The sequence below is a fragment of the Nipponia nippon genome, unplaced genomic scaffold (assembly GCF_047370975.1).
Source record: "Nipponia nippon isolate SJK-2023a ecotype South Korea unplaced genomic scaffold, ASM4737097v1 scaffold_2, whole genome shotgun sequence".
NCBI classification, from domain to species: Eukaryota; Metazoa; Chordata; class Aves; order Pelecaniformes; family Threskiornithidae; genus Nipponia; species Nipponia nippon.
The window spans coordinates 39,842,027-39,986,205 of NW_028262336.1; the positions used below are offsets into that span (position 1 = coordinate 39,842,027).

The following is a 144,179-nucleotide window of genomic DNA, read 5'->3' on the forward strand; positions in this document are numbered from 1 at the left end:
GCACAGGAGGCACAGAATATCTATCAGATGGGGTTTTCATTGCTCTGAGTAACTTCTTAACCTGGGGCTGATCTAGAAAAAAGGAAAGATGCTTCTACCCCTGGACCATGGCCTGGGGCAGCAGTCTTTCCTCAGTATCTGTGATTGTGCTGCAAAAGGAGAGGCTGAATGTGAAGCCTGTGGAGGGGATGTAGGACTTGGGAGAGGGATGAGTTCAACAGGTAGCTGCAGTAGGTCCCTGTTTTCTACTTGGGCTAGCAGCCAGCACGAGGATGTTCCCAGTCTCCTTCAGTGGCTGAGACGAAATTAGTTCCTGATTTTCCCCAGATTTCTTTTTTTTCCCTCAGATTTTTTTTTTCATTCCCTTTGCCTTGACTTTTCTTGCAGCGCTAGCTTGGCTACTCAGTTTCACAGTGGATAGAGCATTTTAGACCAACAAAATTTTTTATGTAGTGAAGCAGGAGAAATGAAAGCCTTTTGAAGTTTCAGTGGACTTTCTCAGTCTTCAAATGGGGCAAGTCTTCCTGGCTCAGGACAACCCAGCCCACAGTTGTGCATAGGAGAATATACTCTCCTGTATCTCCTACTCTCCTACAAGTCACAAAGGCAGATAAAAATGGGAAGACAATCTTGCATTTAAAAATCAAAACTGAGCAAAACTGCTGAATTTTTCCTGAGCTGCTAAATATATAGACCTGTTTTCAGTGAAAACGTATCTCTGTTTATATCTCTTATTTTTCTGTGTGCTCATGTTGTATCTACTGTAAGAGTTAAGGGAGTTGTAGCATACCATATACAACAAATGAACATGAGACATGTTGTCATGCAAAGTCACATAACTGCTACCTTATAAAGTACTGCAAAAAATAAGTTCATATTTTTGCAAATATATCTGGGCTTTCTCTTGTATAAACACACAGTCCCAGAGGTAACTCTTTAAAAAGGATTCTCTCTGATCTGAAGACAAAAACTGCATGTTCACATAGAGTTCTAAGTTTGAATTCTTGCTTACCGAGTAGCAGAAAAGACTAAGTAACCAGGCTAGTACACACAATTCATTTTTCTAAGTATGGTACCAGGCTTTAAAATTCATAGATATAAAAGCCTGAGGAAAGAAAAGCAGATATGTAAGCTTTTAGAAAGGTAACTCTGTTGTATCACTGTAACAAACAAAAAACCATGACAATATCATCGCAAGGAAATGTTATTATTCTGTGTATTTTTTTGTATTCTTTCTAACAGAGAGGCTTTAAGTCACTAATGTAGAACCTAAGTTAACAAAAAGAACAGGAAAATTTCTGGAGTCTCCAATACTCCATTTTTTCCTTAAATATATATATTTAGTTCTAAATGTATGGGATATTAGCGAATATATTATAGCACTTTTTACAATGCAAGAGATGTTAATAACAGGAATCACTCATATATTAAATGTAAACTGTAACCTCTTTACAGACCTTTTTTGCAAACTCTCACCATTAGAAGCAGTGATAGTAGCAGGCTGCATGCAGCGTGGTGAGGCTTTTCATGTCAGGCCATTTTCCATTTCTGAATTGGCTCTGTACCACTAGTACACATACCACAGTTTGAGACCCCTTAATTTATGTCAGGAGTCTGAGTGAAAGTAGTGAGCTCATGTAGAAGGACTGCAAAAGTTTTCACTTAGCCAAATGAGAGATGCTGAGATTATTTTAAGTAGTATTTGTGGCAAATCATTATAGGCCAGTTGAACAATAATGAAGAAAACTCACTGATCTGTAATGATTTCTGTTTCTTGTAAAACCTTTAATTATTCAGCTGGAGAAGATCTCTCAGATCATGCGGTATGACCTCCTGTATGGAGCATGATATTCCTGTACAGTAAGCCAACAAGAAATGTACCTATCATCTAACTTATTTTTGAACGCCATTAATGAAGGTGACTCAGGTTCATCAGTAGAAAGCATTTTTTCATTATCTAATTGCTTGCCTGCTAAGAAATGTTTCCTTTTATCTAATTCTGATCTTTTAATTTTACACCATTAATTCTGATTTGATTTCTAAAAAGAAAGCAAGCAGTTATTCCTTTAGCTTTCTCTTCAGAGGTAAGCAACTGGTAAATAGCTTCAAAGACAATTAAGTAATGCCAACTTAGTGCTCCATAATATATGATAATCACCTTTACCATGGCTGTTTCAAATGAGACTAAAAAACCAACTCAGATAGGTACTTGGTTTAAAAAAATGTTTTTTAAAAAAGATCTCCTGAGTAGCCAAATCTAAAATATTAAACACAGGAACCAAACCCAACCTTTTATAAATAATGTATTTCCTACTGAAGTGAGGGATACATTTAGCTTTTGTTAGATCTGAGTGGACACTTTCAACATACTCTGGCAGACAAAATATTGGAAATCTCAATTATATATTTGCACTGAAGAACATACTGCTGAATTAGATTTATTAGCACGAAATCCCATGATAAGCCCTCAAATCCATTTGAATGCTACCTGTAACTATTCAATTCACAAGAGCAGGAATTAGAAAATATGTACCCAACCTTTAATTCAAATCCTCAATAGTGCCTTTGAAATGTGTGTCGTAAATAACAAATCATATAAGACATCAAATCAGGAAATAATAAGTATCTTTTATGACTTGTTTTCATTGTGATGCAAGTTCAAACTTTTGCAAGAAACCTTTTAAATGATAGGCAGGAAATTAAGGTTTTCTGCTGAAGAACATTGCAAATTCCCATCTCAGTGAGTGACTATGAGCATTGCCTGATGTCAACAGCCAGTGCAGTTGTTTATACCCTGCTCGGCTCTCCTTTTAAGTCCCAGGCTTATATCGCACTGTTTTCTCTAAACTCATGATAGTTGGGACTAAAATGTGCCAATAAGTCATAATATTTTCCCAGAGACCATCTGGTGTCCAAAGTCACGGGAATGTTGGCTGCTCTGCCTGACCTCACATGCAGTTAATCTTAAATGTGTTACTCTTCATTTAGTGGAGGAGAAAATGAAGTCAATAGTATCTCCTTCAGTTGCAAAGAAGGAAAGTTTAAAAGAAAAAAGAAACATTTGAAATAGACGTCAGAACAGTAAGTGATAATACCTAATCCTGTGGAGCTCAGGTTGAGAGCCTAAAAGCTCCTTTCTAATTTTCAGATGAAGGGTAATTATTACACAGCAAGGTTCGAATTCAAAAAAATAACAGTAAAAGTTGCAACATAAGAATTGAGACAACAGACAAGTGACTATAGAGAAAAAAACCAACAACTTTATTTTGGTCACAGTTGAATTTTTAAAACAGATCTTCCTTTCTAAGGAGTGAAAGTCCTGCCTGCTGCTGTGAGGGGTCCGACCCTGCAACCTGTGAGCTGCCAGACAGTTCCCCAAGAGCCGCTTCCCAGCAGCTGGTGCGTCTGCTTGCCTAAGAGCCTTGTGCTGCGGTTTGCACATGAGGGGCACATCTCCTTGCCCTGCTGCTGCATGAAGCTCTGCATTGTCCCTCCAGCAAAAAGCTGTCTCTAGCAATGGCAAAGTGGATTTATGCCTCTTTCACATGTGTGACACCCCGAGCCACGCCAGAGGCTGCAGCCGTAGTCACCAGCTCGGATAACGAGCACCTGCACCCTCTCTCCTGTAAATAACAACAGTCTGTACGGCTAGATGGGGATGTCTTCACCTAGCGCTATTCTCGGGACTTTTTTCCTCCTTCTCTTCAACACGAGACTAAATCCATAATTGTAAAGCTGCTCGGAGGGATGGTGGAGAATTGTTTCTTCCATGCTTTAAGGAGAACCCCAACATGCAGACAACACTCAGAGCAAATCCTTTGACCACATTTATCCTCATTCTACAGGGAACTGAATAGAGCCCTTGCCTGCCAGCATTAGGATTCATATAATCAAACATGGTTACTTTATTTGTATTTATTTTTATCCACTGAAAGAAAATAGCATTCTTTTTCCAGAAGAGATTAATTTTGTTTTGCTTTTTCCAGAGAAAGCAGCATACCCCAAATTGGAAGATGTACACTTAAATTATAACACTGAAAATAAAACAGCAACCACAAAACCAGTAAGAAGTCTGGGGATTGTTCTGAAAGGCAAATAACAAAATGACATTTTACTGGTGATGATGCCTATTCTAGACAGACACTGACAGCTGAGTGTCAGTGATGGATGAAGCAGTTCCTGTGTGTATAAACACAGGCACTAGCAAAGCCACCAGGACTTTGTATTCTTTCCAGTGATGTTAATTGGGGTTTTGCCATTAAAATTAGCTTGAGCAGACTTACGCCCCTAATTACCATGAGTCTACTTGTACATATCTACAAGAAAGAATTTAAATAAGTAATATTTTTAGGCCTCTTCAACTATATGAATGAGTATTTGACACCCAACCAAATTATTTTAAAGTCAGATACCCAGAGACCTCCCAAGCTCAGACCTAGCTGGAGACTGGGAATGAATTTGCTTCCAGAGGCATTAAGCATATAATTGCAGGGCGGATTGATGCCACCTGGATAAAAGAACCCAGATGAGCTGCAGATGTCAGGTGTCCAGTCAACCTAAAAAAAAAACCCAAACCAACTGCCCAGTACTGAAGATGGATATAGCATTGTCCAACCTTGGCTTTAGACAAGGTAAACGTGTGAAGAGATCATTAATGTTGGGGGATGAAAGAATGAAATATTCCTCTGGTAAGTGATTGTTTTTAATTAAATGGCAGATGTGTGAAGCTGCTAAAAGATTTAGTACATTATAAACCTTGAAAAGATATATTAATAAGCCTACCATTGGTAGTATATGTAACTACAACTGGTACATAAAAGCATATGCACACCCTCTTATTTGCACAAAATTACTGCCATTAAAAAAACAAGTGCTGATGAGCCAATGTTGCGACCCTCTTTACCTTTGATCAAAGTACTTCTTATTATTATTCTTGACTTACTGAATTCTAATATGGGGAAAAGCATTTAAAAAGTACCATAGTCTGAGAGACATAACTGTTTCAGAGACTGATGCTTAACATAAATGACAATTCATCTTTTCTATGCCAAATTTCATAGCTAAGCACTGTAATCTGTTTCTTTATTGTAACCATTTGATAGCAATCTATGCACAATGCTCAAGTCTAAAACTATTAGATCAACTTCTTTTATAAAAGAAGTTTGGCTGACAGACAAAGTCTGAGAGAAAATAGCAATACAATTCCTGCTAATAGTTGTACTTCATGTGTCTAAACTTATCTGAGTGGGACTAGAGTACCACGGTGTTCACAAGAAGATATATTAATAATGATTCATTTAAGGCACGGAAGTCCCTCTCAGTTTGCCCCATGGGATATGCTTTTCATCCCACACCTTTAAAATGAGCAGGGATAGTAGCAACCCGATGATAATCCCACTTGCAAGAAAACTAGTTTACTTTCATTTCAAAGAGAGCTTAGGCATTTCAAAGTGCCTACAGTATCTGATCTTGTTTGTTTTAGGAGTTCCATATTAATACACAAAGTTATATAATTTATAGTCAATCGTGCAAAGTTTTGCCATTTATATACAGACCCATATCTTATGCTTTATTTATCCTGAGCTATATCAAGGTAAATAAGGTTATACTAAATCTCATTGCCTGTGAATGCAATTACCAAAAAGTTGACATGTAGTGAAACAGGAGCCTTCAGCAGGTCCTGCTGCTGGATACATGTTGCTATATTAGAACCTCCCTGTTCAAGTGCAGACATTATTTTTTACCAGTGTTTAAATTAAATGTTTGATTCTGCACCACAATAAAGTAAATTAAAGGGAAAAGTGGGGATCAATGCTATTCATATTATTTTTGCATTATGCAGACCTCTGGGGTTTTACCAAGACAGAAGGATATGAATTTCTGACAGTTACTCTTTTCTTCCTCCACTTAAAATACGTGTGGTATACATATGTATTTATAGGCAGTTTATATTTAAGCATACATATTATATGTATGTTGTATTTGTTTTATATGCATGTGCATACATATGTTTGAAGGTAAAGTAAAACCATTAAATAAGAAATTTCCCCTTTATTTACTCTGTTTTCCATAACCCATAGGTATGTGAAAAGGTGATTAAAAAACCACTGCAACTCAAAACAGATTATCAGGCAGTTCCCTTCTCTAAATGAATGCCTATGTTTCTGGAAAAAATAGATTGCCTTTTTAAAAGGATGAAGGTACCTTCTGCTGTGACTAATCTTATCCAACCATCTGAGAAAGGCATAGCAGGAAACAATTTATTGAGTGTAATTATTCAGTATGCAGGTAGCAGTAAATAACAAACACAAGCTTCTTAGAGTATACAGTCAGTAGAAGAAATAGCTAATTACTGAGGATTTTTGCAAGTCTCTTTTTAGACCAGAGTCAACATCCAGCTCTTAGGAATAGCCCATCATGATCTGCTGTGGAAAGACTTTGGACCAACAAATCAGCATTGCATATTGTCACTGTATTTCTGTGACAATGATAAAATGGATAATATAGCAGAATATGGATAATATAGCAGTCTCATTTTATGAAATATAAGAACTCCTGATTACTCAACCAAGTTGTTAATATAATGTAAAACAATCCTAATTAAATGTTTCTGCTGCATTATCCTCTTCTTTGGCTGTATAAAATGTATATTGTTTCAGTTACAGTGTTTTGGAATCTATCAATTCATCATCTTCTAGATGGCTATTGTCAGAAACTATAGGAGTTTGAGATATAAGATGGGTAAAAATGTCATTTAGACTTCATAGTCCCTCCAAAAGGAAATGAAGTATTCATTACATTGATCTCTTCAGCATATAGAAAGGAAGCCTAAATGTGCCTTCCAGAAATTTGGCATATGCAACACGCAGAATGCTAATACTAATATTCCTCAGTTCCTACTACTCTGCTCCCTTTTTGTCTTCTTTGGCTGCTTCGAACAGTGAGATGACTCTTCTGGTAAGAGATTGGTCCTTATTTCTTGGCCTCATTCTCGTAAGATAAGAAGTTACTGGAAATAGTCCGTAGCTGTTGTTCCCTTGAGAAAGAAACTTCCTATTTTTGGAATGGGTTTCTCCCTGTCCTGCACTCTATCAATGTCTATCAATACTAAATTATCTTCCAAGGACCTCAAGACCCTTGAATTTTATCATTTCATTTTAATCCTGCATAGATTTTTACTTTTTTTTTTAAAGTCCTTGGGTATGCAAATGTGTTAAAATAATAATTTTCACTTTTTAATTAAATATTTTTAAAGATATTTAATTTCTTAGTACTAAACTGCTATTCTAAGCACCTTTATTCTAAACATCAAGGAAGTCTGAAGCAAAGACAGTGCTGGTAGCATCACCTCTGTTTTGTACTTCCTCTTTCAGAGCCTTGAAAGATTTGCGAATATATCACCCGGATAGTTTGGTTTATACTTTTAGATTCTTTGGCGGATATGTGAAGAATTTATATGTCTGATAATCCTATAGATAATGCCACGTTACCTAGTATTCTGAAAGGCTGACCGAAAAAATACCAGATGTGTTAAGGGGTTAGTGAATAGCCACACTGGGTTTTTGCATATTTTCTTCCTTGTGTGCTGGTATTTTTAATAGTGCTAACATCTGTTCTGATTGCAATTTTATATTTAAAATTAAATTTAATCACCTTTACCTAAATGCAGACTCAATTTTGTCATCCTTCTTTATTGCTGATACCACAACAAGAAATATGGAATAATCCCCCAGTAACACCATGTTGTTCAAGACTGTTCAGTGGGTTTCTAGGTGACCTGGATGCATTATTGCATGGTATTTCATCTCCTTCATTCTGTCTCTTTCGCTCAACATATATATTATTTAAACTGTAGGTTGGTGTCTTCCCATATCTTTTGCAGTTTTTGATGCCTTTCCTCCTGTAAATATTCTTTGCCCTCCCACTTTATGGCTCTTCATTGTCATGGTATGAGCTTAGGCCCATTCCTTCTCTCAGTTTTGTCATTCTCGTATTTACAGTATTGGTCTTACTGGATGTGGTATCTCCTCTGATGCTAGCATATACATTCTAGTGCTGCTTTTTTATGTGGGTTTTTTTTTATACTTTGAATTGAGTTATAGCTTTCACTAGTATTAGACTTTGCTCTGACAGCTTAGGATGCCTTACATCTATTATCTACTCTAGCCTATATTCTTCTTAAAGCCCTATACTCACAGTTTGATCACACTAGGAACTACATCAAAAATAAACTCCATGTATTTCCTTTTGCTCTTTCCATTCTCCTTCAAATGTTACTTTTTTAATATGATATACCTATTAAATGAACTTCAATATTTTTGCATCTTTATGTGTAATCCATCTTTTCCATGCCAGTCACAGATAGCACACAGCCTATCAGATAGCCAAACCTTTGAATTCAGTAATACATGAGTGTATCTGAGTTTCCACAACTGATTACTCTTAACATTGTCATAGGGATTACAAATCCCATTGTATTACATTGCCATTTCCACAGTTTCAGTTTAGCAGTTCAACCTCGCTGCTGCTTCTTGCACATTCTGAATACCTCCTTGTATATAATCATTCTTTTCATCATTTTGTAGGTATTCCTGCTGTTCTATTTTTTTTTATTATTATTATTTTTATAGTTTCTGTTCAGGATCCTTGACATTTAATCACCACCGTTCTTCAGCTTCCACTCCAGCCTTCTTAACTTTCCATTGCATTTCTCCCTATTACTTCCCCAACTTTTCATCAGCTTTCCTCATAGCTAGCAGTGCAAAGGGATTTGGAAGGCTGTTGTTTGCTTGGTTGTTGTTTGTTTTTTTTTTAATTTCGCTGTACTGGCTTTCTGAAGAAAAAACACATAGTTCTGAAGCAAGGAAAAGGCAGAGTTCCCAGCCTCCTAAGTATGAAAGGTCTGCCTGATCCAGGAGCTTTCAGAAAACCTTATTAAATTCCTGCTACCTATTACATTGTCTTTTAGAGTTCCCAAATGCAAATGTAACAGCCACCAAAACCAAGAACAAATGCATACGGCTCATTAATACAAGAAATAAACCAATCCATAGAGTGGAAGTCAGAGTCATCATTTTAAAGTGCTTTGAGATAGGAAGGCCACTGAATATTTGACAGAAATTATTGTCTCCAAAGTGCATGGCTATTTCTAATTCTCAGAACAGTCCTTTGTGTCCTCCCCCCACTGGGAAGTACTATTCTTGCCACAGAATTCATTAATTTTAATTACGAAATCAATTTGAAAAACAACACATTTTGCTACTAGATTTTGAAATTCACATTCTTCTTGCTTCTTTCTAGGAGTGGGAAGAGGAGACAAATTCAGTATGACAAACCTTAATTTGCATAGTTTGGAAGCCAGGGACATGGAGTCACTCCAAGTCAATATGGAGATGCTAGTTTATCATGTCCACGTACACTTGTTCATACACAGCACCATCTGATGCTTATGTGCTAAACAGAAATACTGGCGTTACGCTAAAGTTGTCACACAATTCAGCAAGGTTTGAAAATAATTATGGCACAGACAGTTTGGATCTGATTCCAGTCCTCAAGGATGTCACACAATTTCCATAAAGCTGAAACTTAAAAAAAAAAACAACCAAAAAAACCCATAGATTTAAAACTTTGGGTAGCTGTAGACAACAAAATGGAGTAACTCACTTAAAATAGCAAGGAGTGGAGAATTATGGGTAAATACTTTGAAATTAACTTCTATTTTCATTGGTAATAGTCAGGCGAAATTCTGCAGTGTTTAAAAGTTTGTGCTCTTTGCTAACTTTCTTCTGGCAGCCTGTGAGGCTGGTTCCAGCCCTGTTCTCTGCCAGATGGAGTGCAAAGAGGGAAACGTCTGCCTCTGTCTGCCAGGGCACTAAGACATGTCTAACCTAAAGTATGTGAATACTCCTTCCAGAGTGGGAATGGGTGCTATTAAGCACAAAAGAGGCCAGACATTATTTTCTTTTGTATCAGGATACCTTTATGTCACTGCACTCTACCAAAACAATGTGAATTGCTATAGATGAGAGGCTGACCCAATACTGCTGTAAAATCATTGACATTCACACAAAGAACTTCCCTGTCAGGCATGCTATTTCAGTGGGGGAGGCAGGGTAGTGGGATACGAGTTGATGTAGGCTAAAAAGAAGAACAAACTCTTCCAACCATCTCCTGTCTCATGCCCTTCTTTCACAGTGCTGGGAATTAATTTGTTTTCAGTAGAGTGCCACTGTTTCTAATCAGTTTTTGGATACCAAATGCCATTTTTAAAGAGCCAGACAACACAGCCAAGGAATCTGTTCTTCTCAGATCCCAGACCTGCACTACCAACGTGCAGCTGTCTTCATGCAAAGGCAAGCACCCAGCGCATGGCTCCACCGCTTCTTAATGCTCCTTGTACATTCAGGCTGCATCCATTTGTGAATTGGTTCCTTCATTCTTCATACTGATGGGGCTCTTCAAACAGCTGAATCCTACTCAAAACAGAAAGGCAATTTCTAACCCACATTTTGGAGATCAAGGGATGCACAGTGCAAAAGGTCTGTAATGGTTCATCTCAAAATGTACAACGTACCACAGACATCTGTTCTTAGTGTGCCTCTGCATATGTTGCCTACAGCCAAGACTCCAGCAGCAGGGCAAAACCAGCAGCACTGATGCCAGCAGTTGGCTGTCATCCCACTGTGGTCCCAGAAGGACATAAAGCTGTGGGGATTATTTAATGTTTCTGTAAGTGATAAAAAAAAAAAAGAGAAAATCTCAGCGCACTCCTGCACTCCTGAAATTGAAAAGGAACTTGAATTTTTTATTTATTGATTTTTAAAAAGCAATACCAAAACACAAATGTTTCAAGGGGCTGTGGATAGGAGAAAGGGGAATGAAATGATACTGCAAAAAGGTATGGGATATTTATTGCCAGGGTTTGTTCTGCACCTCGTCTGCATTCCTAACTTATTCATCTACTCAAATCAATAAGAGTTTGGGCTATGCAAAGAATCTGGGACTGGGTCTAATTTTCATGCTAGTCAAAGTGATTTTTCTTCTATCTGTCATATACTGTACTTGACATATGGCTTTTCTCTCAATCAGTAATTGACTGGTACATGCTTTGTGTTCCAGTGAAGGTAAATTTAATACACTGGACATCAGTGTGAGCTATTTTTGTCTTTTGAATGACAAATTTAATTTTTGTAAGTTGTATTGTACTAGTGTTTCTACTAATTTCACATTCTTCACCAGCTCTTTGGTCCCTTGTTTCATAACTAATGTTTTACCTCAAGTGAACAAGGATCTTGAAGACATCAAAGGTGCCTTGACATCTCTCAATAGACCATGACAGCCTCCTTCATTCTGCGTATTTCTTAATGTGGAGACATCCAGTGAAGGAAGAAACACAAGACTGTGGTAAACAGACTTAGGAAAAGCGACTCACTGTTTTTTTTCAGTGATGTTACCAGTGGATTTTTATTGCCCAGATTAAGTGGACTAGGGGACCGAGCAATTTACCCAACCAGCTAGCGGAGAGATGCACATGTTAAAAGAAAGTGTAACAGTCATCTTCCATGAGATTTTTTTTTTTTGTCTCCAAGTGATTTTTTGGCTCAAACTTAAATTCACTTTTCTGGTTTTAAAGTAATTTTGAAACTTGATTTTCTGTGTATTGTTTCTTTATGGAAATAGAACGATTTTGATGAACAAATCTCGTAAAAATAGATCTAGAGAAATGTCCTAATTAACATCCACTATTTTCTCAGTCTTCTAAAAATTTGCCCTATTTGCTGAAGCTTTGTATCCGATTCTCTTAAGAATTTATTTTAAGTCCTTAAGACTGCTCACTGCAAGCCTTTCTTGGCTGTATTTCTGACTGCAAGCTTCCCTTTACTTTTATTTTTACTACCTCTTATATGACTGAGAGAAGCGAAATGAAAATCTTTTACTGGCAGTCTTAATATGAACAACATAGCAACTGGAGCTGTAGAGCACCACTTCTTGGCTAAAAACAAGTGGTGAGTGTACAATGTGGGGGAGGGTGTAGGAGGAAAGGGAACTGCTAGGTCTCAATTTTCTTTTTCTTAAATGTTAAACATGCATGAAGTTAATCTGATAGAAGAGGAGATTACAAGAAATAGGATGGGTCTAAAACATGTGTTATAGATTCTCAGGGTATCCAAAAAAACAGCCAAGAGAATGTCTTTTTCCTCATTTAGGAGAAAGATCTGAATGATTTCCTTGAAGGCAGTGCAAAAAGTACAACTGTAATTCTCCCATATAATAATAACACAGTAGTCTTGCCAGACTACTAATAGGAGGAAAAAAAATAAGGGCTATTTAGAATTAGCATCCAGGATTGTCCTCAACAGTCATTTGCTGCCCTTCCTCATCTGCATTTCTACTTAAGGGCAACACAGAAAGGGAGGAAATGTAAGGAGACGAAAGGGCTGGAGTTTAGGAAGAGGGAACCGCAGGACTGCTGCTGGGGGACGTCTTGTGCTGGGTATTTGTCTTGCCAAATGGACCACAGGAAGGTAAAAGCCTGAGGGAGCACAGACCTGGGATTGATCTCACACCTGGAACAGCAGTGAAACTTCCAGCCTTGGCTGTCCTTCACGCTAGCACAGGAATTAGATCCACAGTATGGATGCTAGGTAGGAATGGCTTTCTAGGTGACCTTCATGTTAACCAAAGTAATCAAGGTGCACAGATAGAGTGCAAATCCTGACTTCTTGCTGTGTTTTGTAAATTCCCATATATCCCTTTTTCCCAATGCTGATTTTTGTCATTAATTTTAATTAGATTAATTCTAACATTGCAGTTAGAGGCATTCTCTTAATACAACAGAATAAAATGAACCAGCTTGCTCTCTCTAAATACTTTGCCATTTTAAGTGGAGTACCAGGAGAAAAAAAAAACACACACAAAACAAAAAAAAAAAAACAATGTCACGTTACAAATGCAATGAAAAAACAGCAACATGAATTCAGCCAATGAAAAATGCATTTCTGTTGATGCTTGAGGGCATACGAGAAGTGTTAAAATATACGAGTGAGGAAATGCACTCAGTCAGATGTACAAATGACAACAATTTGGAGAAAGATTCAAAACACAGTGAAAGAAATTTCAACGGGCATCAACAAGCAGAACAAATACACTTTCTCAGATATCATGTCTGGGAGGTTTTGCAGTAGCTCATTTGACCATATGAGGTGATGATATATCAGAAGACAACATTTTTACAATCCCAGCCTCTGCAGAAAAAAAGGATATTAAAATTTGCAGTAAAGATGCTCATCTTCTTAGTTTTGGATAAATCAGTCACAATGAATTTTCTGTGTATCACTAGCTTAACCATATATTTTCCCTTGGTATATCTACCACCTGTTGCAAAGAGTAGTTTCTACTTACCTTTTTTATTTTCTTTAATATGTCATATTCAGTGTCATCACAGTCTTCAAATGACATTTTATTTTCTTGTATGGAAATAACACTACTTACTGTTCCTACTAAGGATAAACTTTTCCCATGCTTTTTCAGTATCTGCCTCATTTTTTTCTCAGTGACTGTGCACTTTGTGGCATAGCCAGTACTAAACCGCTACTGAGAAACTAAAGGTTTTCTGCTGCTGCATAGTGACCGGTTCGCTGTGGTTAAAGAAAATGCAGTAGCACTTAGGTGGTGTCCTGGTTTCAGCTGGAATAGAGTTAATTTTCCTCCTAGTAGCTGGTATAGTGCTGTGGTTTGGATTTAGCATGAGAAGAATATGATAATACATTGATGCTTTAGTTGTTGCTAAGCAGTGCTTATACTAAGTCAAAGACTTTTCAGCTTCCCATGCTCTGCCAATGAAGAGGTGCACAAGAAGCTGGGAGGGGGCACAGCCAGGACAGCTGACCCAAACTGGCCAAAGGGATACTCCATACTATACGATGTCATGCTCAGCATATAAACTGGGGGAGTTGGCCACGGGGCAGCAATCACTGCTTGGGGACTGGCTGGGCATCAGTCGGTGGGTGGCAAGCAGTTGCACTTGTTTCTCTCTCTCTTTTTTGTTGTTTTCTTTCTCATTACTATTTATTATTATTTTATTTTATTTCAATCATTAAATTGTTCTTATCTTAGCCCATAAATTTTCTTACTTTTGCCTTTCCGATTCTCTCCCCCATCCCACCGGGGTGAGTGGAGTGAGCGAGCGGCTGTGTGGTGCTTAGTTGCTGGCTGCGGTTAAACCACGACAGGTGGTAATGTACTTCCCAGTTTGGGTGCTATTTGGCTTTAGAATCTAATTTAAAACCAAGCACGCTAGCAGCAGTGACCTCAACCCATGCATAATTCAGACCCTAATCCACTTCAGAGAAAGATAACTGAACTGCTGCCTCAGTACTACCGTTATTATCGCAGGGTCTAGTCCTAAGATACTATGCATAATGGAAGAAGTCCCACAGAAATCAACATCTTGCTTGCACGGATACTTGTTTAAAGGTTGCAGGGCTGGAACCTCACACAGCTCTTCCTATTGACTCTGCAAAGAATTGACAATGGAAGAAGGCAGCTTGGTACATATGGGACTGGGCTTCAACTGCTTGTTGCTGCTCTCATGTAAGAGTCTTGTTCATGACTGAAGGGGGAAAAGGTTTGTCTCACCTTATGCAGTGTCTATGATGTTCAGGTCAATCTTGTCAGCTCTTTGACTTGGAAGGACCCTTGACTATATATATTTATATACCTATACAGTTGTTGCAGCTGTGACTTATAGCAGCATGAGGAGTACTCTCCACAAATTTCCAGACAACACTGAGCTGGAGAGGGAGCAGCCAATGCACTGGAGGGCAGGACTGTGATCTGAAGGATCTGGTCAGGCTGGAGTAATGGTCTGGCAGGAACCTTACAAAGTTCGAGAATGCAAATGCAAATCTTGCACCTTAGGGGGGATTATCCCATGCACCAGTACAGGCTGGGGGGTGACCAGCTAGGAAGCAGCTCTGCACAGAGACCCAGCGGTCAAGGTGGGCAGCAAGCTGCACAAGAGCCATCAATGCGCCCTTGCAACAAAGGCGGCCAACAGCATCCTGGGCTGTCTTAGCAAGAATACAGCCATCTGGTCCAGGAGAGTGATTCTCCACATCTATTCAGCACTTGTGAGACCATTTCTGGGGTGCTCTGTCCAGAATTTTGACTCCTCAATACAGGAAAGATATTGACATACTGGAGTGAGTCCTGAACAGGGCAATGAGGATGGTCAGAGCACTCGATGTATGAGAAGATGTTGAGAGAGATGGATTTGTTCAGTCCAGAGAAGTGAAGGCTCCAAGACAACTTATTACTTCCTGACCAGAGGACACAAAAATGATGGTGCCAGACTCTTTGCAGAGGTGCGTGGTGATGGGACACAAAGTGATAGGGAAAAGTTGGAACAGAGTAAATCCTGATCAGATATTAGGAAAAGGTTTTTTACCAGGAGGGTGTTCAAACACCGTGGCACCAGGGCCTGGAGAGGCTGTGAGATCTCCATCCTTGGAGACATTCAAGCCTTGAGCGGACACAGCCCTGAGCAACCTGATCTGATTAGACGTTGTTTTGAGCAGTGGGTTGGGCTAGATGACCTCTGAAGGTCCCCTTCCAGACTAAATTATTCTTTGAGTCTATGACCTATGGAAGTGGTGGTACAATGTACAAGAGAGAGAGAGTGCCAAAAGAAAAATAGAGAAGTCAGAGAGAAAGGAAAAAAAAAAAAGTTATAATAGTCAAAACACAAACAGGAGAAAAAACAACAGAGAAAGGGTAAATGGTGATGCTGTGGTGATACCCTAAGAAAAAATACTTCTGTTGAGAAATGGGGTATCATTTTAGAAATTAACTACTACAATGTTTACTTTTAAAACATTCTTAAGTATCTAGAAAAATACTACACATTGGAAATGCTTTAAATTAGAATTATTCTATTTTAAATTATATGTAGAATAATATACTGTATTTTAAAAGATATTGTTGTTCCAAAGTGTAGTACTTAGGAGTCTGGAAATGATGAGATTTAGACTGATTTAATTCATCTGCTTCTACATATGTACTGAATAATGTTAATGGTGGCATACTAACAACACATGAGCATAAGCTGTGTTTCCAGAGGATCCCTGCCTCTCCAAGGAAATGAAGCAGGCAGTCAGTACTTCTTAGAAGCTTTTCTATTTATTTATTGCATTTTACCTCCATACTGACTTTTTATTGAATACAACAGTATTAATTCTGTTGGGATACTTCTGTGGTCTTTGTGACTTTAGCATATGGGGTCTCATAAACAGTAATGAATATCTCTGTCAGATTTGGAGATGGTATATTTTTTTCTGTTTCCTAAGAGGGATTTCTTGTACAGACTGATCAAGAATCATCAAAACTGCCCACTGATGGTAAGAGAAATTTGGGTGCTATACACCCAATATTTAGGAATATTTAACAAGCTTGTAATACCTTACATGTTAAAAACATCCTTGTAATTTATTTTATTTGTCAACATGAGGTCCAAACCTGAATCCAGGTACATCATTCAGACATTTAAAAAATGAGTAATTTGTGCAGTGGAAATGCACATTGTGTGAAATTACACTGACCCGCCACTGGTATCATCAGCAAAGCTCAGAGCTTCATAGTGACACAGAGGAGAGCCTTATCACTTGAACTAATAGTTCCAGTAGCTGTTCCTTCCATGGACTGACCCTCCAGGGAGGCAGGGCAGAGACTTTTCCAGTTGATTTCATATCCATTCACTAAAGGAAAAAAGATGGTCACAGTACTCCTTAAGGCAAAGACAAATTTCCGAGGCAATGGTGCTCGTTACTTTGTTATGAACTCTGCTATTTTGTTTTTTCCTTGCTGTCTTTTCCCATTTTGCCTCTGCTTACTTAATCTTTGCTTGTACACATACGCTGTCTCTGCCTCCTTTCCAGCCTTCCTCGCCCTCTGTGAAGCTTTGCCTGCCTTCCTAACCCTTGAACCCTTGATGTCTGATGGTGCCTGAGGACCAGGTGGTCCTGCCACTTGGGCTGTTTCTCCCGTGCTCCTTGAGCAGAACATCTCTGAGGTGGGGGGACATCTCCGTTCCCACAACGGGCTCCCCCAGGTACTTTCAGGAACAGCGGGTGGCCAGAAGGTGGAGGCTGGAGCATGCCCAAGCATCCATTTGCTGATACACCATTCATTCAGACACAGAAGCTGTAAATGGGTGCGGCACACTAACTACAGATGAAATCCTTGGAGAATTTAAGATGTAAGCACATCCCTCTTGAGCATAGCAAACTGCAGTGCGGTGTGCAGGCTGTGGTTGGGTTTGTGTTTTGGGGGAGCTGTATGTCAACCTTCTGCTTCTCAGTGAGAAACCTGTTGAAGTTGTTTGGGCTTTTTTTTATAGACAGTGAAAATATGTATTTTTCAGACTACATATGACTGAACTTTAGCTGGAACTTTAAAAAAAAAAAAACAATCAACCTGAGGCAGATATCCTCCAGGCCAAACAGCAAAGGTTTAATAAAATAAAAACAAATTGAGTCTTGTACAGAAAGTGCTGGGTACATTAACTATAAGCACCAGTGCTATTTCTGTATATAATACCCCAAGTTTTCATACATACTAGTAAACTGTTGACATTTTCTCCTCCTTTTTATGAAATACTAGAACAGAACCATGATTCTGCATTTCATACAGTTTTGACATAGTGTGTTCAGCTTGGCACACCTATGCTTTTATCAGTTTTTAAATCCTTTCTCATTTTTTTATTTATATTCACTATGTTCTTCCAATAGTTAACATTTTACAATTGGGAGGCAATAGAAACATGACTCAAACAAACTAATTGGCTAACATATTAATACCTGGTACACACCTACTGAAGTAATAGCAGACATTAAAGAAAAAAACAAAACCAAAAAAAACCCCACAAAACCCCAAACCCAAACATCTAATTTCCTTCCAATTCTAGCAGTAACAGGTCAAGGAAATGCATTTCTTCTTCAGGATTAATGACAGACTGGCATCAGTTGATTCACAAATACCTATGGCTTAGAGCCCTTAGAAATACACCTAACTTCTGCTAACATCACACAGTTTGTGTATGCACTCTGATACACCTACTACGGTGTCAGGGCACCAAGCTTTGGTTGTTGCGTTTTTAACAGAGGCGGCATGTAAATACTTAAGAAAAGGAGAAATTGTTGAAATACATGGAAGTGTTCTCTAACGTAATGCCACTGGGAAACCAGGACTAGACCTCATCCGCTAACTCCTATAAACAGCTGTAAAAGCAAAACTGTTCGTGCTCCGAGGAGCTTGCAATGTAAATAATATTCTTTCTTTCTGTTTCTGCCTTAAAGGACTATGAACAGAGTGAAATAAAACTTGGACGAAAGTTGCGTAAACCATTAGGATTTAATCCTGCAACGGAGATCTTAGAAAGAAAACTGGAGTTTTCCGGAAAAAAAAAAAAGCTAAATAATGTTAATAGGGATACAATAGCTAGCACTTATGGGACAGATTTTTTTCTGTTTCTTCACTAGATGATGGCTTTGCTGGCTTGAATTCTCTCTTCCCATTTTATAGTTCTGCCTCAAATATGAGTAGCAGTATTTGCTTTCAAATCTGTGGGTTGAATCTTTCTCCTTTTCTTTTTTAATAATCCTTAATGGACATTATACTCTATCTTCGTGTCTTTCTGTGTTTCTATCTCATGAGGGAGAGCTGCTTTAGACAGTGAATTATACTAGCACCCATGTTTAATAACTAACCAAAACATTTGCCCTTGACATTCTCAGCACCGTAATCCTAATTAAGCGAAATAAACAGAGATGAAATGAAAACCGGGTGAAGCACTCATCCTTTCTCAAGATTTAATTTGGGATCAGAAACGCCGCTGACGGGAAAGGGAAGCAGGAATTGCAAGTACGTCCGCGCACGAACAATGAAATGCTGAATTATTTTTTAAACCTTCCACTAATAACCTGTGATTTAAAGGTCACTTCAGAAAAGGAATCAAGGTCAGGCATCGCTAATCCTGCATCCGAGGCAGCCTTTTGTTTACCCCCAGTTCCTCGCCGTAGCTGCGCGTTAACGCTTGCACAGCCCCCGCTGCCCTCCGCGGCCCGGCCCGCCCGGGACAGCCTTCGCTTCCACGCCTGACGCTCGGCCACAACCGCAGGGTTACGGCGCGCAGGATCGCGGCCCCGCCGGGCAGGCCGGCGCCCCCTCCCACCCCTCCCGGCGCGGCCGAGGACGGCAGCAGGGCCGGGGGCGGCGGAGGCCGCTCGGGGGCGGCGGGGCGGGCCGGCTCCCGGCGCCGCCTGCGCCGGGGGGAAAGTTCCCCAAACTTCGCCCCGGCGGGGCGGAGCGGCGCCGGCAGGGGCCGCGCCCCCGCCCCGCTCCCGGCCCCCGCTGCGACGGCTCCCGCCCCTTCCCCGGCGGACCGCAGGCCGGGCCGGGCTCTGCTGCCGCCGCCTCCCCCGGTAGGGGCGGGCAGAGGGAGGAGCGCGTCGGGCCGGGCCGGGCCGGGCGGCGCCGGGGGGCCTAGGGGGAGCTGCTGCACCTGATACACCGGGGCGGGAGCGCGGCGAGGGAGGAGGGAGGGAGCGGCGCTGCCCGCCGCCTGCGGAAGCCTCTCCCCGCCGTTAGTCAGCGCTGGTCTCGCTGCCTCTGCCTCCTCACGCCTCTTCTGCGCGGTGCTGGGCTCTTGCTCCTCTTCCCTCGGGGCCGGCGGCAGTGCGTCCTCCTCCTCCTTCTCCTCCCTCCCCCCGGGCCCCATGGCTTCGGCCGGCAGCGGCATGGAGGAGGTGCGCGTCTCGGTGCTGACCCCGCTGAAGCTGGTGGGGCTGGTGTGCATCTTCCTGGCGCTCTGCCTGGACCTGGGAGCCGTGCTGAGCCCCGCCTGGGTGACAGCGGACCACCAGTACTACCTGTCCCTCTGGGAGTCCTGCCGCAAGCCCGGCAACTTGGACAGCTGGCTCTGCGAGTCGACGCTGCACAGCGGTGAGATACGGCTGCCCCGGGGCTCGCCCCGGACCCCCCTGGCTCCGCTCCCTCCCGCCGCCGGCTGCACCCCGAGCCCGCAGCCGCCCTCTGCCTGGCCCTGGCCGCTGCCCCGTCCCTCCTTTGGCCCTTTCTGCCTCCCCGCCGCCACCACCTTGGCCGCCTCCCGCTTCCCCGGCCGCACCCCGGGCGCTGAGACTTGTCCCCCGCCCCGTGCCCGGGCTCCCCTGCCAGCATCCTCTGAGCCGCCTCTCCTTCACCCTTGTCACCTCCAGGACCGTGTCCCAGCCCCTTCCCGGGGCCAGCCTCCTCTCCGGACCGGAGCAGTGCCCGGAGCCCTTGCCCCGCCATTCCCCGCTCCCGCTCCGGACTCCCCGCCTCGCCCGCTGCCGTCCCCGCTCTCCGCCCGCCTCTCCGCTTCGGCCGCCGCCGGGAAGAGACCCCGGCACCTTTGTCCTCCCGTTCCCCAGCCGCTTCGTCCATCCCCATGCTCCTCATCCTCCTCCCTGCCTCCCCGACCCCGGCGCTTGCCCTTCCCGGGCTGCGCGGCCCCGACACCGCATCTCCCTGGCTTGTGGGTTGGGGTGAAGGTGGCGGCGGTCTCTGTAAATAGCCTGTGCTGGAGGGGGGAGCACCCCGAGTCCGTGCCCGGCTCATCCCTCTGCCTGCGAGATGGTCTAGGGTGCAGGAGAGGTGTGAGGTTGGCTTCTGTGAGCGAAAAGGGTGACTGATTTAGTATCTGCCTTTGTGTTTTCACAAAACATCCCGAGTTTGGACTAGTTCTGATTATTTTTCCGTGTGGCAGTTGTTCTCGTACGGTGAGAAGCTGTTGGGGATCATGTATCTTATAATTCCCCCCCCACCTCTGCCCACATCCCCCGAAGTTGCTAGTCTTGGAAAGTTGGGGCTTCCTGACCAAAACCGGTTGTTATTTTGTCCCGAGCGAGGACGCCTGCACTCTGGCTCTCTCCCTATCCCCCTGGGTGTGCTTGTGTATGTCTTTCTCTAGCAAGTACTGATCTTCCCATCATCTTTCATATTCCTTTGCCTTCTTGCCACACTCCCTGTTTTGATTTCTTGATGCTTATTCGTTCTTCAGCTTTCTAGGTCTCTGGTCATAGTGGTTTGTCATTTCACTATTGCTTGGAGTACTTCAAAATGGGTTGTGAATGATACAAACAAGCTGCCTGTTGAATATTTTTCAGTAAATTCTTTTGTAGTACCATAATTGTTAAGGTTTTCATGGGTTGGTTTATTTACTTTATGCCTGAGACCAACTTCTTCTGGAGTCCCAATAGAAACATTGACAAATGAAGCCAGCCTCTTCCCCCTCCCCTCTCCCCATTTTCATCCCCGTCCCTGTCCTCCGCACACACATGCTTGCATTGCTAAATCATCCGTTTGGATCGCCGTGCTCTCCGGTTGGGTAAATCATATAGGGACAAGATGTTTGTTTTGGGAAAGAAGGCAAGGGCCTGACCGTATTCTAGATGCTTTCCTTTTTCCTTGCTTCTCTGAAATCCTTGTATAGATTCTGGGAAATAACTGATCGCTGCTTGAGTAGACATTGCACAGGTTCCTTTGCTGCTGTGATTATTTTTTTCTGTTATTGTGTGGAGTAGTATTTGAGGGTTTGAATGTTGTTTGGGGTTTTGTTTTCAATCGCGTAGCGCCAAAACAAATTGTAAGGAAATGTCGGTTTCAGTCAGTTACCAGGGTATCTATACAAACTTTGGAGACCTTTCTTTTCCTTCCCCAGTATAAATGGAAATTTATGTAGGAATGTCAGCTCCTATGTGTCTCCTTAGCAACGTGAATCCCTTGCCCCTTCTCCCTGTCTCCTGAAATAGTATCCCCTTGATTGCAGAAAGACTTTTCAGATGGCTTGAATGAAAACCTGCTTCAAATCCCTCCCCACCTCCGCACACACTTTATTGGGCTCCCCCCTCAATCCATCTCCCCACCACGCATGCGTGTATACACTCGCACACACACACACACAAAAGTGGGACATTTAAGAAAAGCAGGACAGCTTATGGAACAGCATAAAAGGACACTAATCTCTCTCGTTGCTTTATCTGTCACCTGTCTGTTTATGGGAAGGTGGAAGATGAATGAGTGAGGATGGATAGGAATGAAATGTGGTTTTGTTGGATGCTGTGTGTTGAAAATTTGCCTTTTCCTGGTGCTTTCCTCTACCCTGTGCAAAAATTCCTGCCTGTCCGGTTTTATTCAGGTTCCTTGAATGAGCTTTACTCATTTTCCTTAGATACTTTCCAGTCTATGGAGCCAGGTTTCACAAGCTACTGGGGAAGAAGTGAATGATTGTTTTATTTGAGGTGACTGGAATAAACCCTTCATTTTCCTCATGTTTGGCACACAATGCTGCACTCTGAGGAGACCTGAAATAGGAGAAACTGTACCGTTCTCCTTTCGCCTTCTGCTAATGTGTTACAATTCCCATTAAAGTAAATGGGAAGGCTCCCAGTAAGTTCACCAAGTTGGATTGGGCTCATATTCAAGACCAGTTTGTGTGCTTGCCTTAATATTTTAAGTGCACTCTCCTCCTACATCAAGGATCTAGCACACGGTATATTTTGGAGATAGTGGGGAGCTCCCACAGGGAAAGCTCTTTTAGCTTGATACCAGCGCAAGCAGCTTTGTAGCTGGCTAGCTGTGAAAAGCAGTAGTACACACAGGAAAAAGGCATCTTCACCCATGGTTTTAAGAGATTTACTTCATCATCCCTTGAAGCAGAGCACCTCAAGTGGCACCATCAAGGGCAAGCTCATGCTAGAAGCTGTTAAAGCATAGTCGAGGTTTAATTAAAAACCTTTGTTGTAATTAGATGTAGGACCCCTGACTGCTATCAAAAGGGCAACTTAGTAGTGGAGAGCAGAAGGAAATGTACAGAGCATGATTACATTGGCTGTTATAGCAGGAAATAATCCTTCTCGGTTTTCCTTCAGCGTTGCTAGTGCTTGGAGTATGTATTCTTGCATGCATTCATTCACTGTTTTGAGGGCTTTTTGTTTATAGCTTGCAAGCAATCCTTTGCTCTCATACTGCTTTTAAAGTACTGTAAGTACTTCACAATATTGCTGGTTCAAGTAGGTAAAATAGTGAGTCAAATTAATTTTTAGAAATCTGAAGATTATAAAATAATCTCATCTTAATTTGATTTTCTTCTTTTTGAGTCTTTAGGGTCTATGTAAATCACCAGTTCAATTTTTTTTCCTGTAATTGCAGGAGCTAGAAAGGTATTCTCGCATATCCCTTGTCTCCCTCTTCCCTTGATGAAATTCTAAAATTCCCACTAATAGCAACTTCAGGAGCTGAAAAACTAACAAAGTTGTCAATATGGAAAGCTTCGTGATAAAATCTTGAGATCCAGCAATGCTGCTTTACAGTCTCACCAGCTGTCTGGGCATAAAATTATTTTCTATGATCAAAGCTTAACTTGGCTAATGCACAAGTTGTCTTTAAGTCAGCTGTATTTTAAACTCATGTGCTGAAGTAAAAAAACCAACCAAACAAACAAACAAAAAAACAACTTACAGAGTTTGGAGTGTTCCTTTGGTGTCTTTAAACAAAATTTTTTTTAGACCTCATTTGGAGTGGATTGTGTCTAATTTTTGATGGTTCATTTGCAGATTTATCAGTTATCAGTTTAAGAGTTATGTATGAATATTTATTTCTCTCACAGCATCTGCCTAAAATTAAACGCATCTTATGTACAACTGCATGGTGTGTCTGTATCTCTACAGGTAGTTCTCTTCTTCCTGCAGAATTAACAACAGTAAATTTGAATTTATGCCATAGACTGCAGCCATTATAGTTCTTTAAATCAAAGCTACACAAATATGATGTGGAAGACTTAAATGGTTCCATAGAATCTGATCTGCAGGTGTATTGTGTATTTTGGCTTCAGTACACATGTATGCTATTCATAGAAAACAATGGCTCCTCTGCAGCATTTCAGTTTATTGTGAAAATAGCGTATATAAAAATACGTTTGAATGGTTTCATACTGGTTAACTGTATTCATTCAGGTTTATGGGGGCTGTATGACTTTGTTACTTCTCAACCTGTGTATTTATTTATGCAACGTTCAGTTTTCTATAAGATCATTATACTCTAAGAACTGTCCATGAATGTTTGAAAGACAAAACAGTCTCAAGGAAATAAGTGCAACAGGGTCTCTGTACATGTTTAAACTTAGTGACGAACAAACCATAAAGTAAGCTTAACTTAGCATAGTGCAGTAAAACAACTTGAGTCTAGTTTTCTGCTTATAATTCTGTTCTAATTTGTTTTTAAAATAAAAAAGCATCAGAGGCTGCTCATTTGGTAGCTCTTGAAGGGGTTTAACCTTAATTATATATTAGATGCAGATATCTGAATTAACATGGCTCAATAGTCTTGGATGGTATCTGCTTGTTTTGAATCTAAGGGGTTGTTCCAAGGGGAAATTGCTAGCTCAAAAGCAGCTTCCTCATTAGAAGATCTGGATCATTGCTCAGAGTTGATGTTGACAGATATTTGTAAAATGCTCAGCAAGGCTGATAGTTTGCTATAAAATAACATAAGAAGAACCAATGTAACTTTACTAAGTCTGAAGAAAGTGGCTCGTACAATGTAAGGAGCAATTAATAAAACATTCCTTCTGGTTTTGAAAACTGTAGTCTGTCGTATTGCATATTACTCTCTTTAATACTCGTCCCCGACACTTTATCTGAAGGTGGATATGAAATCAAAAGCCATACTACTTCAAACTCGCCATCTAAGACCCTGAGCAAGCTGATCTAACTTTGAAGTTGAGTCTGACTTAGATACTAGCCCTGCTTTCCATGGGGAGCTGGACTAGGACCTCCAGAGGTCCTTCCCAGCCTACATTATTCTGTGATTCTATGATGACTGATACTCTGTTTATGCCTGATGTCTACCTGGCTCCTTCAATGTGTTCCAGATGCCTTGAATTTGTTAACTAGCCCTCACAGTAGCTCCAGATAGAATATTTTTTTAGGGTATGCTCCCTCTTTTACAAATGGACCAGTTATTTTAGCCTCAGACTTCCCAAGGCCATGCTCTGTGGGAGCAGCAGATCTAAGACTCCTGTTCAATAGTCTAGACCTTTTAGTATGACAGAGGCTACCGTTTCAGCCACCCTTCTCCAACCAGCTAAGAGACGTGGTTACAGCACATTTGTGTGTAATGCATGAAGTTTGTGTGAGTTTATCTGATCAGATCAAGAGCACCATACATCTTGTCATTGATAATACTCTTTAAAAAAGAATAAAGGAAGACTTCTAACCTTAGTGGGTTATTGTTACTGCTGCTGTTCATTGCAATTTTAAAAACAGTAATGTATACTGTTGCTTTAAGTTTTGTTTATTTAATAAAGAACTCTTGCACCAGTAAGTTAAAAAGTGTTCCTTGTGTTAGGGATAATACAAGTGGTTTAAATATTTGATGAGATTTTATATTTAGAATCACATAGAAAGCAACCTTGCCTCTGTTACTGATTTGTGGCCAAAGATGACCACATAAGATTCAAGGTAACAAGCAGGAGGCGCGGGCTGAAGTCTATCCAGCTGTATTGCTTTATGTGTTTTTACTTGTTCCATTTCTGCAATATAAAGACCATTGTTTTGATGGGAAGTACTCCTTGAACTATTTTAACTGCTAATTGTTTTTCTCAAGGAACAATGGAATGAGTTTTGAAAATTGCAAAAGATTGCCAGTTTGCTTAAAGAACATCGGTAACTGTGGGAAATAAATTACATTCTTGTTCCAACGCAAAGCGTACTTCTTCAGATTGCTAAAATGTAGTAGTATATATAGAAAAGGTCAGAAAAGGTGAGCTTTTCTTGAAAAGCTTGTGTAACACATCTCCCACACTTCTCTCCTAATGGCATAATTCTAAGATTTCCAGGTTTTTGTGAGGTTCTTGGAGTTGTGGGGGTGTGTGTTTTGTTTTTTTTTCTTGAATGAATGAATATCCAATAATTAAAATGGCATAGTAGTGAGCTAATCTCAGAAGAATGCCATGTATCCAGTGGAAGAAATGCCTGAGTACATGCTGTACTATTCTGTGAATGAATTATAGATTACATGACTTTCTGTAATGCTGTGCTTGTCTTGAAGTCCTCTGTTGGCAAAAGTGATGTGCAATGCATGTTGCCCTTAAATAATGAAATAAAGATCTATATGATGGCAGCACTTAACTCTTTATTTGAAGATGCAGTTCATTTAAATGATTTTACTCTGTGATTTTAGAAATACAGGCAGGCCATGGCTCAGAGAGCAGCTGTACAAAAAAACCCCAAAGTGTATATATTTTGTATAAATAAGGAATGTAAGCTTTAATCTTCAGGAGAGATGTGTGTCATGGGCAGATGAGCAAGCACCTGCTACGTTTCAAGTTGCTCGTACATCTGTAACCCCCCTAGGCATTAGACTGTCTTGTCTTGCAAAATCTGTCTCTTTTGCACAACAGCAGAGCTGCTTACCATAGTTTTATTACTTTTGTTGTTCAGTCTCATGTCCTGCAGAGACGGGAGATAAAACTTGTGGTGGTATTGAAGCACGCAGAAAGTTAAGAGTCCAGCAGTCTCGGGGCCACACATAGTCTGATGAACATGACAGCTGAAACGGAGACATCAGGCAGATTAATGCAGTCTCTTATCTTACACAGGACTGCCATAGAAATCATCCTGACAAACTGAGGCCGTTTCTTCTTTGTGTGCTGCTCGCTTCTCTGGGAACCAAACTGTCCCTCGCATGCTCAGTGGCGTCTTTGGGTGGAAGAGAGGGGAGCTCTGCTTGCCGTTTGTCCTGGTTTCAGCTGGGATAGAGTTAATTTTCTTCCTAGTAGATGGTGTAGTTTTGTGTTTTGGATTTAGGATGAGAATAATGTTGAAAACACACTGATGTTTTAGTTGTTGCTGAGCAGTGTTTTCACTAAGTCAAGGACTTTTCAGCTTCTCATACTGCTCTACTAGCAAGGAGGCTGGAGGTGCACAAGAAGCTGGGAGGGGACACAACCGGGACAGCTGACCCAAACTGGCCAAAGGGATATTCCATACCATATGACATCATGCTGAACAAAAAAACGGGGGGAGTTGGCTGGGGGGGAGCATGGCCACTGCTTGGCAGCTGGCTGGGCATTGGTCGGTGAGTGGTGAGCAATTGCATTATGCATCACTTGTTTTGTATATTCTTTTATCATTATTATTATTTTCCCTTCCTTTTCTGTCCTATTAAATTGTCTTTATCTCAACCCATGAGTTTTACCTTTTTTCTGATTCTCTCCCTGATCCCACTGGGAGGGAGGGAGTGAATGGCTGTGTGGTGTTTAGCTGCCTGCCGGGTTAAACCACGACACCATTGAAAGGCGAGCGTAGTCTGCACCATGGCTGCCTAGTGAGTCCCCCAACCTAGCAAGCATGTCCTTACCAGGCTGAGGAGGGTAGGTGGTAGACCACCTACTGCCCAGAGTGTCCTGCCAGTGGGCTGATTACCTTACCTGGAACGGAGCTGGCCTCTTTCCCTCTGATTGTGGTTGACTTGCTGTGGAGAAAAGGAAAGCCATAGGAGGAGCCTGAGCGAGAGGGACGCAACTCTGTAGGTGACTGCTACAGACTTTTCCCTCAACGCTAAGAGAGCCCTGAGTCTGGGCTGCCTTACGGTAACATTCAAGTATTTTTGTATGTCAGTGGAAAGGTGTGTAAACAGCACTGGAAAGTTGGAAAGGACCAGTTAGGTAAGAGGCACTTCAAAGCAAGACTCAGATTTGGATTCCGTCCTACCTATTTGTTCACAGACTCTATAGTTTTCATGTTTATTTTTTTCCAGCTTGGGTCTAGCAGATGAAAGAAGAGAGCAGTTTCAGTCTACCCTAGTGGTTAAGAAATTCTTCTGGGAAACGGGAGCAGAGGTTCAAGGCTGGAGCTGGGAAGCAAAGGCATTGCAGTTTCTGAGAAGCCCTCTAGCCTCTGGTACATTGCAGCTAAGGAGGTGCCTGCATTTCCTTCTTCATTTGTCAGCTCCCATCATTAGCCATTAGCATTCCGTGTCTTGGCAAGACACAGGTGGACCCAGGTTTGCCCCAGTTAGCTGTTCTTTGGACACATCTCTGTGCTTGTTCTCTTTTTCTTTGACTGGCTCTAAATGACTCTCCACTTGCATCAGGAACACTAGATCATCTTACAAGCATCTTGTACAGTAAATGGAAAGTGACTGATGCTTTATGTGGAGCCTCTGAATTATCCTTAGGAGGCACCTAGGGATTTTGGCACCCAGCATAAAATGCTCAAAATTCTGTTTGGGTGTTGTCAAAATCCTGGTGAATTGGAGGTATGAGAAAGCCTTACTGTTAAGCCCACCTGTATTGTGCAAGACTTGGAGGGCTTTGTCCTGCGTGCTACTGTGTGTGGATGAAGACTGATTTCTTAGGGAATAGCTCAGTATGTAAACCTCCTGTTAGAGAAGAAGCAGAAAATTGTTTTGTCTCTTCTACAAACAGCTTCTTTTTAACATATCTGTGACCTCACATAGTTATTTCATGTGTTCAAATTCACAGCTTTCAGAAGAAAGCCTTGGTGTAGAGTGTTTGAGTTCTGTCTTAAGGAAATTATGCATTCAGCCACAGCTGGCTGGTTCCCACAGCTCTGGTAAAGCTTTTTAAGTGTCTGTGTGACTTGGGGATCCACACACACAAGTCATTTTCATACTTTAGAAAAATCTTAATCCATAAAATGAAAAGAAAACGTAAAAGCCAGAGTACGTCTGTGCAGCAACTACCAGTAATAAGCATACTATACAAACTGACAACAAGCAGAAAATATTTATTTATTGCGATTTTTGTACAAGGCTCCACTGTGTAAACTTGTGGCTAGAGCAACTTGCTGAAGGCTTGGTATAGATGCTGCCAGAAAGTGCTTTTCTCTGTAAGAACAGCAGTGCAGAAGTGCGTGCTGCGGAGCCTCAAAAGACTGTACTTGTGGTGCTGGCCGTACAAGAGTGGAGGAGTATGGACGAAGTAACTTACGGACACTGGGCTTCCCAGCTTTAGCCAATATCCCCTTCATCCAGAGGAGAATTCATCTGAGCAGCTTCTTAAAAACCCATCATTTTGGCTCAGGTGAGGTTCCAAAGGACTTACTTCTCTGTGGAATAATTTGATGTGAGAACTTAATGGCCACTTCAGTACTTATTTTATCATGGTATTTCCACTGAATGCAATGGAGCTTGGCCTTCCACAGAAGTCTGTGCACCTAATTGTGCTGAAGAAAGAGGAATTCTTAATGATCGTGTGACAAATGCACTTCTAGAAACTAGATTCTACCTTTGTGTGTTTATACAATCACTACACTTTGTAAACGTTTGTTGGCTATTTGATGGCTAAGTGGATGAGTGTTTATAAACTTAGAAATATTTTTGAATATGAAGCGATTAGGAACATCTCTAGCTATCTTATTTATCTTAGTTGATTGTTATGACATTGAGTGGGTTATAGTTAATTTCTTACGTGTGGAAGCCTCAACTTTCTATGCTTTACTTGATGCGTTCTTTCAAATTCATTATTCTTGAATTTAAATACTATATTACAATTTCTGAGAATGTTTTGGCTGAGGGCAGGTATGTGATAAGTGGAAGCTTTGCAATGAATTAGAAAAACTTACCTAAGAGGGTTGTGTTTTGTTTCTTTCCAAGGTTTTGTTTAGTGCTGGGAGGAGGTCAGTCATTACCTTCATCATGTAACACCTGCATGTGTTTTCTCTCTTCAGCCTCTATGAGGAGAGGACTCGGTAGAGAACCATTGTATGAAAGAAAGGAACATTTGTTCATTTTCATTATCTGAAAGAGCCCTACACACGTTTCACGTGTTCCACAATATGTTTTTATATCCACCACTACTTCTACTGTAGAACACCATGTAGATAAAATATTTAATTTTTGGGGAACTTGCTGAAAACATGAGATCTATGACAATGCTAGCCTTCTGTATTGCTCTTTCTCAAGTTAAAAAATGACCTAGTTATTAAAATAAATATTTCAGAACTTTGAGATGTTTTCTCCTTCTTTTATGGCTTTTCCTGATTTTATCCTAGTACTGAAGTATTATTTTGCCCAAGAAAAAGAGCAGATAGAGCTGCTTTTAATTAAAAATGAATATACAGCTTAAAGCCCTAGGTCATTTCATTTGGGGGGAAGAAGGGAGGAGAGTCGCACATTTCAGTGTGCAATTAACACTGTGCTTCTGTATCACTAAGAAACAGGCAGAATTTCCAAAGAGCAATGAGACCAAGCTGTCCTTACAAAAAGGCACTGACTTACGCATGAGGGATTAACTGAAAAGAAACATTATCATCATAGTTTGGGGGTTTGTTGTTTTGTTTGTTTTTTGGTTTTTTTTTTTTACTGAAGATGATAATTTTAATAAGTTTTACACCATATAAGTTTTGAAAATAGGTTTTAAGTACCTAAGTTCATACTTATATATATATTTCCAAATACTGAAATCCACATCCCTAAACTAATAGGCAGATCGTTATAATAAAAATTATGCAAACACTATAATCACTGTCAGAACTGCAGTGTGTATTTCCCATGGTTATAGACATTGTGATGCTTCTTGTGCAGTACAAAAGCATGTTTGGATTTTCAGACCTAAAAATAGTATACATTAAGTGAGGCTTTTCTTAAGAAATCTGCCTCAAGTTACTTAAAGATTGTCAAAAATGTGTTCATTCTAGTTGTTCGGATGGGATAGGTGGCATTATCAGTGTAATTCTTAACATATTGCTAAAATGATGGAACACTGAAAAAATCTCATTATGGTTTCTGTTGAGCCTGCAGTTATAAATCAACAAAGCAACTTAATTTGGGCATGAGTGTGAGATGACAGTGCTTTTTAAAATCTAAAAGTTTATTGAGATTTGTGGGAGTGTGATTTTACTAGTTCCTAACATTTTTCTTTGATAGTGGATGTGTGGTGTAAATAAACTATAGTGATGTACAGTGAAAAATACTGATGTGCATTCTTAAAGTGTAACCAAATTGTGTTTTGAATCCAGGAAACTAATAATTATCTCTATAAGGTCCCATTTTGCTCATGTTTATGCATGTTTCTATCTCTGTGAGAACAAGCAGTCTCACTGAAATGCTGAGGCTCCTGAACTGAGTATAGTAACTTATTTGCAAGATTGATGCGTGCCTCGAAATGGTGCAAGCATATTTTGGATACTCTAAAGTAGGCTTATGATGTTTATGTTCTGTGTACCAGTAACACTATGTAACAGAGCAATCTGCTGTTCCCATTTTGATGCTGTGTGTTAGAAATCACTCCTGGGTAGTCCGAGAAAAACTACAGATTTTTGTTGTAGAAAACTGCGTTTGCTGTATGTGGTTATATTGTTGTAGCTATTTAACTTACAGGATGTTCTTCCTTCAGAGGTAGGGATTCAGTTTTCTTTGGGTGTTTCTTTTCTTTGGCGTACAGTGGCCTGGATTTTTTCTTAAAAAATGATTGCTGTTAAGTAGAAGGCCCATGCAAAAGGTTTTACTTCCTTAATCCAACATAAGCTTTATTTTGTCACCAGATCAAATGGCTTTCAGAATTGAAAGTTAAGGTTTTTCTAGGATGACAAGGAAATTTAAACATGTAGTTTCCATGATAGGCAATATAGGAAAATTCAGTCCAGTATTATTTGGGCACTAATGTCTAACCTTCATCATGTTATTTAACCAGAATCTGTCTCAGCTGCAGCTCAAGGTAAAGGCTGGTAACATTGTATGCTCCTGTGAATGGAGGCTAGAGCTAAAATGAGGCCATTCCAGACATTGTGGCCCAGAGCACAACATTCAATACCTGATCCTCAGCTGGTAGTGTGCAACATTAAAAGCTTCGGTTTTGTCCTATTGTCAACATCACTGAGTATGTTCTCTTGCTTAAGAAATTAATTTTGTTTAAGTGAATTCTTTTTTAGTTGGGAGTGTAGGTGTCTTCCAACACTGATTTGTCCTTCTACCTCCCACATCAGTACTATAGTAAGGTAGTTTGTTTATTTTTTTTAACCTATCCAAAATCCATAGATATATCTGTCCTGGAAGTTAAACTATATTCTAACCCCACGCTTATATCATCTTTCCCGTAGTTATTTTCACTTGTTTGGTGGTTTTGCCAGTGTGGTTTTGGAAAGCAATAGGATGCTCAACTTTTTTTCCATTTAGTTGTTACTCCAATGTTACGCACCTTTTGTTTGCGTTAGACTTTGGCATCTGATCAATGCAAAGATGACATTTAATATTTTATTATTTGTAGTGGCTTTCAAAAATCTTAGTTTCTGGGTTTTCCCATCTGGCGCTTTGATTTATGTAATTAATTTTGTATGGCTTTTAACTTTGGGGCGATATGGATTTATGTGTCTAGTCTTTGTATCTGTGTCATTTTCTAGTGCAAGGATTCCTTTCATGTTGTTCCAAAGTGGTCCATTCTGTTTGTTTATTTCTGTATTTTATATCTGTAATGCACTCTGATATTGGAAGAATACTCTCTAACTCACCAGTATACTAACCATTTGGTGTTTCTGAAGGATCATGTCAACATTAAAAACCACTCTTCATAACATTCCCATCCATAACTAAAATCATATTTCCATCCCAATAATAGTAAAGCAGTGGGCCACACAGCAAACTGACATTAGAGATTGCATGCTGAAGGTAGGAGAATGAGAGATTGTTCCCAGCCTTGCGTTTTGGTCCGGTAAGAAAACAAGGAGTAAAAGAGCTTGGAAGGTTGAGTACTTAGTAATTAAAGTATTAGTAAACAACATGCCTGGATTTCAAAAAAGAATGAAAATGAATGTGTATACTTGCACAAACACACCTTTAAAACAACTTTCCTTTTTAGCAATGCTTTTGTAGCTCTTCTGTTCACTTTCTTCTTTTAATCTCCTTCATCCTTTTTCATACAATATATGAAGGCTTTTTGGTGATAATAGCTGCCAGCCTTCCATTTCCAAACCCCACAGCTGCACTGTCAGTATCTTCAGCAAATTAGATCCCTCTTGAAACTGGATGTAATGTTTTTTTAAATCCCTGAATTTTGCTCTTTTCAAAAACAGAATGTGGATTTTTGTTGTTGTTCTTATTTTAGTAACCTTAAGATCTCTAAATTTATTTTGGAAATAATTAATCTTATTTTCTTTGAACTATGTAGTGCATTTGGACATTTTATTCTGAATATCGTATGAGTGCTAGTATTTTCAAAGTAACGAGAGATGCATTGGATCCATAGGTTCTTTTCCCACAAGCTGATTGTAGATGATCTTCCTTGAACTACTAAATAGTAATGATGAACAGTAAATAGTGATCAGATTCTTTTTCTTGATGCCCATTATTGGAGAGGGACAAGGTCTTACATACTCTTTTGCAAAGAGAGACAGCACAAAGCCCGTGCCTTTCTAAAATCCTACAGAAGCTCTTAAGTTAGATCTTGGATGTTGTATAGACCCGTGATGGCCATCAGCTTGCAAATGGATTTTGTTTTATGTGTTTTAAAACTGCAAGGATGTTGTTTGTAACTGCATTTCTTTTTTTTTTTTTTCCTTTGGGCATCTCCTTCCTTTACCTTAGTTTTGTTATTATATGGCCTTGGTACTTCCCAAGTGACAGGTGCAAACGATGAGCCTCCGTGCATTTCCCTTCCTCTGTCACTCTAATCAGCTCAAGCAGAGGTTTGACTTTCTTCTGTGAAAAAGTTACGACAGACTGGAGGTCAGCTAACACACGCTACCTAATCCTGACCCAGCCTCAATTTCTCATTCTAAATTGGACAAAAACCAGGGGACCAAATTATTCAGTCTTACTTGAGCCAAAATCCCAACGAGGCCAACTAAGCCTTGAAAAAGTGTGGGAGGTTGCAGCACTTTGCTCCTGAGTTGCATCTGTTGTATAAAGGTGATTCACTAATTAGGAGAAAAGAAATCCAAAGCACAGTTGTTTATTTACCCAAGCCTTGGTGCAGGCTCTGTGGTCCTCATATTCTGCTGTTTCTGTCAAGCCTATGGGCTTGTTTTACTGAAATTGTGTTATTTTTTGTTCTCCTTTCTTTTCCCCCCCTAGACTGGCAGATAGCTACTCTTGCTTTGCTGTTGGGTGGTGCTGCCATCATTCTCATAGCTTTCCTGGTGGGGTTGATCTCTATCTGCGTGGGATCTCGGAGGCGGTTCTACAGACCAGTTGCAGTCATGCTCTTTGCTGCAGGTAAGCAGATTACCAGCACCATTATGAAAATTTCATGAGAGCAGCTTCACTTCTGTCAAGGAAGACATGCCTTGTTCTGCATACTAATTCAGAGGCATTTGGTTTACTTCAGTGTTAACTCCAGTGAGGTTTTTCAGGATACTGGTTCTGCACGGCATTAATAATTTTTGCAGTTGCACTATTATTGGTTCATAAACAATTATTTATTTGCATTATATTTATTGTTTTGAGAAGTACATGCAGCAGGGGAAACTACAGAGGGTAAATCTCAAAGTACCATTTTTAGTCTGTGACTTTGTGTTGCTTGATTTCCCCATTTTTATTCTTCATGCAAAGCCATTTCTGTTATTTTAATGTTCTTCCTTTTACATTTTTAAACCAGGAAAATTAATGCTCAAATGTGAACCCTTGAAGCCCTACGTGTGAACATAAATAAGATTATGTTGCAAGGTGTTTATATATGCCCCTGTGCCACGAGGAATTAATTTCATTGTGTCAGCTTGCTTACTTAGTTATTCATTTAACAAGCTGTCACAGTGTAGTCCCTGTTTAGTTTTAAAAACATGAAAATGGAACAGTTTATATAGACTATCACAAAATCTTAAGGGAGACCTGTGAATCTGAATTGTCCGTAAGACTGGTCCAGTGAGGTATAATTACAATATCAAATCATCTCCTTTTGTACATTCTGGTGTTTTGGGGCTTGGTCAGCACAGCCGTTTCTGTTTCTCCTGAGATTCATCACGCATGGTTTGCCTTCATCCTGTCACTCATATCTGCATTGGAGCCAGCAGCTTAAGCCCCTTCTGATAGCCCGTAATGAAGAGGATGACAGAACCTAGTCTTCGGGATGTATTAAAAAAAGCCACTTACAAGGATACGAAAAGATAAGAGTGCAGAATTTGCAGGGTATTCAGGAATGAAACAAAGCTCCGGGGAAGGCTCCTGCTGCCCCCTGCTGTTAACGATGCCTTGATTGAGCCGGAGAGCTTCAAGATGAGCTTTTATTTGCTCAAGACATATTGGTAGGTTATATTTCATTTGCTTTTAGGAAATGAATGCAACCTAAGGTCAGATTTCCTGAGCGGAAATTGTATCTTTTTGTTCTGTGTGTCGCATTGCTTGCTTGGTTGAATCAATAAAGGCACTGGTGCCATTATTTTAAAATTTAGTATTAATTCTGAGATTATAAAGTATGCTGGGCAATTAACTTTGGAAATGGGATTATTGAATTTCTGTAGTGGTTTTGTATTTGGATTTTGACTTAATTTCTCATAACATTGTGTAGTAACCTAGTAATTGTTCAGCCATACACTGCCTATCTTGCCATATTGCTCATTTAGTATATAGTTAAGTTTGTACTACAAAAGAAAAAAAAAAAAAAACAAAGCAAAAAAATTCCCCAAATCCTGCTGTTTGGCTTAAAGCATAATCTGTTTTCCTCTGCGTAAAATTAGTTCGAGTCTTTACTGCAAATGTTGGGAGGGAAGGGAGGTTTAATGCTTACATGTGTCAAAAAAGGAAAATACAGTGGTGTTTTAGCTCATGAGTGGTGTTCATCTCTTTCCTTTGCCTCTGTATGTGTATTCACATGCATGTTAAATAGCCCTGACCTGAAGCACATAAGAAGAAGAGGGATGATGAGGCTGAGACAGCCTGCCCCATTCTTCCTTATTATCTGGTACATCTGAGGAGAATCCTTTTGGGATTTGATGCTGACATTGTTAGTGTCATTTCCTACAGATATTATCTTTGATGTCAGCTATTTTTAGAGGTGAATATGAACTGGCATATCTTGAAAGACCTATGGAAAGAGGAGAAAGTTAAGATTCCTACTGAAGAGGAGAAAGTTAAGATTGCAGCACAGTGGAGTTTGTGCCTTATGCAACTGCCCATGGATTCAAACCTTCATCTGTGGACTTCACAGAAGATCTTTGAGGATAAACCCCGCCCCGACCTGTGAATCCAGTTAGGAGTCCTACCAATTGCCTCTGGAAGAAGGACACAGGATGAATTGCCCAGAGACATTTAATGATCTGTGTGGGTGTCAGGTAGAAAACGTCACTGTGTGGGAGAAAGAACAAACTGGAAAAGTGGTTTCCAGGCACTTTAGAGTCCAAACAGTTGGCTCTAGGCATTTTTTTCCTTCTAGTTTTGATTTATTTTTATTTATTTATTCTTTTTTTCTCAGCTTCAGGTTTCAGTTAGCAGCTCTGTAGGTGAGGAAGAAGATTGACTGACTAGGACTGGAAGAGGTGAGAAAGCAAAGGGACAAAAAAAATAATTCAACCTAGATACTGAGAATAAGTCAGCAAGCGATCAACAGATGTGAATGTATTTAAAATACATACTGCCAGCTCTGTGTAATGGGGAGAGGAACAGGAATGCCTCAGGTAATGGAAAAATGTGGAGCATACAGAGAGGCAATTGCAGAACACTCTTGCGTGGAGCCACCTTGGCTCATAGAGCTCTTCCCAGCATTTTTGGTCTGGTAGGCATCACTTGCTGGGGTGTCTTAGTGCTCATGAACCAAACTGGCCCTGAAAGCTGCATCCTCAAAGCACAAGCTCACAAACTTGTCAGTGTAGGAGTCTCATGATATGGTTACCAGATCACTGAGTGCTAAGCAAGTCTTGATTTAGGGGGAGAAGGAGAAAGTGTAATTGTTGAAAGTCCGTAACAGCAAAGAAAAAAGGTAATTTAAAAGATGTTTGCCTTCTGGGCATATGTTTTAACAATGTTCAGAAGAATAACCTGTTGAGATTAGTAAGCTTTTAACATATTTCACAGGATGCTTTTACATGTAAGCTAGGGAAACAGTGGCTAAGTGAAAGTAGTATAGGTGAGAGAGTAAAAAAAATTATGGTAGATAAGATTTGGAGAATACTTAGAGGATGTATCTTTCCATTCTTACAGAGAGTCAGAGCACAGTCTGGCTGGATCCTGATGTCCATCCTGAATCTCTGAAACTGAGATTTGTGTCCATTGCCATTATCTTAGGTTGCCTGGTATGACAAAGAAGAGGTGGATCTTTTTTTTTTTTTTTCTATCATCATTGCAGCTACGTTTTCAGGTAACTGTAGGCTGGTTTGAAATTGCTCCTTAGCTGCCTCTTCATGAGTCTAAATAAACCTAGCTCCCTCATCCTCCTCTTAAGGATGATTTGTTCCAGGAGTCTGATAATCTTGTCCTTAGTTGGTGAATCCGTGTTCACTACTGATTGCCGCTTTGTGCTGCATGCGCTTGGAGGTGGACTCCAAGAGTATGTACTCGATAATATTTCCAGGGATTGAGTTGAGGCTGACCAGCCTATAATTCTGTGGATTTTTCGCTTCCAGCCTTTTTAAAGATGGACATAACATTAACCTTTTTCCAGTCATCTGAATATCTCCTGATCACTGTGATTTTTCATAGATGATAGGGGGCTCACGATCACATTGGCCAACTCTTTCATCAATCCCATCTGTCCCCATAGATATGGATGCAACTCTGAAGTCATCCCTGACTTGTTCCTGCACTGCTGACACCCTCCCAGACCATGTCACTTAGAGGTTTTGGAGAAAGCATCACAGTGTGTCATCTGTCACTAGTCTGGCTTTCCTCTCCATCATTGTATAAGTATGTTTTCTGAACTTTATTTTGCAACTAATGCACCTGTGGAAATTCTGCTTTATTACGCTTTTTGTCATTTCCTAGCTTTATGTTGGGCTCCAGCTGGGCTTCAGACTTCCTGATTTTGTATCTAAGTATCGAAACAGTGCTTTTATACTCCCTTCTAATTGTCTGTCCTTGTTTCCTGCTCTTGTGTGCCCCTTTCTTGCACATTCATTGAGGAGCTCCCTGTTTGGCCAGCTGAGCCTCCTGCTGAAATTCCTGGTCTGCCTGTGTAGCAGAGTGGTCTGTTCTTGAGCTAGCAGTATTTTAAAAATTAGCGTTGACTGCCTTTCTCTTCATGCTGCTTCCCAATTAATTGCATAGGTTGTATTAAGTATGAATGACAAAAAGATGACTGAAATTATATTTTCCTAGTTTTAAAGTGTTTGTTGTGATTTCTGTGTGTTTAATATGGTGAGTACATATAATTGCGTATATTTCATGTAAATGGAATAAAACTAGTATTCCTGTTCCTGTGCAATTATCTTGCAAGCATTATAGTGCTAGTCATAATAATGGGTCTAAACTTGAAGTGAATAGTCTAGTTTGAGATGACTATTTTTTTTTCAGTAGCATTTTAAAGTGGATTTTTTTTTAAGATTTCTTTTGCAGCCTTTTTTTCTATGGGAAAAGAGTAGCACTTCTGAAGAAAGGCAGTACACACACTTCCCATAAGCAGGTCAACATAGCATGGAGTTCCTTTAAATTAATTGGAAGCAGATCAGTAGTTGCAAGTATTGGTTTTAACATCTTTTTGGGTCATACTGGTCATTTTTGATAACTTCACTGTTGTTTCTAGCCTACACAGGTCCCTTCCCACTCTACAGGGAGAATCAATGAAAGGAGGCAAAAATAGCGCAAAGCAATGGCAGCATTACGCAGTGTGACTGTTTCCGCTGGCCAGTTGCTGCCAGCACTTCCTCTGAGTTTCACAATAGTGTAGCTGGACCAGTAGTAGCAAAAGCAGGAACCCTCACTATAAAAATGGCTGAAATACCTGTTGTGGGTATTGCTCCTTTAGCCACACCTTCCTCTTCCAACAGAATCACTTTTTTGTTTTGTTTTGGCAAGTCCAATCTGTAGATTAAAGTTCAGCATACTTCATATGTTAGATTGAGGGAACGTGGAGAGCTTCCTTGGTTGGAACTTGACACACAGACACAGACGTGCGCACACACACAGAGCAATTCCTGTATTGATTCTGCAGAGGTGCTGCAGCCCGCGTTTGGGAAGCCACTGAAGAACTTGCTTATATCCATTCATCTTAGGTAATCCTTTTTGACTTTGAATGGTCTTAAAGATGTGTCTGAAAGCTGAGCATATGTTCAGGTATTTTTGGGTGTAATGATGCTCTCATTATACAGAATTGGAATGCATAATCTTTTCATAAGTGTAGGTGCTTCCCCTAGTGTACCCTGTCAAAATTTTTCCGGTGTTGCGCAGTATTTTGTGAGCTGGCAGACAAAAATTATATTAAAATGGAATAACACAAAGTAACACTTCAATAACTTTAGGATTAAGAAAATCCTGTGGATTTTGGTATCCACATCAGAAAATCCACTATCCAAACATTATTCAGATTGTCAGTCTCATGTAAGAGTCCAAAGACTAGTCTGTAGGCTAAGTGGATGGCGAGGGAGGGGAAGAAATTCCCAATGAGTGTTTTGTAAAGTATCATCACCAAGGGTGTGTAATGAACATTGGAAATCATTTCCCCATACCAGTCCCCATCCAGAGGACAGGAGAGCGTTAGTCTCCAGGGCTGATGAAAGGTGCCAATTTGACAACACTAAAGAGTGCATGTGGGACTGAAAAGGCAAGTGACAGATTTTGAGTACGTGAAGTGTTCAAGCAGTAGGAGAATATAACTAACGTTACTTTATTTTCCTGTAATTTCTTAGTGTAATTTCAGAAGGGCTTCTGTAGTCCAAAGTAGTCTTCCTTTCTGTTATCCACTGGCATTTTATATTGGTGCTGGCTTTATATCAATTCTCTGAATAGTGTTTGTTCTTCTTACAATACTTAATAAACTGTAAAAATGACCCAGTCAATGTTAAACAAAGTAGTTACTATAGCATGACATTGCATACCATTGAACTTTCATCATGGTATGTCTCAGGCCTGCGAATACTTAAGCACGTGCTTAACTGCGTGGATGTGCCCACCCTGACTGTAATCAGGGGGTTGGGGCAGTTTGCAGAGGCAGTCATGTGCTGAAGTCTTTAAAAATTGCTAGTGCTAAATGCTGGAAGGGAGCACTGCGATAGGGCCATGTGATATATTTGAGGGCAGAAAAGGTGTTTTGTACCTTCCTGTGATGTTTAGTCTTTTGTGGGTGGCAGAACTAGAGACCTGAAGAATCACTACATCATACAGCTTGTTCTTGTCTTCAAACCAAGTGTAATTTTCACCTGCTTACCTTGGAAACTGTTGTCCCAGTTTTCTGTTAACAGTGTGCCTGAATGCAAAAGAGAATGGATGCTGATGAAACTGAAATCTTCTTGTGAAAATCGGGGTTCTTCATTTGTGTATTTTCCTTTTCAGGTTACTGTATGTGGGGTTTTTTGATGTAGCACAATAATTAACAGGTTTGCTGAATTCCACTGCAGACGTGTGGATCAGGCTGCAGGAGATCTGGCTCGCTCAGAGACAGTGCTGTAGAAAGTAATGATTTTTAAGCTTTTTACTGCCTTGGATTTGATCTGTTTTATTAGCTGTTTTTCATCATTAAGCATTTCTGACCCACCCCCTAAATTTGTAATACAAGGCAATGTTTTGCCAGTTGGAAGTTTAGTGACTGATCAAACTTTATAGATTCCTTGGTATACTGTGTAACAATATCATTAATTCTGATTACAGTACACAGTAATGCATATGAAATACGTAATTCAGTGAGTCTCTACTGAACATAAATATGTATCGCCTACTACAGTGAATTATTTGTAGGCTAAGTAAATTATTTGATTCTGAGCTATATTTCTAATATTCGTTTATTCTTACTTCTCGTTTTGACTTGTTTATAATAGCTATAGAAGAAGTGATCTTAGTTTTGTTATTATGGAAGGAATAATAACTGCAAGCTAAAATACAAAGGAGAGACAGAAAAGAGTTGGGAAAAGACTGCTTTCACTGTTTGTTTCTTGGACATCTGAAGGATCATCATTATACCATAGCAATAACATTTGTTCACCAGTGAGGGAATATGGAAGAACTGCTCTGTTCTCTATGGATGAAATGAAGGTGATATTTTTTTCAAAAAAAAGTAGTACATACAAGCTAAAAATGCACCAAGAGCATTTTAAATGTGAATTTCAGTTATGTGATGTTTTCCTTGGTTTACGGAAATGAATTAAGGCTTCTTCTGACATATGGGTTTTTTCTCTTTCAGTTGTTCTTCAGGTGTGCAGCTTAGTCCTTTACCCAATCAAGTTCATCGAAACAGTCAGCTTGAAAATATACCATGAGTTCAACTGGGGCTATGGCCTGGCTTGGGGTGCAACTATATTTTCATTTGGGGGTGCCATTCTTTATTGCCTGAACCCTAAGAACTATGAAGACTATTACTAGAATCGTTTAATGAAAAGAAAAATAACAAAAGGATTACCCCATCTTTTCTAACTCATGGTTTTTTTAGAACACTTGTGGAGCACCAAACAGTCTGCTCTGTTGATAAAATAGCCTTTGCCTTTTGGGTGTGAACACTATAACCAGCTTTTACAACCATTTAAAAGAACTGCAAACACTAGGATTGCTGATCTTACATAGGCAGATGCTGCAAGCTGCTGATACATAAGCTTCATTTTTCCTGACAACAAGCAAAAGGATCTATGTGACGGCGATCATTGTGAGAAAACTAGTTGGAATGAGAATGCAACGCCAGCATCTGCTGTTGCCTTCGGGGGAGCAGCTGGTATAGGCTCCATTTAGAAGTTTCCCTGTATCATAGAGGATTCAAATGTCTGATAAGCAGGCAATGGCGTCTTGTACAATAGGCTGTGTTGGCCCCTTGTTACTTGCTCAAAAAAGCTCTTAAGGAATTAGTTGCAAGTGACTGTGTTGAGGGCAGTGAATGTAACTGGTTAATGACTTGTCTAATATCTGCATTCAGCAGTCTTCTGGGAGAATAATAATAAAAAAAAAAGGCCACCAACCACACAGGATTTAATGAATTGGTAATTGACATCACTGTGCCAGCTGTAGCAGATTGTTGAAGGAAGTCCAAAGCCGGAGACATGTGCTCCTGACTCTGTAGTTGGAAGTTGTCTCAGCTCTGAGTATTTTGCTGGGAGGGTGGAGATAAAGGGGAGTAGAAAAAGACCTCGTCTGTCCCCGAGGCATCTAAAATGCATGAATGAATTGCAGTTGTCCTAAGTACCCATTTAACTTCTGAACATTGTCATGAAAAGAATGCATATGGAACAAGTTCAGTTATATTTTTGAAAGGTATTTGTTAGTATAAATGAATATATATAATACAAATATAAATGCAGAGGGAGAGAGATGATTCATCTTAAAATTGTAATATGAGCTGTGATGCAGTGGTTAAAATACTAACTTTATACACATTCTTGAGAGTCTTAGATTGATACCCCCAATTTTGATTGGTGTTACAAAATACACATAAAATGGTTTGTCTTCTGTATATGCCCTTGTACAGACTCTGTGTTATGGGAAATGCTTAAAAGTTCACATCAAGTTAAGGCAGAACTGGACAAAATAACTACTTGCTGTTCCATGTGCAATCTAGTACTTACTAAAAATTGTTTTCTAAGGCTGTTCCTAAGAAAAAACTGCCATTTTTTTAAAATCTAGTTAGGTTGTGAGTGTCTCTGATTATCAAGAATACAGCTGAGACCCCATCGTGTCCATATTAAAACATTACCACTTCAGGAGGTAATCTCTTATTTTTAAAAGCTGAGTTTATAATGGACTGGCTGATGATTGCGTACATCTAATTACTCCTTGCTTAGTAAGTTTCCCACTTAAAACATCCAGAGACTGTACACATGAAATGAAGCCCAGCATAACATAGGCAGAACTTTCACATGAATTTAATCCGCATCACTTTTATTTTTGTTTACGATTTGCTTATTTGGATATTTTCAATTAATTATGAACATATTTTTATACAATTCTAATCTTTAGAAATAACTATTTTTTTTAATGGAGAAATTTAAAATATATTCTGTGTGGACCTCTGCAAAAGAAAATATGCTGGGGTTACACATCCACCTCTACACAAATGGTTTTGCTGGTTCCACGGAAAAGGCTGCTGAACTACTGGATGTTAAGACCGCATATACAGTGTTAATGCTTGTGCCGCTCTTTGCGGGGCACAGAGGTTCTGCAATGACCATGGGACCGCAGGGCTGCCTTTAGGAGGTGGTTGTGAAAGTATTGCTGACGTACAGAGATGGTTTATAAAACTCTGGGGCTCTCTAGAGTTAAATCTGTACTGCTCTGGCAGAATATTCCGTATCAGCAGTCTTTCCAGGACCAGGGGTGATTAATTAGATTAGAGGGAGCAAAATGATAGCTTGACTTGGAAGGGATTTTATGGCAATGCCTGGAGAACAAAAAGGATGGGAGGAAAAATTATGTCCACTTGTTCCACAGGCGCCAGAGAGCATTTGTAACTCTGCTTTTTTTTCCTGAGACTGACTTAAGGTGGATATTCAGTATATAGTTAACTTTGTATCTTTCTGAACAGCTGTGTAGTTCTGCTTTTATTTAGCAGCATGGAGAACATTGTAGTTTGGCATGGGAATTAGGTTAACATAGAGAATCCCACTGTGAGAAGATTTCTGTACTTTCTAGGAGGACAGTGTTTTGGTGCTGACATTGCACGGCACTTTGCCTATGCTGACAAGAAGGTATAGTGCTGAACCTGTATCGTATCTACTAATCTATCAAGTAATTTTTCTTTCTGTAGAGTTTGAGCGAAAACAACTGTGAGGCCTAAGGTATATGCAAATTAATGGCATGCACTCTGAAAGTCACCCGGCTCTTAGTATGAAAGACATCAGGCAAAAAATCTACAAATGTGAATGCCCAAAGACAAGATTCTTCATTCATATTTGAGTCAGAGATCTGATTTTCAGTCTCAACATGTTTTTTCCTCTTGAAGATAATGCAATCTATTACGGCACACCTCTCAAACTCCTCAGGTCCTTTGTGTTCGGGCATCTAGTATATGGGTACAGGTACCTACCTTTAGCTTATGTTGCTACTGCCGTTCCTCCACACACCCCCTACCCCCCCACCCCCACCCCCCGTTGCCAATTTTGGCAAGCATTCTGTTTCTCAGCACTGAACTAAAAGTAAATACAACATTATGCTGAATTTTTTTTCTCGCCACAAAAAGGATACATATCTGTGTCTTGAGTGTACGTGTGACAAATTAATCATTTTGTATGTTGTGCTTGTGTCATGCCACCGTTATTTCAGTTGTTTGGCTTTATCTCACTGGCAGGATGATTCTCTCGCACAACAAATCCATTGTTTTTCTTCCAAATATATATGAATAAATATATATATAGCAAACTTGCAAGCAGGGCTAGTTATTTGTATTTTTTAAGCTTACAGTATACCGTCCGGTGCTGACAAGTACCTAGCACCTCTTCTGGATTTCTTGCACAACTTCGTTTAGCTTTTGTAAATTTTAAAAACAAATATAGAGACACCTATGTGTTTGAAATATAAATGATATATATGGATTAGCATGTAACTGTATATTATTAAACATGCAATGAACTGACTGGTAAGTGAAGTCTAATCTTATGGCTAGCAATGTAATTTATTCAGACTGTATTTTTGTACAGAGCAGTGCACACTAACCTATTGCCTCTGTGTCCTCTATAATGCCTAAAACTGTGCCTAGAAATTTCATTTCTGTCTTTAAAGGAAAAAAAAAAGGCAACTAAATGCTTCATGTTGTTGATGTTTTTTCTGATGTTGTTCTTTATTTATTTTTGAGAAGTGTATGGTATGTTTATTAAATGAATCCATCAAAATATTGTTCATTTTAAACTGTCATTGTTAGCAGGGAAAGACACTTTTTTTTTTTTTTTATCAAGACTTTTAAGTTTGCAGTTTTAATACCATTTCTGCATTTCACGATTTTTGTAGCTTACATAAAGTTATATGTGAAAAAGTAACTGAAATAAAAAAAATTGTTACACTAACCAAATGTGCCTGTTTTGCTCCGCGTGGAATATATATGGACACAGCCGAAACTGGTCTGGTTTTCTGTTGGGCAGGCTGAGAAGGAACAGTCTGCTTAGGCTAATGAATATGCCTGATATTCAGTTACCATACTAAAGGAATCTTATCAAAATATAGAGGGGGGGAGAGAGAGATGTAGGATCTTGCTGATGTAATCCCTCCATCTCACCTGGCCATAGAATAAATAGCGCAGGGCAGGTGTCTGGGTGTCACACAGCCCATAATGCCTTTATAAAAATGCAATTATTGTAAATCAGAAAACCAAATTGCTTTTAATGTGGTAAATAACAAGGCCATGTGTTGAAATGGGAATCTATACTGAGCACCTTGTTCCAGTGGGGAAATTTATTCATTATATACACATTTCTTTCACATTTCCAATAACTAACACTTTTTTCCATTTTGAGTCTGAAAGTCAGGTTACTTTTCACCCTGAAAAAAAACAGATACTGGTTTTGAACCTCAAATGTGGTGTTGCAAAAATGGAAGAGCATGTTTAAAACATTGAAGATGTGATACTGTGTTGTTTCTGCTGTGTGATAACATACTGTCATCCTCTGCCTCACTGGGTACCTCTCATGTGAGCAGGCAGCAGCGTGAAGAAGAGGCTGCCAGCAGAAAGTGATAGGAGAATCAAGGGCAGAAGCCTTGGCTTCAGCGGACCGTTGCAATGAGCAAGTAGAGGCACGAGGGTGGGGTGCACAGAGTGGAAATCAAGTAATAGAAAAGGAATTCAGAGCAAGAAGTGAGTGTGATGGGTGGCATGGAGCCGGAGAAGGATGGGGGATGTCTGAAGATTTGTTTTCTTTTGAACTGCAAGCACAATGAGGGAGGAAGTTCATAGGGAATTATGACTCCACAGCGACTGGGGAGCAAGGGATCAAGCCAGAGGAGATGGAAGGCATATTTCTTGAAATCTGCATTAAAATTCTGGTTGTAGTGGGTGTGGCTTTAAGGGGCATATTGCGAAGGGTTTGACCTGGGCTTAATGCCCAAATTTTAGGTCATCTGTGTGCCTACATGTTGGCACAAGGTCAGAGAGGCCCACTGGCTTAGCAGGGGAAGAAACTAAGTGTAGGGTGAGGGTGCCTTACTCAAACCTTGTCTATCCAAACATGCTGAATGATAGGAGCACTGGTCTGGCATGAGCTGGCATGCCCTACATGTGCTGAAGACATGCCAGCAGACTTGGCAGTCTTGAGTGGCATCTCACAATGTGTTTGGTATCCATCATAAAAGTAGGCCTGCACTCTGCTGCTGAACCAGATGAAGCGTGGCTGGATGTACGACATGTTGTGAATAAGAGAAAATGTGTGGAAGAGGGTGTACGAGCCCAAGTTTGTTCCTACCAAAATGCAGTTTGAACATGATCAAGCAACAGAGTGCTTGGTGGAAACAAATGTTTTGAGGTCTGCAAGTGATGCTAAAAACTCCAATGTACAAACTTGGGCAAACATAGCCAAAGCAAAACTTTTTGGGACTTTACAAAATCTTCTTTTAGGTTGATATTTTGGTGTTTTGTCTGTGGACAGGGAGTTGTAATGCTTGCTTGTTTCTGTACCTTGAAGGAGTACTTCCCAAGTCAATGTTTTTTGTGTTAAATATATAGGTGCAGTGGGATTTTGGAGATACAGAAGATTTTTCTGCTGTGTTGGTGACTTCCTGGCAATCTCTTGATGGAAAGCAGTATTCTTGGGCTTTTCCAACAGGCAGTAGCTTCAATGAGGACTTTAAATCTTCCAAGTATTCAAAAAAGTTGAGTGTTCATCTGGAATTTGGTGTGCAACAAGCATTGCAACCTACAGGAAGGCTGAGTTTTGTGATTTTTCTTTTGTTCAGTTAATACTTACTTACACCAAGTTTTTTGATTTGTGAGGAGAAACACTGGATGCAGACAACCAGGTGGAAAACAGTAGTTCAGTGTCTCATTAAGAGCATGGTTTTTACATAGTTCCCCCACAATAAATCAAGTGGGTCTGCTATCCAGTAGGCCATTGACTACTCTTAGACCAACTGGTTTGGTTGGTATATTTGGTTGGAAACTCATTTGGTTGGTATATTTGGTTGGAAACTCACGATTTCTATGAGGAATGTATGAATTGTTAGTGAGTGAAATATGGGCATTCAACTAAGTTTTGAATTGTAACAGCAAAATCACAAAAGGTATATTCAACAATATCTGCTATCTATTATTGCTTATTTTAATTTTCCTGCCTTCCTTTCTCAGTCCATTTTCTTTTGCTTTTTCAGACCCATGATATCATACTATTGAACTATAAGATTTGATACATAAATGAATGAATATGTTAGGCCTGCCACTGCAAGAGAATATCTAAATGCATACAGCTAGGCAGCAGATGTTCATGATGTTCAGATGTTCATGGCGGTCAGGAGCCAGGGGCATGTTATCTCTGATGATGAGTTCATCTTGGTGGAAGCAGCGTATCCTAGGACAGATGAATGGTGACTTCTGTGTTTCAGGAATGGCATCTGAGTTGGGTTCGGCTTCCGACTGCATTGCAGATCCTCTGCCTTGCAGCCTCCAGCCCCTCACCTATGAGAGGGAAGGTAATAATTTGGCACCTTTCTGTCAAAGACGCTGAAGAGGGATATGGCTGAAACACCTGAAGTGTGAGTATTGGGACAGGCAGCAGAACTGTTTTGTGTATCGATCATGGTTACTGTAGTGGTACCATGTATGTTATGTCACACTGAAGAGGTTGAACAACAGGGCAGCAGGGAGAGTTGTCCATTTACCTTTTGTGTTCTGGACGGGATCTAATCCTCTTCTGAAAGGAGACTGCCCTTCCCTGGGGTCAACCAGGCATGCTTGATATGGATAAGGTTTTGGAGTTCAGGGTAAAACTAACAGAGTGAGAACACAAGTGAGTGGTAACCAGGGAGCCCATTGTCCCATGTCAAGGTGAGAGACACCTGGCAGAAGTAAGTGACCTTCCTGCCTGCCAAAGAAACAGACCCAGAGCTAAGCTTCAAGGGTGACAAATAATACAAGACTCCCAAAAGATCTGTGAAGTTATTTTTAACACCCTGAGAGGTGCTGGATTGCAAAGCAGGTTTGGAGGCTTTTGTCAGCTCATGCCCAGATCACATTCCCACCGAATGTAAGCTTCCTGAGATGCTTTTGCCCTTGTAGGTGCCTTGGGTCACTACATACCTTCTGAGCACCTCTGTGTACTGTACTGTGCACCATAACTAAAACCCTGTCCTGAAGGGAGATGTGGCTCACTGTGCAATGAAACTTAAGCTGGGCAGGACACGGTGGAATTTGGGATGGTCCTCCATCCTGCCACGACAGCTGTGTCTCTTGGTGAATATGAAACTAGCTGTAAATGAGATAAATCATAATGGTACAGCAGGGTACAAAAGACTTTCTGCAGTAGCAGACAAGCCTTGGTATATAACAATGATGAATGGATTCATAAATGCCTTCCTAAATAAGAGGAATATTTTCTGAGTGGCTCAGAGCTGCTGTGGGCCTAAATACTTACCTTTGTCTCCAGGTTGCTGTTCTAAGAGCTATCACAGGAGGCAGAATCAGAGCCATTATCTTAAATTCTTTTCATTGAGAACAAGTCATGTTTTTTCTCAGATAATTTTATAATATTAGAATTATTTAAAATACTTAAATGTATTCAGGTTGTAAAATTTCATCTCTTTTTAAATAATTTCTTAGCTGCTACATCTGGTTTAGGTTTGGGGGTTTTTTTCCCTTTCAACTGCTTATCTATTTTTCTCATCAATAGGAAAAAGAAAGCTAAAACATTTAAGCCATGTGGAAGTTAAGAGAATAGGAAGGCAAAGCTGATCATTATACTTATTTTGGAATAACAGGACTGGGGGGGACTAATTTCAGCTCTATCAGTGATAGATCAGTAATGAAAATGTCTGAGAAAAAGTGAAATGAATAGCAACTGAGAAATATGGCCCTTCTTTCCTACAGACACACACTTTGTTTCTATCTGTTCCTATTTCTTCCCTTGATGCTAGAAGAAAAGAAACATTTATTTCAGGATTTGTCCTGGTTATCTTTTGAAGTAAGTATGCCTGCTGTAAAGCTGTATAACAAAGTACTTGTTAAACTAATATCAAGAATTTTTAATGGAAATATTTAGAATACATAATTTTCAAGGCCTAATTGGAAGCAACTTAAATTATTACATCAATAAAATTTGCTTGAGGGGAAGCCAAAAGGGATTCATGTAATGAAATAAGAAGCCCTAGCTGGAGAAAATTATTTTCACTGCAGAACATCTGAAAAGCTTTGCAGTTGTTGGATTAAAAGAAAAACTACTGAATTATTCTGAATTTTTTAACACATAGACATTTTAACATAAAAGATCATACAACTTGTGAAAGGAACAGGCAAAGAGAACCTGAGAAGCGCCTAAGTGTGAACAGATTGCACTCCATTTGTTTGAAAACAACCCTTACCTGACTGAACTGCAATGCCATTATACTCCCTACCAAACATCTTGTAATTCTAACACGCTTATTTTTATAGCTGTTTTTAAAGCTGTAAGAGTGTGACAACATGGTGATTTAGGCCTCAGGTTTTAAAATGCCAGTTCTCTTGGGAACCGAAGGTGCAAATCCAAACTACACTGAGCTCATGCTTTCATCCTGGCAAAGTGCATTTGATGCTATTTGCAGCTTGTGATTCTTGAATCTCTTGGACAAAAGCTAAACCCCCAAGATTTCGACTGTTCTGTGTCTATACAAAAGAAGTCTTTGCAGCAGACTTGGAAAAGGTGGTGGCTGGGAGGGAGCCGTTTCAATTTTCTTACAAGTTCTCCCTCTCTCCCTGCAGTTACACTCAGACCTGTGTATGTTTGCGGGCACCGACTCTCCAAATCAGAGGGGTGTGCAGTCTGGCACCGCTGCTACCGAAGGGCTTTGGCCAGCTGCTCTCATGCTGTCAAAGCAACGGTGAACTAAGAAGTATCTGATTTTTTCCCTGCTTGAGTCTGTCAAGATTTCTGTGAGTAAAATGTGAGTAAGTACAGGTGTAACCAGGTATCCTGGTGGTGGCTGACCAAGCCCCAACCTCTTTAAAAAAATGTAGAAATTGTCAGTAAGTGAGCAGTGCTCTGGTGCACATGTGTGTCTAATAAATGACCTACAGTCACACACTGAAGATGATGAAGCTTTTTGCACAGGCAAAATCTTCTTGGCAGGGAAAGGTATGTAACTCTCATAACATGGACCTATTTTATATACAGAGAAATGGAATACCATCAAACACAAATACATGCTTTCAATGTGTAAACTTAAAAAATCAGACTATATATCAATGAAGAGTATAGGGACACCATTCTAGGATGCTGTTAGCACTATTACTTTTTAGCAGAGCTTAACAGAAGACAAAGTGGGTGGCCATCATAGGAAGAAATTAAGAACAGGGAGAAAAAAAATGAGAACCTCACAAAAACCTAGCAAGCTGAAAGTTTCATTATTCATGGGCTACACCTCTTCACAAAAACTGGCAATTGGAGAAGAATGTTTTCTCTAATTTGTATTTCAGTGAGGAAGTTTTCTTGCTCATCAGGTAAAGTTTAAAGCCAACGCTGCTTTGCAAACCTTATTTTCTGAGAGATCTGAACAGATACAAGTTAATTATTTGCTTACAGTAAAGCTCTTCACACCTCTGATTCAATTTTGTGGGTCTCCAGCAGCTGAAGCTCCTGAGAATAGTTACACTAGTTCTTTTAAAGTTCCCATTTTTAGTATTGCAGTAAAAGTTTACAAAAAAGTCAGATCAGCAGCCTCTGCCTCCCAATGCAGTCAGGTATCTGCAGAATTTAAGGCATGGTTCTCTGGAAGCTGCTAATTGCCTGTCAATCATCTGGCACACTAGCAGTTCACACATTTTTGCTATCGACCTAGCAGATTAATAGTATAACACAAACAAAGGAACAAAGGCTAAACTGTTCAATTGGGAAGGGTAATGTGTGGTCTTTTCAGGCCAAGATTAACAGAGAAACAGAAAAATGGTGTTCTTTGTAAAACTAAAGCTGCAGTGACCTTAACTCTGGCAAACAGACTGCATGAGTTCAGCACTATTTGCCAGCAAAACCTGAAACAGCAGTGCTTTAAAAAAAAAAAAAAAAAGGAAAAAAGAGAAAAATCCCAAACCTTATGTTGAAAAATCTTTCCAAGCAAAATGAAGTAAAACTAAAATTAATTTGGTTTCAAATTTAGGAGTCAGCAGCATCACTAAAATTACACAAAGCTATTCTACAAACTGTTGACCATTATGCCACATGAATGTATTTTTAGCATCTGTGTGAGTCTATTTTCAGGACAATAGAGCACTGTTTAAAAAAGAGTGTTTAAATTTTCCTCTGGTATCTTTGGGACTTTTATTCTTGGATTGAGGTCAATCAGAATAAGGGTACTATTATTACTGAAATTAATATTTTTATAGTTACTTGTATACTCACCATAGCTAGGAATTCCAACCAAGACTAGGACTTCAGTGTGCTAGCACTGAGCCAACACCAAAGGTGAGCCCCTGAAAACTTCCAGTCCCTCTACACTGTGGAGTTTCCATTCAAAACTTCATAATTAAGATTGCAGTGAGATTTGCTCTCTAAGTAGAGCAGTGTTGGATTAAGAGAAAAGGGTGACTTGTGTGTGGATTGACTGCTCCAGAAGGCATTTTATCTACCTTTACTGACATTTACTTGGTATTAATTACTTACCATCCAGAGAGAAAAATTGCTTTCAGGCTAAAAAGAGGAAATATACAAAATGAGCCTCTGGTCTTCCTTGATTTCTTGAGGCAGATTTTGTTTCCAAGGGTGTAATGACATGTAGTTCTCCCTTTACCTCTGGCTTCTTGTTCCTGCTCACCATACCCATGTCCACAACCTCACTTGTTCTAATACAATATTTTTCCAGGACTGTATGATAAATTTGAGTCATTGAAGTGATCCGCTACACAATGAAGTGGTTGGGAAGTGAGTATTCTCAGCCCAGACTATTTCGGCAACAGATCAGCAGGGATGAGCACCAGCAAGCAGGCACGGGAGAACTGGCATCAGCTACATTGCTGCAGCCAATGCATTGTATTATCACACCCTCAGTCTCTGTATTGTGAGCCCTTAGTGAAGAGAGCAGATATTCTCTTCATGGCAGCTGTTGCCAGTCCCAAATAATATCTGCTTTCCAGGACAGATGAATTAGAAGCCCTGGAAAATGTTAAAAAGAAAAAATCAGAGAGTCTAAAGCAAGAATCAGCTATTCTGATATAGCCTGACCTCCTAACAGGCTGAGGAGGCTCCCCCAATAATTTCTGCAGCAATTGCTTAAATTCCATTTGAGCAGTACCTCCAGCCTCTGCATTGCTCCCAGTGACTTTGGCTCAGCGTTGCAACATCTTTCTTGCTTGTAGTCTCATGATCAGCTTAAATCTTCATTTGCTGCCAAAGGGTCAGTTCCCATCAAGCAGTGACCATGTGTTCAGTCACCTTCTCGTGTGCCCGCATTTTCTCATCCATGTTGCTGTGCACTTGGGGTGTTGTGGCACCTAATCCCAGAGGGGATGAAATGCACAGTCATTAGATTTCAGTAGGGCTCCTGTTTAGGATGAGTCAAGGCCTGAAGTCAGTGGGAAAACACATCCCTAGTATCTTCAAGGTTTGAGCTTTGTCACAGACAAACAAAAGGAAGACCAGGAGCAGCAGCGCACAGCTGGGTGAGAAGCCTGGTGTTTTGCAGGTAGTTCCCTCAGGTGAAATTTTTGCACCCCCGGGAGGGCAACTGGCTGAAATACAACCCTTGGCAAGCAGCAGCATTAGGAGTTTGTAAGATGCCTGCAGATATTTCAACTTGTGGCAGGAATGGCTGTGAGCCGCATGTTTGGAGACCTGTGGTGACTGTCTTAACTGTCTGCAGGCTACCACATATACCCTCCCGAAAGCTTCACATACTTCATATGGAAACCTGTCATTTTCTTTACTGATATCCTATTGCATTAGCGACCTCCACGAACTGTACAGTGGATGAAAATGTGGAAACTAGCTTATCTTTCCAAATAATCAATTAATAATTCTTGTGACTAAATGTTGATCTGAAAAGCACAAGTCAGATAGCCATCCTGAATGTCTGGCTTTGAAATTTCAAGATAATTTAAATTATCTATGTGACTCATAGTGCTGCCATTTTCATTCCCTGATCCAATGCACATAATTCATAGGAAGGGATTTCTAAAATGCAGCCCTAAGGCTGGATTAAAGTTTTGTTTTCTGTGAATATTCTGTAATATAAATTTGAAATTTTTCATTGCTAGAGGTATTCAATTCAGTAAACTCATTCATTGGCCTATAGATTCTTGATGAGTTATAAGGTATCCACCCTTCTTTAGTGAAGGATGCAATTAACACTACTTCATCTTATAGTAATAAAAAAATGGGGAACTTTCAGCCTGGAATCAGAGCCAGGAGAGTTTCAATTGCAGTCAAAGAAACTAAAGTAAGGGCATATATTAAATGCAGGTAGAAGAATATTTCAGACCTTAGAAAATCAATTGAGAGGTAATGAACATTGATGAACATATAAAACTTGCAGAAAGTCTCATTTATTCATTGTGGGCTTCAATAAAGGGCATCTCATTTGTCTGCTACGGAGCTGGAGCAGGATGGATTACACTACATAGTGAACATTTTGTTTTGCGTTTTATTGATCTGTGGGGGAAATACAGATTGTACTGTAGAGTATGAACTGGATTCAAAGCCACTAAAGTCAATGGAAAGATTTCTTTTGACTTCAGGGGTTTTAGAGCAGCTTACATCTGTGAAGTTGCACAATCAATGTAAATTGGTTACACAATCCTGGACCAAAGCGAAGAATATTTTCTGTCTGGCCCAAATGAACCGTAGCTACTTTCTAGCCTTTACTTCTATGAACCTAATCACATAGAACAAAGCTACAATCTTTAATTTAACAGATCATCTCAGATAAGAGAGGTTACATCCAGTCTGTGGGTGCCCATAGAGGCATGTGCGTCCATATATTGTCGCACCCTGACTTTCAGGGCTCCCTGTAGAATATGGGCCTAAAAAACTAAATTTTGAGCAGAAATGGTTAGATGCTAGATGGAATGTTTTTCCACCATCTTAGAATGACACTTCACAGCTATGGGTGTAACCCCCAAATTACTGTAACCTTAAATGCTAATCCAAATTGTACCCAACGGGTTGTGCCTTGGAGTAGCAGCATTCAGGGGTATAGTTGAAGATAAAAACATCCTTTTTGGAAGATCAGGCACCAGATGCTGGGAAAGAGATGAGGGACATCAGAAGGGGTATCCTTTGTGCCTATGACTGAGTCTGGTTGGAACATCTCCAACAGGCAGAAATTTCCTCTTCTCAGCCTCCTCCATCAGTGTTTGAAGAGTCTAAATGTAACCCTAAAACTGAAGGACAATAGAGACCTCTCGTGTCAAAATATAGACAACAGTAATGGACGCTGACTCTGTGGAGACACTGATTTTAAATATGTATGCTCTGTATCTTTTTGTTCCACTGATACTTTAAGGTAGATTTTTATTTAGAAGAGAAAATGCAGAGTAGGTAACGTTTGGAAGAGCTACTGAACTTCGCTTCCAGTTGCATATGATGCTGACAGGCAGTATCTTAAATCAAAATTGCAGATTCTTTGCAATACATGCACAAAGACCATGACATAGCTCTTTTCCACTTTCCCCCTTTTTCATTTTATTTCAAGGAACTGAAAAATTCTCTGTACCCCAGAGCAGCAGGACAGATTACTTCTGATACTTGAAGGGGCACAAAAGATGACAGTGGAGCTCAGCTCCTATATAGTACAATTTGGCCTGAAATGTCAGAAAGATAAGATAGATGTAAAGTGTGATAGTGGCAAATTTATCACAAAACATTAATAATCACAAAGATGTTCTTTGGTCTCTGATTTTGACAACTGCACTTTGCCTTTAGTTACTCATGATGAAATATGTTAGTTCAAGGTGTTCATATGCATGTTTTTAAAACCCTTTAAACAGGCATTAGAAATCTCACTATGCTATTTAGTCTTTGCTGAGAATTGATGAGTCCTGCTGAGCTTTGCTTCAATTTTGATATGTCAGAAGTGATGTGTAATTTGCTTTAGAAACTGATGAGGTTTCAGAAATGTGCTGTTTTTGGAGGGAGTGTAAATTAATATGGTTGATGAACATGTGGCTACTTGTACCGCTTCTGCTGTATAACTCAGTAGTAGAAATGTGCTTCTGGGAACAATAGAAAGTGCTGAATGGGCTTGTAATGTTCACTTAATGACAAGGAGAGAGAGAAGGAAGGTTTGGACTATTGCAGAGAAAAGAATGCTTTTGGCAAGACGAATGATTGCATTTCAGAGCCGGTGTTCAGAAGGACTGTGGGTGGCACTGGCAAAGCTTTCCACAGGAAGACAGGGCAATGTCCTCTGTTCAGATTCTGATGCTGCTCCCCTTGCCAGGGCTGCTAAGAAATTAGAAATATGGTCAGATTTATACAGCCTTTCAGAGAACTGCATGTTATCACTTTCTTTTCTCCACACAGAAGCCCTCTCCCTCTGCTGGCTTGTACCCTTTTTCCAGCTCACTGCCATCAGTTATGCAGGGGGAAAGCTGAGCTCTTGATATACTAGATGCTGGACAGCCTCATCAGACAAGAAGAGAGTCAATGAAAGCCCCTTGCCTCAAGACATAATTTGGGGTTCAAACATAAGCACTTGCAAACGATATAAAAACAGTCACTGTAATTGCCAGTGTAGGCTACAGTCTGGCTCTAAATTTGCTTTCTCTTTAGTGTCTCTTCAACAATGACAAAGAACAGACGAAATCTTTAATCCCCTTTCATGCTATGTATCACAAAAGTCAGCCTTAAATAGTTCTTGAATATTTCATCGTGTCATAGGCTGCATCTTTGGATCTATACCTACTTTTGAAATTTCTCACTACTACAGCACACAGTGAATTTCTTGCACATCAAATCTTGAAACAAGCCAAATCCTACCTCTGCTTGGGATGTTCTATAGCATAAATGCCAGAGAAGAAGAAAGCTACTATGGCTTAACCACTTTTTAGTTATAGATCCAATAGTTACACTAAAGGGAGTGGGAAAGATTATATTTGACTCCAGATACTGTGAATATCTATAGTAAGCTCAAATACCAAGATGTCAGCAGTTCCTCAGAATATCTATTCCTGGTGTAGTCTGCACGTTAATTTTCTGGGAACGGGAAAGGAAATTGTCTTCTCCATAGGTTTTTATGGTGCTAGAGTGATTTATCCACTTTTCTTTCAAAAAGCTAGAAGACTGTGAGATCTTGAACCATCCTCAAAAGAGTGCTAGTGAACAATGTGTACAATGGAGCAATAAAAGCAAGGAAAGCAGGGAAAGCAAAGGAAATTATTATTATTGCCTTTTATAATGATGATGATGACTGCCAGAGCTAGTTACTGGTCTTTAGTACAGAAGCTGTCCACACCTTTCCCACAACTTTCTCATAACCTAAATGTGGAGAATTATTATTTCTGCATCTTTTCTCATCATATAGCAATAGATCCTTCAGACAACAGGGATACAACAAGGATACTTGATTCCAGCCCATATGGTCACATCCTGGAAATGAGATTAAATGGACTAGGTAAACCATTAATTTCCATGAGTTCACTACTTCATTACCATCCCAAACTGCTGCAAGAAAGATCATCAAGCATGACGAGGAATAATAAGACAAAAGTTGTCTTCTGTATTTTACATTCAGCAGCAGCCACACTGCATTTATCTACAGTAAAAATGCTTGTGCATCTGCTTTCTTCCCAAGGCTTCAATGCATACGAATTATTTTCTCATGTATATTAACTAGGATTTTATAGCTTTTGCTGCTTTGTGCACTGTTTCAAATCTTTATCCTATAGCTTTTCTACTATCTTGCTTGCTTAGCGCTAAAAATATTTTTTCATAAAAGTCTGGTGCAAATTCCATGGGCAGAGTCTTGTAAGTTTACTAATACTGCACAGTACAAAGACCGTGCTCTTTAGAGGAGCCTTATGTTTCCTGCGTGAAGTGAAGCACTAAAGTATACTAAGGTGAATTGCCTTGTTTTATGGTGTTTCATTTGCCTCCTACCAGGAGCTGGACAGGCCAGGTCCCTCTGTAAATGACAAGGGACTCATTACAAGCCCCCGCACTGATGACTAACCTTAATATCACACATACTTGGTACATATGGTTTACAGATGCTACAGATATTTAAACAAGAATACAGCTCTAATTTTGTCCTCGTTTTCCTGGTTCCACTTCCCACCATTCCTTGTCTCTGTCTCACTTTACCTGAATTCCTAGTAAAACATCATCTTATTTGAAATAATTCACCAGCCTTTGATGTATCACCCTGATATTTATTGAGATCTTGGTCAGCCTTTTTCATATCAACAAGTTTAAGTGAGAAATGTATGTATTTTCCTGTTGTTCTTAGGAAGAGAAACATTCCTTCAGCATACCAAGTCAAGATTAAGGTCAGCAATTTCCTCCTCTCTCTCCTCATTTAGCCAGCGCTGGAAATACCCTTTTCTATATTACTGCTTGGCCTAAATAATATGTAATTCACAATTGGTATTAACACTGCATCTGGCCGTTACACCTTGCTCTGCTTCAGTAGTTCTCTCCATGGTCCAGGGGTTGCCTTTATTAACAGGTCAGCCTGAGAAGTGAGCCTGCTGGAGAAGAACTGCAAATAGGATTCCCAATCCCCTCCTAACTATTCTGACATATTATCTAATCTTTGCAAGCCCATAAAACTTTAAGATGAGAACTACCTACACATTTAACTTTACAATACAGTCACACTTTGCTGATTTTGAGCTTTCTCCCCACACACATACAATTCAAATAGATCCAGTTTTTAATTTATTGTGGGAATAGGTGGGTGGGGATAATATATTCCAGGTAATGCACTCAAAACATTTATCATTGCTAATTAACAGCTAGAAGCTTATTGCATTATATGTTAAAGAGTTTTTCACATTATCTTGTGTAGTGAAAGGAATGTGGCCTTGGGCATGGTGCTATGTGTGCATTTGGCTAGGCCAGCTCATCCTACTGAAAGGCAGAATCAAAAATCAAGGCTCCTGTTTTAAAACAGTTACACTCAGTCCATGGCACCCTTGACTGATTCAACATATGATGCTTAAAATGAGGCTAGGCTCTGGAAATTGATTCTATAAAAGCATTAGTATGGGGAGTTTCCACATTTGCAGTGCCATATGGCACTTCTTTCACTTTGCTTATGCATTACTTTTTTTCCTACCTTCTATTTTCTAGCCCTGCACCCTGGCCATGGCAGTCACATGCTGCCATCTGCAATAATCTGCCACTGAATTACATCTTCTTGGGTAATTTGAGAGAGCTGTAGGTTTTTCAGAAGTTGCTTTACCTTTGTAAAATTATGTCTGCTTCCTTCAGTACAAAGAAAGAACACCTTAAACTTTAGGGTTACCCTAAGATGCAGGGAGCGTATGTGGAATTCTCAGGTCTCCCCAAAACTTCTTGTGTGATCTCGGGAGCATCCCTGAATCTGTTCATATTAGTCTTCCTCATCCTTATGATGGGGCGACAGTTTGGTACCTTTCTACTTAACAGAGTTAGGAGCCAGCATTAAGAAGATGTATACCACATGATGAGATAAGCATACTAAACAGGATCCAACAATCATTTCAGTAGACAGAGTCCATTTCTAAGGGTAAAACTAACCAGAATTTTAGAAAACAATTCTGTAGCTCATTTAGGTGGAAACACTGAGGCACATGGGAGATCTGCAGAAAGGTACCTCATTTACCTTTTTTATGTTTGATGAATCCGCAAAGCTAGAATCACTGAATCATAGTCATCATGTAGTTTGGAGGGTCCTCTGAAGGGCAGCTGATCCACTCCTTACTCAAAAAAGGGTCAGCTAGACAAGGTTGCCCAGCTGAGACTTGAATAACTCCAGGGATGGAGTTTCTGCAGCCTCTTTGGGTGCCTGTTCCAGTGTCTGACCACTGATTTTCCTTACATCTAACCAGAATTTCCTGTGTTCCAACTTGTCCCTGGTGCCTCTCATCTTTCCACTGTGCATGTTTGAGAAGAGTCTGTTTTCTCTACGCCCTGCCATTAAATAGCCGTAGACTGCAGTATATCCCTTGACCTATCTTCTCTCTGGGCTTAACAAACCCAGCTCTCTCAGCTTGTTCCCATATGCCAAGTGCTCCAGCCCCTGGACCGTCCTGGTTGTCCTATGCTGGACTTGCTCCAGTATGTCAATGTCTTTCTTGTACTAGGGAGCCCAAAACTGCACAGTGCTCCAGATGTAATCTCACAAATGCCAAGCAGAGGTGAAGGATTACGCTCCTGGACCTGCTGGTTGCACTTCCACTAGCTCAGGATGCTGTTGGCCTTCAAGGGCCCATTGCTAGCTCATGTTGAATTTGTCCACCAGGACCCAAAGATTTTTTTCAGCAAAGCTACTCCCCAACCAGTCATTCCCCATCCTGTAAGCCCATGCAGTGTGCTGTCCCTTTCCAGGTGCAGGGCTTTGCTTTTGATTTTGTTGAACTTGGTGCTATTCTCCAACGTATTGAGGTCCTTCTGAATTGCAGCCCTGCCCTCCAGTGTATTTTACTGTTCTTCCCAGTTTGGTGTCATTTGCACACTTGCTGAGAGTGCTTTCTGTCCTACAGTCCACTAAACTTTATTGGTTCCAGTGCTGGTCCCTGAGGGATGACACTGGCCACTAGCTGGACTTTGTCCTGCTGACCCTGGTGGTGAACCTTTAGGCCAGGTTGTCCAGCCAATTTTCAACCCTATTTACTGTCTGTTTTTCTAGTCTATAGTTCCCTAATTTAGCTATAAAGCTGCTGTGGGAAAACACATCAAAGACCTTGCTAAAGCCAAGATAAACAATACCTACAGCTCTCCCTTCGTCCATGCTACCAGTCATCACAACTGGTAGATGACTGGTAGAAGGCAATCAGGTTGGTCAAGCATGATTTGTTCTTGATAACTCCATTTGGCTGTTCCCAGTCACCTTCTTGATCTTAATGTGCTTGGAAGTAAACAAGAAATTAAAGCTTTACACCTTAATTTTAGTGAAATCTGAGAAACGTATCAAAGTGACAAAATCTGGCTGAATATTGATGGAGCAAATCTACTGAGCTATTTCAGAGAAGAACCATATTTTGCTTTTAGCATTGCCCAGGCTTATCCAGCTAGTGTAAAAAAGCCAGAACAACACTGCATGCTGTCTTGTGGTGGAAGGAGTCATATAACCACAGATGAAGCTGAAGGCTTTGGCAACAACTCCAGTATGAATAAGTTTAAGGTCCTTATACACACACAGTTACTGCCATCCTATTGATTGATCTGAACAGATTACATTAGCTGAGATCTGATACCTTGAATTCAAAGCTTATTATATCTGTACAGCTATTGAACTTTCTGAAGTGTGGGGTTTGCAGATAATTTCATTTAGAATTACAATCCATTCTTATTCTTAACTGCTTTCTTAGGCTGTTATATTTAAATTCATATTCAAGAACCTCATGTTCCTTATATGAATGTTTCTTTTAATTAAACAGGATAGGTGTTTGCTACTGTGAGTGAAATCCTGAACCAAACAGAAACTGGATAGTGTTATCTCTGGGTGAATGTCTTTTGAGATAATTCCTGTTTGCTCTGCCTCATTAAAGTTGTCTAGCACGTATTTAGCTCTTTAAAAAGAAAAGAAAAGAAAAAGACCTTATAAGTATTCAACTTAAACCCATTTGCCTGGTAGGGTTTGCTCACCTTGTTTATAATTATCTCTACTTTTTAAATGTCAGTGTTATAAGGTTAACAAGTTCCACTTTCTGCAGCAAGTATATTTAAAGGAGATTGAGTGGAAGGAAAACCCCTTCCTTTTCCCTTTAAGTTGCTAAGGTGGTATAGGCTGCTGTCAGCTGCACCTTGTCAAGTACTTATTAACCTTATTAATTCCTTTAGGTTTTGTGCTCCAGTTTTACTCCTGCATTACTTATGCTATGGATTATATTCATGTTTAATCTATTTTTTAAGGCTAATTCACAAGAATTCAGTGGGATTTATTTCTGTTTATACAATTGTTGCCTAGGAAATAGCAGTGAACAGTTTCACTGTTCTTTCATAAGAAAGGCATATGTAGTTAGGGAGCAATTGTTTCCTTTCATTATTGGAAATTTTTTTTTTTTTTAGATTGTTGTTTCTTTTTTCCTAATGTATTTTTTAGAATTTCTCTTAAGTAAAAATAACTCTGCTACTATCTGTCTGAGCATCTCAGGGTAGAAAATCTTTAATCTTCTGTGACACCTTTGTTATCATAAATAAATACCACAGTGAATGCAAATGCTCACAATAAGGAATTACCAGTTAGTGAAAGGAAATGCAGGTGTGAGGCACCGGTATGTTTCAAAGGTTTGTTAATGTAAAGCAGAGCCATTCAGTTCTAGGTCACCCGCTTATACCCGACCCAAGTCAGAGATGGTAAAAAAATCTTTACATTCAGATGGCTGTGCAGTGGCCTCAGCAAAACGAATGCCTCCACTGTCTAGTTTCCAGTGAACAGGTGTTAAATTATTAAATTGTTGCCACAACTGCAAATCCTATTTCCTTGTTCCCCTCCCCCCCCCCCTTCTTTAGCTGCAGTGAGAGACATTTCAGCAAAGAGAGTAATCCAGGAGTGTGGACCATGCACCCTTCCTTTTAGAGGTGCAGCAGGTGTTTATTGGTCACTGTTAAGCTACATTGGCTGGTGTGATGGTCTGCTCCTGCAGGAGAGTGAATTTTCTTTATGTCTAAGGAATTAACAACAAAGTTCCTAGATTTGCTCATCTAGGTCTGTTAATATGGGTAGATCCTTTCTGTAGGTACCCATTCTTCAAAATTTGGGATGACAATTTTTCATAAGTGACTCCATGTATAAAAGCTTAGAAGCCCAACTGAAGAGATCTGAAGAAAACCCATTCTTTAGAAAGTGATAGATGGTTTCCTGTGAAACTCTCTCTTTTGATACTCAAGCTGAGTATCAAAAATAGCATAGGCTTATTAGGACTAGTCACAGTGAAAACTCTTTGTTTTGATGTAAAGCATTTTATAAAAGCAATGATCTATAGAAGGGCTACTGTTGATGTAATATCCAAGAATAACACTCTGGCTTGACAAACCATTAACAAAGCTGTAGTGTGGAAAGAGAAAGCTCCTCTAATGAGGTGAAAATGAAAACACCTGGCCATTATTCATTAGCAGCTTCTCTATGCATCAGGTAAAGTTTTACACAGCTGCCTCAATAACTACAAGGTTTCATTCTTATATTTATGACTGCTGGAAGAGGTCTTCTGGTCATTCTGCAGTGTTTTAACACTCTGAATTCTGGGACCTTTTTGAAAGATCAGAACTATGTCATGCATTCTTATATGTATTGCTAGAAGGATGTGGGTTGTCTGAACAATCAGATTAAACCACAAACAAAGCTGCATAGCTGCTTATGAGACAACTTGATGAAGTACTCTATGTAAGTTTATTTAAATGTGTAGTCTCCAGCTCTTTTTTTGTTTTAAGATGAAAATAGTAGCATAGGTGTAGAGGAACCTTTGCTAGCTTGCATAAATTTCCATTGTGAACAACTTTATATGTCACTTTTATTTATTCTCTTCTCTATCACATATCCTCCCTGCGCCTTCCTCCACTGTAGTCTTTACAATCCCTCCTCCGCATGCTTTGTGTCATCTCAGTCATAGGAATTGTGTTGACTGTGGTCTTCTAACATGTTCTCAGAGCAGTACAGAGTCCTACTTTCATGCCACAGGACAGTGGTTTCCCTAAAGACAGTGATAAAGCTTCCATTGTCTCAAACAAGATCCCTAGGCAGAGCTTTTTTTTCAGGGTGCATTTTCCTTTTGCCAGCTTTTTGCCTTTTGCCATGAGGTTGCAGGGATAAAATTGTATTCTTAAGAGGTATATTTGTATGTATAGAAGCCAGATCCTACCTGATGCAGTCTTTCTAAATGCTGAACAAGCATCACTTACCTGAAAGAAATGTGCTTGCTTACTTTTTTCTCCTTTTAATGCCGAAACAGAGGAGATGATGTTGAAAGACTGCAGCCAGTGGCTGTAGAACATAGCAATGTAAACTCAGCTTTGTCCACATTCTTTTTTGTGTAACTCCTCTTTTAAAAGAAAAGCTCTCTTCTGCCTCCCTCTTTTAAAAATTAATTATTTTCTTGCATGTCCTTGAGTATTTTGTTCTTCTAGTCATCCTGTAAAACCTATCATCTACTTGATGGGATTTAGGAGAGAATGTGGAAATGTATTCTAGAATTATGGTGTAGGGGCTTTTCAGATGAAGCTAGTTATTTGTCCCTACTGAATGTTTGTTCCTTAACGATGCTAGAATTATGATTTGTTGTAAACTAATGTCTCATAGTGAATGATCTTGAGAAGACCGTCTTTACTATTCAAGTCTTCTGGCTTATAGGTGATTTGTGATGACTTCTCAGAAGTTTTCTATGCAGCACAGTTCACTTAATTGGGAGCGTTACAGATCTCACATAGGGGAATATGTCCGGTACAGTGCAGTCTGGTGCCCTTGGTAGCTAAGTGGCATGTCAGCATGTAAAAATCAATTGAAACCTAATACTGGCATTGCCTGCAAGATGGAGTACTCTACAGGTACAAAATGGTATTGTAAAATGTAATTCTGGTTGTGTGGTCCTCCATTTGTCTGACTCATTCTTTTTTCCTGCTCTAGCGTGGCCATTAAACAAATCAATCCTAATTCAGTGTAGATCCTAAAGCATTTTATGTAAAGCTTCTTTTAAACTGGCTCATAAACCAAGAAGTAATATACAGCATATCAACACAATGTTGTCCTCTGAGTCAGTGATACTTGTCATGATCACTTAATAAGCTTCCCCCCTGCCCTGATGTGTGTTAGTTCTGCATTTAAAAAACAACAACAAAAAAAACACCCTGAAAAATATTTTCCCTGGGAATTCCCTTTTCACCATTGATTGCCTTAATTTGATTTTTAGCCAGCAATTCTTGCAAAATTCACTGTGTTAGATTATCAGTCTTGTATTTCTGCTAGCAAGACTTAATGGGCTCTTAATTAGAGAGCTGGCCTAATTATGGATACCTGCCTCACGAGCTCTATCCCCTAGTATTACTTAAAAGTAAATGTACTGATTTATCCCTAGTGTTCTCATTTCTCTTTAGGCTGTGCAAAGTAACCCACAAAGTTATTGACTCATTGATTTAATCCTTGCATTTATTGTAGTATGTCATAGTTTCTGTCTAGATGGTTCAACTCTTCTGTTGCTGTTAGTTTATTGTTGTCATGCACAACAGTTTGGGGGTTTGGTACTGTTTTGCTTTAAACAAATTCCACAAAATCCCACTAGCAATTTCCCTGTATACTTCTCTTGCTTATTGGGGTCCTAACTTGATGTTTTGCAACACTCCAGGATTTTGAGAGCTGATTTGGAGCTCCTGAAAAGTCTCCAATTTTCACAGTACTTTGCTGAACACCTTCTGCAGTCAAGCTTGTCTTAAGTTGCCTCTCTGAAGCAATGACAACACCACAAGGTGATATAGCTAAGTTATCTTTCAAGTAGTTTCCCTGCTGCTGATAGCTCTGTGCTGCTAGATCAAGAAGCACAGTTTGCTGTAAAACCCACCTGAGAAGCTGGGTAAATGGTAAGGAGATTAGCTCATGCTGAGCTCTGTACTGCTGTGGTTACGATGCCAACAAGCACCCAGATTGTCTAGTTTAAAGTGTGCCTACACAGTGGCCATCACTACAGTAGCTGCGGGACCACCATACGCTACAGCAGGGAGAGAAAGCCCAGGCTGAAAACAGATGTAATCACTGGCTGCTTTGAGCGTGTCGTACTAATGTATTTATTTCTCATGTGAGAGTTTGACTCTGTTTTCTCTTAAGTCTGCGGTGGACTCCTTCTATTTTGGGTAGTTTTAGGCATATATTTCACTACAATTCAGATACTAACACTTATAAACAGCCACCGCCCCTACACTCAGAGTCCCTTGAACTGTTAGTTTTGTTTGAAAAAAAGGTCCAAGTCCTGATATAAATTCATCCCCCAGTAGTATCTCTCCAGGGTCTTAAAAGACACTTGATTAATGTGCGAAGCTATGGAAATGGTGTTAGATTGTAAGCCAAAAAAGTTTTTGATCCCTGCCAGACCTTACTGGATTGTTTTAGCTATTTGGTTAGGACAAGGTTTATATGGGAAAGGCTACAAATAGATTTTATTAGACCGGAAAAGGGGCAAGCTGTGGGCATACAAGTGTTTCCTCAGGTTTAAATCAAAACCAACAAGCTTAAAATATGTTGGGAACAACACTGTTGCTACTTCCTTGCGTAAATCACTTCACCTCTCTCTGCATCTTTTTATTCTCCCTGCCTTTGTCTTGGCTTTTCAGGTCATAAGCTTTTCAGGAAAAATAGGTATTCTTTTCCTATATGCTTGTATAACGTGTCACAAGGAAGTGCTGCTCTTGAGTGGTAACAGAGGATGCAGGCACCTCCCTACACTATATTTTTCTCTTTGTCATTTTGTTCCCTGTGAACAGAAGCTTGTTTTGGATGTCTGCAGCTGGTGTCAGAGGCTAGGTGGAAATATAAAATATCTGAGTCTTGCTCAGAGCATTCAACCATCATCTCGCTCTTTTGGGTGAATTTTCCATCTGTCTGTGCCGGTCAAATGGTCAGTTTGGGATCATGATGTGTGGTCAGAAGCACTGCTGGATGTTTCTTGCTCCTGACTGCATAATTTCTGATCTTGGATTGCTGAGCATGGTGAAAAACCAAAGGCATGTGTACATTACAATCACAACAGTTTAAATGAGTTGATTGGATATAGTAATAGTCCTAGCTCTGACAACATGAGGTTTATTGCTGCCTGATTTAACACTTTTTTTTCCACGCAGATTTAGCAGCCAGTGCCGAGCTCCACATTACTGGGCCTCATGGAGACCAGCAGTAGTGTTAGTTAGCTACAGTCATGGGTGTGATGGCAGTACCAGGTACATCCACCATCCCAGTGAGAGGAGTGAAGTTGGCCCTTCAGCCTTGAAGCACAGGGTAGCTTATTTGTTAATCAGTACTTCAAACAACTTTGCGATCCCTTAAGCAAACATTCCTAAATATGGCCCAGTTCTTTTTGTACCATTGTGTGATGAACGCTTTCTGAGGAAAGATGGCAGAAATAGGCTCGCATACTTAGTCACACCTAGTGATTGCTTGACTACCTGACTCATAGAAAATGACTACCATAGTGCAAATTGGTCTGAGTGTAGGCGAGTTCCTTACCTGCCGTTCTGTAGCACGAAAGGCTCTTGGAGCTGTCATTTAACTGTCCTGTACCTGTGTCATAAGATTAAAAAATGCAAAGCCAATGCCTTGAGATTTTTTGTTTTGCTCTTGAAGCAAATGATATAACAGAAGAAGTTTTGTACATTTTAAAGGAAACCCCAAATAAATTCTAGGTCTGGAAGGCCAAGTACTGTACCTGAGTACCTAGGGAATAACTTTATTTGGTTATAGAAGACAAAAGCATGTATGATCCATGGTTAAAAGCCTCCATAATTCTTAACAATAAAACATTTTCCATTTTAACATAGAAAAGGAATGACTTGTGTTGGAGTATCCTTCTATGCTTCCCTGTGTTCAAACAGCCTTGGTATTATGGGGAAATGGAAAGCAAAATTCAGTGACTTTTATTTTGGGATTATCCATGCTATTTCTACAACATACTAAACATTATATGGAATATTCTTACCCTGTCCTACCCTTACCCAAAAATACAAATAGGACATCAGAAAACTTAGGGGACGCTAATGCTATTAACCCTTTTGTATTCTTGACTGCAGTATAATACATTTCAGATTAAATGGGATAGTATAAGGATCTAAAAATATCTTCAAGGAAATTGCCAGTAGATGTTCATTTGCAGACATTATTTATAGCTTTGAGGTAAGTGGTCACTTTGTTTTTTACTTGTTTATTTTAACCATTGTTTATTTTAATCCATTTTTTCCTGGATGCAAAACCAAGCCAGTATCCATTGTAATTGCTGCACTATTACTTGTCATAGAAGAGATGTCCTGAGTCACTGATAAATAATTCACTTAGGCCTGAAACCATTCTACAGACCAACTTTTATCTGCTGCAGGTACTTCACTCTTTTGTTCACCTGCCCTGCTTAGGTCATTAGGGGTACAAAGCAAGAGCAAGACTGGTGATCCACTCTAGTTGGGGTGAGGGAAAAGAGAAAACTTTTCCCCCTCTTTACATTAGACTTCTGTAATAGCACTGAATTATTCAAATTATAACATGTCAAGTTATGTTATTTAGTATCAAGAGACATTTCAGTTTAACTCTCCCCAAACCACTGCATCTGTTTTATCAAATAATTACTGTTGGCTGTTGTTGGTAAAGAGCTTGGGAATATTATAAAACTTGAAAAATCACTAGTTAATTGTGGAAGTTGGGCTATTGTGATTTAGATGTTGACATGGACTTGAAGTGAGTCACACATGTTGCACAGAAATTATCCCGAAGCAAGGAGTCTGTTTCGTGGATTTGGTATCTGAGTTGAACTCACCACAAGAATTATTCTCACCTGCTAAGCATGCATCCTTTTTTCCAGCCATGTCTATGTAACAGTAGTAGTAATGTTGACTGAATCTGGTGTGACCAGATATCGTGAAGAAACATGAAAGAAGTAGTAGGTGACACTGTGTGACTGGCCTGAGACTGCCAACTTCTCCAGGACACCAACAACCATTGCTGTGAAGTGCTGACACCTGGGACCTGCTGTTGCTGTGTCCCAGGATGTCCTTCTCTAATTTGCTGTGCTTCATGCCTGCCTGAGGTTATCTGCAGGCAAAAATGTCAAACTTAGAATCATAGAATCATCAAGGTTGGAAAAGACCTCTGAGATCATCGAGTCCAACCGTTAACCTAGCACTGCCAAGTCCATCTATACCATGTCTTCAAGCACCATATCTATCTGTTCTTTAAATACCTCCAGGGATGGAGACTCAACCGCTTCCCTGGGCAGCCTGTTCCAGTGCTTGACCACCCTCTTGAAGAATTTTTTCCTAATGTCTAACCTAAACCTGCCCTGGCGCAGCTTGAGGCCATTTCCTCTCGTCCTATCACTTGTTACTTGGGAGAAGAGACCGACCCCCACCTTGCTACAACCTCCTTTCAGGTAGTTGTACAGAGCAATAAGGTCTCCCCTCAGCCTCCTCTTCTCCAGGCTAAACAAGCCCTGTTCCCTCAGCCACTCCTCATAAGACATGTGCTCTAGACCCTTCACCAACTTCGTTGCCCTCCTCTGGACACACTCCAGCACCTCAATGTCCTTCTTGTAGTGAGGGGCTCAAAACTGAACACAATACTCGAGGTGCGGCCTCACCAGTGCCAAGTACAGGGGCACTATCACCTCCCTGGTCCTGCTGGCCACACTACTCTTGATACAAGCCAGGATGCCATTGGCCCTCTTGGCCACCTGGGCACACTGCTGGCTCATGTTCAGGTGGCTGTCAACCAACACCCCCAGGTCCTTTTCTGCCAGATAGCTCTCCAGCCACTCCTCCCCCAGCCTGTAGCATTGCCTGGGGTTGTTGTGACCAAAGTGCAGGACCCGGCACTTAGCCTTGTTGAATGTCATGCAGTTGGCTCCGGCCCAGTGATCCAGCCTGTCCAGGTCCCTCTGTAGGGCCTTCCTGCCCTCCAGCAGATTGACACTTCCAGCCAACTTGGTGTCATCTGCAAACTTACTGAGGGTGCACTTGATCCCCTCATCCAGATCATCAATGAAGATATTGAACAGGACTGGCCCCAGTACTGAGCCCTGGGGAACACCACTCGTGACCGGCTGCCAAGTGGATTTGGCTCCATTTGCCACCACTCTCTGGGCTCGGCTGTCCAGCGAGTTGCCCTTTATCTCCTTCTGTTCTGGCACATCACAAGAGTGTGGCTATTTTGGGGTAACTTTATCCAAATGGAGAAAAATGGATCTGTTTGGCTGCTGCAGAAGACTGCTTCTTCTTACCCTAAAATGTGCAATGTCAGTGCCATGAACTGGTGTCAATTCCCACCATAATTTTTCCCCCTTTGCCTTATCTGTCATTTGCATGTCCTTACATGTCTGCAAAATTCACTGACTGATGCCAGTTTCTAGACAGCAGATGTTCTTGTATTCAGCTTTCTATTGAATAAAATATCACCTATATCAGCTTTCTATTGAACAAAATATCACCCTAGACGTCTTTGCTTCTGTAATTTAAATGCACTAAATACAGCATAGAGTCTACCTTAGTGCTCACAATTTGGTGTTTTCTTTTAGGAGACTACTAAAAAGGTTGTTCCCATATGCACATTGAGAGGAAAAACAAGCAGAAAAACAGACTGCACTTTGATTTTTTCCCTTTTCTGTATCCGTTACTCAGTTGGTTTTTTGGCTACTAATGGTTGGTGGTAGAGATTTAGCCAGAGTCCATAATTCACGTCATAGTTGTTCTTTAGTTTGGCAGCTGTTCACAGTGGCTTCCCTGATGACATTTTGTGTGTGTTGTTCTTTGAGAAGCTCAGAAAGTGATGCTGGTGTGGAAAAGGAGGAGGGATGTGAGTGCCCTCTCCCTGCCCCCTTTCCATGGTGTTTGTTTTAATATGAAAATTGCTTCACGTTTGCTATACCTCCAGTTCTAGCAAAGTGTTTTGCGGAATCAGCATGGTCCAGCCTTTTCCAGTAGGAAATCATCAGACCTTTGATATTGAAGGAAGTTGCAGCATCAAAAGACACTTGCTTTCAAAATTTCAGGCTTTGGTACAAATCAGCTCTCTTTTTGTAACTAGAAATATATGTAGAGTTCATGTTCGGAAAAGAAAATTAGCTTTGATAACTACTTATTAACTAATTTTCTGCAGAATTATGTTCTCCTCATAGTACTTAGTATGATTTTTGCCATGTTTATTGAAAATATCCCTTTGTTAGAAAACTAAAACATAATCTACCACTGTTTTGACAAAAGGTGTAAGAACTTAATTGTTAACTTGTTCATTCCACTACAAGTAGTTGTAGTTTTGAAGCAAAAGTCATATTTTACTAAATTAATTGAGCTTTTAATGAACAAAGGTTCTCCTGAGCTTCATTCAAATGTGGGGTAAATGTTTCTCAAGTAGTCCATTCTCAGGAAATACCTCCTAAAGTTGAATTCTATGATGTGCTGTATGAAGATTTTTAGCTCCAGAATATTTTTATAAAGAAATCTCAGGAAACAAAAACCGCTATATGGGAATATTTGCTCCAATTATCTGACTAAAATCCATTGTCTTTGCTCCAGGGTGCCCATTTTTCCATATTACAAACAAGATCTTATTTTCTCAGCTTGGCCTATAATTTGGCATAGGCAGAAAGCTTTAATTGCTCCATCAATTTTACTGTTTGCTTTAGGTATTTCTTGCCTTTCTCCTAGGTTTTGTAATTTTTTAACTTCTCATTCTTTTAATGATTTAGGAATCTCTGTCCTGATGACTTTTAAGTAAAATCTGTTCCAAAACAATGCAACTGAAAAATACTTATTTCGCCTCTATACAATTAGGCTTATTTAGTGCATCTATATATTGCTGAAAGTTTCCCTGTCTTCTATGGATATTTTTCTTTTTTTTTTTCTTCACAGCTGTGAAGTTCCAGGTGTGTCTTACAAAAGTACCATCATACCAGTCATCTACAAACAGTTTCTGCAGGAATTTCTTTTTTTATCTTTGTGGCCAGTGAGTCAATGATCAAGTATAGTTTCAGGAATTTATGTATGGTCTTTTGTAGCTCTGAAATCAGAGCTTGTCTGAGGTGGTGGGAGCAGGAGGTATATTAACCAATGCTAGTTAAATGAAGACCCAAGAGTATGTCCTAAGCTATCAAATTCCCTCAACTATTTCTCAACAAATAAGAACTCCAATATTATTACTGTGAGCTCTGTAGGGAAAAAAAATTTAGGAACATTTTTGCTTACCTTCAAAGGAAATGGCTACTTTAAAGCATCTATGCTAAATATAACAGAAGGCTGACTAAGAAAAGACTTTGTTAAAAAGATTTAACTAAAGATCTGTTCCATTACTGATAACAGGAACAATGCAGTGAAGCCAAAGAAAAAAGTCTGTAAATCTGGTCCACTGGAAGAAAGAAAAGACATTTAAGCACTTTGAAAATACAAACCTCATATGCCATGGTGTTGGTTATGTTTTCTTCAATATTGGATTCATTTCAGAAACCAGCTTCCAAGCATTAGGGAGGCCTCTGAGTCAGAATGTGTTTTGTTTTATTGATATCCAAGCTAATAAAAGAGCAGCTCCACAAACAAACTCCATCGTGTGAGCTAGAGCATGCTCTTGGGCCTTCATTTAGCCAGCACTGGTGAATAGATCTCTTTCCCCTCCTTCACCTCACATAGTCTCTAATTTCAGAGCTACCAAAAACCTTCATGTAGACTGGTGGAAAGGTACCTGACCATTCACTCCCTGGCCACAGATTAGAAAGAAATTCCTGCAAATACACGAGTAAGTCTTTCTTTCTGTTTTGCTACAATACATTCATTTAGGAGAAGTGAATCCTGGGCAGAAATCTAATCCTAGCAATACTCTTCCTTTTTTTGTATCTTACCCTGCTATGAAGTCCCTCCTACTCTTAGTGCAGGTATGCTGGTGTTCTGCTTGAGATGTTATTGGACAAATCTGATTTCTCCTTGTGGCAGTGTTATGCTGTGAGATTTATAAATTCCCCTGGGGTAAAAGATTACCTTGTACAACAGATTTGATTACACAATATAACATTAATCTAGAAATGAGAGTCAGGCCCACTGCTGAGGATGAACACCAGGATAATGGTAGATCCTGTCCATTTGTTCCAGCTGTGAATTTCAGCAAAAGACTGGTGTAGTGATCTAGTTGTCTGGGTTAACTTGAGAAGAAATCCTTTTATTGTGGTATTTCTGAGTTAGAATCTGACACTTGCCCACTTCTGATGAGAAAGACGTCTACTGGTGTGCTGCATTACTGTACACCAACAGCTTCTCAAACTCTTTTGTGTTTCAAGTTAACCCTATACCACTATAATAAGGCACACCTAGAACCCCCTTCCCTCTAAGTGCACACCCACCGTGATACCAGAGGGTTTAAAAACTATATTGCTTCCATAATGTTTTTAAGGACAGGTACTGAAGCTTTAAAATAACTGGTAATTTGTAAATGTCTGTGAAATGAAAAATCACAGAGCAGAGAGAGAATACCTCAAGTACTCTGCAATTGCTGTAGCACTTTTTATTGTCCTCAAAGGCAGGCAGAAGAGCATTTCAACACTATCATAATTTTCCACATGCAAAACATTAATAAAAATTCATTCATTGTTTAGTGTTTTACTAAAAGCAGCTACTTCTTCCTCCTGGCCCTTTCAGGTCGTTATATTAAAATTCAATATTTGACTCTGGCAGTAACTAGAAGGATTTAAAATGGCTTCAGGACCACATTTATTAATTTCATAGTTGCCTGAGAGATTCTGAAATAGCCACTGAATCTGCTGACCTAGAGGCTATGTTTGTAGTTTGTGTTTTTGAACCACCTGGGCTAATTACCTATAGTAGAGGGCAAGGCTAGTGAAGATAGTCTGCCTCCAGCACTCAAACAAAGGTATCCAGAGAAAGCTAAGCAACACACTCAGGTCATCTGCAAGTGTAAAGACAAGTGTGAGATGGTAAAAAGATATGAAAGGAACTCCCAAAAATAAACATCTCCTTACTGCAATCAGTCAGGATTCATCTTATTTCAGAGGTTTACAAAGTAGATTCTTTTTCTAATCAAAGGCAAGAAGTGACACCAATTGCTGTCACTTACTTTAGGTGTTTACTTAAGGACTCATACCCTAAAAGCTCAGCATTTAATCTGACACATCCCACCTGTGACATCTAAGTGCTGAGTGAGTCACCCATCACTGCATAACTTTCTAAGGCAGAGCTCATTAATACTAAGAAGAGGGATAGCCCTGCTCACATCTGTCCAGCATGTTGCTTCTGTAAGACCAGCAAACAGCTCTGAGGACATAGACAACTTTCATGTACACACAATAAGTTTCCTTGAAACCCATAAAGAAAGATTTATCTTAGTAAATACCACTCAGTGACACTTTCTGTTATCCATTTGTGAATGTGCAGGCAGTCACTCTACAACACTTACCAGGTAACTGTCAATGGGCAGAAGCTTTTGGAGAGATGACAGCACAGAAAAGACCTTGTATGTGTGCAAATATATTGGAACAAATGCCCCCCTCTCTAGACAGCAGGAAGAAAATATTTCGCCTATAACTGGGCTGAACAGTTTTGCGAGGTGCTCCGCATGATGTAAGGAATTGCTGTGTGACTCACTGGTGCCTTCACAGATGTGAATGGATAGATGGAGCCAGGGAGGTGAGCTTTTCTCTGTAGAATCCCAGATAATTTTTCTTTAAGTTACATAAACGAGTGAACATTTACTTAACTCCCCAGGGCTGAGTCAGGAGTCTGCAACACAGATTACTCTTTCTGTTTTTTGAGTGCCTACTCATGTTCAGAAGAAGCCATTCAGGATTGTTTCCTTTGAAAAAGCGTCTGTATTTAGTTTGCATGCCTGCTCTTTCTCTATAAGGCAGTCATAAAACCACACAACAAGCATTCCAGAACATCTTTACCATGGAGTCCTTTCAGCTGGCTGTAAGGAAGGCAGTAAGTAGGTTCATATTATTGAGGTCTGTATATGAAATGGTACAAAACTACCATACTCTTCACATCCAGATCATCTTGGACTAGGGACTTGGCAGTTTTTCCTAAAGGGAAAAGCATAATTGCCCTATCTTAAATAATTTTTTAAGGAGAACTGTAAAAGGTGATTGTTTACTACCCCCTCAAACAAAAACCACTTTAATAAGGTTATATATATATATAATTGCATTGCATTTACACGTCCTTAGGCAGGATGTATACGAGTAAATGTACAGCTCACGTTTGAGGATATAAGCAATAGTAATAATAATTGTCAGCAATTGCAATAATAATTGTGGGTGAAAATTGTGTGTGGTCAGAAAGCTCTGGTCTTGCATCCTAGCTTGTTTATCTTTTATGTGCACTGCAACTTCCTCACTGACATTTGATCAGAACAAAAGCTTACTGACTGAGATCAGTAGCCTTGAAGCTGGGGCTTTCTTTATTGACACTGATTTATTTACCCTTCTCTAACAGTATACTTTATCTTGTTTTAATACAGAAAAGTTAGGTTATCCCTGCCATGAACAAGAAATGCAGGGAACAACAATAGCAAGGAACTGTATTTTTGTATTTTACCTTTATTTTTGCACTTCACCATTGCAAAGTCATTTACAGCCACTACAAGAAGAGATACATTTTGGAAAAGGATAATTTTCCTTTACAACTTTCCTTGTAATATTCTTGCAGATTTTCCTTCACTCAGAGAAAAAAAAAAAAGTAAGCATTAAGAGGCTGCATTAATATCAGCTATGCTGCACCGTGTGGCCATTTCCCTTCTATTTTTGACACACGTGAGAATTATGTTTGAGAATATGAAAGCAACTTACTCAGGATTTCGTTAATGAGAAAAATGGCTTTGGAACCTTGCTGGTGGCATAAAAATTGAACTGATGGATCACACCTGAGCTAAAGATTTTTGTTGCTGTTTTTTTTTCTTTTGTTTGCACTGATGTGAGAGGGTGTGTCAGGCTGGATCCAGTGAACAGAGCTGAAACCTCCGGGGTTTGCTGTTTCCAAAAAACTATTTCTACATGTGAGCTTTCTTGGAAGGCTCTTTCTATTTATCTATAGATTTTTCTTTTCTTCCCTTGACATTTCTTCTATCATCTGATAAAACCATCTTACAAGGAAGAAGGAAACTGTTTTTCCTCTCACAATACAGATCAGATATCTGAATTAATAGACTGTGGTGATAATTTTTCCATTGAACAGGTCAAAATGGGATGCAGCAGTATTTTTAAGTTGCAAGCACTCAGCTGTGAGCTACCAGTTTTCAAGGTGTTTTTAATTGAAGCTGAAATGAAATGTGGCAATACCCTGATTGCAGTTCTTCTTTCAAGGTCATACTGTAGTCCTTTAACTTCATTTTCTTTCAGGTCTTACGGAGCTTCTCTCCCTTGGGAAACACAGAGTTATTCACTTGCTGAGGGAAACAGGGAGGATGTTGTTTAACATTTTGCTTTGTTTATACAATGCCATTCGAAACATTTCAGGGCTCTGATTAAACTAGAGGAAATGACTTTATAACTGGAATTTCTAAAGGCAATATATTCTAGGACATGTACTCCAGACTTTCTCTGCCTCCAACAATTTTGTAAATAACTTTAATATGCCTGTGAATGCCATAGCTGTGTATCAGCAACGTCTAGAGCATTGTTTGGGGGAAGGAAACGGAAGAGTAAGAACATTGTGAACAAGCTCCTGACAAAAAATGCTAATATATCCTTTTAATGGATAGCTTCTGTTTCTTCAAGGTAAATAAACAATAAAATAAAAACCTACTATTGTGAAATCTGACATTGTAAAATTCCTTTTTAGGTAGAAAACTGTGTTGATGCACGAATATTGGATCACTCACTTAATCTTGTTTAAACAAAAACTGTATCTGAAGTTTCTGAATTAATTCATCTCACACTGAAATGTTAGCACAGCTTAGATTAAGACATATTAAAAATCTCTCACTTCATTAAGAAGTTATTAATAGATTTGCTGTAACCAGTCATCTTGAAGAAACATAATGTAATATTTTTATCAGCAGAATGTGAGCATTTTAAAAATAACGTCCAATCTGAAATAAAAGGCACTTGGAATGAGTATGATTAATAATTTAATACAAAGATTGGCAAATTAATTAGACTGGGTGGGATTATTTTTCTTAATGTTCCCCTCATTGACAAAGAATTAATGACATTAAAGTTGCCTGGGGGGACATGGTAAGGAATGTTATTGGCTCTCCCTCTTCCCAGGTCTTAACACGAATACTGGCAGCAGATGTACTGGTACAGAGGTCTCAGGAACTCACATATGGAGCTGGCTTGGGTCTTGGGATGTTGGAGGCACTGCCTCTTTGCTGTTAGACAGGTGACAAATATTTGCATCAGCTTGTTTGCCCTGCGAACACTCCCAGTAGCGGCAGCAGCTTGTGGCAGAACTAGCTGTGATGGCTGGGGCTTACTGGCCTGAGCTAGCCATGCCTTCCTGGCAGCCAGGGTGCTGCGGTATTTGGCAGAAGCGGGAGGGAAGAAGAAGGGGAGAGGAAAGAGAATGGAAACAGCTAAATGTACACAGGACTAGTTATAACCAAATTCTGCTGGCCTGCCGGGGACTGCCTGTGCCAGCCTTTTCTTGGAAAGTCTGGGGGAGTTGCTGCAATGTTTTCATCATCAAGTTTTTGCTAGTTTTAAATGCCACTAAACTGTACTTAATGTCTCTTTCCCGGTTAGCCACCCTAGACAAACTTCTTGACTTAGCAGCTGGAAACCAAAGAAAGTTGTTTTTGTTTAACTGATTTGGAAGGGAAAGGAGAACCATTAATGGTGTGAGTGCCAATAATACAAAGAGATTTTTCAAGCAGCAAAAGTGCTGAAATGGGATGCAGAGGTAATCAGCAAGGTTTGAAATGCAAGCAGTAGATACCTATCTGGTTTTCTCAGAGGCCTCTGAAACAGCCAGAAGTAAAATCTGTTCAGAACTGTTCAGTTGTGTTTCTTTTTCAGAGTTTTTCAAGATTTCTGCTTGAACTGAGATCTATAAAACAAGCTAAGCTTAAAATTTTTGACTCTACGTGAAACATTGTATCAAAATATATAATACAAGTGAGGTTGGTACGAGCAGGCTGGGGGTATATTGCATTGTATTCAAAACAAAGCACAGAATTCAGGGACGCTTGGATGGATGCTATGTAAACTACCAAAATTAAATCAGTCTTCTGGGCATATTCCAAACATTCAGCCTGATGAAATGGTTACTGGCTACAACTAGGAAATGAAAAGGGAGGCTATAATGAAAGTAGCATTTCAGTTTTAAAGCATAGCTGTTGCCACAGCAACCTCTGTAATGGACACATTTAATCCTAAAATTCAACGCTGCATCTGAACTGACTTGAACAGTGAACAGGAGGTCAGTGCTTGTAAACCATTTGACTGGTGAAGAGTTTAGCTTTCCCAGTTGGAATGAAAAGGGTACATGTACATAAAGTGGTGATGAAAGATATTGATTACCTTGATGCCCTATAAATTTTCTTTCTAAGCTATTTATTGGGTTTCATAAGCCTAACAAAGATAAGCATAGCATAAATGATATTCTGAGGAAGATACTAGGCTGAGATAGAAATTTTTGGAGACTGTCAGTTTTCGCAAGCCCAAGGTTTATGCACCAAAGAGCTGTTTAACATGCTTCTATTTACTAGCCTTTCCAGCATGGTGTCACAAGATAACTGATCTGTCTCTGCTTTGAGCCCTGAGTCATATCTGTTTTACTCTAAGGCTGTTTTTCTCCTTGTTTTAATCCTCTGTCTGCTTTTACCAGAATGGAAAAATGAGATGACACCCTGCCAGTTTTTAGGACAAGTGCGAATCTTACTATTTCTGAGGACGGTGTGTCTCACCGTAGGTTCATTATTCCTTCTAGACTCTGACTTAAAGCATAAATCTGATAAGTTTTATACACCATTAAACAGGCCATGAATTTCATTTTACAAAGTCTGAAACTTGTTTCTTTTTGGATCCCACTATGATTTGGAAGGAGCAGAGAAGTTTTAAGATTAGCAATGTTGTGACTGAATTATTTTATTTGCAGCAGGTATGTTAGTTCTCCATTATTTTAGATGATATTGTATATGCTTCAGATAATGCAGAGGCAAGATGGCTTAACCCTTAACTTTCCTGCAAAACATCTACTGTCAGAGAGAGATCCATGAAGCACAGCAGTTTAAGACCCTCACTTTGTAGCTCCCAGACTGTGAAAAGGATTGAAATAATACAGGCATTGATTTATACTGTGGCCATTTGCTTGATAAATTAATCTCTTTTCCATTCTGTGGGCTGAGGCTGTAAACGTACCACATGCCAGCAGGGTTCATCAAGGAAGGGCACAGTTAGTTCATCTTGCTACTTAACCACAATGTAAAATAGAGTTACCCCAAAAAAGCCGTACTATCCTGCTGGTTGGATCCCTGCTTCTAGTACTGGAATCCGGAGCAGCCTACGTTTTCTCAGTGCTAAGCCTCCTATGACAGAGAGACCTGGACAGTCTGGAAGAGTGGACTAGCAAGAACTGTATGAAGTTCAACAAAGACAAGTGCAAGATCCTGCAGCTGGGACAACATAACCAAAGAGCCCAGTACAAGCTAGGATCTGATGTGACTTGGGATCAGCCTTGTTGAAAGGGACCTCGGGATCCTGGTGGACAACAAGCTGAACATGCTTCAGGTCAGCAGGGCACCGCTGCTTCAATGAAGGCAAATTGGATCCTGGGTTGCATCCACAGGGGCACTACTAGCAAAGATAGAGATGCGATCATTCCACTTTACTCGGCACTTGTCAGGCCACACTTGGAGTACTGTGTCCAGTTCTGGTCCCCACAATTCAAGAAAGATGCAGACAGACTGGAGAGGGTCCAAAGGAGGGCCACAAAGATGATCAAAGGGCTGAAGAACCTGTCCTGTGAGGAAAGACTGAAGGAGTTAGGTCTTTTCACCCTGCAGAAGAGAAGGCTGGGGGTGACCTTATCACACTTTTCCAGTACTGAAAGGGCATCTACAAAGAGGCCTGAGGTGCTCTCTTCACAAGGAGCCACATGGAGAAGATAAGGGGCAATGGGTACAAGTTGCACAGGAGAGGTTTCATCTTGGTATAAAAAAGAATTTTTTTACAGTGGGAACAATAATTCACTGGAACAACCTCCCCAGGGATGTGGTAGAGTCCCCATCACTGGAGGTTTTCAAGACGCAACTGGACAGGGTGCTAGATAATCTCAACTAGGCTCCCATTTCCACAAAAAGTTGGACCAGATATCTTTTGAGGTCACTTCCAATCTGGGCTATGCTATGAGTCTTTAATTCAATCCCTTAAAAACCAAGCAAACACACGTTTTCAGGACCTACCATCCTGACTGCCGTAGGTAATCATTTGATTGCAGTGAACCACCTCTTATGCCTCAGTATGCTAGGAAATATCTGCAAAGTGAAGTTATGTTAACTAATGAAACAATGAGGTAAGAAATAAACTGAATTAAGCTAAGCTTGAGGTGTGAGAAAGCTAAAGGAAGCTTCCAAGACAGAGATAAGCAATGAATTAATGACTAAGCAATGTGCACCATGAGAAGTACAGTTCCTATTTCCTTCCTATTTTTATTTAGTGGAGTAGAACTCACCCTTTTTGTAAATGGAATTACCTGTGAAAGCAGAATTCACATGGTGCTTGTGGCTTAAAGTGGGCTGGGTAGGCATGAGAGAGCTCTGGGTGGCACCCAAGATGGCTCTGTAAGGAAAACCTTTCTGTCTATTGTCAGTGTTGGAGAAAGAGTAGCTGTGGCCAACAGTGCCTGCATCACTCTGGGAAGTCTTGCACCCATGTTAGACCCAGTATTTAGTGTTTGTCAGGAGCCTATGTGCCTGCACCCACGGTGCTAGGCTGTTCTTGCTTGTTTGGGAATGCTGCTGCGGACTGCCTCAGGGCTGCTGGAGGTCGTGGTGCTGGCAATGGGCTGATGCCACTTGCCAATGAGCGGGCAGCGGGAAGGAGGGCAGCGCTGATGGGACGTGGCTGCAGCCACAGTCACAGGAGTGGCTAGGAGACATACTGGTGGCCAGTGTGGGCATGTGCTGGGGGCAGGTGGTGCAGCATGCCAAAACCAGTCATTGCACCCCATTCCCAGAGCTCCCAGCTGAATGGAGTTGGCTTTGCTGGAAACAGAAGCAGCACATGAGGTGTGGTGGCAAGTTACCTCCATGCCCTACCGCCTCTTTGCTTTCACAGGTCAGGGTTTATCCCTGCTGAGCCGTCTCACGTCCCTTTCCTCCTCCCTGAGGCAGGGGAGTGTGTGCCAGCCAGAGAGTCTCCTGGGGAGCGGGTCTGCATGGGGAGAGGCACTGAGGAAAGTCGCAGAATTGTAGAATCATTTAGGTTGGAAAAGACCTTTGAGATCATCAAGTCCAACCATTAACCTAGCACTGCCAAGTCCACCACTATACCATGTCCCTAGGCACCACATCTACATGTCTTTTAAACAACCTCCAGGGATGGGGACTCAACCACTTCCCTTGGCAGCCTGTTCCAATGCTTGACAACCCTTTTGGTGAAGAAATTTTTCCTAATATACAATCCAAACCTTCCCTGGCACAATTTGAAGCTGTTTCCTCTTGTCCTATTGCTTGTTACTGGGAAGAAGAGACTGACACCCACCTTGCTACAACCTCCTTTCAGGTAGTTGTAGAGAGCAATAAGGTCTCCCCTCAGCCTCCTTTTCTCCAGATCAACCAACCCCAGTTCCCTCAACTGCTCCTCATGAGACTTGTGCTCTACACCCTTCACCAGCTTTCTTGACCTTCTTTGGACACGCTCCAGCACCTCAATGCCTTTCTTGTAGTGAGGGGCCCAAAACTGAACACAGTATTTGAGGTGCGGCCTCACCAGTGCCGAGTGCAAGGGGACGATCACTTCCCAAGTCCTGGTGGCCGCACTATTTCTGATACAAGTCAGGATGCTATTGGCCGCCTTGGCCACCTGGGCACGCTGCCGGCTTGTATTCAGCCGGCTGTTGACCACCACCCCCAGGTCCTTTTCCGCCAGGCAGCTCTCCAGCCACTCTTCCCCAAGCCTGTAGCATTGCGTGGGGTTGTTGTGACCCAAATGCAAGACCCAGCATTGAGCCTTGTTGAACCTCATACAGTTGGCTTCAGCCCATCGATCCAGCCTGTCCAGATCCCTCTGTAGAGCCTTCTCACCCTCCAGCAGATCAACACTTCCACCCAACTTGGTGTCATCTGCAAACTTACCAAGGGTAAGTAAGTCCTCCCTGGGAAATAAATGAAGACATGATCCCTGCCAAAAATAAATGTACTGGCATTTTCCCTTTGATTATATAACATTCAGTATCCCAGTATGAACCCTTTTCTCCCTTTTCTCCCTTTTCCCACATTCCTCTCAGTATTCTTATGTCTCTCTCCCTTGTAGTATTCCTTCCTTTGTGGAAGGAATTTTTCCCTTTCAGAGGAAAATGGTTTAGGTCAGTAGTTAGAATCAATATTTTCACTTTAATCTAAGTATTTAGGTTATAGTTCCATCTTTGCTTTTCCAACTCTTTTTCTAAGTGCTATTGAACTCATGCATGACTTACTTTTGTTTTTCTGATAAAATTTCTTATAGAACCTTTTGGGTTGAATTGCATCTTCTATATGCTGGAAATTATACCATCGCTTAGGCTGCTTCAAAACAGATATTTACTAATTTTAGGACATGCTAGGTAAATTCAAGTTCAAGTTTTTGCATCAATGTGCTTACAAAGAAGCTGTGGAGGGTGGGGCTGAACTACCACCACCTTGAGAGAAGCAGCAGTAATAAAAAATGATTGCCAGGTACTGAGAATGTTCATATTCTGTGCTTTGGAAGGTTGTCTTTCAGGTGCATCTCAGTTATTGCAAACTTGCTGAACAATTAGTTGTATGAGTAAATAAAATAATAAAAGGGAAGAGACAACCATGGAATTTGTTAGTTATAATCAGGATAGCTGATCCAATGACACTTTTTTTAAATTAATAGGGAAGTGGGACATAAAATACATGTAAAAAGATAATCATTAAAATGCCTTTACTCTTAATAGTCTGAACATCAGATGTTCCCATAAAGGCATGCCATTATATCCAATCTTGTCCTGTCTTCTTTTTTAAACAAAAATAACTATAAAATTAAGTCTCTACCAGTAACAACTTCTATTGTGGCTATATATTGAACTTAAAACAGAAAATATTTCATCTAAGTAGCACTATCGTTTATCAAAATAATGTCTTAGAGTGAAGTCTGGGAATTGCAGGCACCATATTTTATTATTCATGTCATCTTTGAATATTCTTTGTCAAGTGAATTTACTATATGCCCACTATCTCTGGCGCACAATGAAGTCCCCTAATAACATGAAATTATTTTTGCATTAGTTACTTTGTATTCATTGAGCACTTTAAAAATAATCAAAAGACTGCTTTTAAATTTGAAAGCTATTTAAATAGCAAATATGTAGGGCAATATCCCTTCCACTGAATGGGTTCCATTACTTTCCTTAGGCAGCATAAAACAGTCAGCCTCTGGCAGCATCTGTCCAGCTGGGAATATCCTTGATGAAAGGGAAATTTCAGCTGGCATGTAGCTTGTTTACCCACCTTTATCAATCAGTCACACCAAAGTAGACATACACAGCATGGAGGGAGAGAAGAGTGCAGCTGCATGGTGCTCATTTGCATTTGGTGTAGGGTACCGTGGGGGGAGCTTTACCAACAGAAGCAGGGAAACATGACAATGATCAGGCCTTCAAAATATCACGACAAAAGTGTATTTGTTTTTAGTACCCTCTGAGGGTACAAGTCCTTTCCTCTGACTCCAGCTCTGTGACTGGAGAGCACTTGGGACTGGGATCCTGCCCAGGGAGAGAGTGGAGAACAGGGTGTCCCCAGGCATGAACCCACACTGCAGCCCCCCCCAGACCATTGCATCCCAGCCTGGACTGTTATTGGGGGGCTGGTGGCCTGTGTTCCTGGCCTGCTTTCCAGGATTCATTGAGGAGCCAGAGGCAGGACCAGTCAGTGTCTTCCTACTGCCTGCTAGGGAAGAAAAAACAAAATTAAAAAAAAGGTTTTTGAGGGAGAAGCTCCTTGCAGACAAATGCTGCCAGCTACTCCAGAGGTGCAGCCGGCCTTTTCCAGCTTCGCAGGATACTCCAGTGAGGATGGCAGCCTGGAGCTTCACCACTGATGCTGCTCCCTCTTGTCCACGGCTGCCCATGTATCAAGCTGTTACCCCTACCTTCTGTATTATCTAGGTGTTGTCTAGCACAAGGTGCCATCTGGTACTGCATATGATCCATCAGATTCACAGCCATCTATTCAAATTAGCAGGTGGCGTTATCATTTGGAAGTCATAAAGTTGTGACCACCTTGTACGTAGTAGATATTGCTTCTCACTTTTTCCAGTGCCATGAGCTTCCAGCAGGACCATTTGTGACATGGAATTACACTGTGGAGTATTAAAATACCTTATCTATTTTTGTCCAGAAACTGAAGTCTTAAGTCTTAATCTGAAAGATATCCAAAGTTCTTTTCTGCATCTGTAGGAGCCAAGAATAGCAGTAGCAACAAGAAGAAAAGCTTCCTGTTGCATTGAACTCTTAAAGTTTTTAAAATGTTTCTCCTTTTACAGCACACATCAGAAAAGGAAGAGTTGCCAGTGTCCTCTCCTTGCCCCAAACTCTAGCACTGAGGTATGCACTCGTCAGGAGCCATTTCTGAGCATATCTGAACCCTCACTTCCCCCATATCGTCTAAACATGCTAGCTTCTATTTACATAGCCATGTCTTCTTCCAGATGTCAAGCCATAGTAGGAGGGAAAGTCTATGTGAGGTTAGTGGAATTATGTGAGAATCCAAAAACCATCGCCATCCTTCTAGCACACCTGGAGGTGAACACCTGAAGATCCAATTAAGATCACTCAGCATCTTTTGAATGCTGTTTTATTTTCAAATCCAGCTTTGGCTGCTCCTGAGAGACTTGGACACTGGTCACCTGACCTGCAGTTCTTTCAGCAATTACTGCTGGCAGTATTTGTTCTTAAGCGGTGATTCATTGTTTACTTCCTTTGATACTTCATGTTGTAGGACTAGTGAAGGCAAATTGTTCATATGATTACATGGATGCTGTATGTCTTCTCACAGCAAGTTCACTGCCTTCTACCCCAGTGTGTTTACTATATATCATAATTATTAGAAATTACTTTCAAGGAAAGCAAAATCTAGGGAGAAAAAAAACACTATAAAATGTATTGATGGAAAACAAATATAATAATATCTTACAGTGACTGCTAGCATCTGAACTAAGAAGCTATAAAATAATATTAATGGTTGTTCTACCATTGTTTTCTCCTCAAACTTGTTGGTAAAGTTTTGGTTTTATCATTTTGCTGAAGTAACTTTTGCCTGATGTCTGCACTTCCATCTGTGAAAATTCAGTGATGTTATCTGAGGAAAACAGGAGCAGATGGGAAACATTTTAGTTCCATACTCACTGAGCACAAGATTAAAAGAAAGGCCATGGTGCATTTTTAGTAAAGTAGGTGATTACATAGAGCATTCCTTTTCTGTCTGGGAAGCCATGTAATTTACAGAGCAATCTGGACTTCCTTGGTCAGCTGGTTTCAAAAATAAATTTTCAGTTCTATTCCCACATATTCTTCTTCTAGGCAATTCAGAGAGTCCTTGATAATCGAAATCAACTCTCTGTTCTATTGCATATAGAATACCTGGCTCTGAGCCTGGTGTCACTGGCAGAATTTTGGGTTTTTTGATCATGGGTCAGTTTACATGAAACCAGGCCTGCTGGCAACAGATGGGGTACACTTGTCTTAAAGCGGGAAAAGGATCTTTGCACAGGAGTTAGCAGAGGTCATTGAAAGAGCTTTAAACTAGATTTGAAGGGAGAAAGGGATAAAATCAGGCTCACTAGAGATAAGCCTGGGGGAGGGCACACCAATATTTGAGGGATGGTGTGCTAGTGCGGTCCTTCAGTCTGCCCTCTAAGTGGAGGCAGGGGATGAAGATCCATGCAGCAGCAAAGACGCAAGGCTTATTGATGTGTTAGAAACCATGGAAGTGCCTGAGAATTGTCACATAGGAATTAGGGCTTCTTCTCCCAAAAAGATGATGGGATCAATAGAACAACTGAAGTGCATCTACACCAATGCATGCAGCATGGGCAACAAACGGGAGGAGCTGGAAGCCATTGTGCAGTAGGAAAACTATGATACAGTTACCATCACAGAAACATGGTGGGATGACTCGCACAACTGGAGCACTGCAATGGATGGCCAGAAACTCTTCAGAAGGGACAGGCAAGGAAGGAGAAGCAGTGGGGTAGCCATGTATGTTAGGGAGTGTTTTGATTGTCTACAGCTTAATGATGGTGACGATAGCATTGAGTGTTTATGGGTAAGAATCAGCGGAAAGGCCAAAAAGGCAGATATCATGGTGGGAGTCTGTTATAGACCACCCAACCAGGATGAAGAGGCAGACAAAATATTCTATAAGCAGCTAGGAGAAGTCTCACAATCACTAGCCCTTATTCTCATGGGTGATTTCAACTTACCAGACGTCTGCTGGAAATACAATACAGCAGAGAGGAAACAATCTAGGAGGTTCCTGGAGTGTGTGGAAGATAACTTCCCAACATAGCTGGTAAGTGAGCCAACTAGGGAAGGTGCCCTGCTGGACCTGTTGTTTGTGACCACAGAAGGCCTGGTGGGTGATGTGATGGTTGGAGGCCATCTTTAGGCATAGCAATCATGAAATGATAGAGTTTTTGATTCTTGGAGAAGAAGGGGGATCAGCAGAACTGCTACCTTGGACTTTCTGAGGGCAGACTTTGGTCTGTTCAGGAGCCTGGTTGACAGAGTCCCTTGGGAGGCAGTCTTGACAGGCAAAGGAGTCCAGGAAGGCTGGACATTCTTCAAGAAGGAAATCTTAAAGGTGCAGGAGCAGGCCATCCCCATGTGCTGAAAGACAAGCCGGCGGGGAAGAAGACCGGCCTGGCTGAACAGAGAGCTTTGGCTGGAACTCAGGAAAAAAAGGAGAGCCTACCACCTTTGGAAGAAGGGGCAGGTAAGTCAGGAAGACTACAAAGATGTTGTGAGGTTATGCAGGGAGAAAATTAGAAGGGCCAAAGCCCAACTAGAACTTAATCTGGCTACTGCCATAAAAGACAATGAAAATGTTTCCATAAATACATTAGCAAGAAAAAGAGGGCTAAGGAGAATGTTCGTCCTTTATTGGATGTGGGGGGAAACATAGTGACAAAGGATGAGGAAAAGGCTGAGGTACTTAATGCCCACTTTGCCTCGGTCTTTAATAGTCAGACCAGTTGTTCTTGGGGTACCCAGCCCCCTGAGCTGGAAGACAGGGACGGGGAGCAGAATTAAGCCCCCATAATCCAAGGGAAAATGGTTAGAGACCTGCTACATGAATTAGACACACACGTGTACAGGGCCAGATGGGATCCACCCAAAGGTACTGAGGGAGCTGGTGGAAGTGCTCACCAAGCCACTTCCAGTCATTTGTCAGCAGTCCTGGCTAACTGGAGAGGTCTCAGTTGACTGGAAGTTAGCAAATGTGACACTTATCTACAAGAAGGGCCAGAAGGAGGATCTGGGAAACTACAGGCCTGTCAGTATGACCTCGGTGCCAGGGAAGGTTATGGAGCAGATCATCTTGAGTGCCATCACGCACCATGTATGGGACAACCAGGTGATCAGACCCAGTCAGCATGGGTTTATGAAAGGGAGGTCCTGCTTGAATAACCTGATCTCTTTCTATGACAAGGTGACCTGCCTAGTGGATGAGGGAAAGGCTGTGGATGTTGTCTACCTAGACTTTAGAAAAGCCTTTGACACCATTTCCCACAGCATTCTCCTGGAGAAACTGGCTGCTCATGGCTTGGACAAGCATACTCTTTGCTGGGTAAAAAACTGTCTGGATGGCCAAGCCCAAAGAGTTATGGTGAATGGAGTTAAATCCAGCTGGCAGATGGTCAAAAGTGGTGTTCCCCAGGGCTCAATATTGGGCCAGTTGTGTTTAATATCTTTATCAGTGATCTGGACAAGGGCATTGAGTGCACCCTCAGTAAGTTTGCAGATGACACCAAGTCGGGTGGAAGTGTTGATCTGCTGGAGGGTGAGAAGGCTCTACAGAGGGATCTGGACAGGCTGGATCGATGGGCTGAAGCCAGCTGTATGAGGTTCAACAAGGCTCAATGCTGGGTCTTGCATTTGGGTCACAACAACCCCACGCAATGCTACAGGCTTGGGGAAGAGTGGCTGGAGAGCTGCCTGGCGGAAAAGGACCTGGGGGTGGTGGTCAACAGCCGGCTGAATACAAGCCGGCAGCGTGCCCAGGTGGCCAAGGCGGCCAATAGCATCCTGACTTGTATCAGAAATAGTGCGGCCACCAGGACTTGGGAAGTGATCGTCCCCTTGCACTCGGCACTGGTGAGGCCGCACCTCAAATACTGTGTTCAGTTTTGGGCCCCTCACTACAAGAAAGGCATTGAGGTGCTGGAGCGTGTCCAAAGAAGGTCAAGAAAGCTGGTGAAGGGTGTAGAGCACAAGTCTCATGAGGAGCAGTTGAGGGAACTGGGGTTGGTTGATCTGGAGAAAAGGAGGCTGAGGGGAGACCTTATTGCTCTCTACAACTACCTGAAAGGAGGTTGTAGCAAGGTGGGTGTCAGTCTCTTCTTCCCAGTAACAAGCAATAGGACAAGAGGAAACAGCTTCAAATTGTGCCAGGGAAGGTTTGGATTGTATATTAGGAAAAATTTCTTCACCAAAAGGGTTGTCAAGCATTGGAACAGGCTGCCAAGGGAAGTGGTTGAGTCCCCATCCCTGGAGGTTGTTTAAAAGACATGTAGATGTGGTGCCTAGGGACATGGTATAGTGGTGGACTTGGCAGTGCTAGGTTAATGGTTGGACTTGATGATCTCAAAGGTCTTTTCCAATGTAAACGATTCTATGATCCTATATTAACACTGCAAATTGTTGCACCTGGAATTGATTGAACCTTGGTTTATTATGCTAGAGGAGTCATATGCAGCTGTTCTTCCCTGAAGTTATTCATTATTGCATGTGAGGAATACATCCTACATTACGCAGTAGCTGATTGAGTTTCCTGTCTGCCATTCAACTTTCTAACAATTAAAAAAAAAAATAAAAATTGTTCTGCATCAAAATAGGCTAGAGTGCCAATAAACTGAAAAGTTATCACCAAAGCGCTTTCAGTAAGCAGCCTGTTGGAGATGCGCCATTGCAGTTCCCCAGCTGTAATATTTATTACAAATATCTTTGTTCATAGATGAACATTCTATAAAAAATTACCAAAATTTCTTCAGACACTGAAATAGGGGGTGATAAATATTTTACATATGGCACAATAAGTTTAAGTTTTCTTCAGAGTATTTCTCAAGCATTAATGTGAAAAAGATTTCTTTACTCTTTATACCTCTTTCACAGGAATCCTGTGGGACCTTGGACAAGGTATTGTATTCCTCTGGAGGAAATGTCAAAGTGTATCCATTAGACTTGTCAATTGCTATATTCAGAAGGATGAGGGCTGGCTAATCCATACATCTTGTGCTGTTAAAACAGTGGTGCTGTTATATGATAGTTTAAGATCATTTAAGATTGTACTGCTTCTGAGAAAGGCAACCTACCCTCCCACTGTCCCTACCTGTTTACCCCCATCGCCGCCTTCCTACTGCCACAACGTGATCCAGGTGAAAGCTGACCCTGAGGACAACAAAATGAGTTCTTCTAAGCCAGACCTTTGAAATAAGCCAGTTCACTCAAGGTCTGGGATGACTCAGTGCGACACAGGGGAGGTGATGGGAATGAGTACACAAAGCATACACGGAAGGGTAGGATTGTGATTCATAAGACAGGCAGAGTCTAAATCGGTACCGGGTGACTGTGAAACCACCCATTCACATTGCTTAGAATGTATGTATTTTTTCAACTATTGTTTTTATATCAGCACTGTGATGCCAGAAAGAGTAAATTCAGCTGCTATGTATTATGTAGTTTGGGGAGCTGTAATGTCCTATGTCAGTAAAGGCTGCATTTGCAATAGGAGTGCTTGCAGATATTGCTTTACCAGCAACCTCTTTCTTGACGGCTGTGTACTTTATTGGGCTCTTATGAGCTGTGCTGATAGTTACGAAAATGTAGTGCTCTGTGTCTCAGTTCTACTCTGATGAAACAGAAATAACCCCTCCCCACCTCATGGGAGCACTGAGAAAATTAACACTTCAAGCAATTGAAGGTTTGAGATATTGTGGTAATGACAGCTATATAACATTTCAAGTTATATAGCAAAGTTTCACTTTGTGCTTAAACCAGTCTAACTACAGGCTGAGCTGGATAATCGTGATTCCTCTGGTCAGTCTCCTCCCCACGTGTCCATTCCACACATTTTTGCACTACTGTGGGGTTCCCACCAGTGCAGGGCAGCCCTGCCTGCCCCATCAGCAACAGGTATTCCACAACCTCTGCTGAAGCGAATTCTGCTGTTTCAATCTCTCCGGTTCCCTCAGGGCTTTTGCAGGTGTCTCTCTGACCTGCCTGTAATTATTCTTCCTTTTTATTCACATTCCTCCTTCCAAATCTTAGCAATGTAGTGTGTCTCTCTAACTGATTATGTGGAAACTTTCTTACTCTTGGATTATGGAAAACCTTGTCCAAATGTTTACAATAGCTTTAAAATGGGTTGACTAAGAATGTGTTACCTTGTTTGTCTGGCCTAAAAAGGGCCAAATAATCAATGCTGCCTGCAGAAAGCTATCTGTAATGAAATTTTCTAAACCCAAGTACTCTGTCTTGTATGAAAGGGCTTTCTAAATTTCAATTACAATATCTTGGTTCATTTTAACTGATGCAACAGCTTTTAGGTAGATCTTAATAAAAATACCTACCTGTAGTATACCAGTATGGCTTATACACAGTTAATTACATACAGTTGTATAAAATGTAAGATGTTAATGCATACTTAAACTGAAACTCCCCCTTACTTTTAGTATAATTAACATATATTGTATGTTAACATGTTGTTTGAATTATTGGATTTCATACTCGGGGTCTTCAGCAGTTTTAATAGTTTTTCTGTTGGAACATGTGGGAGCATCAGGGGATAAGCAGAATTCCCTTTGTAGCCTGGACTGAGAGGTAAGGGAAATTACACTTCTTGTGTCTGCATATCAGTTTTGCTGCTGAAAGAAGAGGAATCCTTCCCTACCTGGAGCCTACGTGCTTATCTAGTTCTCTAAAAACTGTCTTGCCATCTTTTATTAACAGAAGGTACGGAATTAATGTATGACAATTCTGATAGTCAGGAATATTAATATACATGTCTGATTGCAATATACAGCAGTATGTACAGTTACATAACGGTAAACTTAAAAATATATGAGTTTCTGGAAAGCACTACTTATTTTGAACTTACTCAGCAGCAGGCCTCAGCCAGTTTCATAACTTTTTTTCCTTGCTTCTTTCAACTCTGTTCAGAAAATTAATAAATGTCAAAAATGCATTTACAAAGGTAAGAGAAGCCCCTGTTATTTGCTTTGGCTTCACTGTGAAAAACCCATCACTTGTTTCCTGGCAAAAAAAGAATAAGCCATAGGAATCTACTTCTGAACCTCTTATTAAAACTTTTTCAAAGAATATGCAAGGACAGAGCTGAGAGGAGAGGCATATATAGGTTCTTCAGCCCTCATCATCCTTCATATTTTTGAGCATGCAAAGATTTGCTCATAGCTTTGAACTCTTACAAAAATATGATAATGTACATAGTATAAACACATTGTCATAATTTAAATCAATCATGCTATAGTATACAAATAATCTCCCTTTGGCATCCCATTTTTTACTAGGAACAGTAGGAAGTATTAGGGATTTTTACCCACGCATTCGCTCATAACAAAAATATCTTGCCTTTCCTCCTATGGCATGGTTCCCTCTTCAACACAGCTGTGTCCAATACTCAAGGTACTGTTTTGCACCGAAAAAAATAGAACTGGTCATAGACTTCTGCTTTTTGTTATATTAATGTAGAAATAGGTAGTATGACAAAAGAAAAACAGCCAGTTCTAACCTTGACAACAAAAGAGGCACAATACAGCTGAGCAGTCCTTAAATTTAAATACTCACATTGATAAAGCAACATCAAATGCTTTCACAGCAAAACTACTGCATTGAAATTGAAATTATGTGACCTGTGTTTTTTTTTACTGCACTATCACTGTTATTAATACCCATTACTTCCTAGAAAAAAAGCCATATTGACTTCTACTGAACCTCATCTGGAGGAAAAAAAAAAAAGATTCTTGTTGTAATTCCTCATTCTCCTTTCTACTAGCGCTTTCCTCTCCCTCTTTTTTTCTGTCTTCTGACAGATACTCAGCATTGATTGGAAAATATCAGTCAGCTTTCATGTACCACACACTCTGTAAGACTTCCTCCACTTTCCTAGTAAAAGAAGTAAATGACTACATATAAACATTTACATGGGTAAGTAAGTTTCACAGTACCTTCACTTCCTGGTCATGCTCATCATCTGTTGTTTAATATGCAGACTTTTAAGAATGATTACAATTTTTGTAGTAGTCCTTTCATGTCATGCATACAGTTTTCTCTTGAAGAACCTTAAGAAAGCTCAATAGAAGATCCTAACATTTCCTGGGGGGAAAAAAAAAAAAGCTAAACTTGCACATTTAATCAGGAAAATTGCACAGTTTTTACCAGAAAGGACTTTTCACATTAACTGAACTAAACCAGTATTTATTTTTAGCACAGGCACACTGCAAGAGAAGGGTGAATCCAGAAAAATGCTCTCCAAGTGGAAAACAGTATCTCATAGTTTTATACCTCTTCGCTCTCTTTCCTACCATTGTTTAAGGCTAAATAACTTAACCTTAGAGGGTAGATTATGAGCTTTTTTGTCACTTTCACATCATGCATTAAAATAATATAAATAATAAGAAAAATAACCTAACACTGATTGCAGGAAGCAATAAAAACCAAACTGTTTTGCATAAGTTGAGAATACAATATTCATGCAAGATTTTCTAAATTATGTACTGTGTTCTTAGAAGAGAAGCTAAGCTTTACAAAAATATCCTTAATCATTCCCCTATTCCACTTTCTCTGGGTATACAGAAAAGATGAAAGATGTTATTTTGTGCTCACTGATTCAAAAGTAAATGGAAGGAACAAAACTCACGAGGCAATAAAAATTGTGACAGTAATAGTAGTATGTTAACTTCTTCTGAAATATTGTGTACGAGATCAAATGAATGCAAATTTTAAAAGTTAAGATGACAGGTGAATAGATTAAAAATAATAACAACAACAGCAAAACCCCCTGGTGTTTCCTTATTCCTCAAAAATTTTTCTCTGATTTAAAATCACTAGAACTTTTCCACTGACTTTATTAGTGCCAAAACTTCATATTTTGTTTTAAAAGTTAGAGTGCAACTAAGTAAACTGCCTTTTACAGTGAACATAATAATTTTTCATAGGGACCTGAGAAAGAGGTACTCAACATGAATTCCAACTGAAGAGCTATTTAGTGTAGCCGCAGGGCCAACAATGAAATTTCCTTACGGGGTGAATCTCAGCAGAAAACTTTAGCAACTGATCTTCCTAGCGACTTTAGTAAAAAGGCTGGGGTTTGTAGCATCTGAAAAATCAGAGTTACTTAAATTCTCAGCTTGGGATAGTCAAACTGGAAAAAAAAGGTCTGCATCACTCCTTCATCTCAGTTTGTCCAACCTTTGAAAATTACAGAATAGAAACGTTTGGATTACTGTACTGATTTCACATGGTAACTTTTACTTAAATTATTTTAGAAACTGTGAGTAGCCTAAGTGTGGGAGCATTTAGGTCTCTATGTCATTCGTTTACAAACCTTCCAGATACTAGCGGGTCTTAAACATAGCTTCATTTTGCTTCCACTTTTTTGGGGAACAATGTGGCATATTAGGTTTCCAAAAGGAACAAGTTCAAACTTTTCTTTCAAAACCCATGAGTGAAACCTGACCATTTTTGTAAAAAAACTAAGTTGCCTGTTTCAATTGTTTAAAAGAGAATTTCTGTCCCATAACTTACCTTCTTTCCTTCTTGGATGAGTCAAAAGTCTTTTTCAGTCTTCCTAGATCCTCGTTTTCACCTTGGACTATCAAAAACTTCAGCATGACTCATTTGACCAATTCAAAGAAGTAGTTTCCGAATTGCTGAGTAATTTCAAATACTAAAAAAGTTCCTAGAAAATTAAAATCTTTTGATGATACTTCTGCAGATTACCTCCTCAGGTCTAATACTTATATTGTGCTTTTGCTGATTTCTTAACATTTATTATCTATTAACACTTTTTTTGTCATTTTTCTGTACTCTATCATAGAATTTTCTCATAATGTAAGCTAATGGAGCCATTTTCCATCCTGCAATTGCAGCACTTGCGTTTCCTGCAAATTTTTTTGTAAGTATAGCCAAAATAAGGCAAACTATACTGTACAGGTTATATAAATTAGTATCAGTATTAGTATTTTGAATTAGTAAACACTTCATGCAAGCAGTAAGACAAAATTTGCTACACTTACCAAAGCAAATTTGAATTATTCAGCATGCTAAAAATTTACTTGCTACCTGTTACTCTGAGGTAAAAACAAGTGGTTAAATGGAAATTAACATTTCAAGAGTAGCCATGTGATAAAGAATGAGGGATATGCGGGATATTATGTGGGATATTTCATTTCAGACACTCAAGTTACATTATTTCAGTAGATGCATACTGTACAATTGATACAGTTAACTTCTATTTGTTTTCTAGTGAAGCAATGCATCACTCTCACAGGACGGTAATGGCCAGCTAGCGATCTGTGTTTGGAAGGTACCTTGTTATATCCAATCCTGGTTTTGTTTTATGTAAGATTGTGTAGTGTATCATCAGCAGTGAAGAGCTTCTCCGAATATTGCAAACTCCTTAATTTTCTTCCAGAAAAGAACAAATACTGTTCTGCAGTTAACATTTTAACTTAATCTAAAATGGTGATGAGAGTCTATGACAATTGCAACTGCAGGCAAAACACAGGAAAAAATGCTAAACTTCAGCTAATGTTAAATTTTAATGCTAAACAATGTTAAGCTTTAAAACTCATAAAATCATTTTGCAAAGCTTGCAAGAATTTTAGGTCCAAATTCTGTGTCATTTGTATAGCTATTAATCATTCATTCAAAATGTGAGTTTTCTGAAGGAGCGGAATACTATTGAAAAGCACAACGGGTATGTACGGTCTTTAGTTTCTGCAAGTGTGGGGAAACCTAAACTTCAAATTGCCCAAATCTCTTCCAAATAATATTGGGCTGTACCAGCATTTCATATATTGTTTGTATCTTCCAGGCATGGTGAAACAATACATTCTGGTCTTTGTGGCCATAAAAGTATGGTGTATTAGGACATTTTCTGAAATATTGTTTTGCCTATAGCCAGCTAAGACAGCTGGCTATCCCTGCAAGAGGAACAGAAAAAAAGGAATAGCTTACACAGCTATAGGAGGAGGATATGTGGAATTAACACACAACTTTTCCTCCTCTCTCTCTCTACATCTGCAGATGCTGATCTCAGCTTAGAAGGGTGTAGAGTGAGTGCGCTGTTGCAGAGGAGCCATGGCTAAATTAATTAGCTCTTCTTTAACTCTGAATACCTCTGGTGGGGTATTTTATCCCTCTATCCTTTTTGCACTTGTGATCTTGCACATCCTAATACTCTGGTGCTGAGGCATTGCTTTAGTGCCAGCCAGTCTGGTTAGCAGACAAAATAGAGACCCTCTGCTCTGCAGCACCCTTGGGACTGACCGTCATTCTGGTGATGAGGTGTCTCAGGGCAACACAGAGAGGAAGGAAACACCCACTTTCTCTTCCTCCGTGAGTCCACCTGTCCCACGAGATGGGATTCAGGTGTAATGAGGCAATGGGCCTGAAGTAATCTTCACAGTTTGCATCACAGTGTTCATGTAACTAAACTGAATAAAAACATTCCTCTCCCAGTTGCCATCTCATCCCCAAAATACTGGAAGTAGTGCAAAAGAAAATGTACTAGACTTTCATGTCTGGTACCATTAAACTTCAGGAAACAAGAAATCCAAATGATTAGTAAGTCTTTGAACCTTATGAGAATTATGAAGCTTGCATGTTTGGAGACATGAAAGGATAAACTGTGATTTTTTTTTTCCTAAGAGGCTACTAAATAATAAGTTGCTGAAACTGTAGAGGATTGTTTAGCCTTCTTGTTAGTTAAGTGACCTTCCAAAAATTATGGGTCCTGTTAGCACTTCTACTTGCTGCTATTCTAATAAGGACAGTACACCTGGAACTGCAATTAGGAGAAAGAGTATCTTGAAATGAGCAACATAATTCCTTTCTCAAACAATAAGTTAAGCAGATCTATATGATTCATAAGAAGTATTCTCAAATGTATGTCTTTCTCTACTGACAAATGCTTGTATGCTGCAACTGCTTAGATATACACTCAGCAGTATGCATAAAAGCAGCCCAATTGACTTCAGAACACAATTTTAAATATGTATGTAAGTATTTACAGAGATGGAATCTTTGTAGACATAATCTCTAGTTGTTCTTAATGTAAATAACCCTTTTTATAAAGTTCAACCAGCAAAATGTGCATGCCAATTTTCTACCTTTAAAAAATGGCAATGCCAAGCTGGGGACTCAGTGTGACAGTTTCACCTAGGCAGTACTTAGAAATCAGGTCTTTCCTGATAGCCACTCCTGCTTCTTGCCTGAGAAAACCCACAGACACGATCTTAAAAGGAGCTCTCTCCTATCTGTCTTATTGTGCCAGACATTCTCAGGTGAGGCAGTCCCCACAACTATAAGATTTCATTGAAAACAGGAGATAGACGGATGGCCAAAAAAAAAAAAAAAGGAAAATATTTTGCAGTATTAATTTTAGAGGCAAAATAGTGGCCATTAGGACCTCCTAATTAAATTATCACTTGATTAGGAAAAAATCAGGTGACCCAGTTAGGAAAAAAGGCAGGGTGCTTAGTTACCTTATTGGAGCCATGTTTATACAGAAGTTTCTTAATACAATTTTGACAATAAAAAGCTTTTAAAGTGTAGGAAGTGTAATTCCTACTTGCTTGAAAGCTTTTACACTGTCACTTCAATGAAAAGCAGCTTCACTGCAAATAAGATTCATACCTCAAATTCTTAGGTTTTTATTTGAGGTTGGAAAGAAAATAACTTTAGTCTGAAAGTTGATTTCCTGATAACAGTGCTGGCACATGTACCTACTCCTCTGATGGTAAACTATCCTGTGAATTAATCTTTTGAATGATCTTTCAGCATCCAGAGCACTGGCTTTTATCTGGTCCTAGTGTCAGACTGCAGTCCTGTGTGAAGCCATCTCTCTGCTCCATAGTGCTGAGTTATGGCTTGGCAAAAGTCAAGAACTGATCCTGTAAAAGAACTGTAGTTGTCATAGTTGTAGTTGTTTATTATTAGTACTGGACTCATACCACAAATAACCCTCATTAGAACTGGGTCAATTTTCTTTTGCTATTTTTGGAAAAAATACTGGTTTGAAAGCTTGAGAGTGTGTGGCATCAAATTTAACCTCATGCCACATTAAGTAGTTTCCCTTTGTTTCGTAAGGAAAGTTAAATGGCTAATTTATTATGAATGTGATCATTGTATATTGTACCCTATAAAAACTGCTATCTGCTTTTTAAACTGCTTAAGGGAATCAAGGCTGGCTTTCTGAAGTTTCTTCCAGGCTTCACGGTATTTTGTGAAATGTCCCTTGAAATATGTATTGACAATAAATTTCAGTCAAGTACAAGAGAACAGATGGCTGCTAGCAGACTCTAGGAAAGCTGGAATCACCCTGCTTGTTTTGTAACTTTTTTTTTTCCCAACCATTGTCTTCCTTGTTGCTTAGTAGGCAATGTTCTGGTAGCATGGTAAAACCTGAGTAAAAGTGAATTTGTGTAAAACACTGAGAAATGTTTTTGATATTGTAACTGTTTTGGTTGACAATAGACTACAGATATCTGCTTTACCTGTTTAAGTGCTTTGTGTAAACAGGAATGCTACTAGTTTAAATGGTTTATTCTTTTGCACTTGTTTAAAAAACTAAACTGATGTAAACACTGATTTGGAAACTTTTGCAGTAGCTTTAATGTGATGTATTTGGGTTTAGTTTGTACCCATGTCAACAGCAGCTAATATACTGATTATCAATGATATATATATAGGTTTCCTGAGTTAATTTGAAGTTAAACTGCTAAAACTGCACTGCCACATAAGTAACAATCTATTCCAAGGTTAAGAAGTCATTCCAGTTGGAGAGATTTAACTAGCAAAAGAAAACTAACTTTTTCTGAACATGCTGCTTGCCCCAGTAAAAATGCATTTGTTGCTGAAGAATTTATGAACACGCAGTGCCAGGAAAATTGTGCCTGTGGGACTGGGCAGTGAGCACTGGGCTCCTGCAGCCTGAAGGAGCCCTGCAAAGTGGCTGGTAATGAAGGAGGGAATGCTCTTGAGAAGGAGTATAAGGATGGGATGTGGTTTGCTCTTTTATCCTTAGCTAAATGCAGTGTCAATCCAGGCACTAACAGAGTTGTTTACCTTAAGAGAGAGAACTTTAACAACAATTTGGACCACTGTGGCAAGCCTGTGACCAAGCAACTCTTCTCTGCACAGTAGAGCAAGCTGCAGTGCTAGCAGTACTGAGAGAGGATTGAAGGGCTCTTATGGATGATAGGTGACCCTCACTTTTCACTCCTTCAAAATCTGGGAGAAAACTGTGGTTTAAAGAAAGTTGCCTGATGGACAAATATTTGATAATGTACATGGAATGAAAAGCACCAGTTAGCTGGACATGAGAAAGTGAGACAATGCCAAGGAACAGATTTTTTTTGTTGTTGGTGTTGTGCCTTGTGCATTGGAGCTCCTTGAGATCTTAGTAGTGGAGAGGCTTTTATTCTTCTTGCTCTGCTCCATGACATGGCTACAACTGAAGAGGAGGCGTAGACAGGATAAAAAAAAGCATGTCTCTGGTGAGGATTTTAATTTTTTTTTGCCTTTAAATAAGTGGCACTCTATTTCATTGAGATCTGCCTTAGCATCAGGCCTACCTATACCACTTTTCTGTGGGAATTTTGAGCACTCTAAGTATACTTTCTAGTTTGATGAAATTTTGAAGATTGACTACAAAATAAGTAGAAAAATGATTTTGAGATTCGCATTAAGCTTCAGAACTGCATTATCCAAATAACCTTCACTTACTCAGTGATTAAATATTCTGTATTTAAATAGCCTTTAAAATTTCCTTTAGTATTGGTAATGTGTATGAACTTAAGGTAAGTCACTACTGTTCTTGGCTCCAATCTGAATGTGAAGTTTGTCAGTCAGGCAGTACAGACTTCAGAAAGGAAAGACCTAGGTGCAGTAGTTACTCTGGTGGCCTTTTCTTCCCGCTGCCACAAGCCACCCCATTCATTACCTGCCTGACTCCTCTGAGTCACCCTGCTTATGCACATCCTGTGTACCTCTGTGTTCATGGCCTCATGTACGGGGCTGTGCCAGCCACAGCTGCAGCCTCCTCAAGCACCTTGTTGCACCCAGGGCACTCAGACAGCTGCAGTGAGGAAGTTCAACCAAGTCCACAATCAGGCTTGGTAAGTGGAAGGGGAGAGAGAGTCTTGGAGCTTGTGAGCCAAAAGATTTCTCACCCCTTACTCCACTCTTGACCCTTGGACAAATGTGGTTACTCTGCCTGAGACTGAATTCTCCTTCCTTGAAGGTAATGCGACTTTTGTTTGAGCAGTACTTTCAGACTAGTGAGCTCATCACCCTTAGTGAGCAGAGATTTTTGACATGGGGTACAGGCAGCTGATAGACAGATCATGTTCAAGATCACCAACGACACTTATAAAACACCAGGATGAAGGGGATTACCCACAGTGCCCCAATTAACTCTCTTCCTCCTCCTTCTTACAACTTTCTCTACAATATGTGAGTTAATTTCAAGCCAGAGAACTGACCTCTCAAATTTTGGGAACAGAAACACTTACTAAAAGGCTTCTAGTGGTCCTCTGGGTTAGGTATCTCTTTGATGAAATATACCCCAAAGCTTCCCACATGCCATTTAGTGATCTTCCTTGTGATGTCTACACCTCCTTTCTATTGCAAAACCTGAATGAGAGAGTCCTCTCTCTATAGAAATACCATTAGGCATAACAATTGACCAGGAGCAAATGAAGCATTAAGGACCCCTGGAAAAAAAGGGGGAAAAAAGAGAGAAGAAACAAACTCAGTGGCCCAAAAATGTTAATCAAACTTACTACCTTTGTTAGGTTTCTTTCAAAGCACGGCTTAAGTAGGCTAAAATAAAAAATGAATGGAAACTGTATTTTGCAAAATGAGTTCCAGAAGTATTGTTTGGAAAGAGATCGTGCATCAGCTATTTCTGGTTGTTCAGGAGTCTGAGAGAAATGGCATTGCTCTGAAATGTACCCAGGTGACCAGCTCACAGATTAGACTAATGGAGAAGAGAAGAAACTTTTTGTGAGTTCAATAAAGTGAAAAGAACCTGGTCTTTTCTGCTGTGTGAGAGGCAACATGTTACTGGTAGGGCTGGGAAGGGATCTGGCCATACAAAAGAGCAATCCGCAGTGTTTTTCAGATATGCGTGCTACCTATCTGTGTGGGTCGGTTTGTATATGTATGCAGCAGTAGCCCATGTTGTGAGGTGTTTTGGTGCTAGGTTGCACTTAATCTGCTATGCCTGACCACTGCTGTCTCCTGAGCAAGGTATATAATGCTAAAATGTGATTAGCCCCATGTTTCTCTTGAGAAAGACCATGCAAAGTGGTGATTAAGGTGCAAGATAATTCCAGAGGGTTTTTCTCTGTACAGGTGTAGTATCTCTGCTCAAACAAATATCCAAATATTAGGGCAGAGTGGCAGACAGCATGTGCTCCCTAAACATAACTTATTGGGCTTTTGTCCCGGTTTCCTAGTCTTTTAGCAACTTCAATTGTTCTCAACCTTCTAGCAATGCAAATATCAATATCAACAGCTTCATCTGAGATCTTGATGGAGGTGGCAGCTGAGGGTGGGTTTGTGCATCATCCCTGGGCAATCCAGTTCAGTCCCTACGGACACTACAAACTAGGCTGTGGGCTTTAAAATGTGCCTTTGTAGAGTCATACCTGAGTTAACTGCCTGCCATGAGAGGACTGGTTGTGACTTCCAGACCAGATATCTTCTTTCATTCCTGTAGTAGCAACAGGTAAAATGTCCTAAGCATGTATGTACATACTGCCTTCAACTTCTTAAAATTTAAATTTTTATTTCTCCCCTGTGCCTGTGTGAACCAGAACTGTGAATCCCACCATCTCCTGCAAGATAGTTTCATACTGTTTGGAAGAAATTTTGTTAGCGGCAAACCTATGAATCCAAGCATGTTTTTTGCAAACATTTACAAGTACTTGATTTTATACCATATTCCATTAACTCTTCTCTAGACATATGATATAGTGAGTAATTTACTAAATTAAAGGGCTGCTTTTCAGCCAGATATGGCTTGCTGTTGCGGGATGGCAAGGGTGGCACAGAGCTGAACATCTTGGTTCTGGGGTAAGGTATGAAGGCTGTGGATATCTTAGACACCTGCTCAGGTACCTTGGGCCAGCCAGCCAGCTGGACACTGGCACAATGTAGGTGCATCCATACTGCAGTTGGGGTTGGACTGAAATACCCATGTCCTGTTTCTCTGCATTCAGATTTTATCACCCAGAGGGCCAACTGACATGTGCCAAAATGGTGCCAGAGCACACACACCAATGGGTAGGTGGTGTGGCTGATCAGGAATGAAGACCTGGACCTGAAGCTGAGTTCTACACTATAACAGTGCAACTAGACCAGTACCCAGAAAAGTCTCTGCAGTGACTGAAGGGACATTGGCATCTCTGAGCAATTCAGAGCAGAAACTCATACACACAGAACAGGGCAGGTGCTTCAAAACTATGCCATGTGAATGCCTCTATTTATTTTAAGTGCCAATAGCATCATATGCTATTCCAACATCTCCAGTTCTAAACAGTGTTACAAGTGTTGAGTTGATTCTGCTTTCCTCAGTGCAGAAGCCTATGGATATCTTTTCCTCAGAAGTGCAAGCCTCATTTCACAATCTCCTCTTCACCAAGGAGAAACTCTGGGAGCCTGCAGGGGCAGCAAATGAGCCTTATCTTTCAAGTCTATTGACATCTAGTTTTGTGCAAACCCTGCTCAGTGGATTCTGGGCTTTCTAGCTACTCTGAAGGCTAGATAACTTCACCTGTGGCAGTGGTACTTCTCTTAGTGTCTGCCCCTAACTCTTTGCAGGTACACATGGAAGTAATCTAGTGAGTGCTAAGGTTCTGGATATCCACAAAGTCCAGGAGATTATCCACGGAAAAGATCCACTGCTGCACGCCCCTTCTCCAAAATGTTTCCAAAGTATGTGTAAAAGCCTGGAGATAGATTCAATGCATATTCAGGTCTGATATGCACCTGGAAAGTTGTTTGGAAACTAACTTTATGGTTATAATCTCTATATGGTGCCAGAAAATACCTAGCCTGAAACTGACACCAGAGAGCTGTTTTCTAGAGCAGTATTCTGCCACCAGTCCAGGACACACAAGTATAGAATATGGAGTAAAGGTGTAGTTTCAAGCAATTTTTTTCTCTGGGAAAGTTGTTCTATGAGGGTCCCATTATTTTTCACCACTGGCCACACATTGCAACTCCTGCACCTCAGGTTACCCTCTGTTTTACTGTGCCAATGCTGTTATATATAAGGCTGCATTTTAAAATTAATTGTTGAAATTGTACATATCTGTTTTTAAGTTAGGATTAAAAAGAGCCCTAGAAATGTCCCACAAGGAGGCAGTCCAGATGATACAGGAAATGGAGTTGGGAGTAAAGGGATCTGAAGAAAAGTAACATAGGGGCTAACCTAAAGAGGTTTCATTTGCATTTCATGTGAGACTGTTGTGGTTTAAAAAGAAGTTACAAATTTTGATGAACTACTCTTGCTGTGGCAAAACACTGGATAAACCCAACTATATCTGGAGGGCCTGGGCTGAGCAGTTACTTAATGTAATGCTTGCTAACTGCTTGTGAAGACAACAAGGAAGGGAAGTTTACATGGCAAAGGCATCTGTGGATTGCTGCACTTGCCTTGAAAAGCCGGTATCATCACACAGTGGCATAAGCAGCAAGTGGGTAACAGGAATAGATAGAGGAAAGGAGCAGTCAGAAGAAATAACTACTGGAAAGGGCCTAGCAAGAGAAATTAACAATGGCAGTTGGGATGAGGACAACCAGCAAGGAAGGGAGCTATCAGAAAGAGTAAGTAGAGAAGATGGTTTCAGCTTAAGTGCAGTCAAGTCCAGTTTAAGTCCAGTGAGGCCTCCCTGACCAGAAGCCCAAGCTGGTATTAGCAGATAGGCAGTACAGCTTCAGGATGAAATGTGTTTTGGCTGACGCACAGAAAATATGCTTTCCTGTAACAAGAAAAGGAGATTAATTCTTATCTGTTCAGTTTGGGGGAGGATACTAGTTTTCCTGTTGGGGATTTCTCTCTCTTTAAGGAGCAAACCTCCTCTCCTGGTTAAGCTTATGTTAATTAGCTGGAAGGGATGCAGTATAACTCATTGTCCACCTACATAGCCAGGCACTTCCTAAAGACAGGGCAGTATTTTCCATTTTCCTGGACAGATGCTTTAGCATTTTAGGGAGGACACACCAAAGCCAGACCCAATGCAGCCAAGACCTGGCAGAGGCTGCAGTTATTATTTAAGATGGAGCAACATGCTCATTAATGAGGCAGACAGCAAAGCAAAGCTGTTTCATTTCAGTGTTTGTGTGCCTGCATAAGCTTAAGTAGCACTCCAAACTATACCATAAGCCTTCATCATGCCAGTTAGGCTTTCTACTCTGATTAGAGATATTTGTATTCTTCAAGACAGTGAACTCATGATGATCTTTACTGACTTTTATTCATAAGTGGATTTCTTACGTTAAACAGATCTTTGCTTTTGACAGTTTGCCAAAGCACCCTGAGTTTGTTATAGTTCTTTATCACTAAATGCAGTTGTCCTTGCCTATGGTGGCTGAGGCCCAGCCTAATTCCTCTCCTGGGTCCTGAAGAGGATGGTGCTCTCATCCTACGCAGTTTACATAAAAAAACAAATATATTTTAGTTCCATTAATCAAACTTCTGGTAAATCTTTCCTATGTGAAGGATTGCTACATAGACCCTTGAGGCATTTACTCATTGTGGCAAAACTGATTAAATACATTAGTCATGGGATTTTGATTCTGATGATAAACAAAGAAAAAAGATCACATTCAGCAGTGGCAACAAACTGTCCTGACTGGGGTTAATTGTGATTTGAAGCAATTTTCTTTTTTCTTTTGTGCTTTTATACTGATTACAGTTTGCATGCTTGTGCTTCCAGGGTTTGTTTACATCTTGTAATGAAACATTTTTATGAGTCCCTATTCTCTTATTAATTTTCTGGAAATCATTTTATTTGGACTTTCTCAATCATAAAGATAAATAAATGAAGAATACAGTCCTCATAGGTGTATCCCCTAAACACCTGTGCATCTGTCATTGCACTTCATCACTTTCTCTTTTTCTTCCTCTATGTTGATATAACAAGATTGCAGATGGTAAGTGACCCACTTTTTAAAAATCTATTTTAAACCAATTACAGATACATACTATTGAAAAGAAGCTGACTCTTTTTCACAGTGTGTTCATGCAGCATTCATTTTGATCACAAAAGGCAACTTATTTTGCTCAGGTCATTTCTAACACTGTTCAGAAGATGATAATTAGCTAACATGTATTCTTTTTAATTTTTCTATGCTGTTAATTTCTCTTGCATTCTAAATAAAAACATTCTATATTTATTTGTTGTCATAGTACATCCTGATTTCAAAGGGACTCAGGAACTACAAAGTCTGTATGGTGTAGAAAGCTGTGTTTTTTTATACCAGGTTTAAACAGGTCTCCAGCCATTATTCTATAGTTTCAATTATAGCGAAGGTGCCCTGTATCAGTAACACATTTGTGTTTCATTCCTATTCATGTTGAAAATGAACTTATTGTCTTGTCATTTAGTGTGAACTAGAGTAAAATTGAGAGTTTGCCTCAATGAGATTTCCTTACAAAATACCAGGAATAAATGTGAAAGCAAAATGGAATTGCTTGCACTTTTTCGGCAGTTTAACCTCAAGTAGTTATAAGGTGATTTTTTATTTAGTTCAGTTATAAAATATTTATGCAGAAATACTCATGGAGGAGCAACATTTCATTCAAAGGATGGCTGGCAGTAAGGGCTAAGTTGCACATTAAAAATAAATTAGAACACAATACTCATTATACAAACACCGGCAAAACCAGGAGTGCTTAGGACATAATTTTCTAAAAATGCACATCTGCAACAAGCTCCAGTGGTGCATATAGTAAGTGAAGTTTGTTATTTTTGTACAGCTGCTTATCTGTTTTATGCCATTTCTTGCTGTAAGGGGAAACAAGCTGCTAATTTGTTCGAATCATCAGCAACAAATGCAGTCCTCTGTGCATTTTTTCTTTGTTTATGTTTGTTTTTTCGATTAGAAGCTATCTCTTCTGCTGTGACTCATATTTACCTTATAGTATTACCAAGGAGCAGTAGGCTAGGACCATAGCCCCGTTGTGCTGGCTACCTTACCTACAAAAGGACTTCTGATTCAAATGTGCAATCAAAAGCTGTGATCATGGAAAAGCTTAAAGCTGTATAATAAGACCACCCCGGTTAATATTAGGCAAGTAAACATCTTTGATGGTTCAGGGTTTGCTGGGTAGATGAAGTAAGCCAAAGGGAATAGGAGAAAGGAGTGTGATTAAGTCTTGTTAGTATTTATTTTTCACACTCCGGCATCATCAGAAACCCAGAAGGTCCCAGGGCCCAGCTGGAGATACAGGATTTCTTTATGAGGGCAGTTTTTTTGTTATGGCACACCTACTGAGAAGTGATCAAACTGAATTTTATCCAGGCCATTTTTTTCCCAAAAAAAATTCTTTGAAAACACCCTTCATCTTCCTGCATAAGTTTTTTTCTAAAATCATTTGGTGAACAAAGTAAATAAAATACACAAGTGTACAAAGATGAAAAGAAAGAGGAAAGTAACAGAGGAGCAATTTCAATTTGTAAATCCCAAACATAGCAATGGCAATTATCTGCATCTATTAGAAAGAGCCATGCACATCTGCTGAACGAAGGAATGGGTGAAATTTAACTTGGTAATACCATAAATAGGTGCAGAACATAAAATTTTAACAAGTCATGTTCAAAGCTGCATATCCTTCCATTACACTTGCCACAGAGGAGATTATCTGGGGATGGTTATCATTTCTATAATTATGTATATATTATAAATAAATAGTCATTAATAATTATCTGTGTAGACTAAAGCAGATTGGACAAGGTGTTCTTTACCCCTGAATGATAAGACTGGACATATTGTCTTCCATTTATAATTAATTTTCATTTGTAAAAACCTTCCGGTAGGTGGATAGTGGGGAGACAGACTATGTTAGCTTTCCAGATTGCTGCATATGAGACTTAAGGGGACAGGTACTATATGCAATAGCAACAACAGTATCAGCGGGAGGAGAGGTCATTGTGCTTCTCCTTCCCAGGCTCCCAATTAAGTTGTCACAGTCCAATATTTTGCAGTTTTCCCCACTGGAGGAGTGTAATCCACTGGGTTCTACCTGGTGATGGCCTCTGCGCTTTGCAAAGCACGTTGTCTTTTACAACTCAGTTGCATGTACTGGGAGTTTTGTGTGATGTATTATGGGTTCTACCTGGTGATGGCCTCTGTGCTTTGCAAAGCACGTTGTCTTTTACAACTCAGTTGCATGTACTGGGAGTTTTGTGTGATGTATTATTTATGATGTATAAAATAATGCTTTCATTTTATTGGACTCTTCATTCTGCATTTTTTAGACATCATTGATTTTGTGTCACAGGATGTACTATATCAATTCAAGGAAAAAGAAAGGAGGCATTCAATGATTTTATTCTAATCTTGACAGACCTTATACATCTGAAATTAAGTATAAGGTCATTCACCCTTTGCTGAGATTGAGTCAAGAACTCTCTCTTGCAAAATACAAAATATTTCAGGCATGGGACTTAGGTTATCCCTAGACTAATAATGATTTTTTTTTTCATATCTCTTATATTAAAATGTTCAGAACATTTTTTTTTCCAGTAAGCTTATTGCTTAAGGGGAATTGGAAACAGACCAGCCTGTGATCATCTGCATTATTGTTAAACTGATGGTTATTTAGCCATGAGGCAAATGGAGGAAAAGTTCATATGAGGTATTGTCAACTTGTCATTTCTGAATCTATATTCTGATTTAGCTGCAATACCTCACATGATCTTCTCTGGGGAAAATGAACAACTTACTGTCACAGTCACTTTGGAAGGCATACAGAGTGGTTAAATTAGGTGTTGGGAAAGGTCTTAGCTGACCAGAGAGTTCTTTTGTTGAGAATGGTCAGTCTTCACTTGCTAAGCTTGCTGATGTTTGGCTTACTGGAAATATGAGCAATTTTGCTCCTGTTTGAACAGAGTGCTTCTCACATGCAGATGCAGTTGACTTGTAGTTCTTGCCTAATCATCTTTTGAGTTCACATAAACTAGTTACTGCCATTCACCCAACCAAATGACTCAAAAAAATATTTCTGTCAAATCTTCTTCTCACAATCCTCTTCCCATACTAATGTCAACTGAAAAGGATGAGGTACTGGTAGTATAGAATGTGGTGCTCTCTCACAGTGGTCTGGAGGGTCTGCTGTAGTAGAGATAGTTAGAAATTCATAAGTTGCTAACTATTGTGGTTAACTCAGGCTACTTGTTCAGTTAGTTTGTAGGATTAACAGTTAGAATATAGTTAGTTTATTAGTGATTGGGTTGGTATGGAGACTAGGGACCACACAAGACCAAGTTGAGGCAGCAGAAAACTAAGGACCAGAGATAAACTGTGATTGGACAAGGTTTGGAGGGGAGGGAAGGGTTTGTAGGGAGGTGTCTAAAGACAGGACAAACAGCAGGCAGTAGGCAGCCCTGCAGCTGCCTGTACGTATCAGCTAGTCCAGCTTCATCTGTAATTACTGTTGTCTACCTCAGTGGGAGGCCGTGTCCGTAGTGGGATGGCTCTAGGGTAGGTGCATCTCAAAGCAGCCCTCATCCACCACAGCGCCTGGCCTTGCCAGACCATGGCTCATGCTGTGGCTTGCAGTGCAGACCATGGGCAACACCCGGGCATTAGCCCTAAAGATACAGTACAGGTGTCTTGCAGTTCTGTTAATACCTGTGAGGACTAGATACCCTAGATGTCTGAGGCCCAAGTACAGATCTCCAGGCTGTTGAAGGAATGATTAAGATACTTGGAGTAGTTAAAGAAATCAAGGTTAATGTCAGGAAGCCAGGAGGAAAAGTTCTTGGTCAGTGAAAACCAGAGGTGATGAGTGAAGGTTGTGGTTTGGTAGTTAATAGAGATGATGATAGCTGGCTCTTGTGGCTGGAACAACCAATGGACGGTGAAATATGTGGAGAGATAGTTCAAATTTGGCTGAAAGTGATGGAGGTGACTGGATCTACCAGAGGCACTGAACTGGATGGGAATTGGATTTATCTGGTAGTCTTGGTTGTTACAGTGACAGTCTGATTGTGTGTCAACGCAATTTGCAAAAGTAGAATTTGTTGTGTTGCAAGTAATGTGTTTTTGTGGGTGAGAAGCGGGTGTTGTAAGAGTTGATGAATTCATTCACATTAGTGTACATTTCCTCTGTCTCTTGTAGATTGATACTTTGCCATCTATGGAGGAAACAGATTCAGTCTTCATTTTTTTCTGGGGTTTTCTCTTGCACGACAACCAGAAGAGTTACTGAATTTTGTGCTCTTACACTGCTTTGTGCTTAAAGTTAGAGGCAGCAGAGGCAATCAATTTTCTTGTTCTTTTCCTAGGCATGATTCAAATTCCCAGTCTCCCTCTTCCTCACTCACAGTCCAACACAAGATCCATTTCCCATGAATACTGTTGCTCAGAAACAAAAGTGATAGATTTTGGCTACTACTTATCATTTGTGCAGCAGCATACATCCCAGAAGTCCTCAGAAACAGCTTGGAGGCAGCACTTCTTGTGTGTCTGAGGAGAGAAAAGAGAATCATCTTTTTGATAGCCACATCTCTGTTAATCCCCTGGAAAAAGTGTGGGGAGTATTGACTTGGCATGAGACCTGTAAGGCCACAGAGGAAGCTCTCTGCCTATTTCCCTGATGATGGCAGTCTAATGCAAAGATCTGACAGCCATAAGAGAGACTTGCAAGCAGTATGGGCACAGAGAAAGACAGTATCTTCCTTGGTGAACTGATTAGATGTGGATTTATGACGTTGCATAGCCTGATAACTTCAGGAAGCCAATACTGGTGCCTTGGCTTCAGGTCAGTGGAGGGGAGTGAAGGGGAGTCTCTTGTTTGATGATACAGTGATTCATGGCCAGTAAAACTCATGACAGGAGCCTCTCTGTGAAGAGTGGCAGCCCTATCGGCACTCCAATTAGCTGTGTTTATAATTGATGGCATGGCTGGAAATCACTGTGATTCATGAGCAATAATATTAATGACAAGAGTGACTTTCATTTCAGGGAAAAAGACCAGGAACTGCTCTGAATTGCACATGATTGTGATTAATGTCTTGGGAAGATAAATGGTGAATGGGTGCCTGAGACTGAATGCTGTACTGAGAAATCTATTTAAGTGACTTTCAGAGGAACAGGAAAGAGAAGAGGGAACAGCTGTCTGAGCACCCTTGCTTGTCAAATACCTCCCACAGACTCTATGGGGCATTAAGGTCTGTGCAGGTAGTGCAAAATTGCAGCAATGAGTGCTGCTGGCCAAATGTTGTTGTATCGACTCTCCGACCTTTTGGCTGCTGTGAGTACGTCCAGTATTTTGTGGTATATCCAAACTTTTCTTTGTGATCAAAGAATCCCAGATGAAAATGACAAAGTGAGGGAAAGAAAGGGAGGGAAGAAAGAATGGGTGGTAGCAAGGTGGTGAAAAACACAGGATAAGAAGTAGGACTGAGTAAGTTTCTACACCTTATTTCCTAGCAGAATTGGAAAGAGCAGAAGGTCTCCAGCTAAGTGGATGAGGTGACAACCAGCACTGTGCAGTGCAGAGCAGGACAGGGTCAGGGCTTCAGCAGAGCTCTACCCAAAGCAAAAAGCTACAATCTACAGAGCTAGAAAACAGATCTGAGGGAACTGGAATGGATTTATTCGGAAAAGGGAAAAATTGCATAAGAAAAATATCCAGCAGAGATAAGAACACTGTCTCATCAGCCCAAGAAGCTGTAAGCTCCTTCTGATCCTGTTCAAAAGCTATCATCATCTTCAGCTGATTCTAAGCATGGTAGTAAAAATCCTGTTACCCCTCCTTCTTTGTCATGTCCTCATAGCACATCTTAAATCTAGTAAATAAACCCATCTACTGAAGATCCATCTTCAGTAAGAAATACTTATATGCAATTTTTCATCTTTTCAGCCTCAACAATCCTGTTTATGAAAGGTTTCAGACTATAAGTTTCAGCTTTTTACCAAAATTCTTAAACTGGAACATCTTGTTTATTAATATATTCTGCTGTATAGAAATGCCAGCTTATTTGATAATATCTGTCATCAGTACCTAGTACCCAGGAGCCCAGGTCATGGACTAAAACTCCATTAGGCTGTGTGTCATCCAGTCAGTGAGAATCAAAAAAACCTCCTAATGCATTGAACAAGTAGGACATATGAACAGTGAATGCAAGTGAGGCTATAGTAATGCTTAATTACTTCCGCTGCTCATGGAAAGAAATATTTTTTAAAAGTTGTATTCAATGTAAAGCTACTTACCTACATTCTTCTCTTATTTTTCCTTGAAGATTAAGAAAGTACTTCAGTGGCTGCAGAATCTGTTCCTCCTCAGCAGCTGTGTTTTCCTTTGTAGAACCGACTATAAAAATGTAGCCTCTGTGTCCTGCTGAGAGATGTTTTTTGGAGATTCTCCATGTGCTTAGCAAAATCACTGATTGAACCTGAAGCTGTGAATATGGATCTAGTTGAATCTGTAGTCTGGAGCAAGGGCCTGTTCTTATTTGAAAGCCATTCATGTTCCACTGGCTTTTAACATGAATACTGCCAGTAAAATCATTTGATGCAATTTTCTTTTCAAAAGATATTCCTCTCTGAAGTGCCCAGGCTGACCCCAGTTCCCCATGGGCTTCTGAGGAGCCAATCGTGCTTTGCATGGGGCTGCTGAGCTGTGAACAAGCTCTGCTGCTAATGGAGGTGTCAGAAGAAAAGATGATTTGAAAGAAATAAGGGAATCACCCTCACAAAATGCCCACAGCTGTAATGAGTTGAAGGTGCTCCACCTGCTGAGGTCAAGAATCTTCCATCCTAAAATGGGATTCCTCTTATCTTAAGAGAAATTGATACTGTTGTATGCTACTTCTCATGAATAAAATCCCATTTGTTGTCTGGTGCCATCTTCCTCTCCTGTCTCTTCTAACGAAGAACAGTAATATAGCAAAACCAAAGACAGTTATATTAGAAATAGCATTGTGTACACAGATGTCACGCAAGGTATATCTAGTAAGTTTTTGTATACAGATATGAGTTTTCTTTACTATATTTTAGGTTGGGCTGTGACAAGCCAGTTCCAAACCATGTAGTGTGGCACTGTGTTTAAATTAGTAAGCCCGTATAGAGCATGTCTGTTTGCAATCATATCCTTCATCTCATACAGTTTCTTTTTTCTGAAGTTAAATCTACGGTACTGAAATGGAGTGTTTGGAAAAAGTCTCTGCTGATATTTCTGAAGGCATAAAGATGCTGGAAATCTTGTGAGAATATCTGCTCTACAGAGTTTTCAGAGAGGCAAGAAAAATTGTTCCTGCAGCTGAGTAAAAATTCTAGGTCTTGTTTGATGAGGAGTTAAGACAAACACAAATGCTATTTGTCAAATTCAGAATGGTTTTCATCAGGGCAAACAGTAAATGCCCTAGTGTGGTGACCTTAATTACTGGAAGTAGAAGCAAAAGATGGATTTCAAAAAGAAAAAGAGTTTGGAGAGTCCTGCAGTCCTGGCTACTGTGGCTGCCAGCAAAACTAATCACTCTTCTCTCCAACCCTGCTCACTCTGTTTGCAATAGGTAGCCCTGCCCTCCTCATCTCACCACAGCTTTGACTTTCCTCCTTCAGCTGATTGTTACTCACCCTCCAAAATTAAAGACTCCTGCAGTGATATATTGATGTTGAAATGGTTGTTCCTTTCCCCAACTCATTTTCATTCAGTCACACCTCTTTTTCTCTCCTCCTCCCCCCCTGCCATTTCTCCCTCAGTCACTGTTGTCAAATTCATATAGTCCCCAAGGTCTGATTAGTTCCCTCATTCTCCAGCTCAGCGTAAGAACCATAAACCCCAAGCCATGTGCTGATGTTTTTCAAATGTGGTTTTATTTCATCAGCTCTTCTAAAACGAGAAAAATATCTTTGCGTAGATCAAGCAAGGCTTAGCATATTTAGGTTTATTATTCCCTCTTGTGCCCAGCAAATCTAAGTGTACCTCAGATTATGTAGTTAATAAAGCATATCATTGTGGAGGTGAAGACAAATGTTATATGAGGAAATTTCCATGCATGCAGTAAGTAATTTCTTTTAGTTTCTCTATGTTCTGGTATCTATTTATTTTAGACATTTTGAATTAATTGTTTGGTCATGTATATTGTTTGGCTAATGCTTATGAGCATTAGTCACTGTGAGTCAAGGATCTTTTGCCCCATCGATATATTCATGTGGCTTCCTGTAATGCTATTATGGACATACTAAGACAAGAGCCTGCTCAAAGTTTTGCATTATCTTCCTTAAATACAACAAGACTGATAGATCTCTAAGGCTTTAGAGCTAAGTATTTTTACTTCCTTCCACAGTCTCATACTCTGTCAGAGAGAGACTTGTTTGCTTCCAGAACATTTTCCTACATGGTAACAGAAGACAGGCACTATTTTGGACAAACTCAGGATCTGCCCAAACCAAAAGAAGAACCTCTGCACTTAGTGTGAGTTTTGAATAATTTGGGGACAACAGTAACATTTCATATGCTTCTTCAAAGGCAGTAGATTGATAGTTATTAAAATCAGTTCTTCTGGTTGTCTCCAATTACACGCATAGCACAGTAAGTTGTTTCAGATCTATGATAGATATTATACTCACAAGGATGATGGTGCAGCATTTTTCAAACACAGTAATAAACAGTGTCTCCCCTAAGGTGCTTACAATCAAAATAAAGACTATGTCCTAAAGATTCTCAAGACTGGCAAGCCAGGTGCCAATTAATCCCCAATTAAATTGATTGTTTCTTATCTTGTGAACAGGATCTGGACTGAAACCAGCTCATTATATATAGGCCACTCTGCACCATTAATTGGATGGCAACATTTTTCTGTCATTATGTATTTGACTAGATCAAGTTAATCATGACCTAGTGGGGAAAAGTTCTTTATACTATTACCCAGTGCTTCATTTGCTAAGCTTGCAGAAGAACATAATTGCTATTATCAATGCAATTGCTTTAAGAAGTGCTAACACAACTTCAAAATATCTCTGATAATTACATAACGATGGCAATCATAGGTCGGGGAGAAAAGAGAGGTAGCTTAAGGTCAATATGATGGTTCCTAGCAAATCTATACAAATTCCCATTATGCAAGTCATTTATTTTCTCCCATAAGTTTCTTTTTGCTCAGAACAAGAGCTCTCTGTTTCTATGTCTTCTGATTCCTGTGGGCATTCTTAGTTACAAGAAAAGCTACCTGTTGTAGCTATAGGATCTGAAAATAGCAGAATTTAGACTATGGGAAAATAACAGTGAATTTAGACTCTGGGAAAGCAATTAAAAAAATGGACCACCATGAAACTGACTTTCCATATGTTGCTTTTCTTAGACGAAATCTCTTCATGTTAACCTCTCACATTCTTCTTCATTTTTTCCAGGGCCACAAATATTCAGGAGATGCTATTCAGTTCAACCTGAAATTTCACCTACTGGACTAACTTCAGGTGTTGTACCAAATTTCAGACTTAACACAGGTTTGCTCCAATTTTCCCAGCTGTGAGTAACTGATGAAAAGTTTTCATTGTCTTCCCTCTTGTTGGGGGTGATTCATGGCAAGGACAGACTTCTTGCAGTAACAGGTAGGGCAGACTACAGAAAGTATCCCCCAAACTGGAAAGCAGCCATAGAGCTGAGTAGTTTGTGGATTCTCTGACCAGAGCTTAAGCAGCCTGAGAGGGAAGAATGCCATACACTACTGGTGAGAAGAAAAATGGAAGGTTATTGTCTGTTTCAGAGGTCAGACAAGATCAGAACTGCCCTTTGGCCATACAGTTGACTGTGAAATGTTAGCTAAACAAAAATCATTGTTTAAACTGCATGTCATGGACCACTGCTTCTCTGCAAGAGACATGGAGCAGATGCATTATGGCATATTTGAAAACAGTACAGAGTGTTGCAGAGTTGGAATCTAACAATGCTAAATAAAAGCATTGTCTGTTTCTATATCTGAGTACACTAAATGTTGTGGACAGTTTTAGAAAACTAGCAGTAATTGTATTGGCTTCTGTAAATGCTTTTTTAAGGAACGTACATATTGTTGATATATGTTCATTCGGTAGCTATACAGACACAGTGTTTTAAGTTGTACTTTCATTCCACTTTTTGTGATCTCATCTATTTCATGGAGGTTTTAATTATCCTATAGCAGAGAGACACACCTATTTTTTTTGCACCTACCTTAACCTTTTTTCTGAACCTACCGACAATGGTGGTGCTTGAATAAGTAGCATCAACAATAATCTTAGAAGCTCTATGGAAATCTCAGATTCTAGTTTTCTCTTTTTACAGTTCCCCTTAAAGAAGAAAAAGAATGAGGAAAAAAGAAATAATTAAAAATTTACTTTCCAGCAGGGAATTTTACTTTCAAAACCAGAGAGGAAGAAGGAGGCATGGTTGTAAACAGTAAGTTATGAAGGCTTAGTAAAAATAATGCACAGTGTTGCTCAGTGTCATTGAACAAGGGAAAGAAAGTTATCCTTTCTTTTGGAGTGAAATCACTCTAAAGAAAGCTGCTATCAGAGAATTGATCAGCCCCATCTGTAGTAAAGATAAGGGCTGGCGACCAGAAGATCTCGTGCTGTATGGAAAGAGTTAAGGGTCGACCCTCCCTTGTCTCCGCCCCTTATAACATGACACACCTACTGCTGGGGGTATAAAGCCCCGGGTCGGCTGGAGATCTGGTGGCATAACCTTGATGTGTAGTGTTTGCTACACTCATCCCTGTAAGTAGTGCTTCATGGAAGCAATTAAAAAAGCAAGGAAAAATTGGAAAAATCTTTCACTGTTTCTGTTTTAGAAATGAAAAAATATAATTCAAGCCAAATAACTGGAGACTTTGTTTAGTGAAATTGATAAACAGCAGACAGAAGGGAATTTAGTATATGGTTTATCACAGTATTACTTATAATTACATGATTAGATGCCTTCACTATCCCAACAGAAATGGGCTGGGCCCCTTAAGAAAGAATTTGTCTGTTAAGCAATTTGGGGATGTATACGGAAGATGTTGATGATGCAGTGTTTTCAGATACAGCTAAAAATGCAGACATTAAGGAATATATTTTTTTCTGTGCAGACTGTCAAGTAATTTTAGAAAAAAAGTACCAAACGTTAAAAAAAACAGTGGAGAAAAACCTCCATTTTGGCCTCATCCTCACAATCTGCTAGGTTAAAAGAATGGAGAAACCTACTTAATGCAAACAGAACAGCTCAAATAATACTATTCTGGAAGAAAAAAATGGTAAGCCGGCATATAACAGATTGATATCAATTTCTGCTTATGTAAGGAGAGAGTGGAGCAAGGTAGAGGTGGAAAATACCATTTAGCAATCTCAGTGAAATATTTCTGAACATTGTGCTAAATGGAACTGTGATATAATTAATCTCACAGGTACTTGGATACCATAGCAATGAGCACAAAATTGCAATAAAATGGGAAAAAAGGGTCTCTAAAAAGTGTGGTGACAATGCAGTTCAAACCACTGTTTCTAAGGCTGTGCACTTTTGTATTTGTATCAACATGAATACTGAAAAATATTCCACAACCCCATGGTGTGTCCAGCACATTTGTGCTACTCAAGTGAATTGGTTGTCTGTAGGTACTATTTCAGACAGAGCAAATTTTAGGACTGAGAAAATATTTTGGAGCTGGCAATATATTTAGTAAATCATTTTTCTTTTTCTCTTTGTGAATGTTCTGCAAAACAATATTGAGTTTTCTCAAATGGTTTTGCTATTCAAATAGTTCTGAGTGGCAGTTTGTTCCCAAGCAATTCATTGTAAATATTAATAATTTGAGAGGTGTTGTTTAATTGCACTCAAATTGCATGCTGTGGTCTTGGTTCCTTGGTTGAATGAACTTAATTCTTAGCATCGTGTTTCTGATGTGAATGCTTGCATAGGAATCTGATTTATTCCTTACAAGTACTCTTGAATATTCATTTAATATTTGTTACTTTGAAAAATAGTCTTGAAAGTAAAGTGCAGGTTCCCAGAAAGTGAATCAGGGGTGAACTCAAGAAGAGTAAATTTAGAGCACAATTCTTAGAGCTTTGAGGATCCAGGTACTATTTTGGAATCCCTCAGAAATTATCAAGAGTAGGTCCTACAGAAAAAAAATCCTCAATTTTCATCAAAAATTTAAACAATTAGACTTGCTAGTTTTGGGGGGAAGGGGTTATATGGTTTTCATTTTCATTTTTGTTCTTATGCTTTATGAGGTTTGAAAGTAAAGGGAAAAAAAGACTTTCCATGAAAAAAAAAATTCAGTCAACAGCTTTCTTGTAAAACTTGTTTTTAAAGGGAAAAATGTTGACCTTTTTTGATATTTTCCTTGCTAGGAGGGCTCATAATACAGGATCCCTTCAGGCAAATGGAGCTGGAGGGAGCAATAGAGCCTGAGGGGGAAGGAGCCATGAGAGAAGGTCGTCAGTGGCTCCCTTGTCCTTGAGCTAGAATGCAGGGAAAGCCCATCTCAGTGACTGTCACTGCCATTTATCTCTGTATAGCTGGGGAAGAGTACAGCCACTCCTCACCTGGTAGCTTGGTGCAGACTTGGCTCTGGGACTAATTAAGATTTTAAAATTTCAGTAAATTCTTCTAAAAAAACCCCTCTCATAATAGCTATTGAACTTCATTTCCATTTCAAATTACAATCATTTTCATGACACTGTGAAAAACGTTTGACGCTGCTCTAATACTAGTTGCATTTCCCCCTTTGTATTTTTTTTCAGCAATGAAAAACAAACAAACAAACAAACAAACAAACAAACAAACAAACAAAAAACCTTGTCTGAGATGATATGTCAAGTTTCAGCTTGGGGCTCATTTCCACAGCCAAGGCACACTCAGAGACAGAGGTTTATGAATGGAAATACTGACACATCTTTAACTTTAGCTGTTAAAATGTACTGCTGAAATAATTTGCACTCATTTGCTTTATGTTCTCTTCACAGACCAGTCCCACTGGATTGCTGTTGCCTTCACACTACACTACTACAGTTATTTCATTTAACAGCTCATGCTGTTCTTCATGTTGGCTGCCTTAATTACCTAAAATTAGGCAATTCTTCTCCCCATCTAACACACTCAGATGCTACAGTTTGTGGAACAGGGGACTGGTCCTCATAAGCACACATCAATCAGTGATTTCTATCTAAAGTCTGTCCACAGGTTGACCCTTGTTTCTTCCCTACCCTCAGGCTCCAACTCTCCTAAATGATAGATTGTCACTTTTATTTCTCCTTAAATTCAGTGACAGATATAAAGTGGAGCTACAGCCTGTCTTACTGACATGATTAGAAAGGGAGAACTACCCAGATGGATACATATAGATGCAACTTCATGTACATGCGCTTAGGAAGACAGCCTTATCTCCTGCCTCAACTCTTCTTTGCACGGTATGGTTGGCTGTAAAGGAGGGGGATCCCTGGTGGCCCCATCTGCCTAGATGCAGATTGCATTTGAAGGCAAGGTGCCAGCAGCCAGTCACACTCACCTCTGTTCTCAGCAATGAGTGCTTGGGCAACATAGACCTCAGCACCTGTATGAGGCAACATCTGCTAACTACTTGTCAAATCAGCATGCTGGCATGCTCTGTATGAGCAACTGGTCCTTAGTGCCACATGCATGACAGTTTCTATTTAGTCCTATCTGTGAATGCTTATTAGAAAGCAATAGCTGAAAGCAATCTGTGTTATCCTGGTTCAATACATTTGCTCCTCTGGGACAGGCAGGGTGAGAAGTCTGCATCTATCATCCACTATGCAGCACCCCACAAATTCCTGATTCAGCTGTTGCTCTGACCTCCAGCATGGGTCTACCCTGGCTTTTGGTGCATATTTCACTTCTGCCGAGTTCCCTCCTCCTGTGGAGCCAGGTATAGGGGAATGAGTGTTTCTTCCAAAAGGGGTACTTGGGCTGTCAGCTGTCTTTCAAAGCAGTGGAGGAAGAGGATAGATTCGGCTCTGGTCTTAGCTGAAAATATTTTTCTTTCCACCCCCTAATGCTACTGCCTATCAGACACTACGCAGATTGGCCCAGAGTTGCCTTCAGAAAACAGTCCTGACAAAACGATGCTGTTAAACAAGGGCAACCACAGACACTTTTCTGTCCTCCCTGGGCTGAGCTGTCAGTGAAGCATTTGTGCATGTGCTGGTTTTGGCTGGGATAGAGTTAATTTTCTCCATAGTAGCTAGTATGGGGCTATGTTTTGGATTTGTGCTGGAAACAGTGTTGATATTACAGGGATGTTTTTGTTATTGCTGAGCAGTGTTTACACAGAGTCAAAGCCTTTTCTGCTCCTCACACCACCCCATCAGTGAGTGGGCTGGGGGTGCACAAGAAGTTGGGAGGGGACACAGCTGGGACAGCTGACCCCAACTCACCAAAGGGCTATTCCATAGCATATGATGTTATGCTCAACATATAAAGCTGTGTGAAGAAGAAGGAAGGGTAGGACATTCAGAGTTATGGCGTTTTGTCTTCCCAAGTAACCGTTACACGTGATGGAGCCCTGCTTTGCTGGAGATCGCTGAACACCTGCCTGCTGATGGGAAGTAGTGAATGAACTCCTTGTTTTGCTTTGCTTGCGTGCATAGCTTTTGCTTTATCTATTAAACTGCCTTTATCTCAACCCATGAGTTTTCTCACTTTACTCTTCTGATTCTCTCCCCCATCTCACCAGAGGGGAGTAAGCGAGCGGCTGTATGGTGCTTAGTTGTCAGCTGGGGTTAAACCACAACAATGCAGCAGACCAGCCTGACCAGCCCTCACCACTGCAAGGACCCATTGCTCTCTCCTAGTCTTCTAGAAAATGAAAACTGGGAAAATGTGCGAGTTGTAAGCTTGGCCAGAGAAGGTTACAGGGATCTGTGTCTCTGTACACAAGAGACTTCTGCAAGAAGGATGCTTTGCCTCACCTCCAGTGCAGCCCTCAGCAGAAGAGCTGGCCTAAGAGATACAGCTGGTCTGAAAGTGAAGCCATCAGAGAGAAGCAGCAGCTATCACTAAGGACTCTCGGTCAGTGAGGGGATTATAACTGATGTGGGAGTATTCTGTTTCTGAGTAGTTTCATTAATGTTGGTTTAGGTACCACTTTTTTTCTTTTGAGTTACCAGCCCCAACAGGCAAACAATTATTTTGTGGGACTTTGATCTGTTTAGAGCCAAGTGTATTGCTCTGCCGATGCTGTTAATTTGGAGGCTTTCTCTACAGGTCTCCGGCTGGAAAACATCTCAGATGCTGCCTGCCTCTCAGGGAGCCTTTGGCTCAGGGCCTGGCCAGCTGAGGTCTGGTTCCTCCTGAACTGATTTCAGAAGACTTTAAGAGCCCTCCCAGGAAAGCAGCTTGGGTGGCTGAAGTGTCAGTGCAAAGCCCTGAGGCCCTGGGTAAGGAAGGGTTTTTCTTTGAGAAAGGAAAACAAAGATGTTTAGTACTGGACCAAAATAAAGGTTGCTGACATCTGGTGGGCATGAAGTAAATGGAAGTTTTTAACTTGTGTCCTGTTTCCTGACTTGGTGCCTGGGGAATGGCTTTTCTCCCAAATTCAGTCCCTTTTCCCCATGACCACACCAATCTGAAAGCTCTGCTCTCTTTGTTTCTGGTTGTGTCCTTGAGTGTTTTTCAGTTCTGCCAAGTCTGGGCTCTAGGGCACATCCCATGGAGATGACGGTGTCCTTACATCAAGGTTCTAGGAAGGGTGGGGGCATGTCCTCTTCTGCACAGACATGTAGCATGCCTGCCTCATGGGCCAGGTGCCTACTTATTGTAATGCAGTCCAACACTGCAAACAATCTGATGAAAACTGTTTGTTCAGACTTCCCTGCTCTGGCCCATATTCCTTCCTTCCCACCTATGATCCTGAAAAATGTTGCTAAGTAAGGGAAAGAGGCACACTTTCTCTATGAGTTGGTGTGAGAGTGGATGTATTTAACTCAGAAGTGGGTACCTGCAAAGCCTTCCCAGGGAAACACCACTGGTGGGATGAATGTCAAAGTTGAGTATGTCCCATGTATCAAACTAAGGTACTCTCAAGGAGGATTAAGTATTTGTGGTGTGGACCCATACAAGGATTTCCAGTCTGGTGTATTATCGTAAGTGTGCTTTTAAAAAAATGTTGATGTAGTTGGTTGGAGGTGACTTGTAGTGGGAGGAAGAGCAAGCTTAAAAGGCAGTGACTTCTGTAAAAAGATGGTGAGCTAATGAACTGTCTCCTGACTTTTTGATTCCTTTTGTGTTGAGAGAAGCAGGAAGTTATTTGCATTCTTTGAAAATATATAGTATTAAATGGAAGAAATATCTGTCATCACTTTCTTCTCTTTATGGCAAAAACTGAGGAAGTCCTAAGAACTCACTAACCACTCAGGTCAAAGGGGAAACACTATGGAAGACAGTAATAGTAAGCTTTAATGAGGAGTCAGACATCAATGCAGTTAATAAATAACCAGCTTTTTGAAGGGTTAGCATCATTGGATTTTTCTCCTAACAAGCCTGTCATTGACTGCTGGCACAAATTAATCTCTTTAATCCTGTTCAGTAGAAGTGATCTATGGCCTTCTGCAGCATGTTGGAAAGTTAAAGTCAAACTCAATGGATTTGGCTTTTGCATTTACCTCTTTTAATCAGCACCACACCCACCAGGGCAAAAAAAATTGTGCAGGTGTGCATGTTTAAAATACTGAGTGTGCAGAAGTCCACAAAGGGCTTGGAAGATTCAATAATATTCTTTTTTTTTTCTTTCTGTGCCAGCAAAGCTCTTGACCAGCTTTAGTTCTAATTAAGTTGGACAACGACATGTTTATTCCTGGTGTGCTATGCTGTCATTTGCCCATGCATAGAACAGCAGCTCTCAGTGAGAACATGAGCTCCCAGATAGCTACATTGCTTAAAAAATATTAAATTATGTAGTCATGCACTAATAGATTAAATTATGAACTCTATTGTATTACAAACATATTGTGAGACTGTAATGCTTCACTTACATCTTTATTGCAAAGGTTAAAGGATATACATCATATTACACCAGCTGGGCTTTTGGCATTAAGGGTTTATGTCTATAGAGATTAGCATCAGAAAGGAATGCTTGTATTGCAAGATCAGCAATTTAGCTGAACTTGGGTGGAACCAAGTGTTAGGCTTTGGACATGAGGAGCTTTAAAGTTTTCAAAGCAGAAAATTGATTATGAAAACAATCCTTATAGATCTTGACTACCAGAATTAACATTTTGAATACAACAGCTACTTTTACTTAACACTCTTTACCCTGGTAAAATCCAAATGAAAGTATTATTTGAAAATTATTAGTATGCTAAATTACATCTAATCTTTCAGTGTATAAGTCACTGAAGTAATCTGAAACAAACAGTCATTACAGTGCACTAAAACCCAAATGTTTCTTCTAACAGCAACAGCCAGGGACAACTATTACAGGATTTTATCTGTTTAAGATAAATAGTACTCTCAGATGTTCTGTGGAAAACTAGATCTTGAAATGCAAAAGGAATAGGAAGTATGTAGCTCACATACAATACTGATGTCTTAATCAAAAGGCAGTGGACACACTACCATAGCAAATCAGAATAAATCATTCCAGGACTTTGGAAGCAGACTGAACATTGTCAAATCAGATTAAATGCTCCTAAACCATGGCAAGAATATATTTCTTGTGGGAATTGACCAGAGTGATGCTAAATGGGGGCAGGATTAACCACATGTGCTTGCATCATGCAAGTAGCAATGGGCAACTTCAGAATTTTCATGATTTCTATTTGCTTTGGATAAAAGCTGAAAGCTTAGATGACTGTGTGAAGACCATCCAAGTCATTTGAATCTGGAGGAAGGAGTTGGAAATCTTTCAGAAACAGATTTTTTCACATGAGATTTCTTGCACTTCTAGCTCTGGCCTTAGGAAAAATGCTTTTGAGAACACTGTTTCATAGTATTCTTGGTCGTATTTGGAAAGTATACATAGGGAAAGAAATGTGCATATCTATCAGAATCCCAGTTTGGGTTCTAGAGATCTTAAATATTTAGGGAATACGATATCATTTGTTTCATTCTTACTTCTAGGAAGAGTGGAATTGAGCTTCTGAGAAGAGTCTTGGCTTGGCTTATGACTGGCTACAATAGCAACTTCTGGTCAACGATTTCATTGCATAAGCCCTAGAAACATCTCTTACACTGCATTATAGTGTTAGTTGCAAAATGTGTGTTGCTAATCTTTGTTTTCCCTATTTTTCAGCTTCAGTCTCTGTAGGAATTCTGTGCGGGAGATGACTGACTTCCAGGTGGCTCAATGGTACTGCTGGGCCATAATAAAAACCTTACTTCTCAGCTTGAAATAATGTGAATGCTGTAAAGGCTGTTCTTATTTCACTTTCACAACTTTTGCTCATCCACTACTTTAACTCACCCTTTACTAGTTCAATAGCATAAAGAGTGTCAGGGAGGCAGTGCTGCCGAGTAGCCATTTCAGCTACTGTGAGCCAAGTGCCTAGAGCTGTGCAGCTGGCTGGGCTGAGGGCTCAGCATCTCAGCACAACAGCTCACTGCTCTGTAACACTTCTGTCTACACTATATCTGTCTGTATAAATCATAATTCCTAAGACCACAGCATTACAGTCTTTAGTTGAATAGGGATATTTGCTAAGCTGAAAAGTAAAAAAGAAACAATATTACTAAAATGAGCATAAAGTCAGTCCTGACTAACAGCAGCATCTCTTGAAAAAAGTGCCATACAGCTCCCAACCAGACCACCAGTAATTAAGACAAGTCAAACACCTGGGAAGAAAATGGATCTACTAAGTAATGAAAAAGAGATAAACTGGCAATGGTGGGACCTTAGTCACTGCCTACAGGGAATCTATGGGACTCAAAACTGATGATTAGACAGCTGAGAAAGTTTGCTGGCTAGCTAGAAGACAAAAGAAAACGGGCACTACTCTAATAGAAAAAGGGTTATTTTGTTAATAGTGCAATTTCATAGAAAGCCCTATTGCTCCCGCAGTACAATCAGATGCTGGTTTTGTACAAAATTACCTTCTCAGATCTACACAATATATGTCTACTCATACTAAATGTAGAGAACTTCTCTTGACAATAATAGTTGTCTTTTGAACGTAGGAAGATCACAGTATCAGAACAGAGTTTCCTTGGAGAACTGCAAAAACGAATCAGACTTCCACATTCAAAGGCTATGCAGTCTCACCCTTTCTAAAATGTCCAGAAAGGTTTAAATCATTTTTTTTAAATTTTATATTTCATAAGTTTCTTTGTATATCTTTTTCTCCCTCCCTCACACTCCCCTTCTCTCTGACTGTCTGTCCTCTTCCTCCTCTGCCCTTGCCTTTTTAAAGAGTTCAGGGGCAATTCCTCTTCCAATTTTGCCTAAATCGAGAGTTGCAGAGACATGGCATCACCCTGAACATTTTTTTTTCCCTAAGGGGAGCTTAATGTCATCAGTAGTAGTATTAGCCTATTGCAACATTTGTGCTTTTTATTATATTTTTTGTCCAGCATCAGTATGTTTTCTCCATTTCATTTGGGTTCCTTAAATTCTGAACCAATGCCACATCGAGAACCTGTGCTCTATCCATTTCTTACATAGTCCTTAACTAAAAACCTATATAAAGGTAGACAAAATAGGTTTTTGCCCACCTGAGGGAGAAGCAATGATTAGCAAAAACCAAACCAGCAAATGTGAAACATGGATAAGGACAGTTTTCTGCTAATGTTGGGTAAAATGCAGTAATGATACAATTGAATTACATCAGGGAGATGGGAAATTAATAGAAGAGAGTGTCAAAAGTACTCTTGCTGTCATAAGGTGCTTCTAGCCAATTACTCCTATGGACTGAAAAGGGAGGGATTGATTTTGATTTTGCTTCCCTAGGAAAACTATTTTACTGTAAATGTGGCTTTTTGTTGGTTTGGAAGTCAATCTTGGAGTTGAGAAAATCATGAAGAAACATGCAGGGGAGGAAAAGAAGCACTTGGAGAGGATGAGGAGGAAAAGTGAGAAGTGTGTAGTGTACAGTTCTTTGACACATGCTACCACTTAGTTCTAGCATTTTAATTATACGCTTGCAGGAATATTTACCAGATTCCTTCAAAGGGAGGAAAACTGATTTACATGCTACAGCCACCTTTTTTAAGACTCAGGAAACCTGATTTTTTTATTTCTTTTTTTTTGTAGTGGATGCTGCAAATAATTTGTGTGGTATATATTATGATTTAATGATGCTCTAAAATCCTTAGTTTGCCACCATAACCAAGAATAAATAGCAAGGCAAATAAGTGAAAAAGTACTAATTATGTTAGGTAGTACACATTTCTATTAATTTAGAAGGCCTGATAAAAGCATTTAGAATTACGCCTCTTAGGTAGGAGTCAATTTTGAAAAAATAAACAATGACAACCTCTTCCATCAGAACAAATTATTAAGGTTTTGGGTTTTTTAACTGTTATCTCTGCATATACATGTAACTGTACTGCCTAATTTTGTGGTAGTATTGCTGCAGATTGTTTTCAGAGTCCGTTTTTTAAGTCTAATATCTATGTTAATGGAGCCAATGCTCTAGAAATAAAGCACAAAGGTATCCCACATTCCCAGTTTATCAAATATGTCTGGTTTTAATATTGATATATGATGTTTGTTTTCCTGCTTGACCAACCTGATCTCCTTCTATGACAAGGTGACCTGCTTGGTGGATGAGGGGAATGCTGTGGATGTTGTCTACCTGGACTTTAGTAAGGCCTTTGACACTGCTTCCCACAGCATTCTCCTGGAGAAACTGGCTGCTCATGGCTTGGATAAGTGCATCTCCACTGGGTAAAAAACTGGCTGAACGGCAGAGCCCAGAGAGTGGTGGTGAATGGAATCAAATCCAGTTGGCAACCAGTCACGAGTGGTGTTCCCTAGGGCTCAGTACTGAGGCTGGTTCTGTTCAATATCTTTATCGATGATCTGGATGAGGGGATTGAGTGCACCCTCAGTAAGTTTGCAGATGACACCAAGTTGGGTGGAAGTGTTGATCTGCTGGAGGGTGAGAAGGCTCTACAGAGGGATCTGGACAGGCTGGATCGATGGGCTGAAGCCAACTGTATGAGGTTCAACAAGGCTCAATGCTGGGTCTTGCATTTGGGTCACAACAACCCCATGCAATGCTACAGGCTTGGGGAAGAGTGGCTGGAGAGCTGCCTGGCGGAAAAGGACCTGGGGGTGGTGGTCAACAGCCGGCTGAATACAAGCCGGCAGCGTGCCCAGGTGGCCAAGGCAGCCAATAGCATCCTGACTTGTATCAGAAATAGTGCGGCCACCAGGACTTGGGAAGTGATCGTCCCCTTGTACTCAGCATCAGTGAGGCCGCACCTCGAGTACTGTGTTCAGTTTTGGGCCCCTCACTACAAGGACATTAGAGGTGCTGGAGCGTGTCCAAAGAAGGTCAAGAAAGCTGGTGAAGGGTGTAGAGCACAAGTCTCATGAGGAGCAGTTGAGGGAACTGGGGTTGGTTGGTCTGGAGAAAAGGAGGCTGAGGGGAGACCTTATTGCTCTGTAGAACTACCTGAAATGAAGTTGTAGTAAGGCGGGTGTCAGTCTCTTCTCCCAAGTAACAAATGATAGGACAAAAGGAAATGGCCTCAAGTTGTGCCAGAGGAGATTTAGATTAGATATTAGGAAAAATTTCTTCACTGAGAGAGTGGTTAGTCATTGGAACAGACTGCCCAGGGAAGTGGTACAATCACAGTCCCTGGAAGTATTCAAAAAGTGTGTGGATGTGGTGCTTAGGGACATGGTTTAGAGGTGGACCAGGCAGTTAGGTTAACAGGTTGGACTCGATGATTTCAGAGGTCCTTTCCAACCTTAACGATTCTATGATTCTAAGTGTTTCTTGTTTTTTTCAGCATGTGGCTTTCTTCCTTCATGATTCAGCCAGTCTGATCTCCTGTGGGATTTAAAGCACAGAATAGATATGCCCCCCTCAACATCTCCATGGAAGTGAAGTTGGGAGGGGGGAAAGGCGCAAATGCAGAGATATTGCTGGACCAGACAACACAGAGCAGGGGTGGACAGAGACATGGAAGGTAGCACAGAGCAGGGAGAAATATGTTTGCAAGATACAGTGCTATTTTTCGTGTCTAATAATCTTAATATTCCTAAGATGTCCTGAGTTGGAAGGGACCCACAAGGATCATCGAGTCCAATTCCTGTCCCTGCATAGGGCAACCCCAAAATTCACACCATATGTCTGAGGGTGTCGTCCAAATGCTTCTTAAATGTTGTCAGGCTTGGCGCTGTGACTGCCTCCCTGGGGAGTCTGTTCCAGTGCTCTACCACCCTCTGGGTGAAGAATGTTTTCCTAATATCCAACCTAAACCTTCCTTGGCATATCTTCCTGCCATTCACTTGGGTTCTATCATTGGTCACCAGGGAGAAGAGATCAGTGCCTGCCCCTCCTCTTCCCCTTGTGAGGAAGCTGTAGACTGCGATGAGGTCTCCCCTCAGTCTCCTCTTCTCCAGGCTGAACAGGCCAAGTGACTTCAGCTTCTCCTCATACAGCTTCCCCTCTAAACCCTTCACCATGTTTGTGGCTCTCCTCTGGACATTCTCTCGTAGCTTCGTATCCTTTTTATACTGTGGTCCCCAAAACTGCACACAGTACTTACGATGAGGCCGCACCAGTGCAGAGTAGAGCGGGACAATCACCTCCCTCAACTGGCTGGCAATACAGTGCTTGATGACCCCAGGACATGGTTGGCCCTCTTGGCTGCCAGGGCACACTGTTGGCTCATGTTCAACATGCTGTCGACCAATATTGTTTGTTACTGCATGAATATAGAATATTTGCATGGTATCTATTTATCTCTCACCATTAGTCAAAGACTAATTATTTCTCCTAAATTTATTTTGTAACAGGGTAATTCTGTTGTTTTCAGTTTATCTACTTCATGCTGATGCAGGGAGAGATCAGAGAACCATGACTCAAAGTTTTCAAATATGTGCCTTGAAAAAAAAATATTACCAGGAATCACATTAAAAAGGGATTTAAAATATGGGCCTTTACATTACAATCTATTACCATTTTCATAGAAAATGCAAGTGTATTTTGCAAGTGCATTGCTAATGCAGTGCACAAGTACATTAAAAAAGGCAAGTGTGAGATGAAGAAAATAATTGAAACTATTGCTATGTCAATAAGTTTTGCATAAGTAAGTGGTAAATTCTTTCAATCTGAATTCAACAAGGATTCCAGCAGAAGTGGCAAGTGCTGCCTTTGACTAAAGAAAGAAGCATCAGGTTCAAAGGACCTGTGGAATGAATGGAAAAACATGGGATTAAATTTCCATTATTTCCTTGATAAGGCAGAAGGTTAAAAAAACTAGGTGGATTTTGATGATTCTTGCAGGCAAAAGGAAGTTGAAAACTTGTTATGAAGAACCAGGAGGATGGGCTGAAGAACAAAGAAGGAGTGCCAGAAAGAGCCAAGACTGAAGAGAGACTATGAACTGATTTTGATGTTCTTTCTTAGTAAAAGAAAACTCCATGGGCTATGTAATGTGAATGATATTTGTGGGTCAGGCTGATTAATGCATCTGTTCAGATGTATTTACAGAAAAAAATCATTAGAATAAACAGTATCCATGAATACACAGGGAATATTACAGATGTATGAAGATTAACTAATGCAGAAATTAAAATTATTTAGGCTTCACAGAGGAAAACAGGTTATAGATCAAGCTCCTGAAAAGAAATTTTGGGGAGGAGGGAGAGGAAAGGGTAGAAAGCTACTATAATATTAACATACCAGCTTTGAAAAAGAATGGAGAAGCAAGCCATCTGCCAGCATGAAGATCAGTAGGAACAGCAGACAGGGACCCAAGAGATATTAAAAAAACCCAAGAATTCTGTTCTAACTTGTATTTATCTCAATCAAGTGATTGAAAAACATTACTACAAAATTAAAATGTATCATCTGGTTTATCTGGCCAACAGAACAGATGAAGTCGCTTCTCTCTTTTGTTATTAATTTTGCTGAATAGACTATTTTATTTGATCAACTGTGTAATTCTGGTGCTGTGTAAAAGGCAGAAGACACATGAATTGTGATTTCTCTGCATTTTTACACCATGGTAGCCCTATAGAATTCTCCAAAGGAGTTTAGCTAAGTTACTGTGTTTCTGCATTAGTTAATAAAACAGCAATGCAGATATTAATAAATGGAGAAATGACAAATTTGAAGCAGAGAGAACTCTTATGGACAAGTGAAGGGAAAATACCAAGTAAAAAAATAAATGAAAACTTGATAGCAAGTTTTTTTAATTGTGAAATTCTTTTATTGGTTTTAAAGGATAAAGCATTGCTAGTTTTTGCAGTCATGAAGACAAGATACAGCTGGGAGACAGGAGGTCATATGCATGAACTAATCCTTTCATCCTCTCATTCAGGTCCCCTCTCAGTGCCGTTCAATACATCTGCAGCTGAGATGAATAGAGTTTCATTATAAATCTTATATTTGCTTTACTTTTGAACCAGGTACAAAACAACAAAAATTTAGTTTTCTCACAACTATAAAGAGATAAAAGTTTGAGAGCATCTTGTCAAACATGAGACTGTTGATACTTGAAAATGGAAATTTTGAAGAAGGTAGTTGTTTGGGGTCTTAACAACAAGGGCATATTCTCACTGTAATGCTCCAAAATCTACCAAGACAATGAACAACATTATTAAAAGCAGTACCTTACTGTGTTTACTTGAGCTTTCCTCAAATCTGTTCTCTGAAACAAGACTGCAACCATTTCTTCTGTGTATAATGAAGTTCCTCCCCATGCAATGCAGAATGTGTGTGCCACGCTCTTACAGGATTTACTGCACTGGGTCATGCACTATGCTCTTGGGTTCACGCTGGCTTCCCTCTGGACAGCTGGAAGTAAAGCCAATGCAAGGGGGTCTGCAAAAGCCTGTGCAGACAGACCCAGAGCCTCTTATTATAAATGCGTAAATCCAACTATAAACTTCACAGAGATGCCTTAATATTCTGTGGTCTTTATTTTAAATGAGAAAGTAGTTGAAAAATACTCATGATTTGCAGTACAGAGAAAGCAACAGGGGCCAAAGAGGACTTTGTAAAGCACAGACAAGACCAAATGAATATTCCTTCACAACCTCTTATTCTGCTCAAGTCCTTAAAATGGAAAAATCCAGAGAGAACCTTTCTTATACAGCATGGTCCTTAATTTGGGGAGAGATGGACTGTTTCTTGACAAAATTTGAAATATATTACTAGTTCCAAGAGCACATCACATTTTAAAGTTTATGTCCAGGAGAGTTAAGGGACTGAAAATAAAGGATATTTTTCACCTGAACTATTAAAACACCTTGTGTTTCTTACGTATTTTGGCAGCATGTTTTACAGAAGACTGGATATGCTGACACACAAAGTCATAAGATATTTTGGAGCCCAGATCTCAAGGGATTCAATGACACTTAAGCTCCTAAAAGAATTCTTGAATCTCAGTCCTACACCAGATCTAATGTAATACATTTTCTATGTTTATTTTTTTTTTCACTTTTAATCTTTGAATTATGGAATTGAGCACTTGCAATAGTGGCAATTAAATTGGAAATACTTCTGCTTTTTTGACTATAACAGAAAAGCATAACAAATGCAAGTTGGAGATTTACATGGTTTAAACAGGCCTAAAATTAAGACTTTAAAACATTTGTTAGCCTCACATATTATGTATCTTAAGTGTACTTAGGACCCTAACTTCCAACATTTGAGTTTGACAGTTTTCATCACATCTATCAAGAATTCCCCATATTTCAGGACCCACAGGTGATGGATGAGAAACTCCAGCTCACGGCAGCTGAGCATCTCTGACTGTTCCCTTCTTTGATATTTGTTTCTAATTTGTTGCTACATTTCTTTCTTTCCCAGAGGTTTCTTTAGGCTTCTCAACAGATTTACCTGGGATTATTCATACTCTTCTGCTCATTTTAAGAACAAAGAATCAGCTATTTGAGAGTCACATAGTGCTTGTTAAACACCTGTTGCCTACAGACATTTATTTGATTATCCTGCAAATTATCCTGTCTTTAATTTATTTCACCTTTGTTTCAGTTTCAGGAAAGATGTTGGCTTTGAACTAAGATACTGTTAAATCCACAGGTAGCTTCTAGTATTGTTTTCTTGTTGCTAGATTCAAAAACAAATCTGGATATATTCTCTCTGCTATTTGTGGTCATGCCTGCAGTCCCTAGGACTGTCTCTCAGCTGTTTGGATAACACTGGATTATAGTCTTCAGTCCCCCTGGATGCAGACAGCTAACAGGCATTTGTTCAAATTTTTAGTTAAAGCACTTGAATTCAGAAACCCTCAATACTTGTATTATTAACTTCAGCTACTGGGGGCCAAAACGATGAAACATCTATGAGGAGGATTGTATAGCTCCTTCTGGGAGCCTGAAGCTAGTCGCTGTGGTACAGCTAAGCACAGCAGAAATTAGTTGAGCCAAGGTATGTATTTCAGCAGGGTCTCAAAATTTTATTACAGGTGTAGCTTTCATTAGTTCACAGCCTGAGACAGACTTAGGGGGGCCTGATGGATTGCGGACACTGTGCCTGGTGGAGGCCTGGTGCCCGAGCGCATTGGTAAAAGCATTGCAACACATTGATTGTTCATACCTCATGGCTTCAGTACTGCACAGTAAAATAGGATCTGGTAAATGGTATGCATTTGCACAAAAAAGTTGAATTAAGAAGATATGAATGTTAGCATTTCCTACTTATTTTAACTATACAATCACAGGATTCTTTTTGATATATTGTTAAACTTCTCACTTTTTAAGGATTCCTTTTAAAATTCAAGACTCTATCTGATCCTCTAACCACTCAAATTTTCAGAAAGAGCCAAGATCCAGTGCCTGAGAAAGTAACTTTTTCTATACCAAAAGAACAATAAATTGTTATTCTCATCTAAAATTGGCTTAGGAGTACTGAAAAGGAGTAGACTGTCCCAGCTGTGTTACCAGTGAACCCGATGCTCTCTGGCACACTGACACAGTTGACTAGTTGAAGTCAAGGCACCACCAGTGTCCATCTTTCCTGACCTTCACTGAGTATTCTCCCTTGCTGTGGCTGAGAAAAATGCTGCTTTGTCTTGCTGCTGCACCAACACAGGCTAGTCAGACCCTAAATTTTCACCTCCATCTCTTGCCTCAGTTGGCACTGCCTGGAGTAAAAAAGGTAGCATTAAAACCAAAACAATACAAAGAAACATCAACAACAGAAAATAATTTCTTAATCTAATAGCTGCACCATTTTCCTATTCTCAAGAAATAAAAAAAAGCAACTTTTTGACAAGAAGCAGGCCTTGACAGTTTTGGCACAACAGATGAAAGTCTGATGATTGTAAATGCCTGGAAATACAATCCTAGAATAAATTTCTTGTATCATTATCACTGTATATTTGTTAATTTGCAACCATGTACAAGCCTGTACCAGTCAGAAGGGAGATGCAGTATCTAACCCTCTATGTCTCTGAGTGCTTTGGCTGTATTGGCTAGTGTTAAAACACCACCCATAAAAACTTTAAAAGCATTCTTCAGTAAAGTTCAGGTGTAGGGCTGTCTATGCCTTTCCACAGAAGGTGTAGAAAATCCTTCCCAAATTCTTGGGGGAATCTATTAATCAAGTGCCCACAGAGATCAAAGGTGCAGACTCAGTATTGTTATCTAGTCAGACATGTACATCTATCTAGTCTTCCTCTCTGCTGTACTTCACACACACATCAGTGAAATCACATTTCCTACTGAAAAATAGTCTTTTTTCACTATTCAAACTTAATCTTGTGTGGGACCACTGGCCATTAGTATTTTCTGTCTACTTTGCTTGTGGTATTTCCTATTGTCTTTTTTCATGCTCAGGAAAGTATTCTGTTCTGAAAAATAAAACAAAAGTATATGTTCCTAAATTCTCTTTTGCCTTCGGATTCTCCAACAAAATTTTCTAATTGTGTAATAAACAAAGGCAGGAGACTCTGACTCTAAAAATTTTCCAGCCAGTTTTCAGAAAATCAGCAGGTGATAATAATGAGATTTGACAGAGAGTCTCTACCACTGTTACGTTAACATATCTTTCTAATTTGATTCAAGAACACAATTTAACTGAGGGACTGGGATCTAAACAAAGTCCTTTAGATTCCTGTGTTGGGTATGGGGTATGTGTGTTTCTGTACCACTGTTACCTATCCATTGTAAGACAAAAAGGAGTTTCCCCTTGTATTCAAATTTTTTATCTGTAGAGTGTGGGTCATCTTATTCATCTAGTCCCTTTCATACTAGAAAAATAGTGTAATGATGCTTACTGGTAAAATGAAAGTTCCTTCTCTTTCTGGTAAGAATCATATACGTAATCTTCTTTCAGAAATAGCAATTTTTTTTTCATTGGAGAACTTGATCCTGACTTTACAAAGTCCAAGACTTACAAAGTCCAAGGCCACATTCATGCTAATAAGATGCTTAAAAATTCAAGTGACAGGACATCAAAAATTACTGATGTTTCCCCGTCACAAACTGCTTACTATCATTATTTCCCCACAACTACCTCCCATTTGCTTGCAGTGACTTACAGAAAATCTTTTTCTTTCTCTATATATAGCTACATGTAAAAGGGGAATTCTGATTATTACTATCATATGCTAAAAAAAGCCATTTAAATGCATATATAGGCTGATTTTCTTGTGTTATTAAGGTAGTCATTTATACCTGTAATCAAACACCAAATTAAAACTTTGAATAGATAATCCATGTAAAAAGTAATGGAAAATAAGATCCATACTTGCTTGCATTTTCAGGAACTAATGGTCTTAGAGTACACTATTTTGAAGATGTAGGAACAGATTAGTTTCACTATAAATGATTACTATAAATGCTATAAATAACACTGGAAACTACTCAGCAATACCTACAGCCTAAGGTAGCATGACCCAGTTCTAGAAATTGCTTTTATACACACACTTGAGTCACTGCGATCTAAACATATGTCCGAAGATGAATGTGTAGATGTGCTTTGTTTAATTTATTTATTTATAAATGGGGATGTTTGTGTGTACACATATACACACATACATGGACACACACACGTATATGTGCATATCTATGTCTATAGATGAAAAATTTGGACTTTCAGAGAGGTACGTCAGAGTACAAACCGAGAGCACATCACACCATTGAAACTGAAAAACTATTTCAGTTCCTTGTCAGGGCTTAATATATCACCTGGAGGGTAGCTCCACATCCTCAGCTCTACCAGAACCTAAAAACCATTTGCAAGAGGGTTTACCTGTACTAGGATGTTGCTTTTCCAAGGATTGTGCTTCTGAGCCTAATGTCATAATCTGTGATTACTCAGTTATTTAGGGAGGACCCAAAGCTCAAGGGCACTGCAAAGGCCAGGAGTAATCATTTTCTGTCTGCTTACTCTTTACTGAGCTAAACTTTCAAAGTGAAGGAAATGCACGTAAGCCCCTTTACCCTTAGTCTCCCCTTTGTCTCCATTTGCCTGTGCACATATTGACCCAGTGCAATGACAGATTAATGGTGACATTAAATGAGGTATTAAATTTAATCTTCTTTACTTGATGTAGCAAAAGTTCCCTTTACAAATCGCCTTTCTTTAATTTTTGCTTCATGATTGCCATTTTTCATTCGCTGATTTTATTCATGCTAGACTAGGCCAGTGACCTAAAACTGCCAATTGAGAAGTGAAATGCTAATCACATTTCCTCAATTGAAAGCACCAGTGTAAAAGCTTCCCATGCATTATTTACATTAATTATTTTCTGTCTCAAGGATTCTCCTGCTTCCTTCTAAATCAGTTCAAACAAAACGAACAAAATGGCTTATTTCAACTCTAAATGTTTATTACAGTCCTCCCAATTGAAAAAACCCATCTATAATTGCTTATTACTGGTTGTCTTACAAAAATTCTGTTTTTAGGAGGCCACTTCACTACACAATGGACTTATTAGCCATTTAAAAGCTCTCTCCCAAGATGTTTTCTAGTCTTCATTATAATGTATTAATGGGGTGTGGTGTTTAGTCTTTAAGTAGGAAGATTATTAACAGTTTCACTATGGCTTACACAGTGGTACATGAAAAATGAGTCACCAGCAAAGACTCATTAATAATATGCATAGTGCCACAGGCTATATGAATTTATTCCCCATTAGTTACTTTATACAAGCCTTTCCTATCTAGTTTTTAGTAAAATCAGCAGCTTTTGCTAAACTGTCAGAAATGGTTTTAGTGCAGGACTTCTTCACATTTTTTCCTAGACTAAAAAATAGCAAAAAGAATAAGGCATTGGCTGAAGTTTCTTTGAGAAAAAATTTAAAAAAAAAAAAATTGCTTAATTTAAATTATTTTCTTTTTTTTGAGAAATTATATCAGTTTCAATAAAAATTTTCCTAGAATAATTTCTCAGCTCTACAATTACCCTTGTGATGGCATGATTCTAATTCTGTTGGATATTTTGCATCCTCAGTTCCTACCGATGGAAATGTTCACTGAAACGACTCAGTTCATCATAGCATATGCCAAAACCCCAGAGGCTCAAGTCTAGGGTATACACACTGTCCTTACTGTATAAGCTCTCTAACACTGACTGTGCCCTTTGCTTTCAAATGTGTTTCGATCCCAACACCATCTTGCAAATTTTAAGTGCTTCACTATAGCATGAAACTTCATCTGCAGGAACTCAGTATGTCTGAATCAGTAGACATAGGTATTTGAATATTTTTATTTAATATATCACAGGCTGAATGCTGCTTGCTTCTGACTGTGATATTGGCTTTGTCACCTCATCTCATTTTATGTAAAAGCATAGTGTCAAAGCATTCTTTATCGTAGCATGCAATTTATTTTAAATAAACTGTATTTTAATAGATCTACATTTATTTTATCAAATACCAGTGAAAGGCAGCAGATCATATGCACCTAGCTGCTGAAATAAAATACACCAAAGAATTAACTAAAAGAAAGATGTTTCAAGGAGGATATTAAAACAGATTTTGGGAGCATCAATCATTCAGTGCTGTAAACATGAAAGGGCTTATTCTTTGATTGTGTAAATCCAGAAATTATTATGGTGCACTTGCTCTGTTTTTTCTCGGGGGTCATTCACATATGCAGGAGCTTCCATATAACATCACTGAACCCAGGAATAAACTCCAGGGTACATTTCAATTAGAAAGAAGTAACATATCAGGTGTAAGTCATCAGGCAGTTATGTCCCTGGCACAAGAAGCCACTGATAGCTGTCTGGCCACATTATCACTTTGCCAGCATCTGTCCTGCAAGAGGAGAGCAGGAGGCCATCCACACTGGCTGTCAGGATGTTAGGAAAAAAGAGAGCCTCCCAGTCTCTCCTTAGGAATCAATAGTGACTAAAAGAGGATTGCAGTGTGCTAGAAGCTGGTCTCTGCTCCTCCCCCCTGAAGATAAATTCATCTGCTGAGGAGAGGTGGATTATGATGGAGTGGTGGAGTGGTGTTGTGCAAAAAGAGTTGCATGGCTCTGGTAGGGACACTTTTAAGATTAGATGAGATCTTAAAGCTTCAGGTTAAGAAAAAAATCGTTTTAAGTACTTTGCTGAACAAAACCATGTAGCCTGTGACACTAAAATATTTACTGCCATCCACACCTCTCTTTGTGGAAGGTAGCTTTCCTGTCTCCTTCTTGTCCCCCACTGCAATAGGATATGAATCAGCAGTCTTTCATGGCAGCTTTATCCTCATGGTACTGGGGTAAATTCCCTGTTTTTTCTGTAGTAAATTGATATATGGGAGGCCAGATGAATGTTTTGAATATGAAAATGTATATTAATGGTTACAGCATTCTCCCCTTGGCTGAACATGGTACTATACTAAATTTGATGGCTGCTCCTTTACAGCACCAATGTTACCTTCTGTTTTTCAAACTTGAGTGTATGTAGAAGTCAGCAAGAGATGACGATATTCTATTTAATTAAATATTCTATTTCGAGCAGCTTGACTACGTGAGGTTTCTAACAGGTCACTTTGCAAGTACTCCTCTCTTCAGCCACATGAAGGTCAGCTTACATATTCACTTTTCAGGCAATTTTCCCATACATGAGGTCCATTCATGAACTGGATACACTGTCTAAAAACAATAAAACACAATTAATTAAGAATACGTAAAAAGTACAGGATGTTGTTAAGTCCCGGTCTGATTGTCAGGCTCGGGAAAGGTTTGTAATGATCCCAAGGGCAAAATTAAGACACAAATGAGGTCATATGCTGCCAATCAGACTTTTTATTGGGTAAATATAAAAGAGTACAGTGATAGGAAAGGCAGGAAATATTAGGAGGAAATTAAGCAAGCATTCAGAGAGATAAGCAAAGGATAGTCACCACCATGGATCCAGTGGCGTCCCATTGGTCCTGTCTTCAGTTTTTCGGTGGTGGATGGCCACACTCAGGTTTCGTTGTGCCGTCTTTTATCTGGTGTTGGAGAGGGAGTTTGCCCTCTCGTTTCCGTTTGGTTACCCAGGGCAACATCACATACCCAACACATGGACATCTACTGGTGGGGCAAGTGGCCTGACCGGATACCAGTTGGTGTCCTATTCTTCGTGGTGCCTGATAAGCCAAAGAATGGCCTGCTGCTTCAGCAAGTTTGCACAGGTTTCCTTGAAAGACGGTGCTACCTGATAAGCCAAAGAATGGCCCGCTGTTTCAGCAAATTTGCACAGGTTTCCTTGCAAGATGGTGCTACCTGATAAGCCAAAGAGTGGTCTGTCCTCGGGTCTTGTCAGACAAAAGAGTGGTCTACTGTCCGGTCTTATCAGATAAACACACACAAGCAAGCTTTGAGACAATTGTTCTTAACACTTCAGTCTCTTACAGATGTCTAAATAAAGAGTTAGAATTAATAAGGTGGATCACAGACTGAGTAGTAATTAACACTGTCATGTTGCTTCCAAAAAACCAAATCTTAGGCTCTCTAAAGAGTGCGTAAAGCTCAGAGTATTACCATTTTAATAAGGCTGCAGCCCAATTATTGTGTTCAGGTTATTTGTGACCTTTTAAAGAATCCTGAGCAGACAACAAGAGTGGATCAGAGGTCTGAAAAAAAAGGAGTATGAAGAAAGATAGAAAGACCTGGAGTTGTTTAATTTAGAGGACAATGCACAAAGAAAAGTTGTAGTAACAGTCTTCAATTATATAAAACCCTGATTGCTACAAGTTCAAAGGTAATAGACTTTTCCCAAAGGATAAGACAGGGAGCAACAAACTTAATTTACAGCAAAGAAGTTCTCAACTAGATGGTAGAGAAAAAAATGTGCTGACTATAAGGGTGAGGATAAATGGAATTTATTGCCTGAGAAGGTGATGGAGTCTGCATCACTGCAGATTTTACAGAAAAGGTTAAACAATTATTGATCAGCAATATCTGACATTTAGATGGCTAAAAATCTTCTGAAGGTCTTTCTGGGTTTACTAGTTTCTGATTTGGAAATGTTGGGTTCAGGGAAACAGTCTAGAAGAGCATACACCACAGAAAGAGCAATGTGCTCTTCCACCTCAAATTTTGTCCTCTGTGATAACTGAAAACAAAATGAGCAACATCATAGATTTTCCATCTGAACATTAGAGCAATAAGGACTGCTCTATTGAGAGCAATGACTGACTTTCCCAGTCCAGCTGCTCTTAAGTATTTAGTTAAAGCAGATACAAAACATGAAGACAATCCCAATGTTCTGATAGAGAAAAAACAGATCTTTAGGATTAATCCTTAAGACCAGATTCATTCATGCATGAACATTTTACTTTGGGAGAAGAACGTTGATAGATGAGAACAGATCCATCCAGCTACTAGCTCCTTTTTAATAACATTTTTCTTTTAGCTGGTATGTGTTAAAAGAGCTCTTAATCTAAAGCTCCAACTGCTCAGTCTCTCAAGCAGAGCTTTAAAATCCCACCTTAGTTAAAGGAAGCTACCCTTGCTTTCAGGTGAATCTTATTAAAGGGACTGTAGAGAACATCCTTTAGGTATCAGGTATTAGCTGCTAAGCAGGTCGGTTGTTCTCTTAGGAAATGCAAAGGTAAGATTATGAAGATTTAAAATAACAACAGTAAAACAAAAAAAATCCACCCCACAGTCCTCACAATGTTTTGTTCTTGCTAAACTTTGACATTGTGAGAAAATTTTGCTGGTTTTATGATGGTTTAGAACTGCATTAAGGTATTCAGATGGAAATAATGAAAGAAAAGCTGCTATGTACTCTGTACATCTATATCTATTGCATTCTAAAGGTCATTATGTTACTTTTTCACTCTCAGGATATTCTACTACCTAAGTCTAATTCAATATTTGTTATAGAAAGAAAAGCTACATATTTTAGAGTGTATATAATGAAGTGCAATAAACCAAACTGTAACCCTCAAATCTCTGGAAACCAGGAATGTTCCTAAAAGGGTTTGCGGTAGCAGGAGAACTCTGAAGAAAATGATCCTATCTTATTCTATGCAGGGTGAGAATAATTTCATTTTTATCTGTGAATTTAAAAAAAAATCTGAAATGTAATGTATATGCTACAATACTGCATATTGTGTAGCTTAGACACGCTTTTGTGAATGCCCAAAGCTCACAGAGAACTTTAGGAGAATTTTCGCTCCTTTAGGTGTATGTTTTGTCCCTCTCTGAAAGAAGTAACTTTTTTTTTTTTTTCTAGAAGTACTGTTTGGTATGATGAAATCATACAGTCATCACTGGGATCTATCACAGAACTGCTCTCTATCACACAGGGTTTTTAAGCAGAGGGACTAACGAACATTCTTCAGTCTGTAGGGAAAGGCAAAACACGTGGGGTGTATACTACTTTTTTAAAGGTATAGTCTTGAGACATGTGGTATAGAAGAAGGTTTACCAGACAGAAGAGTGCTTATTCACCCAGGATGTTCCTTTTGGTTTCAAAAGCACATGCATGTGCCAAGACTCTGCCTATCACATGCTAAACTGGTGGCTCTAATGAGTCTGGCAGTCCTAGAGATGCCTGACATGTATGGTAACTTCTGGTCTGGGACTTACAGCGGCTCCCTTGTAAGAGAGTGTGGACAGGGAACACACCACCTTTTTTTGAGCCATAAGTTTCTCCCAGGGAAAAAATACTATGGTGCAACTGAGAGAGGCTGCTTGCCTAGAAAGCAAATTGCTGAAATCCTTTAGGGAAGACCCACTTGCCCTTCTGATAGACTATATGCTGTTGAAAAAGACATTATCTGACAATCGGTAGCTGATATTTCTGCTCTAGGCCTTCATAGCCTTTTATCAGCCCAGAGTCAGCCAGAGCAAGTGCAGCTTTCCTACTGATAGGAAAGATTTAGCACCTTTCCAATCAGGTTACTTAGTCAGCTGAGGTGGGGAAGTCATGTCACAGCATCCACAGGGACCTTTGGTGGCTGTAGAAAGCAGCTACCCAAGCTCCCCTGGAAAACTCCATGGGACGGAGCCAGGCCTGAGGCCTTAGTGAATGCAGCCCGGGGTTGGGGAAGGGTCCTGTTTATGAAGCCCTCAGATAACTGATGGGGGTGGCAGGTTGGCTCTTCCTTCAAAGAGAAGAGCCTCTCCAAAGGGGCTGAAGGGCTTGCTTACTTCTGGCATCAAGAAAGGTTCTTTCCTTATCTAGACTGCCTTATTTTCCTTTAATGTTATTCAAAATAAAAACCCATGTAAAAGAGAAACTGCCGATGCTGGAACAGTTTATTTACCTACCCAGGGGAATGAATAGCTTATAAAATGTAATTCAATGTATGCTAGGGTCCCTTTTGCTGATATAAAAGTAAGATGCTTACAATAACGGTTGCTTTTTCCCTATAGGTATGAATGAATGCAATGAGAAGTTTAACTATATCATCTTGTTATTCTGTTGCCTATAGACTGTAAGCCTTGGATTCATAATTGCATTAAGAACCATAGCTTATGCTGATCATTAACAAGGAAAATTTCACACTAGAGATTCATTGTACTAAAGACCAGTTAAATTACAGTATGCGTTTGCACATTACAGATATTATAATTCATTTCTGGAAGGCTTTAAAATACTATATTTAGAAGAAATTATCTTGCATATTTCTCTCAGTGTAAAACTAAAGCCTAGAAAAAGATTACTTAGTGTTTATAGTATTTGACTTCTTTCACTATAAAAATATATCTTTTTCCTGTCACTCCCATCTCCAATTACTCTGCCATTTTTCCAGTGACCGACAATAAAAAATGTTATGGAGGTAGACTTATTAAAACTTTTTGCTCAGTGGAGCAGTATCCCTCCTTGGCTATTTGAGCAAAATAACAAGAACCAATGTCAAAAGTAGATACAGTGTCACTGAAGGCACCTGGAAAAGAACAAAAAATTTAAAACAGAAAAGCACAGTATTCTACTCCGGCCTGCTATGCTGAACTGCTTTATTTAACATTTCTGCTCGAGAAAGCTTATAGAAGAAACACAAAGAAGAATAGAGGATAACAGCATTGAATGAACAACATATATACCCCTCTCTTTTGGACATGGAATAGATTGAGCAGTTGATAAGACATAATTAGGAACCCATCTTGCAGTTATGCATTCATATGAGAGAGGACTGCAGATCAAGGGTCTACCAAATAATTAGGTTTTCTTAAACATGCACCTAATTAAATTGCAATATACAGCAACCCTGATTCTCTCCCTAATGTGCTACTTAAAGGGTCAAGGAATAGGGCTCCAGATAGATCCTTCTTCTGGGAAATAAATGCGTTCCTCTTTTCCTGAGCATTACACAACAAATTTACTAATTAGTCAGGACAGATAATTGCTCTTGTTCATTTTGAGAGAGCCTGTTACTGTTGGTGTTTTGTGTGTGGGTGTGGTGGTGGTGTTTTTCTTTTGTTTTGATTTTTAACACTTTATTATCCCCAACAGTTGCCCCTTACCAGTCTTTGCCTGGGCAGTTTTTACCCTGGACACGAGCACTACAGCAAAGGAACTGAAAACATAATCCATGGGGAATAAGATGGTGTGGGATCCTGGATTTCTGATAAATAACTCTAAATAATGTATCAAAAAAATGTTCAATGGATGCTTCTGTGGAGCCAGAAGAATAGGTTTTGCCAGAGAGAGAACCGGGAGAGAGTCCCAGCTTTGCCCCCTGGAATTTAATCTGAACACCAAAAGCAGCCTGAGATGAAGGCAGGGATGGAGCACTGGGCACTGTGTCTCAAGATGTAGATATGGATTAAGAAAATCTTCCAACAAAATCGGCCTGAATTTCCTTATCCCAGAAGTCGGTCAGCTTCAAACTGCCTTTAGGGGAATGTATAGCCTTATCTCTTAGCGTGTTTTAACACTCTATAACGATGTGTAGCAGGTTCAGACAAGCATCTAAAGCAGAATTAACATTTGCTTCCTGACCCCTATATTGATTTTTGCTCATCAAATTAACAATCCTATTCAGCTAATTGTGTGGATATAGTTTATTTTGTTGTGCTTTTGTTTCACTGACCAAAATTTATGTACATTAGAGAAAAATAAAATGATCTTTACCTGCCCTTTATTACAAGAGGAAATAATATATCTAAAAGTTTCAGCAAATAGCAAGACTTTGGAGGCTGCTCACTCATAATCTTGGTACTGAATTTGTCTCCATCTAGGTATGTGGATAAAAATTTGATTGCTTCTAATAGTATATTTTGTGGGAGCCACCAGAATGAGGGTAGAATTTGACGTTCAGATTTACAGTTCACAGTCTCTGTTATTTTAGGTTTATGGTAATAAATGCAGGTGTTTTGCTAGAATTTCTAGTGCCCTTCTGAGTCAATTCCTGTTTCAAAGGCAGTCCTAATAATTAGCCAAAATTCTGAGACGTATTTTCAATTGCATTGGAAGGACAGATTTTTTTAATTTTTTTTTAAAGGTATGTCCATCAGTAATTATTTTGACTGTCTTTTAGGGGATCCTGTAGCTCTTTCAGTTGGTTACACTTTCCATTAGGATAAAATCCTGCCAGTAAGAAATTGTCTTGGATCACAAAACCACACAACTGTGTACCATGAGCACATTTGCACATTTTTTCTAGGTCGAGAGCACAGCACCAAGCACAGTTATGTTTTGAGGACCAATTTATAGTTTCTTTTTGGACTGTGCTGACTATTTCTGTGTCTTTCTGCAGGCTGATCAGCTCTTACTGATGCCTCATGTCACCCCACTCAGGGCTACTGCAGTTCTTTGGCATTATCCTTTCATCTTGACTCTAGTCAGCTTCATGCTGCATTTCTGTTTCCTCAAGAAATCTAGGTGTATATAACACTGATTTATTTTTTTTTAAACAGATTTTTTTTCCTCTTCTCCATGCTGAACTAACTCCTAAAGAATAAATAGATGAACTGCATGAAGACTGAGATTACTATGCTCTTTTCTCCCTAGTAATTATTTATGAGCACACAGGTGCTATACTAGGCAAAGTTCATAGCAAAAGACATGAAAGTTGAAGGTAGGGAAATGTGGGGGGAAAAAATACGCAAAATGTTATGAGATACTACAAATGCAAGTAAATTGTTCTGAGTTCCCCCTTCAATCTGTTTGTAGTCAGATTGCATGTACTTTTAAACTCTTCTAATTTTTCACAGAAATTTCATTACAATGTTCATTTAAACATATTTTCATTTAAATCTATGCAGAAATTCAGCAGATCATTCGGACTTGCTGTCATTTATTCTTTGAATAAGAAATTAATTTTCTCAACATTTGCAAGTTTATTCATCAGTCTTAATTTAAATTACTAAAAATGTTAGAACTTTTGAAGAAATTCAGTGTCTGGATTACTCATTTCTCTGACCTAACTGAATAATTCTGACTTTTTGTATAGAGAGAGTTAACTCTAATCCTTTGCAAAGGTTATTTGGATAAAAGTAGGATCCAATTAACCTACATTATTAACAATTGCATCTTGCTGTTCATAGAGGTTATGAATAGATTCATTAACAAAACTGATAAAACATAGGACATAGGATCACTGTGACTGAGTATGCACCATGCAACTCAAGCTATTGCTAATTTTTTTTATACCAGTTTATAATTCTGTTATGATAATAACTTGGTGGTTTGATGAAAAGTATTATATATACAGATTATTATATATACAGATATACATGCACTAAGGGCTCTTGTTAGTGGACTACCTGCTCAGCTCTCGCTACTCTGTGAAGGCTCTGCAAGTGCATCACCTCCTGAATGATTCCCACAGCTTTAATCTCTCAGTTCTGCCTGTAATGCCAAGGGCATAGGGATACTTGAGAAAGAGCACAAAATGGACACCCAAAGGCATAGGGACTCTGGCATTGCATCTTTTTTGAGGCAGCCACCACATGTGATGCTGATCCTGTTAACATAGCACTCTAAATGTGTGAGTTCACACAGAACGGTACCAAAACCACTGCACTGCAACTCTGCAACCTTACCCAAGCAACTTAAAGGATTTCGAAGCTGTATTTTTTACTAGAGTTTTCCAGCTGCTGCTGAGGCTGTACTATTCCACTGAATTTACCCTTAAAACAAATATGTTTATTGTATGCATGTGAGACTACTGCCAAATAGTTTCTAGCTGCCTGAAACTGTTGTGAAGTTGCACTCTATGGCAATTCCTTCTTGAGCATGGGACTTGCCATATTAAATATACCTTTGTATTTTTTTTTTAAAAAGTCTATTCTTAGACATATGATGTTAAATGCAATTACTGACTTTCTGTGTGTTCATATGACAAGACTATTTTAATTATCTTCAAGTATTGTGGTTGCAATAAATTTCAGAGTCAAACTACAATGTATGTCTGAGTTACACAACTGTAATTCTGACCAATGGTAATGTTTTTTTGGGAAGAAGCATGACAGTGGGGGAAAGGGAGGAAAAATGTACAGGATTTATCAAGATTGTATAATCTGATCATAGCTATCTGATTATTTTGCTGATGTTTGCACTGATACTAATGAAAATGCACTAGTACAACCTCCTAATGAAAATGTATCCTGCTTTTGCAGTTTTACCCCCCCCAAAATTAAACAAAACAAAACAAAAAAAAAACCCCGCCTTTTATACAGAAACGTGTTCACAGTCCTAAAATATGTATCCTTCATGCTAAGCTTTAATTTAACCGGAGCTAACCATGTAGCAGAGTTACAAAATAAATTGAATTGGAGTAATCAGGTATTA

General features: G+C 39.9%; 1 protein-coding gene and 1 long non-coding RNA gene across 13 annotated transcripts; both read left to right on the top strand.

Moving 5' to 3' along the window:
* The first annotated feature begins 19,471 nt into the window (after window positions 1-19,471).
* Window positions 19,472-119,944, top strand: TMEM47 (transmembrane protein 47). 12 transcript variants are annotated; one of them, XR_015704793.1, is made up of 9 exons: window positions 19,477-19,998; window positions 34,129-34,269; window positions 34,986-36,309; window positions 36,461-36,524; window positions 37,186-37,342; window positions 37,745-37,887; window positions 40,468-40,587; window positions 40,950-41,163; window positions 41,312-41,439. XR_015704793.1 is itself a non-coding variant. In XM_087757913.1 (5 exons), the coding sequence occupies exons 1-4, from the start codon at window positions 19,773-19,775 to the stop codon at window positions 113,352-113,354; spliced, it is 555 nt and encodes a 184-aa protein (XP_087614039.1). In that variant the 5' UTR covers window positions 19,472-19,772; the 3' UTR covers window positions 113,355-113,360; window positions 116,871-119,944. The 12 variants fall into 12 exon arrangements, 3 of the variants coding, with proteins under 3 accessions (XP_087614039.1, XP_087614041.1, XP_009471721.1); XR_015704794.1 differs by having other exon boundaries at window positions 34,986-35,294; window positions 35,876-36,309; window positions 40,468-41,163; XR_015704796.1 differs by having other exon boundaries at window positions 34,986-35,294; window positions 36,013-36,309; window positions 40,468-41,163.
* LOC148055755 (uncharacterized) lies at window positions 91,535-93,995 on the top strand. The gene is made up of 3 exons (XR_015704800.1): window positions 91,535-91,622; window positions 93,514-93,591; window positions 93,943-93,995. It is a non-coding gene; the product is annotated as an uncharacterized LOC148055755 (long non-coding RNA).
* Window positions 119,945-144,179: the final 24,235 nt, after the last annotated feature.

Bases quoted from the DNA above. Each gene is read 5' to 3' on its own strand.
- TMEM47 (XM_087757913.1), top strand. From the start codon at position 19,773: ATGGCTTCGGCCGGCAGCGGCATGGAGGAGGTGCGCGTCTCGGTGCTG. The intron at 19,999-34,128 runs GTGAGATACGGC...TTCCCCCCCTAG, and splicing joins CGAGTCGACGCTGCACAGCG to ACTGGCAGATAGCTACTCTT. The intron at 112,360-113,294 runs GTGAGTTTTGAA...CATTTTTTCCAG, and splicing joins GAAGAACCTCTGCACTTAGT to GGCCACAAATATTCAGGAGA.